The sequence below is a fragment of the Ochotona curzoniae genome, unplaced genomic scaffold, assembly GCF_017591425.1.
Source record: "Ochotona curzoniae isolate NIBS_2020 unplaced genomic scaffold, NIBS_Ocur_1.0 scaffold_3208, whole genome shotgun sequence".
Taxonomy (NCBI): Eukaryota; Metazoa; Chordata; class Mammalia; order Lagomorpha; family Ochotonidae; genus Ochotona; species Ochotona curzoniae.
In genome coordinates, this window is record NW_024467106.1 from 18,359,692 (window position 1) to 18,503,870 (window position 144,179).

At 41.3% G+C, this 144,179-nt stretch overlaps 3 protein-coding genes across 3 annotated transcripts; 1 reads left to right on the top strand and 2 right to left on the bottom strand.

Moving 5' to 3' along the window:
- Positions 1-34,831: 34,831 nt before the first annotated feature.
- Positions 34,832-97,040, top strand: SHOC1 (shortage in chiasmata 1). Its single transcript, XM_040963552.1, has 28 exons — positions 34,832-34,876; positions 36,987-37,110; positions 37,915-37,999; positions 43,971-44,152; positions 46,839-46,998; positions 47,132-47,240; positions 49,023-49,173; positions 52,903-53,004; positions 54,113-54,221; positions 57,578-57,672; positions 58,363-58,369; positions 59,160-59,389; positions 62,901-63,314; positions 65,430-65,549; positions 66,385-66,561; positions 69,184-69,288; positions 70,978-71,156; positions 72,256-72,328; positions 77,168-77,237; positions 78,368-78,546; positions 82,262-82,379; positions 83,716-83,827; positions 86,818-86,939; positions 88,838-88,931; positions 90,749-90,880; positions 91,170-91,319; positions 92,017-92,965; positions 96,940-97,040. The coding sequence occupies exons 1-28, from the start codon at positions 34,832-34,834 to the stop codon at positions 97,038-97,040; spliced, it is 4,494 nt and encodes a 1,497-aa protein (XP_040819486.1).
- A 1,861-nt stretch (positions 97,041-98,901) lies between these two features.
- Positions 98,902-107,996, bottom strand: GNG10 (G protein subunit gamma 10). The gene is made up of 3 exons (XM_040962947.1): positions 107,899-107,996; positions 102,031-102,162; positions 98,902-99,794 (listed from the first exon to the last, which is right to left on the bottom strand). The coding sequence occupies exons 1-2, from the start codon at positions 107,977-107,979 to the stop codon at positions 102,037-102,039; spliced, it is 207 nt and encodes a 68-aa protein (XP_040818881.1). The 5' UTR covers positions 107,980-107,996; the 3' UTR covers positions 98,902-99,794; positions 102,031-102,036.
- A 9,140-nt stretch (positions 107,997-117,136) lies between these two features.
- On the bottom strand, positions 117,137-133,681 carry DNAJC25 (DnaJ heat shock protein family (Hsp40) member C25). The gene is made up of 4 exons (XM_040962945.1): positions 133,364-133,681; positions 121,362-121,514; positions 119,526-119,996; positions 117,137-117,568 (listed from the first exon to the last, which is right to left on the bottom strand). The coding sequence occupies exons 1-4, from the start codon at positions 133,679-133,681 to the stop codon at positions 117,446-117,448; spliced, it is 1,065 nt and encodes a 354-aa protein (XP_040818879.1). The 3' UTR covers positions 117,137-117,445.
- Between the last annotated feature and the right edge of the window lie 10,498 nt (positions 133,682-144,179).

Genomic DNA, 144,179 nt, shown 5'->3' on the forward strand with positions numbered 1-144,179 from the left:
CATGTTTACAGCAGCTCAATTCACAATAGCTAAGAAATGGAATCAACCTAACTCCCTATCCGTTGATGACTGAATAAAGAAAATATGGGTATATACACATTATGGAATATTACTCAGCCACAAACAAATGAAATCCTGTCTTTTGCAACTAAGTGGATTTCGTTATGCTTAGAGAAACAGGCCAGTTACAAAAAGACAAATCATGTTTTTTCAAATCTGTAATGACTAATACACAGAATATAAGAAAATGCAATGTGTGAGAGTGACATTCTGGAATTTCATTGTTGTGCACAGTCTTTATTTACACACCTGAAGAACAGTACAATTTTTGCTGTGGTTCTTTTTCTTTGTTATTATTTTCTACTTGCCATATTTTGGTAGCTTTCCATGGAGTGTTAAAGCTTGTGGCTGAGAAGTCAAATGAAAGTATGTTATTATAAGAACTAGAAAAAAAACTAAGGAAGGAGGAGGATGGGTCAGGGATCGGGCAGCAGGAGGGGTAGGATGAGAAGTGGCATTTAGCTCCTAAATATATGTTGTAATATACGTGGAATTGCTTCACTTCATATAAATGTATAAGCAAGTATATAAACCAATTACAAAAAGTAAAATTCTATTATTTTCTTTCTATTCAATTAATTAAACATTAATTTACTTCTAGATGCTTCTATTTATAAACTTTCTTAAGCAACATAGATTTTTTTTAAAGTTCATTGTAATTCAGTGTTTCTGTTATATTCCTAAACCAAACATAGGATTAGGATGTCTTGAATAATACCAGCTCTACATTCTTACTTAAAGAGATACAGACAGTAGGATTTTTTTTTTAAATAGGAAAGTTAAATTTCTTATCTTGCTCACTTTTCAAATATTATATATTTTTTCTTTGCTTGTATTCTCCCTTTCTAATAGTTCTTTTAATGAAGTGGTATGAGTAAAATTTCTTGGATCTTTCCTCCATCTTATCAACAAATTATAACTTGGGTAAAGAGTCTGTGTGATGGGCATTTCTCGTCAATACCACTATTTCTGTTTTCTCACTTCTACTGACTCTCAGTCTACTGTTGGTCTCTCATTACAGATAATTCTCTATCTTGGTAAGATTTTAAGTTACTCTTTATTTTTAACATTCTTCCATTTTATTATGAGGTTATTTAGTATTTTTATTTATCTTGCTTGACCCTGAAAATGCACATTTACTCTGAAAGAAGCAAGAGATTTAATTTTGTTTTCTGTTTAATTTCCAGTGCCTGACACGGAAGAGGCATTTGATGAATGTTTTTTAAATAAATCAAAGTCTCTCCACTTTTGAAAGAGAAATTCCTAGCAGTTTGCACTTCAAAGATAGTTGCCGTCATCAACTTCCATTCTCTCCAGCTGGAACTTTTATTATAAAACAGTTGTTAGAGCCTCAAAATCTATCTGCAATGTCTTTTAATGCTCCGTGTTATTTATATCTCTTAGCCTCTCCACAAATGAGTTCTTCGTCATAACTTCAATTCCTGTGCAATTGTGTCCACTTTAGGAGATACCCTTAATGGAAATATCTCAGTTCCAATTGTGATGTAACTTTATTGACTTCATTGAGGTTTAATTTACATATCATAAAAATTCCTGCAATCAAAGTGTGTAATTTAAATATATTTTTAGTAAATTTATAGGGTTGTAGCTCTTTCCCTGAAAGATACCCTAACATGCAATCATTGTTGCAACACTTTGCCCCAGGTGATTTCTAATCTACTTTTGCGCCTGTGTTATAGTTTTGCCACTTTTGGACATTTATATCATGTAATCATACAACAGATGTATTTTTGCATCTTGATTCTTTATTTTACCACCATATTTTTGAGGTTCATCCTTTTGTAACTATCAACTGTCCATTTTCTTGTATATTATATATAAAATTATTATATTTTTAAGTTCTAGATTTTGAGTTTTTTTTAAGATACCCATCTTAGTTTTATTTCTATCTATTTTGTTTACAATTTAATGGCCTTTGAAAAGGAAGGTGTATTTCAACTTATATTTAACATCCTCAACAAATTTAGGGCTAAGTCTTTGTCATGCTCATTTCATGCAGAGTTTATCTGCACTGATGAATTCCTACTCCAACGGTAGATTTTAATAGTTTTCATTACTTGCAATAAACTTGCATTTTGAGATTTTTGGCTTCATGTTTATTTTAAATGAGAATTTATTGCTTATTTCTCTTCTGTCTCCCTTCCCTCTCTGCAGCTACCTCTCTTCGTCCTTCCTTCCTATCAGATTTTACTTTCCACTACTCAGCACTCTGGCCACCTAATTAAAAAGCAAGTCTTTGAGTGGCAGCTCAGAGATAATATCTAGGATAAGGAATATGTAGTCAGATTCACTGTGCGTTTTGGGCATCTCCTGGTTGCAAGGTGAATTCCTATTTCATAATTTCAAGAAAATGCATTTGGGTATTGCACACAAGTCCTGTTTGTAAACCTGGATCAGTAATCAACGTGTGAATCCTACAATAGGACCTAGTAGTTCAGTCAGTTCTTACTGTGCTGACTAAGGAATATTCATGTCAGTGAGGAGTGGGAAGCTAGATTTTTGCAGTAGGTGAGAAGAATGCCCTAATAACAACAGAATGCCATCATTAGCATTTCAAATGTGAGGTTGCTTTTTAAGTTCATCCTAGCTCTGTCACTCGAGCTGTGTGATTCTGAAAAAGTTATTGGTCTCCACTGGACTTCAGAATATTTTTCTGCCAAATGCAATGAATTATAGGACATATTTCATCAATTTCTTTTGAGGACTAAGTGATATAATTATGTAAAGTACTTAGCATAGTGCCAGTATAGCCAGCATAGAATACATGTTGTTAGTTATTAATAGCTACTATTTCAAGATGCCCTTCTGGAATCTAATTAACCACCAGAAGATGATATTGGGAGGGTTACCCAATAGCCTAATCAGTATAAATATGTTCTCAATGGCCAAGATGCAACCTAGGACTTGAAGGGCCATGCTTTGTCACTGTTTCAACTGTAAGTATCTCAAAGACATAACTCTCATATCCTGGAGTTGGTTCAGAGGTAGGCCAGCAATGAGACCAAATGGCCATCTCGGATGCTGAGTCCAAAAAAGGGGCAATGAAAATCTTAAAGGAGAACTAACTATTCCTTGCAAAAGAACCATCTATCGCCATGATTTTAAGGACGTAAAAATCATCGCTTTAGGTTTAGAAAAAGAATACAGATAATTAATAGGAATATATTTCCCAGGCACACACATTCATATGTATAAAACGGAAGTGACTTCCTTATAACTAACTATGGCAATGGAATTGTTTTACTGATGATGGAAAACTCAACCCTGTAATCCAATTTACTTTAGCTCTGGAGCTCTTATTTCATTGATGATGGAAAATCTAACCCTATAATCCAAAAGTAATTTCAATTACTTCCACTTTAAACTCAATCTTTTTTGATAAAGTCAAGTTAGGATTTTCTCCTTTCATCTCTTTCCATCCCCTTAGGAGTAATCTAAGTTCTGAATGCTTCAAGGTGCTGGGTGGTCTATCATTCTAACTTTGAGGGAGAGAAATACGGTTCACGGTCATTAGCAGACCACCCGATTGGCCTTTGCTGCAGTGAATACTCTGTTTTTCTCTCTTTCCTCTGATGCCTGTCCTCCTCTCCCCGCCCCTGACCCAACGTGATCATGCTGAAAAGTCTGTGCACCTTCGGCTCACTGATTACCAAATCACAAGTCATTCTTTCTCCTTCTTGTTCTGAACTCTCCAGATCCACTACTTTTCAGTCATTTTGGTCCTCCTTTTAGGGGCATGAGATTTTTTTTCAATTTATGGTATAAAAATGTTAGTAACTAGGGAATGGTGTGGCAGTAGAGTAAGCTAGTCCTCTGCCTTGAGGCACTGGCGTCCCCTATGGGTGCTGGTTTGGATACTGGCTACTTTACTTTGGATCTAGCTCTCTGCTTATATATGGCCTGGGAAAGCATCTGAGGACGGCTATCCTTGCGCTCCTGCACTCACATGGCTCAGCTCTGGCCATTATGGTCTTTTAGGGAATGAACTAGAGGACAAATGATCTTTTCTATCCATCCTTCTTTCTCTGTAAAATTTGCCTTCCAAGTCAAAATTTTAAAATTTGTTAAATATACATGATGTGAAATTTTCAATTTTAATCATTTAGTGTGTAATTCAGAGACATTATGATTCATGTTCATATTATAGAACAATTATTGCCACTAGCCACTGCTACAACTGTTTGATCACCCCAAACTGAAAACCATTATGTATTAAAGAACAATTCCTTATTCTCCTCTTCCCTCCTTCAGCCCCTGGTAACCACAATCCTTACTTTGTTTCTGTGAATCTGGCTGTTTTATATATCTGATATAAATAAAATCATATCTTTTACAGCTGGCTTATTTCACTTAGAATAATATTTCATCTATATTGTAGTACTTACTACAATTTCATCCCATTAAAACTGAATGATATTCCATTGTGTGGGTTTATCAGATTTTGTTTATCCATTTATCAGTTAATCAACATCTGGGCTGCTTCACCTTTGGGCTGTCTAGAATAATACTGTCATGAACACAGGTACACAAAAAGCTGCTGGAATTCCTGTTTTCAGTTCTGTAACATATGCATCCAGCAGTGAAACTGCTGGATCATATAGTTCTATTTTCATTTTGAGGAACCACTGTACTTTGACATGAGGCAGCCATCTGTGAGAAGTTGCTCTATGATTCATTGTCCTGGACAGCATGAAATTTAGGCTTCACCACAAGCTTTGCTGTCCCAGTGGGCAACATCCTGGAGAGCCTGATGATCTCTCTTCTGCTCCAAGAACCCAAATACTTTAGCAGGATAGCTTACGAGAGCCTTCTATATTCTTTATAAGACTACCACGTAGATTGGAAAAGTCAGAAACTACAGTCACAAGGCCAAGTTCCTTATTAATTCTCTGCCAAGTGGTAAAAATTCAACTTCCTTTTGGCTGCAAAATGACTCTTAAATCATGGTACATTCTTCTAGAATCTGATACTTACGCTCTATATTTTATATTTGGATTTTGACTCTTGAGTTTTGAAGCCAAACTTCTGAACATAAAAATACTTTCTCTTTCAAACAGCCCACTGTCAAGATTTTAAAGTCTGCTTGTAAATCTATTGGCTCTACTATGTATTTCAAAGCCTACTTTGGAATGCAAAGGCAAGAATTTAACTTTTGTTCTTGGCTTTACAGGTAATGCCTTTAGAAGCCATTGCTGCCCTCTCACTGACCTGAAGAGGACATTTTGTTCATGAAAACACAATCATCAAAAGGAAAACAGCCCTCAATATCTGAAAATATTACACAGATGATAGATAGATAGATAGATAGATAGATAGATAGATAGATAGATAGATAGATAGATACTAATATCACTATAGTAGTTAGATAGAGTCGGGACTAAGATAATTTTTCAAAACCACAGTATGAAGTGAAGACACCATAGATTTCACGATGCTGAGAACTTAAAGTAACAGGATCTTCATGCAAGCCAGTGGAAGGGGGATCAGAGGCAAATGCCACGATTTTAGGCAAATACTAGTACTGAGAATGATTTTGATGGCTGCCTTTATCTAGTTTTTTTGAACGGGCTAGGAATAGATTAACATGCATCACATGAAAATGAGTGATCTTTGTCTTCAAGTGTTCTAAACACAAGTCCTCCAGAGGGATTTACCTGGATCATGCACTATGAGGTACTTATTGTTTGAATATCCAAAAGTAGCTTACTGTCTAAGAAGGGAATTTCCCAATATTTTACTTGTGTGCATGCAGATATGTGTAATTTTAAAACATCATTTATTTTGTTCTTGTTAATTATATTATGCAAGAAACAACAATAACAAAATCCAGTTCTGAATCCCACAGCATAATCACACAAAAGAACCCCAAAACTACTGAAGGTGTTTGTGCAGCAATTATACCACCATTGAGATGCCTGCCATCTCATATCAGAGAGCTACTTCACTTCCACTTGCTGCCCACTTTCTGCTAAGGCACACTCAGATGGCAGCAGATGATGACTGAAGCAGCTGTGTCCCTGCCATCTGTGTGCAGATCCAGATTGAATTCTGTGCTCTTGGCTTTCGCCTAGCTTACCCTTGGTTGTTCTGGGTATCTGAGCAAGCTGATCAGCAGATGGAGGATCTCTCTCCATTTGTCTGTGTGCCTTTCCAATAACGTGAAAAATAATTGAGGAGCCAAAGTTGTATCACAGGAGGCTTAGCCACTGCCTGAGGTACTTGTATCCCAAATCAGAGTGTCTAATTTGAGTCCCAGTTATTGCACTTCCAATCCCTGCTAATGACCTTAGAAGCAGCAGATGGCCCAAGTACTTCAGTTTCTGCCACTCATGTAGGGCAGTTAGATGGAATTCCTGGCTCCTGGTTTCAATTGTTTGGGGAATGAATGATCAGATGGGATACTATTATCTCTATTGTCTCTGTCTTTCCTCACAGCTCCCAGTCTCTCCTCCATCATTCTGCCTTTCAAATAAATAATTAAATAAATAATTAAATATCTATAAGAATGAAAAAGAAACATTTAAATTACTGAAGTTTGACAAAAGTTGATTGAGCAAAGTTTAAGAATCAAGGTTTCTTGATTCTAGTCTTCACCCCCATTTTTCATTTAGTTATTGAAAAAGGGAGGCATGAGAGAGAAGAAGGAGGAAGATGAGGAGGAGGTGGAGGAGGACAAGAAGGAAGGAATATCCTCCATATGTTAGTTACTTCCCAAATGACTGCGACAGCCAGGGCTGAGCCAGGCTAATGCCAGGAGCACAGAATTCCCGCCTGGTATAGTAAGTGGGTGGCAGCAGCCAAAATACTTGGAGCATCTTATAAAGCTTTCTAGATGCATGAGGAAGGATCTGGATTGGAAAAAGACCAACTAGGACTTGAACCACTGTTCCAATAGGGGATGCTAGCTTCAGTGGTAGTTCAGCCCGCATGTGGCCATCATGCCAGCCTTGAGACATGTCAATTCAATGGGTACTTATATTACTGCACCACATAATTGGTAACAGATGGGCTAACTACTCAATGTCTTTTAGACAGTCTTTCATAAACACCAGTGTGTGTCCTCTGAGACTCACAAAGTGTCCAACACAGAGGAAAAATACCATTATGTGCCAGTGCTGTTATTGGTGTTTGTGCATACTTTGACCTAACCTGTTTTTCTAACAATTCTGAAAGCATCTTATGTTTGAAGAAATTCAATATTAGAGAAGTCCAGGAGCTTTCTTGCTCATGAACATATGGTTGTAGAATGACAGTCTCAGGACTCGGACCCAGGCCCACATCACTGAAAGCCACATCTCTTGAGATAATAGTGAAAAACAAAGCAGAACAAACAAACCAAACAACCAGCCCTTGGTTCCAGGCAAGTGTTGGCTACTCCTTTAATAATTGCTAACTACATTACAACAGCTCCAAGAAGGGTGTTCCCTCTTTCTTCTGACAATGATTCTCATGTGCTGAAGCAAATGTGGTGACAGTATTTAAAGATGACTAATTCCCAGATTCCATCCACAAAGGCACTGGAAAACAGGTGTTTATGTAGGTAAGGGCACCTCTCCATTATAAATGCCAGTTTTTAAAAGTTGTTTGAGACCTCATTTGCCTCCCCTCTGACCTTTCTGGTACTGGCATTTTCTTGAAATTCCTAAGAGGCATCAGGACAGCAACGATAAATTCCCTTCTTTGGTAAACCTTGTGAAGGCAGGAATATGTCTTGTGACATGCGTGATTTGTACCTCTTGGAAATTCTGCATGCAAACACAGATTTATGAATAAGGAAGACTTGTTCTGCCTTTGCTCGGGGGTAAATTACGAGGAACCGTGTGAGTACCACATAGCACAGAATCAAGAACTTTGTTGATTGACGCAAGCTGTTCTGCATAAGACCACATTCACTCTTAAATTCATCTTCTCATGTTGTCGGCTTTTCTAACACAGGAGAAAGGGAGTGTACATTCCTTCTTTATGGGAAAATAGTAATAGATTCATCTGGCAGTCACACTGGTAACCCCTGTGGGATTCCCCCAAAACTAGATTTGTTTTGCTCCTGAGTGTAGATTGCTATAAAAGCAAAAGATCAACTACCTGTGAAAACAGCCTTAGGGTTTTATTTATGTTAAACCCAGTTTGTGTGTTAAAGCGCAAGAATGAGAAAAAGTAGCTGAGAGAATATTGGAGGAGACACTAGGAAACACTGGGGAAATCAGGAAGGGAGATGAAAAAAAAGATGAAATTCTCCAGTGTCCCTCCTCCTACCACTTGGGAATCCTCAATACATTCCCATAAATTGTGCTTCATAATTAGAGCAACTGTGTATTCCCTGATAGACTGACACAGCTTCAGTGTGTTCCTATTGCTCTTATGTTATTTAATTTACACCTTTCCTTTGTAAAAGTTTCAAAATTGAACAGAAGTCATATAGTCATCTGTTTTGTCCTGGTTTCATGTCCAAGTAGCATTTTTTGGTAAAGTTTTATTACTTTTACTTATTTGAGAGGGGGAGAGAGAGAGAAACTATCTTCCATGGAGTTGCTCACTCTCCAAATGCGCACACAGCCAGCACTGGCTGGAGCAGGGATTGGGGAGATTCCATCCAGGTTTTCTATGGGGACGGCAGGTAACTGAACCATCACCTGTTCAGTCCCTCCCAGGCTCGCTGGCATAATGGCCAGAGCTGAATTACAGGCAAAGTAGCTGGGACTTGAACCGGGCACTCCCATAGGTGATGCAGGTGTTCCAGACGCAGCGTAACCTGCTGAGCAGAATGTCTGCCTCAATGCAGTTTTTTTTTTTCCCCTAATGATCAAGGATTACATGTTAATAGGTATAAATTTAGATTTATACTTATACTTTCTTCACATGGATGAATATAGAAATATTACGGTACTCCTTTAAGAAGGTTGTGTCAATCATTCCAAATTAATTAAAAGAAAAGCATTCAACATCTTCAGTAGAATTTTTGACAGCCTCCTCCATCCTAGGATTCATTAGCAGAATGCTGAATTGGAAACGGAGGAGCCAGGACTAACAGGCACCCTAAGCAGGGGCTTAACTAGCTGTGCCATGTTGCCTGACTTGGCACGATGACTTTACAGTTATTTTTAAATTTTTATTGAAAAGATAGATTGGATTTATAAAAAGAAAGAAAGAAAAAGATCTGTCATCCTCTGGTTCACTCCTAAATGGCTGTAATGGCTGGAACTGAGCAGATCTGAAGCCAGAAGCCAGGAGCTTCCTCCAGCTCTCCCAAGTGGGTTTAGGGTCCCAAGGCTTTGGGCACCCTCCGTCGATTTTCCTGGCCATAAGCAAGGAGCTGGTTTTACTAATGATTTGCTTACTCAGAAATGTTAAGGAAAACATTAGCAGGAGATGATAAATGGCTTTCTCTCTTGAATGCAAACACTAATATTTTATAGATTTTAAAATAATAATTTAGATCACTGTCTAATGAATTCGTGGTGTAATTAAACTCACAACCGAGCTCACTGAAATTATGTTAGAAGCAGGTGGAAAGATTGTGACAATCATCTTCATTTCTGGACACTATGAGAATTAAACCATTAAGAATATTTTCTGCCCTACAACAATTTTTAACTCTTGACCTAATAAGTACAATAAAATTACTTACACTCACTGCATAAAAAGTAAATTGTTTGAAATTGCTATAAAAGACTTTATCAACTTATAATGAAAGCGTAATTACTATCAGAACAAAGGCCAAAAATACATCCAGTCACCCAAGAATTATTGACAGTCACTACTGACAGCCAGATTTTTATATGCCAGCATTCAGAAAATGAAAGGAAATTGCAACTGTCTCACAAAGTGCAGCTTTGTGGGAGGGCCAAAGAAGATAAATAACAACCATGGTACAGTAACGGGTGTTAGGATGGAGGTACAGGGAGAGTGCTACAGTCGTAACTGACAGAGCTGCTTCTTATCATCAGATGGAGAGGGGTCAGTGAAGAAAAACCAGACCTGACACTGGACTTGGGACACTGAGGAGGGGTTTGCTGACTAGACAAGAAATTAATGTGTTCTAGGCAGAGGTGATAGAAGTAACCAACTTTATAAGATAGTCGAAGATTTGCTCGTTGTTTAAGTACAAATCGTAAGGGCTCATTTCTTAAAATGGTAAATTATCTTTGCATTCTTGATAAAAGCCATTTGGTCATGAAGCATTCAACTTATAAAATTATATTTTATTCAGTTTTCTAAGGTTTTGTCTGGAATCTGTAAACTGATTTTCGTTATTATAGTCAGTGTACACACTTTTTCCTTCTGTTCTGCTATTCTGCACTAATTTCTTTCCACAGTTTCATTAACCTTACAGAATGATGAATGATAAAGTTTCCTATCTTTTTCAAAGTTTTGTAGACAGCACTATTCCTAAAGAAGTTATAGAATTCATGTGAAAAATGAATTGTCTTGATATGTATGTTTTTAGTGCTAGATCTTTGATAGTTTTCAGATTTCTTCTATGGTTATTATTCAGTTCCAATTTAATTATATATATATATATATATATATATATATATATATATATATATACTAAATTCATTTTATTTTGATGATGTTTACATAGTTAAGAGGGATGCATACCCAGGTGGATCATCAGTTGGGGTGCAAGTTTGTGGGAAAGTGGATGAAGCAACTGCCTCCAATCTTTTTTCTTCTGGTATCTGGGGAAAGTGAAAAGAGAAGGGATGAAGGCTGCTCCCAGCAACCCAACTGCATCTGTACCCAGGAATGGGTGAAGGCCACCCAATGTCATCCCAGGGTCCCCAATGTAGAACATGTTCCAAGGATACTGCTTAAGTGGTTTTGATAATTCTGAGATGCTGTTGATTTTGTTGCTCCAAGGTTGAGAAAATCCTTCTAAAGTCCATTGGCTGACATAGTTCACCTTATAGTCTTGATTATGTTTTTAGATAGTGTGTTCTGTCAAGACTTTGGCTTTAAGTTAAACTTTGAGTACTGCTTTAAACCTTTTCTAGATATTTATATTATTTGTTGTATTTTTTTTTTTGTAATTTTCACTTGTTTTCCCTTTCATCATTGATTTTGCAAAAGGACTGTTCTTTCAGTTATTTCATTAGTCTAGCTATTGGTTTTTACTTGTTTGCTGCACTTGACCTCTCCTTAGCATCAGTAACTTATTTTTGGCTCACTACTTGGTTCAAAAATGACATTAAAATAATCTGTGCAAAACAGCCATAATTCACAGGAAAGGGGAGCCCTCTGGAGGCTGAGATTTCAAAGTTTACTGTTTCCTGAAATTATGCTGCATAATCAAGATTAAGCCAATGGCAAATAGTAGCAATAAAAAAGGAGATCTAATTCATATAGCATATGAAAAAGAAATAAACTTCATGTGAAGCATGAGATGTGTATAGTATAAATATATGTATATAAAATAGGAAGTGCTTATAGAGGCCTCACTGGGTGCCAAAGATAGTTTCAAGCACTTGTGATGGACTAACTCATTTGAGGTTCATGATGATTCTATTTTTTGAGATGTATTTTATTTGAAATCTTGAGTGAGAGACACAGAGAGAAAGGTGAGAAAATCTTTCACCCATTGACTTATTTCCTAGATGGACACAACAGCTGGGCCTGAGTCAGGCCAGAATGAATTCCATCTGAGTCTCCCACAACGGTGGTAGGGAGTCACTGTTGGAGCCATCATCCGCTACCTTCCCAGGTTTCTCAATAAAGAGCAGGGTCAGAAACAGAGCAACCAGAACTTGAACTGGTGGCCTTCATGGCATGTGGATTCCCCACCTAACCTGCTATACCGCAATGCCTGCCCCTTTACAGAACCTTCAGTGGAAATTACCGTGGCTCTCTCTCCTGTTACAGAAGGGGGAAATGAAGCACAAAGGGTAAAGAACAAAGGAACCCAAGTAGCCAGTGGTGAAGATGGGGTTGGAACCCAAGGCACCATGCTGTGCTGAAGTCTGAATGTATACAAACACAAACACATGCATAAACAGTTGGAAAGCTGGGAGAAACGAGATCAGGTGTGAGTAAACAAAAATCACATTCTCTAATTTTGAAGCTGAATATTAAAATAAGTAGATTTTCCATATTAATACATAACTTTTATTCTATCTCAATCAAAATCCCAGTAAAACAAGCATAAGATCTTAACAAAATATTTTTTTACATTTTTTAAAAATAAGCCTTAGTGAGTAGTCAAGATTGTAAAAAAATATTCATTTTTATTTTAAAGGGAGATTTATAGAGAGGGGAGAGAGAGAAAGACCTTCCATCTACTGGTTCACTCCCCAAACAACCACAATGGCTGGAACTGAACTGATCTGAAGCCAGGAGCCAGGAACCTCTTCAGGTCCCCCATGTGGGACCCTGCACCCATGTGGGAGACCCGGAAGAGGCTCCTGGCTTCGGATCGGCATAGCATCGGCTGTTGCTCTCACTTGGGGAGTGAATCATTGGACGGAAGATCTTCCTCTCTGTCTCTTCTCTCTGTATATCTGCCTTTCCAATAAAAAATAAATAAATCTTTAAGAAAAAAAGAATGATGTGACAAGATAGAAATACAGTTGAATATTTCTACAGAATCTTCATGATGGAGGTGGTTTTTCTAAGCATAGCTCTAGAAACAGCAAGGAGAAGCATGATAAATTTTGTACCATAAAAATGAAAATTTATTCCCTCGATTTTCTATACACTGATTCTAAAGAACACACAAATACATGTTTGTTAAAGGTGTGTGATATTGAGGTACTTAAGTGGATGATACAGACCTCTACATAATGTTGGCTAGGATAGTTTATCATTACGGGAGGGTTTATTTTCCTTCTGGCTAAATGAACAATAAATACCAGGTGCGAACATGAGTCATACCCTAGAATATTTTGATTCTGGTGACCAACAAATCTCTCCTGATTTTCAATGGAAAAAAAAAATATATTCTTAATAAGCTTCTGTTTGATGGTTCAACATTATTCAATCAATACTAAGATCAAGACATAGAACTAAAATATTCAGGGTAAACGAAACTTGAAAGGCAGTAGGAAGAGCTCTCAATTGCGCCCGCAACTCCCTGACGGCCCTTGGTGCCTGGGACACTTGGTGCCCCTGGGCAAGTCGTTTTACTTCTAGAGCCGTTGTGAACATCAGAGCCAAAGCAGCAGACAGACGTTCGCTGAGTTCCCACTCAGTGTACAGGAGAACATGTCTGTGGAGTGCTGCACAAAGATGTTCTTACTCCCTTCTCTAACGGAGTGAAAAGGAAGGGAAAGGTTTAAAAAAAAATACATTACATTTGTGAAACAAAAATTGAAAGTGAGAAAAGTTACATTAAAAAACAAATTCATGACAGGTCAGAGGAGATAAGGGAACTTGGGATGCTTGATTTGGGCTTTGAAAGGTACAGGTAGATATTTGAACACAGAGAGATGAAAACAAGATTGTATGAGAAGGATAATGTGGACAGAAGACACGATGAGTGAGCAAGGGAAGTATGCAGAAAGATTAGTAATTTGACATGAACATGGCTTGGATGAAGGTCACGAGTACCTGAAAAAACTCTTGAACCAGAACATAAGGGTTCTGAAGGCGTCGCTAAAGAAGTTGTACCTGATGCCTTGGGCATGTGTAGTAGAGCTTAGATGAAGACTGACTTGGATTGGAATACTGACTCTTACTTCCTTGCTGTTTGATTCTGAGTAAGCCATTTATCTTGCCTAAACCTGTTTCCACTTCGGTGGAATGGAGGCACAAACTTAAGTTTCAAACACAGTAGCTTGTATATAAAAGAAACTCGGCATACCATAGTTATTCAGAATAGGCATTGGTCAACTCAAAGAACTTAGATGAGAGTTGCAGTCTCAATTCTATCGCTTTAAGTAGACTAGATTAAAGACTAGAAGAGCTTGGAAATAACTGCGGTCTAGGCGAGAGGTAGCAGAGCATGAGGGGATACAGAAAAGCGAAAACATAGGAGGACCAGGATAACAGTGTAATGGGAAACCAAGAAAGATGATCTTAGATCCTGTCTCACATAAAAGAATAATTTCCATGCAGACTTATCAGTGAGCAAAGAGACATTTATTAAGTACAACACTTCCTGCTGCAGCAGTTAAGGGCTCTAGGGGAGGAAGACCTGAAAATTTGGTTGCAGTGAAGTTTTTCAAGGATAATTTTTTGGAAAAAAAAAATAGCAGCTATGAATCAATGAGAGGGAGGGAATAAAATACATCAAAAGGCTGGAATCGAATACTGTACAGCTTGTTCAAGATAAAGCAAAAAAGCCATCAGAAGAGCATGATTGATAACTTTTATTCTCATGACTTAAACTAGAAACACACAAGGGAAGATGGAGCTTTCATCCTGCTAAAAACACTTCCTGGGCAGAAGCAAGCACCTTGAATACTTATAAAGGGACTCCCCTTTCTTCATTCCAACAGGATCTAACCCTAACTATTAGCCCATGTAACTGTCACAAGAAAAGGATATCTTTGGATAGAATATAATGAAGTGTTTTTTTAAGTCCAGAGAGAACAGTCATTTTTGGGGACACAATGAAAATACACATGAGAGGAAATGTTTCAGCTAGATTTTGGAGAGGTAAACAGGAATGAGATAGTATTCTTTGCCTTATTTCTTTACTGTTCTCATCTTGCCTTACAGAATGCACTTTTGTTGGCAGTATACTTTGAGAAATAAGAGGGCATAGGTATTGAAAGAGTGATCTTCAAAACAAGAATAGTTGGGCCTGGCGGCCTGGCCTAGCAGCTAAAGTCCTCGCCTTGAACGTGCCAGGATCCCATTTGGGCGCCAGTTCTAATCCCGGCAGCTCCACTTCCCTTCCAGCTCCCTGCTTGTGGCCTGGGAAAGCAGTCAAGGACGGCCCAAAGCTTTGGGACCCTGCACCCACGTGGGATACCTGGAAGAGATTCCTGGTTCCCGGCTTCAGATTGGCGCAGTATCGGCCGTTGCGCTCACTTGGGGAATGAATCATCAGTCGGAAGATCTTCCTCTCTGTCTCTCCTCTCTGTATATCTGACTTTGTAATAAAAATAAATAAATCTTAAAAAAAAAAAAGAAAGAAAAAAATCAAGAATAGTTACAGAAGGAAGGGAGTAAGAAAATGCCACACAGGGCCCAGCATGATAGCCTAATGGCTGAAGTCTTCGCCTTGCTCATGCTGGGATCCCATATGGGCACCAGTTCTAATTCTGGCAGCCCCATTATCTATTCAGTTCCCTGCTTGTGGCCTGGGAAAGCAGTCAAGGTTGGCCCAAAGCCTTGGGACCCTGCACTCATGAAGGAGACCTGGAGGAAGCTCCTGGCTCCTGGCTTCAGATAGGCTAAGCTCTGGCCATTGTGGTCACTTGGGGTGGGGGCAGATCATCGGACGGAAGGTCTTTCTCTCTGTCTCTCTCTGTATATCTGACTTTCCAATAAAAAATAATAAATAAATCTTTTAAAAAAGAGAATGCCACATAAAGATACATGGATATATTAAGATGAAAGAAAAATAAACACAAATTCCCACTAAAGTGAAGTGAGGTCATCTGCAGGGAAATAACAAGAAATGTGGAGAGTGTGGGAACAGGTTGCTTTAACCAGGAGTCCGCCTTGACAGTGTTGATGATGTTTAGGACCAGTTTATTCTTTCAGAGCTATTATTGTGGAGACTCATTTGTTCACTGTAGGATGCCTAGCAGCCTACCTAACCTCTAGATGCTAGTAACACCGTTTTCCTCCATTTTGAAACCCAAAGTTTGTCTCCAGCCATGCCCAAATGTTCCCTGGAGGAACATAATTCCCTCCAGTTAAAACATGCAAACACTGGTTTGAATATTTTTGGAATATGATAAGGAGACATTTAGAAGTGAACACATTGGCAGTGTCTCATCTGAGACTCTATTTCTCATACTTACAGTGTTGCTGATACATAGCAGCACTCTTTTGCTTTATATATCGAATAAGTGTAAGTGCCTGATAATTGGCATTGAAGGTCCAACCAAAGTTGCACAGCAACTATTTCTAGTGAAACCAATAAGCCTGACTTTGTGGTTTTGAAATGATAGAGTCCACGTGCAGAACGAGTGAAAGAAAGCAGGAAGCCAGAAACCAAAGAAGGAAGCTATTTGAAATGGAAAAGGACCGTTTCAGCCTTTCATTATTTTTCCTGCTTATGGAATTACTGTTACTGTAACACTCTTCTTCCCAAGTTAACGCACTTTAATGTTCTACCTCCTCCATTTTGAAATATATTATGTCAAATCAATCAACAATACCTCAAACAACATTTGATTTCATTGGGGACGAAAACGAAATAACAGTTTTCCTACATTTTATAAGGACAGTGCTGGCTATCTTAAATATTTGAGACATTTATTGTAATTTATTTTAGTTTGACTTTGCAAGTTTTAAACTTACGAGATGTTGTTTACTTTGCAAATTGGTTAGTTTTCCATTAGGTGCTATTTTATGGCTATAGTTGTCCCAATAATTATATTTTCTGTGTGATTAACCTGGTGAAATGCCAAAAGATGAATAATACAATCTTATTCTTTTGCATCATTACAACTTATTTGTTAAAACAGTAAGTATTACTTGTTTCTTATATTCCTGTGTTCTATGTAAATGTCTTTCTTTCCCCCACCACACTGCAGTAGAATCCATTTGCTTTTTGCAGCTGGCATACCTTCTTTCATATAACATGTGCTTCAAAATAACTGATGGGTAAATCGATGAGTGGATAAATACACACTTCACTGGATAAAACTTGGACAATCTGAGTTCTCTATCTACCTATATAATTTGGCGCAAATTGCTTAATTTCACTTGACCACAAAATGTGAGAAGTATGGGAATTAGTATTACCCAGCGAAACGTTAGAATTTTGAGTTAGCCTTCTATTAAAAAAATAAAAGTGACCCAATTATCCCTGTATTTTCCAGACAATGATTCTTCTGCATTACAGAGGCAAGGTAAGATTTATACTAGCCAGAATCTTGGTTTATGTGATTTTGTTTATCAAATTGTGTAAAAGATCCAGCAAACTGATGGATGTGAGATGGTTCCTAATAAGAAAAATGTTTAAGGACTTATCATTTGAGGTAGAGAAAAGTGATAGTGTGGCAGAGACATATGTTACAAAAATAGGCGGGCCCGGCGCGGTGGCGCAGTGGTTAAGGTCCTCGCCTTGCACGCCTGGGATCCCATATGGGCACCAGTTCTATCCCGGCAGCCCCGCTTCCCTTCCAGCTCCCTGCCTGTGGCCTGGGAAAGCAGTCGAGGACGGCCCAAAGCTTTGGGACCCTGCGCCCATGTGGGAGACCCGGAAGAGTGTCCTGGCTTTGGATCGGCATAGCATCGGCCGTTGTGCTCACTTGGGGAGTGAATCACCGGACCTAAGATCTTCCTCTCTGTCTCTCCTCTCTGTATATCCGCCTTTCCAATAAAAAAAATAATAAAAATAAATCTTTAAAAAAAATAGGCTACCACTGATCTCTAGTATTTGAAAAACAATTGCATGAATATGACATGTTTGCCTTCTCGCTAGATTTCCTTTTCAAGCTGATGCTAGCTAGGCTCTCTTGCAGCAGCAATTATCGAGTTTAATTAGACTGAATACAGTTGTGCTAAAACGTTTTATCTCAATCTCTTCATGCAAAACACTCCCTTAATGATGACCAAATGATAGTGCATGAGGCTACACCTATCAATTAGCAACCACAAGACAATATGTGACTTACACAACACATTTGTGCAATGTCCTTTTCATTCTAGATATCCAGATTTTCTGCATAATCTGGTTTGAGCTCATTGTCAATTTTGTCTCAAGTTATTGTCTGTTCTTTTCATGCCATGTTTGCTTTGGCACATGAAGTGTCCGTGTGTGTACGTAGGTGTGATACTTCCTGTATATTAGTGTTCCTTCAAAAGTGCTGGAAACTTATGTCTAACAAAAAATGCAAAAAAAAAAAAAAAAAAGGATAGTTACTTGTTAAGGTTTTAAAAAGTGAGTTAGATAAAATCCTCATTTCTGTGTTTAATCTGGATAAGCATTGTGCTAATTACTACAATACATAAACATATTTAAGACACAGTCCATGGCCCATAGCCTCAAATTACAGAGACAGTCATGAACGAAACAACTGCCCTGTAAAACTTCCCAAAGAGGGAAACGGACTATGAACTGTTAGGGATGGCAAAAGTTAGCAACTAATTCAAAGCAGCTGAATTGAAACAGAGAATAAATAAGGTTTCAACATGTAATCAGAGTACAAACTGAAAGAGCAGGAAAAGATGTGCTGAATGTTACTGATTCAGGGTCCCCCACAAACGGCAGATTGAGTAGCTGTTTCATGTTAAGGGTCTCAGAGTCCAAGCTGTCGAGAGCTAAAGACGTGTGTATAGGGCAGTGCCATATTCTCAGTTGTTTTAGAAATGTTATCCTGGTAGCCACAGTATGTAAAAGTCCTGAGAGACAGAAAGTAGAATAACTTCAGCTAAGGATTTTTTTCTTATCGTTTTGAAAGTAAGATTTTTTTTTTTGATGGTCAAAGCCAAAGTTTATTAGGGGCATCAGACTTTATACTCTGAAAGTCCATATGGGGTAGGGGAGGAAGTATCGAGCTCATAAACAAAACCATCAACTGTTTTTGCACTCTAGATTGGAATTCCTTTTGTCTTGTATATCGCGCTAGGTGTTCTCATTTACATGCTGTTTACTCGACCCGAACAGGTATACAAAAGGTAGCCATTTGGTTGTTTTCATGCAAATACTGCCCAATGAACTGCAATCCTGTGCTGCTGGCCTTCCAGGGACACAACGTCCTCCTACAAATCCCCCTTCTGTGTTTTATAAAATTATGCCTGAAAGCTGTAGTTGGGGGAACATGTCCTTGGAAGGGCAGAAGCATGGGGAGAAATATTACATATCATAAAAAGATGACTCCACCAGGGACCATACACCCTAACTGCCTATCATCCCATCTAGCTCCTCAACATGCTTTTTCCCAGGAGAATGAACCCTGTCTGCTGTCAGGAATATGGGCGACAACCGCTCTGACTTCTTCATGCTGAGAGGGGACTGAGAGAGGGAGCCACAGCAGCCAGGCATTCTCCAGGGAGTGCATCTGGGGTCCCTGGGGCAGCGTTGTGTTCAAGGGTGTTGCTGCTGCATCTCCGAGGCCAGATGAGCCGTAAGGGAACCCACAGTTTTTCAGAGGATCCGTCAGGAGATTCAGCTGGGTAGTGGTTTTTCCTATTTCTCCATAATAATCAGCCAGGGCTACTTGTAATGAAGTGGAAAAGGTTAGGGCCTGTTGAAGTTGTTTGGCTGTTAGACGCAATACAATGGAGGCTGGATCATATCCTATCAGGGAGAGGGCTCTCAGACGTCCCTTGAAGTTTCTTTTCAAAGAATCGGGTCTCTTGTTCTGCTTCCTTAGTCAATATCCGAGGGCTATCAAGGGCCGGATCTCCTTCCAGTATTGAAAAAAGGTGAGACAGCTGTTGGGTAGGGACGCCTTTTCCGGAGCAATCACAAGCTGAGCACGATTCAGAACCTTTTGTGTTTCTTCGTATAACTGCTGTAACTGACCGTCGCTGGAGGCAGCAAGAAGAATGGCATCCATGTAATGAATAATATAAGCATCTCGTGGTAAAACTTTCCCATTGATAACGCTTAACAGGAGCCTGATGATTTAAGGAAGGAACCGAAAAAGCAAATCTGAGGCGGTCATCTCTTTCTGTGGGGGTCTCCGTTGCACTTTCGTTTCTTTATGCAAGTCCCTGTTCAGGCGCCACTTGTCGCTGTCCCGCAGCGGCGGACTTGGTGCACGGAGCCGATAATAACACGCGTGGACCCTGAATGATGGTCAAAGCCCAAAGTAAGATTTATTCTTACATTTCCCAAACTCTTCAGTGCCTAGTATTATGCCTGACACAACTTAGGTTCTCAATAAACATTACCCATCATGACTATGGCCTCAACGGGACAGCAAGTGAAGCCTAGTATTATGCCAAGAGGTTTCCATAAATTGGTGCAACTGGCCTGGACAGCAAAGTTTCATCCACTTATATCATGGCTCTTTGGCTTAGTTTATACTCAAGTGTGTGTCTAAACGTTTTATTTCCATTTCGATTCAGTATAACAATGATGTGAATAATGGTAAATCATAAATGTGCAGGCATGGGACCTGTATTGTGGTACAGCAAATTTAAGCTGTTGCCTGTAACGCTGGCATCCCATGTAGGTGCTGGTTTGAGTTCCAGCTGCTTTATTCTGAGCCAGCTCCCTGCTAAAGTGCTTGGGGAGGCAATAAAAGATGGTCTAAGCAGAAATGGTTGGACTGCCCATGGATTTGGTTGCTGTTTTTTTTTTTTTAAGAGAGAAAAATGGTAGCTGTGCTAGAAACCCCAGGACAGCCACCCACTCACTGAGCCAAGGAATAGTTCCTGGGACATTCGACCTTCCTTCAGGGTGTCCCTTTGGTCACCCACCACCCAGCCTGGGGACTCGCCCCAACAGATTTCTAAGCATGAGGTTTTTGTGTAAGACTATAGCGTGGGTGGTTGTGATTGATGAGTCCGCCACATGTGGCTCCCAGACACATTGAGACTGTAACAGCATTGTAACTTTCACTACAATGAAAAGTTTTGTAAATAAAATAACAACACTAAAAAGAAAAGCTAAATTCTAGCCTTTATGGCAGCTAAGTGTGACCATGTGACCAGGATCAAGCTGATGAGATGTAAGCAGAAATATGAAAAACTTAAAAAAAAAAAGGCACCTAAAACATTCTCAACATTATTACATTCCTATGGGCTGGCAAGGATTGAGGGGTGGGAAATGCCTGGCTCACAGACCATGTAAGGCCCATGAAATCATTGGTCCGCCCTGCCAAGGCAAAGACAGATGAAACCTAAAATTCAGTAAATCTATACCAGACTAATTCTCAAGATGATAAATGTGTATGATTCACGAATGATGTCATAAATATCCAAATGGCCCTTGGCAGAAAAAGGCCCCAAACTCCTAGAGAAAAAGAAACTCCTAAGCATTGGTGGGAGCAGGTCTCCACTGATGTCATCATTTGGGGGATGTTTGCCAATATTAAACAGATGTGAGGATACGTAGCCAACAATCCAAACATTTTCCATAAATTCACATTCTACAAAAATGCAGATGTGTATTAAGATACATGTACAAGGATACAGATATTAGCATTACTCATAGTAGCCCCAATCTGCAATAATCCAAAGATCCCTCAACAATACAGTGGCTAGGTGTTGTGGGCTAAGGAGTTGACTAGCACTCATTAACAACGCGTTGTCTGCTGCAGAAACCATACTTGGGGAAGCTGGTAACCCTGTTCCATGGCTAGGAGTGTTTTTAACTCGGTAGCAACGAGCAGACAACAGCTAGGAGCCACTGCTGCAGTATAGTGAGTTAAGCTGCTGTCTGTGGCACTGGCATCCCATAAGGATTTTGGTTCATATTCCAAACATTGCATCTCAAATCCAGCTGCCTGCTAACGCACCTGCTAAAGTTAAGGGAAGATGGGTCATGTGTTTGGTCCCTGGACCCATGTGGGAGACTTGGCTGGAGTTCCAGGATCCTGGCTTCAGCCTGGCTGGCCCTGACCACTGTGGTCATTTGGGGAATGAACCAGCAGATGAAAAATTCTCTAACTGCTTTTCATGCAAGATAAATAAATCTTCAAAATTAGTACAGTGAATAAAGAAACTAAGGTATACTTACACAATAAAATTCAACAATGAAATTGAATTAATATACGTATACACAACAACATCCACTGAATAGAAGAACCAAAATAACACAGACACAAAGATTCAAAAACAGGCAAACTATGTCATTTAGAAATGCATACTGGGCTGGCGCTGTGAAGAAGAGCAAAGCAATGATTACTGTGAAATCAGAATTATAGTAATCTCCAGGCCCGGGGGAGGCTTCTAGGAGGAGCTGTGTTTAGAAAAGGAGACATAGGACTTCTGAAATCCTGATAACGTTTTGTTTCTTGACTGGACTGGAGGGTCCATGGATATTTCTTTAAAACTTTTTTACAAGCATACATTGTCTTATACATTTTTCTATATAAACATTACATTTTACAGGTTCAATGACAGATCCATAAAGAAACATATTGCCTTGGATGTGTCCTTGTTTACACATTTGTTCTGTCCTGCTCCCTGAAACACAAATGCTTCTACCTAAGAGAATGAGAACAAGGACCCCAGGGAAACATCAGAGTAACGAAGAGAACAAAGATGAAGTCTCTGAGGGGGTTGTGGGAGAACTGCCAGATTCGTCCTAAATGTCTTACCTCTGAACTTCATATAAGGGAGACAAATTTGTACAGCGTTTCAGAATTTTTCATTATGTATACTATCAAATCTGATTCTAACTAATATGCTTGGATATAAAAGTTTCCAAAAAATACCCTTCTCAATAGAAAAAAAAAATCACCCGATCTCACACAGATACACACGTTGATAGGCAACATATTCACTCAGCAAACCATTCACATGAACAGATAAAATGATGCAATTCACAAAAGAAACCCAAAGGACTTAGCGACACCTAAAAAGTGTTTGATCTCAGCATTATTAAGGGATTGCTAAGCATTATTAAGCACTCATTATTAAAGGGGCTACTCTTCTTCAGGCATCAGATTGGCAACATTTTCTTTAGAGCAATGACTGTTCAACACTCAGGAAAACAATCTCTCTCATGTATTTTTGAGCAAATTTCTAAAAAAAAATTTTTTTTGAAGGTAACTTGGCAAAAATCTATTAAATTTTGACTGTTCTTACAATGCAAGCCAGCCACGTAAAACCAATCTATGTCATAAAAATTACTCAAGAGCACATGCCCATCACATTATCTGTCAAGATAAAACATTGGAAACAATCCACCAGTAGTGGAAGGTTTAGATAAACTGAGATACATACATGAATCTTATCTGACCATTTTGAAAAAAAAAAAAAATTGGGTTAGAACAAGTGTTTGGCACAGAAGGCAAAACAGCTTTGGCCACCTGCCGCTAGATCGACACATCCTGTGTTGGAATGTCTGACTGAAGGCCCAGATCCTCCAGTTTCAATCCAAATTTCCACCAATGCTCACCTTGGGAGGCAGTGAAGGAGGAAGTGCTTGGGTCCCTGCTGTCTACGTGGGAAACTCACATTGAATTCGGGTTTCTGGCTTCAGTCTGGCCCAGCCATGGCTGCTATGGGTACATGAGATATAGACATTAAAAAGGATAGAACAGGGCCCGGTGTGATGGAGCAGTGGTTAAGGTCCTCGCCTTGCACACCCCGGAATCCCATATGGGCGCCGGTTCTAATCCCGGCAGCTTCACTTCCCATCCAGCTTGCTGCTTGTGGCCTGGGAAAGCAGTTGAGGATGGCCCAAAGTCTTGGGACCCTGCACCCGCATGGGAGACCCGGAAGATGCTCCTGGCACTGGATTGGCTCAGCTCCAGCTGTTGCGGCCGCTTGGGGAGTGAACCATCGGATGGAAGATCTTCCTCTCAGTCTCTCCTCCTTTCTGTATATCTGCCTTTCCAATAAAAATAAATAGATCTTTAAAAAAAGAGAATATAGTGGATTCCTTAATAACATACTTGGAGAGGCAAAAGAAAAAGTATCTAAGTGAGGAGACAAATCTTTGAAAATATCTCACCAAGAGGCTGGCGTACCAGGGAAAGCCACTGCCAGCAGTGTCTGTAATGCTGGCTATACAGGATCTAGTTCAAGTTCTGGATGCTTCTCTTCTGATCCAGTTCCCCATGAAAGTCCTGGGGAAGCACCAGAGGATGGCCCAAGTGGTTAGGCCTCTACACCACTTGGGAGAACCAGCAGAAGCTCCTGGATCCTGGCTTCAGACTGGCTCAGCTTTGGCCACTGCAGCCATCCTGGGAGTGAGCCAGTGGAGGACACTCTTACTGTCTCTCCCTCTTTCTCTCTCTCTTTCAACTAGTCTTAAAAAAAAAAAACCTCAGATTAAAAAAAAGCAAAAATTAATTAGAATAGATAGACAGAAAACAACAAGGAAAGCTTAGAACCAGGCAGGAAATGTTCAGCGTGGACTCACACATACCTTACTAGGTAGGACACAAAGATTAGTTACTCCTCTCTAACATATTGACACCCCTCCTAAAACTGTTCTGCATCTCAACTGTTGACATATGCCTTGTTACAGTTATAAGCCAGTTTAGACTATCCTAAAATTCGCCTAGTTCAGCAAAATTATGCTTCTACTCTATAAACTGCTAAATACTAAAATGAAAATAGAAACAAAACAGTTGAATAGTACCCTATAGCAATTTTAAGGTATATAGCAGCCAGTTCTGTATATAAACTAAAATTGAAATGTCAATGAAGTAGTCACAGGATATGGTTAAGAACTTGCATTTTTTTTAACATATTGATTACTCAATACCATGTCAAATAATTCCATAATGCTGTAAATTGTTGTTGATGTTGTGTTGTGGCTTTAAATTGATCCAGATGATATTCTGCCAGCTCTGCCTTCAGACCAGAGATGGTCTCCCCAAGAAACCGTTGAATTTATCTGGACAATAAGATGCTGGTCTCTATGCTTGGTATACACTTGCAATGAAATAATCTTGACTGAATTTGAAATGTAATACTGCAACAAGGTGGAGGAATCCACCATGGGGGAGGGCACGGAGAGGGGTTAAGGGAATCCCAGAGCCTATGAAACTGTGTCACATAAGGCAAGGTAATTAATTTAAAAAATATATATATAAAAGAGCAAAAATTTTAAAAATCTCAAAATAGGTCTTGAGATTTATAGGATACCATCAAATTGCTAGCTATATGTTTTAGGAGTTTCTGAAGATACACAAAAACAGAATGGATTAGAATATTTATTCAGTAATAGCAGAAAATTGCCCTAATTTGCAGAAAGCTATGGATATCCAAGTACAGGAAGTACACAGAACAACTAAGAAACATGAGAAAAAAAAAACTTCACCATGACAAATTAATAGCCAAATTTTGAAAGTAAAAGATAAAGATCCTAAAATGTACAAGAGAGGGGCTGGCACTGTGGTAAAGTAGATTAAGCAGCCACCAGCAACAACAACATCCCACACTGGCACAGATTCTAAGTCCTGTCTGCTCGCTTTCTGATCTAGCTCCCTGTTAAGGCTCCAGTACTGGGCTCCTGTCACTCAGGTTGGATAGGAAGAAGCTTCTGGCTTCAGCCTGGCCCCGTTTGGCTCTTACGGCTACCAGGAGAGTGGAGCAGCAGACAGGCGATCTCTGTCTCCTCCATCTCTCTATAATGCTGCCTTTCAAATGAATAGCTACGTAAACACCTGAATTCAGAATACTATACCCATGAAGCTCTCATTTCTAAGTGAAGGCAAAACAGTTTCCAAAATGAATAGAAGTTGGAACAATTTGTCACTACTCAGCCAGCCTTACAGGTGAAACGTAAGGGCGTACTGGACACAGAAACGATCATCAGCATCCTGAACGAAGGTAAAAGCAGAACAACTCCAAGTAAAAGGAGGAAAGATACTGAAAAGAGGCAAGAGAAACATTCACAGGAGAATAACACGAGCAGGGTGTTGTCCAGCGTGAAAAACCTTGAACACAAATGACCTAAATTCTCCAGATAAAAGACATACAAATGAGCATTTAGGATTTTTTTTTTTTTTTTGCCTACACTAAACACACCTCACCAACAAAGATACACACAGACTAAAAATGAAAGGATGGAAAAAAATATTCCATGTTAATGGAAATCAAAAACGAATAGAAGTAACCACCCTGATATCAGACAAAATAGACTTTAAAAACTGTTAAGAGATGAGAAAAGATCATATGTAATGAACCAAGGGCCAATTCAACAGGAAAAGACTATGGTGAATGCGTGCACACCCAGTGCTGGCACACCCAGCTCTTTCGGATCCAAATGGAGACAGAGGATCCAACGCAGTAATAATAGGAGATGTCAATTCTCCACTTCCATTAATGGACAGAACAACTAGACCAAAAAAACTTACAAAGAAGCAACACAGCTACACTATTCAGCAAATACATCTAAATGATATTCACGGAATATTTCATCCTACAGCTGCAGAATATACATTCTTTTGATGAGACTTATTCTAGGACAGATCACATGCTAGGTCATAATAAAAGACTTTACAAATTCCATTAAAAAAGAAACAAAGAAAGCCAAAATATGAAGTTATACCATACATCTTTGAAAACTGTAACTTAAGAAACTCTAGATAATATGGCAAAATAGAGACTAAATAATATGCTCCCAAATCAACATTAGATCACAGAAGAAATTTGACAAGGAATTAAAAATGTCCCAGAAGACAATGAAGATGTAAGTATAACATCTCAAAACTTATGGGATATAGGGCTCGGCGCAGTGGCGCAGTGGTTAAGGTCCTCGCCTTGCACACCCAGTATCCCATATGGGCGCCGGTTCTATCCCGGCAGCCACACTTTCTTTCCAGCTCCCTGCCTGTGGCCCGGGAAAGCAGTCGAGGACGGCCCAAAGCCTTGGGACCCTGCACCCGCGTGGGAGACCCGGAAGATGCTCCTGGCACCGGATCGGCATAGCATCGGCCGTTGCTCTCACTTAGGGAGTGAATCATCGGATGGAAGATATTCCTCTCTGTCTCTCCTCTCTGTATATCCGCCTTTCCAATAAAAAAATAATAAAAATAAATCTTAACAAAAAAAAACTTATGGGATATAGCAAAAGAATGTTAATAAAAAGAGGAAAGTTTGTAGCAATTATAGTCTACAACAAGAAATTGGAAAGGCAGCAAGTAAATAATGTAACAATGCATTTTCAGCTGTGTAAAAAACAGTAAAAAATAAAATTAAAAGAAAACAATGCATTTTAAGGTTCCTAAAGAAAAATAAACCCAAACTTGGTAGAAAAAACTGAAATAATAAAAATCAGAGAGCAAAAAAAAAACAAATAAAAAGATATAAAAGAATAGTTAACTGGAGAAACAAAACTGAAAAGCCACTGGCTCAAATATCACCCTCCCCCAACAATTAGGACTCAAACTAACAAAATAAGAGCTAAATAAGAAGATATTACAACTATGCCAGAAAAAAAAAATAAAAGAATCATCTGGAATCACCACAAACAGCTACATGCCAGTAAACTGAAAAATCTAGAAGAAGAAATGGGTAGATTTCTGGACAACTTACCAAAATGGAGGCGCAAAGACAGAGAAAACTTCAGCAGACCAACACCCAGGAGGGGACTGGATGAGCACTGAAGATGCTCCCAGGGCTTGTGTCCAACCGCTATGGCAGATGCAGTCTTCTCATTAGCACATGGGTCAGTTTCGAGGATAAAGCGCACATTAGGCCAAAGAGGAAGTCTCTGAAAATTTTAAAAGACTGAAGTCCTGCTAGGTATCTTTTCAGATCATAAAGGAGTAAAACTAGGAGTCAACAAGAAGAAGAAGGAGGGAACACGCATAAACACGCATAACCACGCTACTGAACGCTCAATGGGCCACTGAACAAACCAAAAGGAAAAGCAAAAACGTTCCTGCAATAAACGAAAATGAAAACACAACATCCCACTCCATGTGGGACACAGTGAAACTTGTATCGAGAGAGAACTTCATAGCATTTAATGCTTACATTAACAAAAGGAAATGTCCTGACTATAAGATCTAATGATGCATCATCAAGATTCAGAAGAATAAAAAACAACTCAACTCCAAATCAGCAGGAAGTGAGAAATAAAAAGGATTACAGCAGAAACAAATGAAAATGAAGGTTAAAAAAAATACGAAAGATTAACAAAAGAAAAAGTTGGGGGTTTTAAAGAGATAAGTCTCTAGCCAGACCAACAGGAAAAAAAACCTTACAACCAAAATTAAAGATGAAAAAGGAGACATATCAACTGACACCACTGAAATATAAAGGACCACAAGAAACTAACTACTGTGGAGAACTATAAGCTAATAAACTGGAAAACCTTGAAGAAATGAATAAATTCCAGGATTCCAGAACCCATCAACTTTTTTTATTTAGTTTCGTTTTATGACGCAGTTTCATAAACCCATCAACATTAAATCAAGAAGATATAGACACCTAAAGCGACCGATCACAAGGAGATTTGAAACCGTCATTATGACTATTACATCAACGGAACTTCAGTGGCTGATGGCTTTACCTCTGAATTCTAGAAAATATCCAAAGAGGGCATAACTTATGTACTCCTCCAACTATTACAAAACATTTAGCAAGATGGAACTCTGCAAGACTCTTTTTATAAGAGCAACATTACTTGGCCCAGCACGATAGCCTAGTGGATAAATCCTCTTCTTGCAACCATTGGAATCCCACATGGGCACTGGTTCATGTACCAGCTGCCCCACTTCCCTTCCAGCTGCCTTCTTGTGGCTTGGGAAAGCCTTAAAGGATGGCCCAAACCTTGGGATCCTGCACCCAGGTGGGACACCCGAAGGATGTTTCTGGTTCCTGGCTCTGGAGCAGCTCAGCTCCGGTCGTTGTGACCACTAAGGAAGTGAGCCAGCGGACAGATCTTTCTGTCTGTGTCTTCTCCTCTCTGTAAACCTGTCTTTCCAATAAAAGAAACAAAATAACAAATATATGCTTTTTTAAAGAGTAGCATTAATTTAGGGCCCAGCCCCAAGGCCTAGTGGATAAAGTCTTTGCCTTGAACGTGCCAGGATCCCATTTGGGCGCCGGTTCTAATCCCGGCAGTCCCACTTCCCATCCAGCTCCCTGCTTGTGGCCCTGGGAAAGCAGTGGAGGACGGCCCAAAGTCTGGGTCTCCCACTGTACCCGCGTGGGAGACCCAGAAGAGGATCTGTGCTCCTGGGTTTGGATCAGCACAGCACCAGCAGTTGTGGTCACAAAGGAAGATATTTCTCTCTATCTCTCCTCCTCTCTGTATATATCTGACTTTGCAATAAAAATAAATAAATCTTAAAAAAAAAAAATAAAGGGAGTAGCATTACTTTGATACCAAAAACAAAGAGACACAAAATGAAAACTATAGACCCATATCTTTAATGGACATAGATGCAAAAGTCCTCAACAAATTCCAGTAAATCAAATGCAAAGCCACATGAAGATCGTATATGGCCGGTGCAGTGGCACAGCATGACAATCCTACACAGGCAGTGCTGGCACCCTGCATGAGTATTGGCTCAAGTCTCAGCTGCTCCACTTCCTGATCCAGTTCCCTGAATATGGCTTGAGAAGGCAGAGCAGGAAGGCTCAAATACATGGGCCCCTGCACCTGCAAGAGAAACCCACAAGAAGCTCCTGGCTTCAGATCAGCTCGACTGTGGCCATTGAGGACATCTGGGGAGTGAACCACGGGATGGAAGAACTCTCTCTCTCTGCCTATAGCTCTGACTTTCACGTTAACTAAATAATAAATAAATCTTCCTAAAATATCATATACCACAATCAAGTGGCATATATCCCAGAAATACAAGGATGGTTCAACACTTGCAAATCAATAAACTATTTAAATCACATAAATGCAGTAGATGAAAGTCATATTGTCTTCTCAGTAGATTCAAAGTGCTTGATAAAATTAAACACCTCTTTGTGACAAAAAAAAAATAGCTCCACAAATTAAGCATACAACATCCCTCAAAATCACAACGGCTGCATGCCACAAGCCAACAGCCAACGGCACACAGTGAGGGAGAGAAGAGAACATTTCCTCTCAGATCTGGAACAAGAAGAATGTTCACTTTCATCACGCTCATTAAACACAGGACTGGAAACTAACGGCATCAAAAGGCAGGAAGCAGTGTTTTTAGAACTGTGTATGGGATTGGTGCCATGGCTCACAGGCTAATCCCCTACCTTCAGTGCCAGCATCCCATGTGGGCACCAGTCAGTGTCCCCGCTGCTCCACTTCCAATCCGGCTCCCTGTTTGCAACCTGGGAAAGCAGGAAATGAACAAATCAAATTATCCCTGTTTGCAGGTGATATGATCCGGTACATTCGAGGACAAACTACTCCACAGGAAACTCTTGGGACTCATAAGAGTTTGGCAAAGTTGCACGTTATAAAAGCAACACTCAAAATTCAGTAGCCTTCCTAAACACAGTCATGCCATTGTGGAGGAAGACCTTGTAAGGTCAGTTCCATTTATAATAGCTACGAAAGATGTAAATATCTTGTGCAAATTTAACCAAGGAAATGAAAGATCTCTACAATGCAAATTACAAAACATTAAGCAAAGAAATGTAAGGACCCCCCCCCCCAAAATGGAAAACTCTTGCACGATCATGGATTGGAAGAATTAATGTAATAAAAATGTTGATACTACCCAAAGAAATTTAGATTCAATGTGATCCTAATCAAAACACCAAGGACATTCTATTCATATCTAAAAAAAAAATCCTAAAATTCATAGGCAAATACAAAGCACCCACAAACAGCTAAAACAAAACTAAACAATAAACAGAAAGCTTAAGGCGTTACATTACCATGTTTCAAATATAGGACAGTCACAATCGAACTATCCTGGTACTGGCACAAAAATAGATATGTGGAACAATGGAGCAGATTAGAGACCACAGAGATTAATTCATGCATCTACAATCAATTATTTTTTGACAAACAAACCAAAATCATTCCCTGGAAAAGTAAGTCGTTGAACAAATAGTCTCCAGAAAATTGGATATCACAGGAAGAACTCAAAATAAGATCCCTACCTTACACCCCATGCAAAAATCAACACACAGTAGATCATGGGTCTAAACCTAGGATCTGAAACCAACAAATCACCAAAGGAAAATAGTGAGAAAACACTCCAAGATATTTGCATAGGCAAGGATTTCCTGGATTTGACCCCAGCATCACAGATGGGATTACATCAAACCAAGAAGCTTTTGCACGGCAAGGAAAACACTGGACAAAGTGAAGGGACAACTGACAGAGAGAGAAAATTCCCAAACTGCATATCAGGTAAAGAATTCATATCCAGAATGTAGAAGGATGCAAAGTGCAATGAAGTAATTAATTTAGTAAAGAAATGGGCTAAGGATATGAACAGGCATTCTTTGAAAGAGGAACTAAAAATGACTAAGAGACGCATGAAAAAGATGCCCAGACTCAATTGCCATCAGCGAAAGGCAAATAAAAACCACAAAAACAAAAAAACCAACCCTCCCCCAAAAAGAAAACCCACAAAAACCAAAAACCAAAACCAACAAATGCTGGAGAAGACGTGGAGAAAACACTTCGCTAGCACATTGTCGGCGGGGGTGTGAAGTAGTGCAACCATTACGGAGAACAGTATGGAGATTACTCAGAAATCTGAACATACATCATACGACCCAGCCACTGAGTCCTGGAAATTTACCCGACTGAAATCAGCAAATGAGGCATCTGTACCCCACGGCAGTGCAGCTCAAGTCAGCCCAAATGTCCATCCACAGATGACCGGATAAAGAAAACGGGGTACATCCATACACCATGGATGCCAGTCAGCCACAAAACAAGAATTAAATTGTGTCTTTTGCAACAAAATGGATGCAACTGGAGACCATTGTGTTTAGTAAAATAATCCAGCCCTTAAAAGGCAAATGTCATGTTTTCTCTGATTTGTGGTGAGTCTATATGACTCAAGCAGTGAGTCTATATGAATGAAACTGACGTTTTGAGATCTAATATTCATAGCCCTTGCCTATACTCCTCAGACAGGGTGTTTTCTCCACTTCCTACTTGCTGGATTCTTCATTTAATGAGGGATTACACTGTGATTATAAAGCAAATTGAAAGAACGTCAGGAGAAGGGAAGTGACAGCAGAAGAAAGGGGTAGGATTGGAAGTATCACTATTTTTTTTTTAAGATTTACTGATTTTTACTGGAAAGTCAGATACATAGAGACAGGAGGAGAGACAGAAAGATCTTCCGTCCAATGGTTCACTCCCCAAGTGACTGCAACGGCTGGTGCTGCGCTGATCTGAAGCCAGGAGCCGGGAGCTCTTCTGGGTCTCCCACGCGGGTACAGGGTCCCAAGGCTTTGGACCATCCTCGACCGCTTTCCCAGGCCACAGGCAGGGAGCTGGAAGGGAAGCGGGGCTGCCGGGATAGAACCGGTGCCCATATGGGATTCCAGCACATTTAAGGCAAGGGGATCCTGGTGCATGCAAGGTGAGGACTTTAGCCACTAGGCTATCGGGCTGGGCCCATATCGTCCTCTTTTCCATATTGTCTCCTCCCTTTTTCTTTCCCTCAACGGCTGACTGCTACCTTCCGTCACTGCGGCCTCTGGGCCACATCCACCCCTGCCCTCTGTCACGCTTTCCCAGCTCTAACACCCCGAGAACCCCACTGCTGAGGGCGCCCATTCTCCCGGGATCCCAGCGTCCTGGCCCTTCACCGCGGGCGTCTCGGGGCCCTCCCGCCACCATCTTTGTCTGCTCACCTGCCAGGACCTCAGAGCCTCCCGGCGGAGGGATCCGGGGAATGGGCGCACAAGAAAGAAGTCCCCGGAAGTCGGAGGGCGGGCCTATAAAAACGGTGAGTTGAAGCTCGGCGGTCGAGTGTCCACGTGGGCGTGTGGAGGCTTGGCGCCGTGGAGACGCCCGGTTGGCGATTTCACCTCAGGTAAAAGGAGCTGATGGAGAAGGAGAAGAGGAGGCATCCTGGGGCTGAAAAGAACAAAAGCCCAGGCTAGGCCTAGCCTGTGGAAAGCCAGACATCTCTGAAGAAGAGAGTGAGGCTGACTGATGTGGGGACCAGAGCCCCAAGCGGCGTTCGTGCGCCCGCCCGTGGGGAGTGCGGGAAGGCCGGTGCGACCTGAGCCCGCTGCCGGGGTTGAGGGGCCGGTCAGCGAGGGAAGGCCGCGGGGTCAGCGGGAGGCCTCAGGTCAGCGACGCCCCGATGCGCCCCCTGCCGCGTGCGCTTCCACCGTGGGCCGGCAGGGGCAGTGCGGAGCACAGGGGACAGCCGTCTTGCAAGCAGCTAAGGGAGCGATGGCAGAGGGTTGTGCAGATCGAGTTGACCATTTTAAAGTACTTTATCCGTGACTTTGCTTGTTTCTTCCGTGCCTTTGATTTTAGAAATAACTTAGCTTCTTGATTGTGGAAACAATTCCTCTTACTTCTCATCCGTCACTATATGATGGATTCAGTTGTAATCCAATGAAGCGAATTTGACTAATGAATTTCTGACACTGTGAATATAAGGTGGTATCTTTCTTTAGAACTGTCTATTTAGCATAAATTTCAATGATTGACTTTGACACCAAGATAGTTGAATGAGGACGATGAATCGAGAGGGGATATTAGCCTCACAGAAAGGAAAATTTAAGACAAATGCTGGTAACAAACTGACTGGATAAACTAGGCAGAATTGGGGTTGATTTCACCTTTCAAAATGTCTTCTAGAATGAGAATCAGGTAAAATTTTTTGGCTGAAAGTGTAGTAAAAAAATTAAAATCCTAATCAGTATTTGTTGCAAACATATTATTGATGCATTGTGTGAAAAAAAAAAAAAGCAGAGAAGTGCAAAGACTGAAACATTCTCAGAGAAATAATCATCAGTAAGAAAATGTAGTGCTGGCGTTGAGTGAGAGAGGGTAGTAGCAGTATTCCCACGCCTGCTGGTACCAGAATCTTAACCACATTGAAGCTAATCTAGATAATTAGGCTTATTTTGGTTGAAATATGTGTTATAAGAACAAAAAATTCTTCTGAGTTGTTCATCAAATAAACTCATTTTGTTTGGTTGTTTTAGAGGCTTGCTCTTTGTTTTTTTAAATCCAGAAATCAAATTGGGTAGTGAGGCATGTTCCGTTTGCTCCCTGACTGTAACTGACACGGGGGTGGAGTGGAGCCTGCTGACCTGAGTGCTGTCCTCAGGACTTCTGGTCCAGCACCTTCACAGGAGACCCAGAAACGGGGACAATTCACACATATTTAAACTAAGGATGGAACCAAGGGAAAGCCGTTTGGATTAAGATGCGCATTTCGCTCACCAAGATGTATGTTTCATTCATTAAAGTTAGGATACACTCAACAGAAACTTCCAACTTCATCTGAACTCTCCAAGACATTGTTGAAATGATCATACAGCTGAGAAGTGATGGACAGGCGTCATTCCTGGAGTAACTTCTGAAGCGTGAAACCTCGGGATGTCACACGGCCGACGTCGTCCTGGGCCAACCATGCACTCTAAATTTTACATTCTCAGTGCTTCATTCAGTGGATTTGCTGATATATCAGAAACAACCCACTGATCAAGTAATATGCCATGGACACTTTATTCTCATACATCAGCTGGTTAGGATTCTGATTTCAGGGTTTTTATTTTCCAAGTAAGAGAATAGAAACAGTTTGCTAGATACAAATCTGTTTGTTCGGCAACAGGGTCCTGCTTCTGGAAAGATCACTCTGCCAGTCTTAGAACTCCTGTGCACAAAAGGTCTTGGGAAAGGTTCATTGAAAGTGCTTGTTAGGAAAAAGCAATTCATGGATTTCCATTTTTTTTTAATCCACCAAAATAAATTTAGTTTTAAAATTTTACCTTTTTACAGACATTTCGAGATACTCTTGTAAATGTCCTGCTGTGGTTAATTTTTAATTTTTTAAAAACGAGTGAACCAAAGTTTTGTGTTAAGGGAGATTTTCTCATTTTTCTTTACTAGCACTTAATTATAACTTTTATATTTCCAGATGTTGACATTTGCATTTTTTTAGAAAAACAGATGTTTCCAGCACTCAAATATTGTGCAATAGACTATGAATATGAGGTATGTATTACTGATTTACTGCCTGTTTGCTAAGAATTGTGATATAAAAAGTTATCTGCAGTTAATATATGTGATTTTGTAGTAATCCTTCAGCTAACTGCTTTATAATTAATTCAGCATTACTTACTGCTTTTAATGTGCCAGAAAATAATTTACTTTTGGAAATAAAATTACTAAATCTAAATAATGTAAATGAATTGAGCTCTTAATAGAAAAAAATTAACGTCTCTGAAAGCTGCACTGTTAGGCTAGACTGAAACATCCTCAGACTTCTGTACTTGCTCATGGGCTGTAGTTTCCAGCTGCTGTGCCACTTTCCATGATGTGATTCCAATATGGTGCGAAGCTTGCAAAAGAGTATCTTGTGAAAAATCATGAGAATAATGTTAAAAAATGCTCAAGCATTGAGTCAAGCTATTATCAAATGAAAATCTTGCACCAAATTAGATCAGTTAACAGGGAACGGGAAGAGAAATGTCTGAATGTGAAGAATCAGAGGTACTTTGGGAAAGTCCTTGAAATTTTCAAAAAATATTTTCTCTATAATCAAAATTGAAGAGTATACATTTCATACAATGTAATTTATGAAATGACTATGAAAAACCAATTGCAATTACAAGCTAATTTTAAGCAATATTTTGTTAGATATCAAACTTAATTTTATAACTTTAAAATTTTATTCATTTGAAAGGCCAAGTTTTATGTAAAGGATCAGGCATGCCTTGTTTCCTGTTTACTATGAACCTTTGATTTTCATTTTATGTAAATTAACATAGGTGGGATCTTTAACATTTATTTTTGGATAATGAGAAACTCTGATTTAACACCTCAGCAAACACATAACTCTTAAAGTATAAGAGACTGTTGTTTATACAAATACATGGGAAGATGAATTCTGTAGTGCTGTTGAAGGAGCCATTGCGAATGTTAAGGAGGTTCATGGAGATGCCAGTCTATTTAGAGAATGGTTGGAGTAATGAGCTGGAAATTATGAGTTGGAGTAATAATGGGAAATTAGGGCAGAGCCAACTCGGAGAGAATTTTGACTGCTTTACAAATTTATTTAACTCCTTTAAAGAAACAATTTTTCTACTAAGTATGTATTTTAAAATGAAAGACAGATGGCCCATAGCTGGTTAAGTTGTTGCCTGCAATGACAGCATCCCATAAGGAAGCCGGTTCAAGTCCTGACTGCTCCACTTCCCCTCCAGCTCCCTACTAATGCACCTGGGAAAGCAGCAGGGGCAGCCCATGTGCTTGGCCCCTGCACCTGGGTAGGGACCCTGAAAGGAGTCCTGGCGGCTGGCTTTGACCTCATCCAGCCCTGGCCTCGTGGCATTTGGGGAGTGAACCAGCTGGTGAAAGACCTGTCTCCATTTGTCCATCTTTTTCTTTCTAATTCTGCCTTTCACATAAGTAAAATAAATCCTAAAAAAATATATATTGGGCCCGGCGCGATGGCATAGTGGTTTAAGTCCTCGCCTTGAACATGTCGGGATCCCATATAGGCACTGGTTCTAATCCCATCAGTCTCACTTCCCATCCAACTTCCTGCTTATGGCCTGGGAAGGCAGTGGAGGATGGTTCATTCCTTGGGCCCCTGGATCCATGTGGGCGATCAGGAAGAAGCTCTTGGCTAGCGCAGCCATTTGTGGAATGAACCAAAGAGTAAAAGATCTGTTGCTTTGATCTCCTTCTTTCTGTAACTCAACCTTTCAAGTGAAAAATCTAAAATAAAACTTGAAAAACCAGGAAAATAATGTAAGCATAGAAAGTAAAATTTAAGAAATCTACATTATACCATTTAGCAAATATATATATATATATATGGTTAAATGGTGTAAGTTTTGTGATCCCATTTTTTGTCAAACACATTTTTCAAACTAATCTTGAAAAAGCTTTGTAGGAAAATATGTCTATTACTGATATACTAGGTCTTCGACTTTCTCGGTTTTGTGTTCCCTTGATATTTTATAATGAGCAAATACTACTGAAGAAGAGTATGTTTCAAAGAAAGAAATGTTCCAAGGACCAATGAATTTAATATTCTGAATATTGATGCATAAAATGCTGTATGTATAAAGATGTTATAATCTTACTTTCTCCCCAGAATGAAGCTAGAAAGAGATTTTACAGAGATGCTTTAATGCTGCGAGTGCCTTCAAGTTTCTATCAAGATGGAAATTATCTTGTGGGAGTCACTGACACTAAATATAGGAGGCCGTGGACAAGAAGTATGTTTTGTTTTCACTTCTCAAAAACGTATTTTAAAAATTATTCCAGAGTTTAGCATGGTCAACTATTAATAAAATGCAGTACTTCACTTGTTAAATAAAAATTCACTGCATTTATGTGAATCAGAATTACATGCTATCCTTATCGCAGAATTTGAGGATGAATTAGAAAACTTGTCCCAATTATGAATAAAACTAATAAAAAGTATAGATTATTAAATATCATAATATTGAAATATTAGAAGTATTTCCTGTGTTATTATGAGATTTTCTCAGTTTTGAGGACTACTTTAAATTGTACTGGTAAACTAAATGTAAAAATTTTAAAATTTATGCACTGATTCTGACTCTAGCAGATTTTTACATCACTGGTACCTCTGCTTAACAAACTATGAATATAATTTAAAAGACAAGCTACAGATACCTAAAATTTTAAATATCATACTACATATTAAAAGAAGCTTCCTAACAGCATTGTAGCCCTTCGAGGGGCATGTGTTAGAGGGAGCTAGAATGGCTAGTGAAGCCTCCTAACACCATGTTGAATGGGACTGTCTGGAATGGTAGTGCTACACAAGCAAAAGAAGCTGTAAAGTTGGGGCTAGAATGTTCTGGTGTTACTGCTTTGAATGTGTTTGAGTTCTGGAGTAGGGGTGTATCGTAATAATGTAATGATTGTTTATCAGGCATAATTTAGAAAAAAAATTAAGTTTGTAAACATTAAAGAGAACACCGTAAAGTTCACTTAGGCTAAATGTTTAAAAATATTCTAGAAACTAACGTTGGCTCTTCCTCTTTCCCTAGTCTCAACCGTTTCGGTTTGGGGAGAGACAGACACAGTGTGGGATGAATGGAAAGCAGTGTTCCCTGTGGAGGATTCCATCGAGATGTATGTGTGCTTAATCTCAGATTTTCCTTTTAGAAGATTAACTGTCAGTTCTTCAGACACTTAAGAAGAGGGGGAAAAAACCCTTCCTTTATCTCCTCAGATTTTCTTCAGTTATCTAAAGGAAAAGCTGTAATTTGTTCCACACAAGAAAGGTTAATACAAGTGGTTTGCATCCTCTTTTTATCTTTTCCCTCATTTGACATAGGGTGCACATTTGTGTTGAAAAAGAGACAGGATTGGGCCCAGCGTTGTGGCGCAGTGGTTTGGGTCCTCGCCTTGCACGCCCGGGATCCCATATGGGCGCCGGTTCTATCCTGGCAGCCCCGCTTCCCTTCCAGCTCCCTGCTTGTGGCCCGGGAAAGCAGTCAAGGACAGCCCAAAGCTTTGGGAACCTGCACCCGCTGGGAGACCCGGAAGAGGCTCCTGGCTTTGGATCGGCATAGCATCGATGGTTGCGCTCACTTGTGGAGTGAATCATTGGAAGGAAGATCTTCCTCTCTGTGTCTCCTCTCTGTATATCCGCCTTTCCAATAAAATAATAATAATAATAAATCTTAAAAAAAAGAGAGAGACAGGATTGAAGCAGTCATTAGGCTTTTCAATAAGTAAACTTACTGTAGAAAGTGCCGATAGGAAATCCTTTGTGTTAACATTAGTCATTTTCTCTGTAGAATAAGTGCAAAGTTAAAGCTATATTTTCTCTAACAGTTTGTCAGAATGTTATTAGTTCAGTTATTCCTCACAGGTTTGTTGGGTACCATCCCATGTGTTGGGTACATGGTGTGAAAACGAGTGAGACACGATCTCTAGCTCAGTCTGCAGAATATTCTTAAAGGGAAAGGATGTATTTTCGTCCTGCACTCTTTTCCTTCTAATAATGAAATACGAATGTGGTGACTGTCTCCAGCACCACCTCAGGCTGTGCTGATAAGAACCAAATCTAGGAGTGGTGGACTGAAGCAGAAGGAGCCCCAGGTTCTGACAAGCTGTGAAACTTGCCTTTTGGGACGTGAACCTCCAACCTCCAGAATGTTGTGTGTGCATGTATTTTTAAAATTTTTTAAAATTTTCTTTTAAAATATTGTTTACATAGTTGAGAGGGATGCATGCCCATGTGGGCCTCTGACTAGGCTGGGAAGAGTCAGATACCATGGAAGGTGGATGGGACAAAATATTTTTCCCTCTGCAGGGGAGGAAAGAGAAGGAGCACTCCTTGCTGTCAAACTGTGTCAGCACCTGGAGATAGGGGTGGTCATCTGATGATCCTTGGAGATGCTGATCTGGGGGAGCTTGTTCTGAGCGTGTCACGTGGGTGTTTCTGATAGTTGTGAGCAGTTGCTGACTTTGTTGCTCCATGGTTGAGTCTTTCCAAAGTCTGTTGGCTGACCACCTTAGTGTATCCACACACAGGAACATGCTAAAAAAACTTGGCCAAGAGAATTTTCTAACCTGTTTTGCTTTCCATCCTCTGATGAGGCAGTTGACATCCCCCGCTGTCCTAGAAGAGCTGGCCATCATGTTCCCCATGTGCATCTGGTCATACTGTCCACCTCACAACCAGCAGCATTTGAGGAGCTGCAGTTTTGATACATGTGCTCCAAGGTCATGCCACACATCTTGTGTGGCTAGGGTCTAGTTGAGGAGTGGTCTAGTTGAGGAGTCCCCCAAGAAACCTCTCCTGGGGTGACATCACTCAGACTTGACTCCTGTGTGTGTCAGCTAGTGCAGTCAGGTGTGATCTGTTACCTGCACCAGCCAATACACATACCAGTGACTGTAGCTGCCTAGTTCAGTTCCGCCCCAGTTCCATGGAACCTGTGAGTGCTGTAGCCCAATTCAGCCAGCCCGCCATAGACCTGGTGTTCACACATTCTAGTGGATGCTGTGACCTAACAGGCCTCACCAGGCCTGCCCCCAGCCCTAGTTTTTGCATGTACCAGCCTCTGCTGCAATCTGGCAGTCTGGCTTGATTCAACCCTAATCCCATCTGATTCTCATGTGGCTACTGCAGCTAAGCTCAGGCCAATTCCCACCTCCCCAAGACCTGACTCTCACATGCGCCACCAGGTGCTACTACCTTGTCCAGCCTGTTGCACCCCCTGCCCTGGTTCTTGTGCTCACAAGTGATAGGTAGAGCCTAGCAGGGGAGTGCCCACAGTTCCCCTGCCAGGTTTGTTTCTAGCCCTGGATTTTACAACTGCAAGGTGTACTGTGGTTAAGCCTTTCATGACTCACACCCAGTCCTAATGCTGGTGCTGTGACCCAGCCCAGCTGGCACATACCCATTTTGGCTCTCATGTGTGCCAGCAAGTTCAACAGCCTAGCCCAACCTGGCCTGCCCCCAGATGGGCCACCCAGAGTCCTACCTCTCATTCTTACCAGTAGAAGGAGCAGCCCAGCAAGGGATTCCTGAAAGTTCCCCTACCAGGCCTGCTCCCAGCCCTGCTCCCAGCCCTGGGTCTTGCATCTCCCAGCAGGTGCTATGGCCCAGTCTGAGATGGCCTGCCTCCAGTCTTTGCATTTGCTAGCAAGTGCTACACCCTGACTTAGTCCAACCCACCTCTGTGTCAGCTCTTATTAGTGAGTGCAGCAGCCTAGCACAGCCAGGCCTACCCCTGCCCTGATGTGAACTGGTGGATGTTGCTATCCAACCTGGTCTAGCCTTGACCTGTCCTAGCTTTTAATTGTATCAGTGCGTGCTGTGGAGTGAGCCTTCCTGGCCTGCCCCCAGACCCAGCTCACATATGGGCCAATGGATGCTGCAACCCAGCCTGGTCTGGCCTGCCCCCAGCCCTTACACTCACCAGTAGGAGGTATGGCCTAGTGTACTAGTTCCCCAAGTTACCCTACCAAGCCCACTCCCAGCAATAAATTGCATTTGTGCATATATAGCTACCTAGATTGACATGGCTAGTCCCCTTTCCTGGCACTCCCTGGTGAGTACTGTGGCCTAGCATGATTGACCATTACTCATTCCAGCGTAGCCGAGCCAGGCGTGGCCCACACCCTGTCCTGGCTCTCCTGTATGCCATTAGGTGCTGAGGTTTGGCCCAGCCTGGCCTATCCCCAGACTCATCCAACACAAATGCTGATGAGTGTTGCAGACTTGCCCGGCCTGGCTTGCCCCCAGTCTTAGCTCTTTTGCTCTGTAGTGGGAGCTGTGACCTGACAGGAGAGTTCCCCAGATTATCTTACCAGGCTTGCTCCCAGCCCCAGCTCCCTTGCGTGTCAAGATGATTCCTGTCAGGTGAGTTCTATGGCCCAGCCTAGCTTGGACCATCATTGCCCCCAGCTGTCTGTGTAAACTGCAGGTGCTGCAGTCCCACAGAGGCAAGCCCACAAGTCCCCAGCAGAATCTTCCCCATGATTTCATTCTCTCACATTCTCATTCTGGGTGTTGTGTCCCAGCTTGATGTGGCCCCATCCCCTGCTCCAATACTCATGGGCAGGTCTTGTGTCCTAGCCCAGCCAGCATGCCCCCAAACCCTGGATTTTGCATGTGCCACTGGGCCATGGGCAATGCTATTTTGCCCAGTCCAAGTCTTCCATATGGGCAGGTGCCTTAACCAGAGCTAGACATGGCCTCCAGTTTTCCCTCTCTAATTCACTCCATTTCAGCTCCCTCGCCTACCTCTTAGTGCAGTGGCCAAGTCTGTAGAAGACCCCCAGAAGTCTTTCTTTCCCTGTCAGATATGCCCTCCCCTTAGTTGCTCCACTCTAATACATCCCCAGATTCCCCATCTCTGGGAAATCTACAGTCATCCCCCTTCCCCCACTCACTGCTTGGAGGCTAGGGTGGTGTGTTCTAGTTCCCCATCTTCCCCATATAGTTAAGAAAGAAAGGGGGAGGGGGAGAAGGGAAGAGGTTGGTTGGGGAGGGGAGGGGTGGAGAGAAGGAAAAAAAGGAAGAGAAAGAAATCTGTTTTAAGAAATGTCAAAATAAGAAAAAAGAAAGATGAGAAAGAGAAATAGAGGAAGATTTAGGAAATCTATGTGAAACTATAGCCAGAGGTTTATTCTGAAGTTCCACTGAAAAACTTTAATAGCTCCCAAATTAATTAAAATAAATTTTTACTGTTTGAAGACAAATAGACATTAATAATGACTTAAATGCACGCGCACACACTCACACCTCAGGTGTAGGCAACTGCCTAGGTTGCCTTGTACCCAGGAGAGTGTAACCTTGGTGGGAGAAAAACAGCCAGTAGCTGCTGAGCGTTTTGGGCCTGGTTAATGCCAAGTTTGTATTAACATACCAGTATGGTAGCATGGTTGTTTATTCTTTCCCTCCCTCCCTCCCTTTCCCCTCTCTTTTTCTTTCTTTCTTTCTTCCCTTCTTTCTTTTCTTCCATTTAATTTTAAAAACACCACACTAGTTTAAAATACATGTTACATTACAGTGAGTAAATACACATTAAAATAAATATGAGACTTTAAAAAAAGGTGAAGAAAGCCTAATGGACAGACTAAATAGGCATTGAAGCTATTGAATTATGAAAAAGAAAAATGTGAAAATATTAGGTAAAACTATGGAATAAACTTCATAGTTTTCAAGTCAAAGCATGTGGCCAAATTGAGCAAGAAAAGCAACATGATTTTACTTTTTATTTCTTTGTAGCTTATTGCATTCAATAATATGCAGGATGTTGCACGTGTATTTATTTTTTGTACTCATCTTAATAGTTATGTGATATAAGTATTACTATCACAGTGTTGTAGAAAGAAGTTAGGAATCAAAGATATGAGTGATTTGCCCAAGCTTATGTAGTGAGGAAATAACTGGAGTTAAGATTAAGCCCTAGTCTATGTGACTTCAAAACTTTTGTTCTTTTGTTGTGGTTGTGTGTTTTGAATAGAATACTATTGTTGAGCTATATCCCATGTAATTCTATATACATTCTATTTAAAGTGTTCAACTTAGTGGTTCTTAATACATTCATGGAGTTGTTCAGTTATTATCCCAATCAGTACTGGAACATTTTCATCAAAAAAGAAGGAAATCCTTTACCTGTTATCAGTCAGTCTCTGTTTCGCATTTCTCTTCTTATATAAAAAGTCATGTACTACATGACTTTTTGTGGTTTGCCTCAATCGGTTGCCTGACAATTAAGAAATGAATATGGGGAAGGTTAAGGAAGTCAAAATCCCCAGCACTAGTGACAGCAGATGTTCTTACTATCCAAGCCTGTAGAAGCAAGGGAACTGAGTGAAGTCCAGCAGGAGCTGCAGGTAACGGAGAAATCCATCTGCCAAGACAGATAACCATTGGTGGAAGGGTGCAGCCACTTACCTGTGGCTTGGACCAGAAGGATTTGGATGGAATAGTTTTCTGATTCATCTCTCTTTCCTACCAGTGCATCTCATTAGCTAAGCCCAACTAGACGCCATAGGCATGGAATCTTAGTTGATTCACAGAGGTCAGCCTCTAAGGATGCAGATCAAAATACAAAAAGTTAGATGATGAAACCAAAGAACATTGACTATGTGTTATAGAGGCAGTTTTGCAATGCATGGCAAAACCTGAGAATCCGTATAATTTTAAACTCATTGTTTCTGCTTTTAGGAGATTTTTTTTAAAAGAAAATGTCTAGAAAGGTATAAAAATTTTTCTTTGCATTAGTGCTAATAATAGCAAAAATAAAATTTAAATTTCCAGTATTGGGGAACTGGTTGAATAAATTATGATTTGCTGATGCAAATTCAAAGATGAACTGAATGTAATTGAGTGGCTTGTAAGTAGTCCCATGCTGTATTCTTTAGTGCAAAAGAACAGGCTGCAGAATACTGAGTCCATTTAATTTTAACATGTTCAAAATGACAAACACTTGTATAATTTCTGCATTCATCTCAATTGAAATGTAATTTTTCTGTGTCTTTGTAAATTTGATATTGTTATAGACACAAACTATTTATTAGTAAAAATATTCTAGAATAGGACATTTGTAAAATCAATAATTTGATAATGTCATAGAAAAACACCTACAAGAATGACGACTCAAGTTAATTGTGAATCTGAAGAAATTGTTCCAAGTTCAAATCCAAACTCACAGCCTGAGGAAGAAGAAAACATGTTTTGCGCCCACAAGGACTGCTTTGAGGTCTTCACACCTGTCAAGTATTCAGAATGTTTGTCACCTCAGTCCAAGATTGAAGGTATTCTAGTTAGCATTTAATTCTTATAATTTAGTACTAACACCAAGATTTTTATTTCAAAGGTTTATGCCTAATTGATTTTTATTTTTTTGTTTTATTAATGACATCTGCCTACATAATCATAGTTTTAAGCTTTACTACCTGAATAAAACATTTTCTCTTTCATATTAATCTTTTATCAATTGGATTAGTTTTGGACTTTATTGAACTGCAAAATAATCTGCGAAATTTAATATTTTTATTATAGTTGCTACTTTTGTGTTTCAAATATTGCTAGCCATGATGAATTTTTCCATTGATTTTCGGACTAGATTTTAAATGTTAGGAGCCATTAATTAAATTTTTATAGGTTTAGCATTCCGTTTGGTAATGATATCACATAACAGAAAATAACAGAACCAAAAAAAAAACCAAGCAAAAATCTTATGTTCCATGGGTTTATAATCAAAGGCTATAGACAGTTTTCAAATCCCAGCAAATCCTTGCACCTCCAGGTCACATTTTTTCCTGTACTCTGCTTCAGTTATCACACATTAGGGCAAACGTTTGTGTCTTTGGAGACTGGCAGAAAAGCATTAATTTTACCATCCTTGTCAGACACCTTAGTAACTTCCTTTGCTTGTTTTCATTTCATTACCTTGGGTTTTCTAAGGCAGACAAAATTCTCTTCTATAAAGAATAAACTTATTTTTCTTTTTTTCCTCCCAATAGGCCTCCTTTTTTCTGGTTTTTTTTTTTTTTTTTTGCATAGTTTACCAGTGAGAATTTTGTTTTCTGGTGACAGTTTAACACTGCCGTATAATAACAGAAAAAAAGTTTCCTTAAATCAGTGTAGATCATGTGGTAGTTGTAATAAAGCAGAAACTCTCCTGAATGCTGAAAGAGTTAAGTAGCTCCCTTGGTAAAACCTGTCTAGGATTACTAAGGGCATTTGCTGTGGTGAGATGCTGCCCTCAAGTGGCTGCATCAAACAGGAGCTGGAAATCGAGGCTCTTAACTGACACAGTGTGTCTGTGTATTTCCAGAAAGAATGATGTTCATCTGTGCGAATACATGTATGTATTTGAACTGTAAAAAAGGAGACTAGCATATCTGGAAGGAAAGGTACTTTACAGTATGTGTCTCTAGTCCTGAATAAAAATAGGACTCCTAAGGAGACATTTAAATATACATTTAAGTATAACAGAATGCCAGATTTTTCTGCCTTTGCCTATTCCATATCAGAATACATTTGAATAGCAGAAAATTAAATTTGCAACTATTGCTAAGGGAGTATATTACTATGATAATATAGGGGAAAATGCCAGGAGAGTGAAATGGGAAAGGGAGGAAGAGGAAGGGGTGCAGTGAACCCCTGTACCTACAAAACTGCATAACAGAAAATAATAATAATAATGAAAGAGTGATGGTCTATGTAAAGAAGACAGCTGGAGAGTATCTGGAAGTGGTTGGTGGAGCTGGAGATATAAATAAATGATGTTTGGGTATTTATTAAAAATCACCTCATTAATATTTACAGATTATACTGGTCATCTTTAACTTTCTCAGATATACCCTCAGACATGGAATTGATGCAGTAGCTTTCTCTGGTGTGTTCTGGCCATGACATCATCAGAAACTTAACAGATTCATGTAAACAGTCTCTTGGGCGGAGGGACTAGTTTATATCAGAAGTTCTCTCTTGGCATATCTAGTTAACCTTCAGCAGGCAAAGGAATACCAGCTGGCTGACTATCTTGGACCACACATTTGTTACGCCCATGCATACTTTGGCCATAGGAGACATTGTCAACTGAAAACCAGCAAGAATTTCTCTGTCATGCCACCCTGCCATCATTGAACAGGAAGGCCACTATACAGAGCAAGAGAACATTGCTTCTTCCCTCAAGGTTGCTCTACCTCCGGGGAGCTCTGCTTTCTGAGTAGTACTTTGACTAATCTTGCTTTCTCTCTGTACTCAGAAGCTTATTAAAGAGTGTGGGAAGGTGTTATGTTCCTTCCTGTGGCTCAGAAACTATGAAAGCCAGCACCCAAAGGTCACCCAAAGATGGCAGGGTGGGCATAACAGGGATGAATTTATTCCAGCAATTTACTGTAAGCAGTAGGGTTTCCTAATACGTAAGATATGCCACACTTCTCAGATACTTTGCTATATAACTTTTGTTGTAACTGATCTATTAGTGTCCATGCATGAACAACTTTGAAATAACAGACTCAGGATTGTTCTTATTGGTAGGCTGCATAAACTGTCTTCGTTTCCTAAGATGTCAGGGTCTCGTGTAGATGAACTGCAGACCTTAAGAGGTAAAAGGATGTAAAGGGAAAACAAAGGTGACATCGTGGTGCAGTGGGTTAAGTAACTGCTTGTGTAATAGTATCCCGTATTGATTAAGCTAGGCCAACCTAATGCCTGCTGTCGGAGGCATTGGGCAGTTAACCAGCAGATTGAATATCTCTTGGTTACTCCTCAGTGTAACACATAATAATAGAATTTATAGAGTTCTTCCTATGTTTCTGTACTATCCCATATGCTTTATGTGCACAGTGCAATGGAGAACTAAGGAATTAAAAAAATGTGTTTGGAAAACCCAATTGTATCTAAGAGCTGATTATAGTAAATAGCAGATCACTTTGTATAATGTTGAATTTTTTTGCTTTTTTATTTATGTTTCTTATTTATTTTCAGATTTATTTATTGATGAAGAATTCGTTTTTGTAGATAGTTTGAAGAACTATAGAAATCAACTGCCAACTGTGAAAACTCTCTTGAGTAGACTAAAGCTGTATGTCATAAAGGATCCCCTTGACGATTTCAAACAGGTCTTCAAAGACAATAATTGGTCAGTGCCATAAATGTTTTATCAATAATATTTTCCTAATATTAGTGTAGTCTTCGTCATGATGTGCTTTAACTGGCAATATTTGGTACATAATTTACTTCTTATAATTACAAGTATTTAATGCTGTTTTTCTTTTAAGGGAATCTTTATCAGTTGAAGCAAATATGGAAGTTTTTACAAAAGAAGATTTTTCTGGGCCTGCAGAGACCTTTTGTAAAGTGGAACTAGAAGATGAAGATTTAGATGAGGTTGTAATATTTGTTTTTAGTAACGTTTTCTTATAAGATTTATTTTTATTTAAGTGGCAGAGTTACAGAAAGAGCAAGAGACGGAAAGACAATCTTCCTTTCCCTGGTTCGCTCCTCAAATGGCTGCAATAGGCTGGAGCCGGGCCGATGCTGAGCCAAGGTGTCCCGTGTGACAGCAAGGGCCCAAGAACTTGAGCCAGGTCATAAACAGAGAGCTGGATAGGAAGTGAAGCAGCTGGAATATGAACTGGCACCTCTATGGGATGCCACCACTGTAGGCAGAGCCTTAGCCTCCTGTGTCATGGCGCCAACCCCTATATTTGATATTATTTTTGTGAAAGCAATGAGGCACACTTCTATAAACTTTATTAAAATTCACTATTTGTAATGAACTGGATAAAGACATTTGATAATAGATTGAATATATATCAACTAAGAAATCAAATTTACTTCTCAATAGTGGTTGTTTGGTTCTTAGCCTTGGTTGTACAGTAGGACTGCCTAAGGAATTTTTATATTACATATATAGAGAGAGATAGATATATTAATTGATGTGATAAACTGCCAAAGTATAAAGAATACTAAAACCTCTCCCAGTAATTGTAATGATATGTGGTCCAAGAAAGTAAGTATTTATGTCTACCTTGAAATTAGAGGCTGGTGCTTGGAAGGTTGATACGTGGTTTATACACGAAGTGATTAGCACTTGAACTATAGATGTTACACTCTTCATATTGAGACACTAAGAATCTGGGAAACTCAGAACTGAATATTAGGTACTGTCAGTGTCTAGCAGGCAGATAACATCCTTGCCAATTAAAGCTAAAATTATTGGATAGCTCTCCTTTTGTATCATACAATTCCAACAGTATGTAAAGTTGTTTTTGTGCTACAAGTAAACAACAAATTATCACAAGTGAAGTGCAGATAACTTTATGCAGTTTATTAGACTCAGTACTTCAGGACTGGGTAGATTAGATACATTCACGGTGCTGGTGATGGGGAGAACAATGGGAAACATCTTACATTTGGGGTTTTTCTTAATATGTCCAAAGCTTGTGTATCAGGTGAACTTAAAAAATTAAAATTAAATTAAGTTAAAAACTTCACATGATAGTAAAAATACTAACTCTGATTGGCCTCTTATCTCCATCTCTGTTATGTTCCCCATCAACACTGAGACAATGTGCGTGTCATCTCACATGGTAAGGGATCCCAGTTCTGCAGGAATGAAAGGAAAGCTTTCTTTGAGAACAGTTACGATTTACTCCATGGCATCATCTCTACTTATCTCCCCAGTTTTTAAGATCAAGATAACAGAATATGCATTCAGTACAACTCCAAGAAGATACACACATTGCCCACTCCGCTGCCCCCAACCCATTTGCCATCCTCTTTCTATCAGGTTTCCCAGACATGATTTTCATGCATTGTATATTTATATTCTCTCATTTGATGAAATGGTAGATTTTAATTTAGAATTTTAAAAGTTTGCTGCTAGCCAGAAAGAAGATATTTCTGCCTCTGCATGTGTTGTGTATCGCTCACATAACAAGTGACCATAAAATGCATTTTTCAAGGACAGTATTCCTTCTAATGGAGTATATTTTTGGCTGCTACATTTCTACTTTTTAAAATATATTTTTAGCCTTAAAAATCTTTTTTGAGTATGAGATTAATTTAAAATTTGGTATACTGTGTAAACAACTATATCCATTTTTTAATTTAACATGTATATTTGGAAAAAATTTTAAGAATTATTTTAACTGCATGTTATTTCAGTCATTGCTTTTTCTTCCTGCCATTGAATCTGTAATATCTGCATGTGATGAACAAGAAGTTGGTATTTCATCACTGCCAGACCTGAAGGAGTCATTAGACATAATGCCAGAAAAAATACAGCATGTAGATGAAAATGAACAGTTCCAAGGAGGTGAGAGTTAATTTTAAAATGCATTTCTTAGAAAAATCACCTGATGTTTGTTCCACCAGTCTTTTTCATTAAGATAATTTTCTTTCTTTCTTCCTCTTTCCCTATCTCCTTCCTGCCCCCTTCCCTCCCTTTCTCCCTTCCATGCTGTTTTCCATAGTGGTTGTACCAATTTATAAGGACTGACAGTAATCCCTTCCCCCTTTTTGGATCATTCATTGTTAATGTATACATACCCAACTGACTTTTTGAAAAGATTTGTTTGCTTTTATTTGAAAAGCAGAGTGACAGAGAGACAGATAACATCCATTTACTAAATCTAAATGCAAAATATCCATCTGCAACTGCTGGATCTGGGCTGATTTGAAACCGGGAATGAGGCACTTCATATTCTCCTGTGTAGATGCAGGGGCCCAAGTACTTAGGTCATCCTGCTGCTTTCCCAGCTGCACTGGCAAGAAATAGAATCAGAAAAGGAGTAGCCAGAACTCAAACTGGTACCCATACAGGATGCTGATGCAACAGGTGGAGGCTTAGCTTGCCACTCTGTGGTGCCAAGCACAGCAACTGATTTTTGTATATTGATTATGTGTCTTACATCTTTCCTGAATTCCTTTATTCTAACAGACTTTTGGTAGGGTCTTTAGGATGTATATTGCATAGATACTGAGTGGAAATATGTTTTTTGAGTGTTATAATCACAGAAGAGTATTGAATTTTGCCAAGTACTTTCTCTATATCAAGATAATCACATGGTTCTTGTCCCTCATTATGTTAACGCAGTATATCACATTTATGGATTTATGTGTATTGAACCATGGACAGCAATTTTACATGAACAGTTACAGGAGCCATTAGCACTTCCTCCCATGGTCTGCTTCAGCAGGATTGCTGGAGTCACAAGCTTGAGCTAGGAATCAAACCCAGGCACCCCAATGTGGGAAGTGGGTGTTGCTGACTACTAAATAAATACCTACTCCAGCTTTTCTTTAAGTATTGATTTATTTAATATTCTAATAAGAGAGATAGACACATCTGCTTGTTCACTTGCCAGATGATTGCAAAAAACAGGGCTGGGGCAGACCAAAGCCAGAAGCAAGGAGGTTCTTCCGGGTCTGCCACATGGGTGGTAAGGGCCCAAGCACTTGGCCATCTTGTCAGGGAGCAGGATCAGAAGTGGAACGGCCAGGACATGAACCAGCATCCAGATGGCGTGGAGGTGACAGAGGTGGCAGCTTTACCCACTATACCACCAAGCAAGCCCCTGCGCCTAGCTTTAAATCCCTCATGTGCTAATTTCAAAAACTGAATCATTAGGTGCTTGATATTCATTGATGTGTTTTTGTTGTTGAGTTTGTCATTTTTCTCTATTTTTAGCATACTGAACATATATGGAGTATTCTGAGATTATACATGATTGATTACAGAAACTATTCTGATATATTCTTGTGAAAATAATTGAGTTTTTTGTTTTGTTTTGTGTTGTTTGGGCTTTGTTTTGTTTAGTAGGATGTTAACTATGCTGAATTCAAATTGTAAGGTTTTTTTTCTCCCCTTTGGTGGGAAGGAAACAAAATCTGTGTTCAGAATTTTAAACCTAGCTCATATGCTGGAATCTGCCTGAAACAGGTATATTTGAAAAAACAGCCAGAGACTTAGAATTTCGATGTGGAGTTTGGAGTTCCTTCTCTGTTATTTTACCGTCACATGGATTTCTCACCTTCATTTTCTAGCTGCTGTGTTAACCCTGAACTCAGTTCAGATACAACTGTCCTCTCATTCTATGAGCTAAGAAGGTTGTAGGGGTTTTTGTTTTGTTTCGTTTTGTGTTCTAGTGATGCTAAGCAGCATCAATTTATTTTTCCCTTAAGATGGAAAAGTGTAAAAAAAATTGGGAAAATCCTTTAATGACAGACAATTCCTTTTCAGTTTCTACCTGTTTTAGATTGGGTGCCTGAGATGGTCATTTTATTCAGAGTTTTAGATCTTCTAGAGAAAGATTAGTCCACTAGAAGCTGTGGTCAGTAGCAAAACTGCCTTCATTCTATTTTATGTATTAATTTTCATCTTAATTTTAAACTCCTAGGATTCTATAAATTATTCTGATTAACAAGTACATTTTTCCCTACCTTTCTTCTTACCTCATCATTATTCCATTAGCATTTAGAAAACAGAGCTAATATGTGTGTTTTCTGCTGTCTTGATAGAAGCCAGAAATATAATTTTGAAAGAAATTAATTGTAATCATCTGCTTTGAAATATAGATTAATCTACTGAAACTGGGATCTTAGGGGAGAAAAGTTTTAGTTGGAGTATGTGCTACATTTGACTAGATGAACTGGAATGCTGCCTTTATTGAAAGAAAAAAATTAAAATTGAAATGTATATGCAAAAGGATCTATTCTTAACTTTTTAAAGATTTATTTATTTTTATTGCAAAGTCAGATGCACAGAGAGAAGAGACAGAGAGGAAGATCCTTCATCCGATGATTCACTCCCCAGGTGGTCACAATGGCCAGTGCTGAGCCGATCCAAAGCCAGGAGCCAGGAACTTCCTCCAGGTCTCCCATGCAGGTGCAGGGTCCCAAGGCTTCAGGCCATCCTTGACTGGTTTCCCAGGCTGCAAGCAGGGAGCTAGATGGGAAATGAGGCTGCCGGAATTAGAACTGGTGCCCATATGGGATCCTGGCACGTTCAAGGCAAGGACCTTAGCCGCTAGACCACCACCCCAGGCCCCTTAAATTAAATTTTAAAAAGCAAATGTAGGGCCTGGCGCAGTGGCGCAGTGGTTAAGGTCCTCACCTTGCACACCCGGGATCCCATATTGGCGCCGGTTCTAATCCCAGCAGCCCCGCTTCCCTTCCAGCTCCCCTGCACCCGCCCGGGAGACCCAGAAGAGGCTCCTGGCTTCGGATTGGCTCAGCTCCAGCCGTTGCAGCCATTTGGGGAGTGAATCATCGGATGGAAGATCTTCCTCTCTGTCTCTCCTCTCTGTATATCCGCCTTTCCAATAAAAATAAAATAAATCTTAAAAAAAAAAAAGCAAATGTAGTTACCATATTTCTGTGATTCTAAGATCCTACCAACTGCAAAGCATATTATCAACCTAATAAAACTATTTACATAAAAAAGAAACTTTCTAAATGCACATGCTGATGGTTAGATGCATAGTAGTTTCATAACCAGCAGAACATGAACAATTGTGTCTTAAAGTCAAGGAACTATCATGTTTACTGTTCACGAGGGGTGTACCTTAACAAGAAAACCAAAAAGTGAAAAAGAGACAGAAAAATGTGTGATAGCTAAAAAAAAATAGGCAAAACAAAAAATCAGCAACCGAAGTGGCAGTATTTATACAGACAAATAGAATTCCAGCTGAATGGAACATAGAAGTAGTCATATATTGAATGAATAAATCTCTCAAAGTGATCTTATTCATGAAATTTATGACTTACAACCTAGCTTCTAATGACTCTGTAACTTTTTCCATTTTAATTTCCTTTGGTAATTTTGATTGACAGATGAGAGATAATGCAACTGTGCATAGAATAAACATTTATTTGAAAGTCTGCATTCTCTTCATGAACCTAAATCTGCACTTCTGTCTAAAAGGAACATTTTCCTCCAGCAAAGCTCTGAAGATACTTCAGAAGGAAAAAGCCATGGAGCAAGGTTATAAAAATGCTAACTTAATGGTATTTTTGTTGTTAATGGATTTTCTTATATTTTTAGACATTATTTTCAACCATGGAATTGAAATTGAGGATAAGAAGTACAGTTTCACAAAGATTTGGACCACTCAAAATGAGAATGAGCCAGAGTATGATGAACCAGGTAGAAATTTTGAATCAGTCACTGAGTTTATCAAGAGTTACCTATAAACAATATGCAAATATAACATATTCTATGAGTTTTCATGTTTAAAATTTGATTACTGTAAACCTAATTGTCAAAATTTTGTCCATTTATCTTTGTCACTATGGTTAATTCAGAATCCTACCAGTACCAAGGTTGAATTAATACAGAGTTACAAAGCCCTGGGGAAAAGAAATGAAGAAAACAATCGTAGTATTCAAAATAGAGATCTTAAAATATTACACTTCAAATAGAATTTTCTGTTTTATCTCAGTATTAGCAGTTGTATTAGTCAAATATTCACTTCTTAAGTGAGAAGTGAGCTTCTTGGGAAGAGCTTCTTGGGAAGAAAAAGGTTTGGAGGTTCGTCAAAATCAAGAGGTCTCATTTCGTGGAGGCTGGCAGTTGTGGAGCTCATATGATAAGCCAGAAGTCATAGAGAAGGTAGAGCTTAGTTTAAATAATCAGCCCTTGGCCAAGAACTGCTTTCCATGGACAAGCCTCTAGTGACCTAAAAACCTCCTGCCTGCCTTAGTTAGATTAGATTAAGTTGCATCTTTTTCAATCAACAGCACTAATCCATTAACTGTTAATAGTAACTCTTTGGGATTCAGACATCTGTGTTAATTTGGAGAGCCATATCCTGTTTAATTCATTACAGAAGTTTTGTTGAACTTTGTTAAACAAAGTTTAAAGGCAGAGTTACAAAGAGGAAGAGGGATCTTTCTGTTTCAGTCATTGCCAAACTAACCACAACGTCAGGGGCTGGGCTGGGTTGATGGCAAGAGTCAGGGGCTTCGTCCTGGTCTCCCATGTGGTTGGTGGGAACCCAAGCATTTGGGCCATGTGCTGCTGCTCTTCTTAGAGCAGCAACAGGGAGCTGGATCAGGAGTGAATCAACCAGGACATGAACTGGCATCCATATGGGATGTGGGCATCGCAGACAGCAACTTTATCCATTATATCACAATGCTGGTCCTCAAATTTATTTTTATTAAAGTAGTTTTGTAGTTGTGAGAGAGTGAAATAACATAATGCTTACAAAAGATTCTAAATTATACTTAATTTTATTTAATATTTATTTCAGGAGAGTTAGAACTTCCTCTAAGTCAGCCACACCTTTCAAATCAACATTCTTCAGTGAATTCATTATGTGCAGGCCTTCAGACAGTTCCGTCATCTCCTGCTTATGAAATGTATGTGAAGATTATATCTAGAATCAAACTTTTAATTAGAACAAGCTGTCTTTAAAATTTTTCACATAAAAGCAGTTGTCAAGATATCTTATGGAAAATATAACATAGTATCATATCTATGTGGTAAATGACTGGAAAGACTATATGAATATGTATGTGTATATTTGATTTTATGCATAGGCTGTCTTCAGAAAGGAGCACAAAAATCAGGTAACACTGACTATCTAAAAGGAAACTGGGTAGCAATTTAATATAGGTGGATTTTTTTACAGCATGACATTTTATATATTTAGAATTTTTAATGTGAATGTATCACCATTAGAAACAAATACCTTACAAATGTTAAGATCCTTCCATTAACATTAATGAATACTTGCCAATGGCACTACCTCTGTTGGCAGGCACTATGTATAAATGATGCATACGTTTTCTAGGGCTGCTATAACCAATGCCATAAATGAAGTGGCATAAGGAACAGAAATTTATTTCCCCGCATTATAAAAGCTAGAAATCAAGAATAAATGTCAACAGGGCTGGTTCTTTCAAACGGCCTCATTTTTTGGCTTACAGATAACCATTTCTCCCCATGTCTTCATATGTTCTTTTCTCCATCCTTGTATTTCCTAATCTCTTATTAGAACACCACCATGTTGGCTTAGGGTACAATTTAATGGCCATATTTAACTTAACTATCATTTTAAAAACCCTGTCTCCAAGTATTGATTCTGAAATACTAGAGGTTAAGGCTTCAACATATGAATTTGAAGGCGGTTGTATGTATCGCAGAATGTAATGAGATTTTAAAACTCTGGACTAGGACCAAATTGCCCCACTAGCTGAGAGTATTTTATTTGCTCTGTGTTTCAGTTTCTTTATCTGTAATACTGGGATCATAATAGCATCCACCTCATAGGGTGGCCATGAGTTTTTCTACAACATATGTCGTAGATCCCTGCCTAGGAATAGTCACGGATCATAGAATATAATGGACAGTGGTTGATGGATAGATTTGACTATCAACCTACTCCCCATAGGAGTATCAAGTGTCATATTCCATCTCTAATGGAGGACATCCTCTGACTTCATTCACCTCTGTCAATATGGTCTAAGTGTTACAATCATGCAAGTAGAACTGGGGCTTGATCCTCAAGCTGGCTTAGTACCCTACTGTTACTGCCGAGAATGGCCTGTAACCTTAGAATTCATATTGTTGGACCAAGTCTTTACAGTCTAATTTTAACCCAAGTATCTTAGTTTGACAGCCCTGCAACCTTGCCTTTTGCATGGTGTGATATCGCTTTGTTGCTTTCTTTGCTCAAGTGCCCTCTATATGTCTTGAACTCTGGTATTGTGAAGACTCCAGCTTTATTTTGGTTATTTATGATTGCTTTAGTTATTTGGTCTCTCGTGTATCCACATGAATTTTTTCAAAGATTTGTTTATTTTTTATTGGAAAGTCAGTTTTATAGAGAGGAGAGACAAAAAGATTTTCCGTCTGCTGATTCATTCCCTAAGTGCCCGCAACAGCCAGAGCCAACCTGACCTACAGCCAGGAGCCAGGAGCTTCTTCCAGGTCTCCCACGTGGGTGCAGGGGCCCAAGGCTTTGGGCCATCCCTGACTGCTTTCCAGGCCACAAGCAGGGAGGGAGCTGGATGGGAAGTGGAGCAGCCAGGACATGAACTGGCATGCATATGGGATCCCAGCATGTGCAAGATGAGGACTTAGTCACTAGGCTACTGTGCTGGGCCCTACCCACATAAATATTAGCATCATTTTGTCTGGATCCTAAAAGAATGTGATAGGCATTTTGATTGGTATCACATTGAATGTGCAAATAGCTCTCAGTAGTATGGACATTTTGATATGTACTCACCTATCCATGAATGTGGAAGGTTTTTCCATGTTAATCTTCTTTCTTTAATGTTGTGCAATTTTCATTTTCGAGAACTCTCACATCCTTGGTTAAAATCTATTCCAGGGTATTTACATTTTTTCACATTTCCTTGATTTTTGTGCCTAAGACTCACCAAAGCAGCGTGTTGAACCCCCCCCGACCTTGCTGCCCTGATTTCACACAGCAGAAGTGTTCTCAGCAGAAGCTGCCTCTGAGCGTTCCGCCTTAGCAGCTTGTGCTGCCATGCCTCTCCTTGAGGCTTGTGAAAGGCCGAGGGGAGAATGTGTCCAGGCCTCACAGTCCCAGATGCATGAGCCTCGCCTTCGAGGCCACCAGCCCTGTCTCAGACACAGTTGGGAATGTGGATTTATCCTAATCGTGTGCAGCATGCAGAGATAGGCTTGTGCCACAGCCACTGCAACCACTAAGACCTTCCTTTGTCTCACACTCAAGGTGGTGATCATTCCTGGCAGGGCCCAGCTGCCTTCACACCGGTGGTTTCTCTTGGCTGGTTCAAGCTCTGTGGGAGAGTGGGAGAATGAAGTGTACTCCTTTCCCGAGGCGATCTGCCAGAACCGTTCCCTTCTCTGGCTGCAGTCTAAACCCAGAGTCAGTGTGGTCTGTGAGTCTACATCAGGCGATTCTGTGATCCACTCTCTCTCCTTTTTCTCTGAATCTGTTTTTTTCCTTGGTCCCCAGGCGGGGTGTCTTGAGGTGGGGATGAGCTGGTGGCTCACTGCAGCCTCTGGCCTCTGGGACACGTAGTGAAAGGTTTGTGAGTGATTAACTTTTCCCTACTAAGGGTAATAGCTTCATATGTAGCCAGATGAGCTGTGATTTACACTGATTGCCAAGCATATTTGCTCCCCCAAAGATGCATGCCTATACAAATGAATATTACTCACATATCCACTAAAATTGAAAGATGTAAACTAAACCTTAGGGATCTGCTACTTCCAAAGAGGGTAGGTAGAACAGAGAGAATTTTGTTTGTTTCGTTTTTATCTCCAGGATTTCTATATAGAATAGATTGACGATGGCAATTTTGCGAAAATGTTGTTAAAGCTGGTATTGCATGGTAAGATGTAACTTTAGGTAGAGTGTATATTTTTATCTAAAGTGCTTTGTAGGATTGGTGCTGGCTTCAGTCATGGAGGAAAGTGATAAAATGCTCACAAGTCGGCCTGCTCTGTCTCCAGGCTCCGTTGAAGGAAGTAGGGGTAGGAGGAATTTATAGGCAAGCACAGGCAGTTAAGGAGTTTTTTCCAGGAAAGAAGGAAATAAGTGAAATTTGGTCTATGGAACTCTATTTCAGTTTTTACATTGATAAAATAGTTAATTTTTCACTTGCTTTTGAGTACGGAAAAGTCTTGGGAAAATAGTTTTCTTAAAATTTTATCGTGCAAAAAAAAACCCACTATGCATTATCAATGTGTTCTACATTAATCTCTCTCTTTTCAGTAGCTCTCTTACTACCGAAGAATCAGCTAAGAAATACTCAATGGTCGAGCCACCAGAAAGATGCCCAAGCTCTTCAGACACACTGATGCTTGCTGGTAAAGAGTAATTGCTTTTGAATGGTGAATAAGAAACACAGGTGAAAAGGTGCAATCAGGAAAATATGGGAAAACATTTTTTCTCTGACCATTTCTTAATGTAGAGTATAACGCATATCAAAGTTAAACAATCTGTCAAAAGGAAGTTACGACAAGGTCTTAATTTTGCTGAATTATTTGCATTTATATTTTTCTGGGTTTCTGGATAATTCTTACATGTACAGGGAAAAGAGAAGAAAAAAAAAATAAAGGTAATACATCAAGAAGCCCCTTACGTATAGTTTATATTTGCAAGTTTTTAACTTGGTTATAAATTTAAAATGTCCACATAGCTAATGTTAAAAATAAGGATAAAATTCTTGGCTTTCTAAGAATTTCAAGTCAGTATATTTAAAAATATTTTAACCAGGTGTATTTACAGTTTAACAAAATAGTTTTTAGTTGAAGGTAAAATTCTCATGTGCACATAAAATATATCTGAATAAGTTAAACTCTTTTCTGTGTCTTAGCTACATTGTTGTGGAAATGGAACATTAAGTAAAATGTTCTTTTAAAAAATTTTAAAGAATTACTAAGTTGCATTTGAAAACCAAAACCAAAATGAAAACAAGAACCCTGGGAAGCAAGTAAACACCAAAGCTGACTTCCACTCCACAGGTTTCTGGCAATTCCAGAAACCTTGAATTTCAGTTCCTCAGTATGTTATTATTTATCCCTGTGTAAGCTAAAAGGTAATTATCAGGAAGCTGTGTGCCACAGTATTCAATATTGTACTCATAAAATTTAAATAAATGTTTTCTTACTTAGACTAACTATAATGAATTGGAATTTCTTAACTGAATAAATCTCATAACCAAAATATTGCTTTAAAAAAATTTTTTTTTATTTGAAAGGCAAATTTTACACAGGGAGAGGTCTTCCATCTGCTGGTCTACTCCCCAAATGGGTACAAAGGCGAAAGCTGAGCCAGGATCTAAGAGATTCTTCTGGGTCTTCCACCTGCATGCAGGGCCCAATGACTTGAGTCTCTGCTGCTTTCTTAGACCATAAACAGGGAACTGGATCAGAAATAGAGAAGTTGGGAACTGGACTGGCACCCATACGAGATGCTGGCTCCACACTCAGAGGATTAGCTAGCTAAGTCACTGCACTGACTCCCAAAATATAATTAATTATATTAATTTAGTAACCAAAAGTGGTCAAATAAAATAATGGCTTATTTTTCCTATTAAATGTAAAATAACTTCTTGATAGTTATAGATTTTAAAAATTCGTTGTGACTTTTACTGTCATAATGGCCTGATTTTTTTTTTTACGAATATCAGTATCTTAAAAACGAATGACTGATATAACTTCAAGTTTTATCTTTTTGTAACATGAAAATATAGTCCATAATGAAATCCTATGGTGGTTCTTTTTATTGTTTTTTGTTTTCTTTGCCTTGTGAGCTATTTCTGGCTATTTGTTTTTTGGTTATTTGTTTTAAGCACTATCATTTGTGAGTACAATAATCAGTGTTCAGTTAAACACTTTAAAAATATGCTTTCTATTCAAGAGTACTTTGCAGCTGATCCTGGAAAGGCAGAGTGCTGGGAGAAAGCAAGTCTGACTCAAAACCAGACAGAAACTTTGGAAAACCCAGACATGCCTTTATGTCATGATCCCAGTGACACCGAAATGGAGATGCTTTTGCCAGAAAACACTGTTCAAATAGAATGTAAGTGCATAAGATTAAATTTGACTTAAATATTTTCAGGATGAAAAGAACAAACAGAAAAAAAAAAAAAGCAAAACAAACCAGTAGCCTCTGTGTTCGCTGTCCTGTCCTGCAGCAAACAACTTGATGCACCAAGAAGATAATAACACGCGTGGACCAGCATCAGATTTTTTAAAATTTAATTTAATGTTATGACACAGTTTCATAGGCTCTGGGATTCCCCCAATCCCTCTTAAAGCCCTCCCCCCATGTTGGATTCCTCCACCTTACTGCAATATTACAGTTCAAATCCAGTCATGATTCCTTCATTGCAAGCATGTACCATGCATAGAGTCCAGCATCTTATTGTCCAGATAAATTCAACAGTTTCTTCAGGAGACCCTGGTCTGAAAGTAGAGCTGGTAGAATATCATCCCGTCCAATGAAAAGCCACAACATAACATCAACAATTTACAACATTGTGGAATTAATTGACATGGTATTGAGTGACCAGTATGTTAAAAATGCAAGTTCTTAACCACATCCTGTGACTACTTCATTGACATTTCAATTTTAGTTTATATACAGAACTGGCTGCTATACACCTTAAAATGGCTATAGAGTACTATTCACCTGTCTCCTATCTATTTTCATTTTTATATTTAACAGCTTATAATATTGAAGCATAATTTTTACTGAACTTGGCGAATTTTAGGATAGTCCAAACTTGCTTATACCTCTAACAAGGCATAGCATCAGATTTTAAAAGAGGTTGTCACATAGGAATCAGGGCAGGTTGAGGCACTTACATTTCAACAGCAAGAGGCAGTCGCCTAATACACAATCTGTTCCTCTAGCAGGTTCCTTTCCTGAATCTGTTAACCTGTGGATTAAGGAATTTCCTGTTTATTCATTCCCATATTAACTGCTCCTGGAACACTTCTGGAGGAATTTCTAGTAGCTCTGGCTCCACACTGGCAAAGATTTACAATGTGCTGCAAAGATTTACAGTGTGGTACAATTTCATATGTACTGAGATTACCCCCCAAACTCCACCCCCCCCAGCAGATTTTCCAATTTTGCTGCAAAAGTATAGTCCTTTGTAAGGAATCATGATTGTATCAGTCTCTTATTTAAGTGTACCCCGACATTGCTGGTACAGACAGTGTCAGACAGTCCAGTATCCCATTGTCTATACATTTCCAACATCTTCATTGGGAATCCATCTTTTGTTTGGAAGCAGGGCTGCGTATTGCATATACCCTCACATCTGGATATGGTAGACCGCAGTCCACCACCACTTCCCTCTCGGATCTGTTAGCAAAGAGCTGGATTGGAAGTGGTACAGCCAAAACTCAAACCAGTGTTCATACAGAATGACGGCATCACAAGTGGAGGTTTAATATACTATGCCATGGCATCAACTCCTATTTTATACAATTTTTTAAAAACAAAACTTGGGTGGGGACCAGTGCTGGGGTCAGCATCCTATATGGATGTCAGACCTGCTCTGGTTGCTCCACTTTCTATTCAGCTGCCTGCTTATGGCTTGGAAAGGAGCAGAGATGGCTCAAGACCATGGGCCCTTGCACCCATGTGGGAGATCTGTGGAAAGATTCTACTGCCTGGCTTCAGATCAGCCCAGCTCTGGTAGTTGTGGCCGTTTGAGAAGTATGCCAGCAGATGAAAGATCTTTCATCACTCTCTCTCTCTTTCCTACTCTCTGTAACTCTGCCATTCAAAGAAAATAGAAGTTTGGTGAGCCCATAATTTGCATTGATATATAGTAGACTGATGTAAAGTGTACTATTTGATGGTTTTTACTATAATCCCAGTTATACAGTCATCCACAGTTACCATTTTCTCACAGGTTTACTGGTCCTACTCCCCATTTTACCTACCTGTGGAACTGCTGATCTGTTCTTGGTCTCTACAATTTTGTCTCTTTTGGACATTTCATGTAAATGCAATAATATAATATCTGGCCTTTTGTGGTTGGCTTTTTTCACTTGGCATGGTTTTGTTTTTTTTAATTTTTGAATTTAGTGGTACAATTTTATATATACTGGAATTCCCCCCAAACTCCCATCCCCCAACAGATTTTCCCCCTTGTTGCTACAATAGTATAGTCCTTCATAAGCAGTCATAATTCCATCAGTCTCTTATTTACGTATGCCCTGACATTGCTGGTACAGACAGTGTCAGACAGTCCAGCATCACATTGTCTATACATTTCCAACAGTGTCATTGGGAATCCATCTTTTGTTTGGAAGCAGGACTGCATGTTTCATTGTACCCCCACATATGGGTGTGGTAGACCCCAGTACTCCATCACTATACATTTCCATAAATGAGAAACCATGAAACAAGGTCCACAACTGGTATGAATTAGAACAACAACAACAAAATGACAGCACCATAAAAAACTTGCCACTGAGTAACCAACACATGGGTGACAAAAAGGAAACCCAAAAGTCTTGGGAAAAATGACTTGGCATACTTTTTAAGGTTCTTGCATATAATAAAATATACAGCTTATATAAGATATGATTCAAATCATTTTTATTGAAGAGGTAGCGGAAGAAGCAGAGACAGACAGAGATCCTCCATCTACTGGTACAACTCCTAAGGTGCCAGACAGACACAGCTGGGCCAGGCTGGAACCAAGATCCTAGAACTCAACGTGATCCTCTCACACAGTTGTTAGGAATTCCAGAACTTGAGGTATCACTTGCTCCCTCTTAGTGTACACACTAAAGGAAGTTGAAATTAGAAGGGGATCCAGAACTTACATGGAATGCAAGCATTCTAATTTAGGTCTTAAGCACTGTGCCAAATGTCCATTTTGGCATTTTTAAAATCAGGTTGATTTTTTTAAGATTTATTTATTTTACTTGGAAAGTCAGACATACAGAGAGGAAGAGAAACAGAGAGGAAGATCTTCCATCTGATGATTCACTCCCCAAGTAACTGCAATGGCTGATGCTGTGCCGATCCAAAGCCAGGTTCCAAGGCACTGGACGGTCCTCTACTGCTTTCCCAGGCCACAAGCAGGGGGCTGGAAGGGAACTGGTGCCCATATGGGATCCCAGCGCGTTCAAGGCAAGGACTTTAGCCTCTAGGCCACCGTGCTGGGCCCAATCAGGTTGATTTTTAAATATTGTATTATTTATATATTTTAGATACAGTTCTTTGTCAAATTTTGTGTTGCATGTGGGGTTTTTTCATTCGTTTGCTTTTTTGTCATACACGTTTTTGACTTTTAGTACAAATGTAAACTCTCTAGCAACAGGGCTTTTCTTGAATTTTTTTGCTTTTTAATCTGGTTTTGTATAATAGGAAAAAAGGATCTAAATTTTTATCCTTTTAAAAATTTATTCAGATTAACATTTAAAAAAAACAGGAAATTTAGTACTCCTAAGGATCAAATCCTATTAATAAAAACATGCAATTAATAGTTATCCCAATCAAATGCTTATTTACGCATGGAGATAATTTAAGTATTTTTTTTTTGCTTGTTTTCTGTTTTCAGCATGTCTAGAGAATGAAAGTTGTTCATCACCTATTATACTTAATAATGAGAAATCTACAAATGTTCATTTTTCACCTCCACAAAATAGTCCACCTATGGCAGAAGTAACAGAAATATGTTTTCCTGATGGTTTTGTCTCTACTCAAACACCAACAAAAGAAGAAACACCAAAGAATGATCAAGAGCTAGTTGATGGAATAATCCAGGAAAATGAAAATAAGAATCTCTTTGAACTTGAGTGCATGGGACCATCTGTTGAATTATCTTCCTCTTCAAGAATTAACAAAGCATCTTGTGAGCACCATAAAGAGTGGGATAAATGTTTGGACCCTCTAAGCGATTTTATTATGCTGAGAAATAAACATATGACTTGTACATCAAGAACTGAAGTCACAAACAATGAAGAAAAAGAGGGTGGGTAATTTCATAATATTTTGGTATTAATGTGGTAAGTTCAAGGACTTAGTATGTAATTTATCACAGAAGTCATAGAAAATTCTTCTAAAAGAGAATGCATGTTTTTCACAATAAATGTCATTAATTTGGTATTTCTTGTAAATATATAGAGATGGCTCTGAATATAGAAATGTGTTTTCCAAGAATTTGTCGTTGTCTACAACTGACCTATCAATATTCCTGATCCTTCTGATTTTTGTTGATTATACTGCCATTCTTTATTACCTTTTAATTAAAAGTCCTTTTTCAGTGCTTTAACTTATTTTTGAATGTAGGCTTTAGGACTTTTTTGCCCATTTATTTGATCAAGAGTATGACTTTTTGTCCTATATACCACTGAGAGACACAAGATTGAAACATAATGGAACCTTTTGAAGATCTGCTTAAAGTTATATTGCTTTGTCCTTCAGTATATTTGTCACAGCAAAAGATTTGGTGAAAATACAGAATATTATATAAACATTATGTTTACAGATATTCACCTTACATTTCTATGGAATAGTTTGATCACCTTATTACTTACTTCAGTAGGTTAGGTTAGTGTAACTGAGATCCCTCTAACCAATATTTGCAATATAAGCTTAACTTCTAAATTAAAAAATGAGCAAAATACAAAAGATTAAAATTGTGCTACATAAATGGGAATTTTAAAAAAGACTTGTTATTCTTGGGTTGGTTAATATTTTCAAATTCTGCTCATCCATAAAATAGAAGATTCCATGCGAAAAGTAATACTGATACACTCTTCTGGTTGTCATGCTTATGGTAATGTCTTTTAATAGGTGTATTAATGACAGAAAATGAGGAAAAACAACGAGAAAGTGGGGAAAAAACAGAATGTTTTCAAGTAAAAGAAATATGCATTCATTTACAAAAGCATTAGCTTTAATGTTAGATGGGAATGCTTCAGTACCCCTGATATTTCCTCAATTACTGTTATTTCCCTAGCTTCTTGCCCCTTTATACATTCTTTCCTAAGGGATGGAAAGACTTACCTACTCTGTGAATTTGAAAATAATTTGGGAGTGACTTTGTGGAACTGAACAGCCCAGAAGGAATGAGCGTCCTTTACTGCTCTGTCATGGCTCTTTTCCAAATAGGAAATCTTACCTCTGTCCAGCATATTCTGGGACTTGGTAGGGGATTCTTTTATTTACTTACCAAGCTCACTGGACTTTCAAGCTAAACTCTGTTCTCTAGTTAGTCTTTATTAGCAATAGTAGTAACATTTTGGTATATATTTTACTTCTTGTTTTATTTTACAGTTGATTCAGGAACAAAAAATGTTATAATTTACTATACCACCTCAAAATTTCCAAAAATCATTATCATTTGTTCATATATAATCCAGTTGTTTAGTTAATTGAGAGAATTAGATGAAAATCATAATTTAGTTTTATATATTCATTTTTGTTTTTAAACATGTTAAAATGTTTTAAGATGATGTTTCTCAAGTTATCTTGTAATTATATATTGATGGGCAACATTGCTATATAATTAAACAAAATTTAAAAAATGTATTTATATATATACACACACTCATACATATCCTACCAGAGAAATATAACTAACATATATTGAGTACACTGTGCCAGGGAATTACATTTCGGGAGTTACATTACTCCAAATTACATTTAGAGATAAATGTGATATTGATGCTGACCTCGAGTTGCTTATGGTATAGTATAGTGGGCCACACCTGCAAATAAGTCATTTCCATATGATGTGAGAAGTGCCAGAGAGAAGCATACACAGAGTACTAAAAAATCAGAAAGAAGGGGCGTTGTGTCGGCCTGGAGTAAGGCAGTCAGTTCTATCAGCTTTCTGTTTGAGGGTGTCCGGGAGCTGAAGGTGAGTAGTGGGAACTGGAGACCCAGCAGGTTTGAGCAGAGGGGATGATGTAGCCAGCTGAAGAGTAAATGAAGGTCACAGAAAACCGAAAGAGATACTTATTACTGATGTGTCGTGGTAGAGAAATGTAATAGCTGTGATGATATTTTAGAAGGTAGTAAGGTAAATAACATCAAGTTTTCCCTTACCCATCTACATTTACTATTTTATTAGAATTTCAAGATAAAGAAGAATGTTCATTGCCTCTTCAGGAAAAAAGTCCTATTGTCTGTGCTGATAAATCCCCAGAGAACCTAATTCCAAAATGGGGAGTAGATAATGTCATTGAAATTCAAGCATCAGGTATGCTACATGCTTTTAAAATGTGTTTGGATTTATTTGATCTGAAAGCCCTGTCGGGATATCCAGGACAGATCTTATTTTCTATGTAGTTTTCTTTGTTTAAGATATTTCTTCATTCCACTCCTTCTTTCGAGTTTCTTTTCAGATTGAGAATGCCCTGTGCATTTCTTCTGCCCCTGCTCTTTGCCCTTATGTATTCTGTCATTTCTTCTTTGGGTAAAACTGCTGCTGTTTCTATTTAACAGAGAAAAAACCTGTGGATTGGGAATCCTCCGACTGGAGAGAATCCTCAGCCTGGAAAGTGAACTGCTCATGGCTGCCCCCTCTGTTCTGTTCCACAGTCTCAGTGACATCAAGAAGTCACTACCAGTTGCTCCTCTTAATGTTTCTTTTATTTCTGCAGATAATATTCTCTGACTTGTAAAGCATAATCTGCTTAAGAGCAGCTTGTTTTCATTAAAATCAGTAAGGAAATAATGACACTAATCCTCCAGTATCCAGTATCCTTTTATTCTTTCAGTTAAGTTTTTTTTTTTTGCTGTCTCAATGATTATTCAAAAACTGTTTTTCTTAACCTGACACTTCCTAAATGCCATGCTACTTATTGAATAAATTATTTGTAATAAATGAGATAATCACAAAACCATTTAGCTCTATAAGGATTATGTTTTATAATTTTATCATAAATATTGCAAAAATAAATCTGTTAATTCATTATTTTTAACTCAGCAAAGAATTTGTATAAATTTTCATAAAGTAACATACTCAAATGTTTTATCAAAAAGAGCATATAATCATAATAAAAACACTGTTTTTAATATTTTTATTTCTGTAGAGAGTCAGTGCCAAGCATACTGTCTTCTAGAAGCAGCAGCTGCTCCTGTCTTGAAAAAGCTTGCGTGCCTCTCTCCTCTCCCTGTCACTAATTGGAAATTTGCCACTGTTATTTTTGATGAAACAAGGTTCTTCTTAAAGGAACAAGAAAAAATAATAAATGATGCTGTTCACCAAGGTGAGGTCAAATCACAGTCACAGTTTTTAAAATTAAATGTCTATGGCTCATTCTATCAAGTTGGTAAAAACTGAGTATAGAAGATACAGACACTAGCTATGGGAAGAAATTACTGTAAATTTAACTTACTTTGGTTTCCTAAACCAAAACTGGAGGATAAACTGACTGAGTAGAAAAGGGTAAGAAATATTATCTGGTGTTGTTTCCTAATATGTTGCAAATTGACACATATTACCTAACAAAATCCTATAACAGAAACTAGTTAAGCTATCATTTTTATAATCTGAACTATGTGGTCCCCTCTTAAAAGGGGAGTAAAAATATGTTAGTTTTTAAGATTTTTTTCTTTTGGTAAAGATGAAATAAAATGGACTAGGGTTATTTAACAACAACAACAACAAAAGGCAGAGACCATTTAAGATTATAGACATCAGACGATGAGGGGCATGGTTCCTGCTCTTGGGAAATGAGTAGACGAGCCCTATCTATGCCTAGATTACTGACTTGGAAGAGTTGCCAAGCCATGACACAGGGAAGATGCCTAAGGCAGAGTCCAGGGGGTAGATTGACTCTGAAGAAACAAAGCGAGAGTCTTAGGAAATCGAATTGGGGATAGTTAAGAATAGAATATAAGAGAGCAGACAGCATCACATAGACAATCCTAGAGATGTGCATATGGACTCAATTGAACAAAGAATATATGTGAGGACACTGCCTGTGGCTGGGGAAGCAAATCATTTAAAAAATTAGAGGGAATAGTGTGCCACAGTCACACAAGGCATGGGATAATACATGTTCCCAGTAGCCAGACTAGAAACACTCGTAATTCATCAGGTTGAAACAGATACCTAGAAAAGTCTTACCTTGGAGGTGAGGAATAATTATCCATAGATTTAGCATGTTCTGAAGCTGCCTAACATGATAAAGGCAAGACCCAAAAAAATCTGTTTCAAGGAACTGTCTTTTTTATGCATATGGTAACAAAGCTTTAGGGCCTTCATGTAAAAAATACATCATTTACCAAGGAAATTTTACCAAGAAAATATCTGCAATATCTGGATATTTTACCAAGGAAATATCTGCAGTGTCTGGTATCCAGTTAGTTTAGCTCTCACACAGAGAGTCAGGAAAATCAACTTATAATGAGAACAAATCAAAAGAAGCCCAGGGGCGCAGCATGATGGCTCAGTGGCTAAATCCTCGCCATACGTGCGGGTTTGTGTCCATGTCCCAGTTGCTCCAATTCCCGTCCAGCTCCCTGCTTATGGCCTGGGAAAGCAGTTGAGGACGGCCCAAAGCCTTGGGACCCTGCACCTGCATGGGAGACCCAGAAGAAGAAGCTCCTGGCTCCTGACTTTGGATCAGCTCAGCTCTGGCCATTGAGGACACTTGGGGAGTGAACCAGCTGATAGAAGATCTTTCTGTCTCTCCTTCTGGCTGCAAATCTGCCTTCCAAATAAAAAGTAAATCTTAAAAAAATAAATAACAGAACTAACGAAGGTAGCAGAGTTATCAGAAAATGACAGTGGCACTTAGTCCAGACCCTAAATTGGGGCATAAAGGAAACTCAGCACTAGTTCAGTGGGAGTTTGAAATCTGAGCTCCTTCTCCAATCTTGCAACTACCATTTACTTTTTAGAGTCCTCAGATATTCTTCCATCTATTCTATGCCACTGATAATTGCTCAGACATGACTCAGTATGCTTACTCTATCTTATCTGGAGCATAATTGATTTTATTTATTTAGACAGTTATTTGAGAGGGATGGTAGTGGGGAGAGAGAGTGAATGAAAGAATGCTGCCATCTGTTGGTTTACTTCTCTCGTGCTCACAATGATTAGGGCTTGGCCAGGCTGGAACCTGAGATAGGAATTCAGTGCAGGTGTCTCAGTAGGTGGCGGAGACTCAGTACTGCACCCATCACCTGGCTTTTCCCAGGGTGACGGTAGGAAGCTGGAGTTGGGAGCAAAGTTGTGGCTGAAACCCAGGCACTCTGTTATGGAATGCAGGTGTCCCATTCAGCATCTTAACTCCTAGACCACATGCTCATCTCTTGGTGTCAGAAAGCTCTGAAACTGCATAGGACACGATAATCAGACAATTTACCTATTCCTATTAATGTATCTTTTGTTTGAATCATATCTTTGGATAAATATTCCCAGGTTCACACCTCCAATTCAAAGTATTTTAATGCAGTGTTCTTCTATCCTTGTCTTAACCAATTGCAAAATTATTAATTTCATTTCCTTTTTTGTTTCATAGCTAATAATCTTTGAACTTTTCCCAACAATAAAAATAATCATTGGAAACAACAGGGTGAACTCTAAGGTTAGCTGTCTATTTGAATGCCAGTCCCACCTTTTACTCACTAGTTGACCTTGAACTCTTAGTAACCTCAATAAGACTGTATTTGCCTATTCATAAGATGACATTCATAATGAATCTCCTTGTAAGATTATTTTTATAAATCAAATCAAATAAGCAGTTTGTATACAGCCTGGAATCTACTAAGCACTCATTAATAAATGTTAGTTATTATTACTAAGCAGATTCTGATATATTTGTATGTATATGAAACTTCTAATACATGGCCTATGTTTTTAAATATTTTTGCTGCTTTAGGTACAAATGATGGAAGAGAAATGACGTTCAAGTATGCTGCTGTCTTGCACCTTCTGGTAACTACCAGGGATGTCCTTCTAACGTGCGATGTAGACACAGCATTAGGTTGGTAGGGGAAATCTTACTTCCTCCTTTCTGTTGACACATTTCACCTGAAAAAGACATGTCTTAATATAATTGTCTATTATAAACTTTTTGGCATAATATAGCAGAGCATACACATTTCTTGCTTATCTTCGTTAAGAGAAATTGTCTTTACAACCATAATCATCTAGAAAAGTAAGTTTAGGATTCAATAATCTCAGTTTGAATTAGAGAATCTTAATGGCTGTTAGCAGTTTTGAGTGCATAATCATTATCGCGTACCACTTTTTTCTCATATACGCTACCAAAGTGAGGACATCATGGACTATTTAATGTGTCGTTTGACTTTTTGCTATACACATTTCAGGTTTTCCTTTCATGTTTGTAGTTCTGATTCTTTATTAGATAAAATACAACTAAATTATAAAGAGTATGACCTTTCACTTTTATTTGTAGCATATGTTAATATTCTTAAGTAACAAAATCAAACTTTGGATCATAGTAGAAATTTTGAAAATTTGGGGGATTTTTCCCAATGTATCCAAATAAATATATGTTTTACCATATTGGCTCTTGAATTCCCTTATTGCAGGATTCTTTATATTCATTTACTGATGATATGCTTGTGAGGTTGTGTTTTATGATTTAGTTTCCAGAACTTATTTCAAATAATTAAAGTAAATACTTTTCCTCTGATCTAAAACTCAAGCTTTTTTTAAATTTATGACCCTGATATATCACTGGTTTTTAAATTTTTTAGGATTTTTTTGGAAACTACATGGTTGAGAGGGATGGTTGGAGTGGGGAGGGACAGGTATAGGAAAATGTGGGTGGAACAAATTTGTTTTTCCTCCTGTGTCTGCGGGAGAGGAGAAGAAGGGGGCCATCCTTGTGGTCAAATTAAATCACCATCTGAGATGGGGGGACAGTCATTTGGTGATGCCTTGGAGACCCTGATGAGGAATAGTGTTTCTAGGGTGTTACTTGAATGGCTTTGATAGTTCTGAGAAGTTGTTTCATTGTTCCAGGGTTGAAAAAAATCTTTCTAAGGTTTATTGGATGAGAAAGTTCACCTTAGTGCATCTACACACCCAGAAACATGTTGTCCAACCTGTTCTGCTTTCCATCCTCTGACAAGGCAGTTGATGTGTCTTGCTGATTAGATGAGCTAGCTGTCATATCCCCCATGTGCATCTGGGCACACTGACACTGCACAGGCATGAGCAACTGGAGGGCCAGTTCCCAATACGTGTTCTCCAAGGCTGGATCACACATTCTGTGATTTTCCCTGTGGCTGGGGCTGAGTCAAGTGGTCTAGTTAGGGAGGCCCACAAGAAACCTCAACTAGGGTGACCTCACTCAGACTTGCCTCAGGTGTGGCAGCCAGTGCAGGGTCAAGTGCAGTCTGTTCCCTGCAGCAGCCAATGCGTATACCAGTTAATGCAACAACCTGCCTGGTCTGTTCCACCCCAGCCCAGTATCTCATGTGAACCAGTGGGTGCTGGTGTCCAGCCCAGCAAGCTTGCCACAGACCTGATCTTCATGCATACCAGTAGGTGGCGCAGCCTAGTCAATGTCTTTAATTAAAATCATAAAATATTAAATATAATTTTAACAGTTGCTGTTATGACTCATTTTCTTTTTATATCTTTACCATGCATTTTCTCAGCAAAAAGGCTTATGATTTTTTTCATGATTTTGCTGTAACAGGATATTTGTCAAATGCAAAAGATGTCTACAGAAGTATTGTGGGCTCTTATTTGGATGGCATTTGGAGACAGCTGGACATTGTACAGTTTACTAATGACAAAAAGTCTGAAGTTAACTACAGAATACAGGAATTGCAATGTCAGATTTTAAATTGGATGCAAGATCAACAGCAAATTAAGGTGAAGTATTGGGATAATGCAGATAAACGTAACCAGTTTAAATAAGAAACGTATGTCAGATAAAATTTCGTGTTTCAGTTTGAAATGATGAGATTGTCTGTACTATTTGGTCACTTGACAGTTTTCTCCTCATGTAAGGGAACAAAATAGAATTTAGGTACAGGAAAAGGATAATTGGTATCATTATTCATGTTTCTTAATTTAAACAATATTTCTCTTTCTAGTCTACGTTTTTTTTTTTAATGGATTAGTTCCCTAACTGTCAAGAATTTTATCTGGTGCCTCATATACTTCTAAGAACATGTATAGAGAGAATTACAGTAATTTATTTTTGGTCATTGAGCCAGCAACTCATATACATCACTTAGTTTATATTGGTGTACTGCAAGTCGTTTGACCTGCTGTGTCAAGCGTCTTTGTTATGTTAATGAACATTTTGAGAAAATGCTTTTTAAACAGCAAACAGAAAGGCATTTCAATTTGCTTATACTAAATCTAGATATAAACTTTTGCAACCGTTTTCATCTTTTTTCTCTTGTTATGCCCCTTTGAAGTGTCTGGTGCAGCTTTCTTAAGTTATTAAGATAAATTAATAAGTAAAAGATTTTAATTGAAAATACAGCAGCAAATAATTGGCTTGGCTCTTAACAATTCAAACATGTCTGGTTTGAGGTTAACACTAATACTGTGAAAATAAGCAGAGATAACTTGTATGTTGATAGTCATATATGAGGGCACCTTAAAAAGTTATGGGGAAATGAAAAAGACAACTTTCCTTGGGTGTAAAAGATTTGAATACTTCCATAGTTTCTCCATAAGATCTACTTTCCACGAAAAATTCTAAAGACCCCCTGTATGTGGGAATTCTTGAAGAAAGCTAAGAATATACTAATCCTCAGTATTTTCCTCCGTGAGGTGTGACTTTGTCTTGTCAAAATTTATTTATTTGAGTTATTTAAGCATTGACATCTTTTACAGCAGAAATATTTACATTGTAAGCTTGTATTAGGTTCATGTGATCAGTTTGTTATTTTGTCATGGAAGCAAAACTATGAAAAAATTTTCACATCGTAAACATGAAGTTCTTATTTTTGGCTAGGTGCTGATTATAATAAGAATGGATTCAGATGTTGAAAAACATTTACTCATTAAAATCCTATCCAAAATAGAAGGTAGGCAAATTTAAATTATACTTATTGGCAACAAATGCTTGAATATATAAAGATGTTTTGATGTAGCCAGATTCTTTAATTAATATGTAAGTATCATACCATAAAATTCACCCTTTAAAAGAATAAAACTTAGATGTAATCATTTTTAGATCAGTCTGGATTATTAATTGGCTATATAAATATGTAATATTTATATGTATTATTAATAATTTACATGTTTTAGAGTTTGCTTATTTATTGCTAAATAATATTGATTTCTTACAACACTCTGTTGTTTTAAGATTTATTTATTTTTGTTGAAAAGCAGAATAACAGAGAGAAAAGGAGAGACAAAGATCTTCCACCTGCTGCTTCACTCCCTAAATAGCTGCAACGGCCAGAGTTAAGCTGAGCTGAAGCCAGGAGCCAGGAGCTTCTTCCAGATCTCCCACATGGGTGCAGAGTCCCAAGGACTTGGGCCATCCTTTGCTGCTTTCCCAGTCCACAAGTAGGGAGCGTATCAAAAGTGGAGCAGCTAGGACTTGAACCAGTGGCCAAATGGGATGCCTGTATCATAGGCAGAAGTTTAGCCTACTTTGCCAGAGTGCCAGCCCCCCTCCCAACTCTAATAATAAATTTTCTTCACATAGTTTTACAAAATTATAGAAATTAAAGTTCATAAAAGTGACATAGCATGACAGATCTGTCAGGCAGTAAGTAAGTACCAGAATCAAGATTTGATCCTAAGACTCTTTTTGTCCACTGCTACCTTTAGCTCCCTCATAACCTCCAACATCTTGAAGATCTAGAATATATGGACACCTTTGTATTTGATTTTCTTTAATTTCCTCAGTTGGTGATTTGATCCATCACTTTAATTGGTCTTGTCCTTCTGTTGAATTTTCCATTTAAATCTCTGCCTTGAATAAATCGTATGTTTATCCTCTTTTCCTGTGAGGAAGTTGCTGAGCACTTCTGGAGAAAATCACGTGACCATGTAGATTGGTGCCGTTGAAACTCATGCTCTGTGAACGTACCCAGGCTCTTTATACCTACGTGAGCTTTCTCAGTGTGCGTGGTCCTGCTTCCTCTTTCCCTCATAGCTATATCACAAATCCCTACCGGGCTCATTTTCAGTAATCAGGTGAGAATACTCCATCCTGACCTCCTACAAAATCACCTCTGCTGTTTTCCCCTATTCTTTTATTATTTTCTTTCTCTCTGTCTTTTTCTCAAAAGTGAAACCCCTCCTTTTGGAGATGAATCTTTTAAAAAGAAATCTTAAACTATTTTGTTTATGTATTTGGAAGATAGAGTTACAAAGAGAAAGCGAGAGAGAATCCTCCATCCACTGATTTACTCCCAAATGATCACAGGGACTGGGATTGACCAGGCCAAAGTCAGGAGCCAGGAGCTTCTTCCCTGTCTCCCACTTAAATGGTGTGGTCCAAGCACTTGGGGACTGGGGTCCAAGATGCAGGGGCCCAAGGACTTAGGCATTCCTCTGCTTTCCCAGGTGAATTATCAGGGAACTGAGTCAGAAATGGAGTATCTGGGACTTGAACTGGTGCCTAAATGGGATGTCAGCACTGCAGACAGTAACTCGATCCCCTGTGCCACAGCACTGGCCCCTGGAGGCAAGTGTTAGACTTGTACTTTAGACACCAACTCTTCCTGTAGCATCAAGCTCTGTGTTCCATCACTGATTCGGCTTCATCTCCACTGGCTCTTCCCCTTAATGCTTCAGTGCCACCTTCCACCTATATCATCCTTTAGTTAGGATTTCTCCTTTCTCTACAAACTGCATCTTTGGCCATTTCTATTCCCTGAAATATTTATTTACTCTAAGCTTATCAAACTGTTTCCTGTGCTGTTCCCTATCTTTTTGCCTTTATTCCCCGTTATAGTAATGAGAATACTCTTCCTCCTTTAGAAACCTGATTCTTACAGATCCTTTAAAAATTAAACTTGTTTTTAAGGAAATCTTAATTCAACAGTTTTTCTATGTGTTATCAGGATATTCTGTACATACTTTTTTTTTTACAGATTTATTTATTTATTTATTTATTTTTATTGGAAAGGCGGATATACAGAGAGGAGAGACAGAGGGGAAGATCTTCCATCCAATGATTCACTCCCCAGGCAGCCACAACGGCTGGAGCTGAGCCAATCCGAAGCCAGGAGCCTCTTCCGGGTCTCCCACATGGGTGCAGGGTTCCAAGGCTTTGGGCCGTCCTCTACTGCTTTCCCAGGCCACAGGCAGGGAGCTGGTTGGGAAGCGGGACTACCGGGATTCGAACCAGCGCCTATATGGGATCCTGGGCGTGCAAGGCGAGGATCTTAACCACTTGCACCATCGTGCTGGGCCCCGTACATACTTCTAAGGTGCCATTTACCACCCAGGACTTGAAGAACTGATTCTCTTGTTTCTTTCCTCACTAAAATGTCAGCTTCTGAGGAATAAGGATTGTTGAGTAATTTGTATTCCTAGAATTCAGGAAAATGTGTACAGTAGAGAAGACACTCAGTGGAAGTTTATTAGATGAATGTATGAAACAATTGTTTTATATCTAGTCCAAAGTAAGACTAGTGACACGATCGCACTGAAACATACAGACATAGCAACAGGCATCAGTGGAGATAGCCAAGTTACATACTGCGCTAAGATGTAGTAATGTGAGGGAAGAAAGCTCCTTCAAGCAGAGCAGTAGAAGGTGCTATTTCTGTTTTTTTTTTTGGTAAGGAAATTTATTTATTTGAAAGGCAGAATTACAGAGAGGAGAGACAGAGAGGGGGTGAGAATGGAGGCAGAGAGAGAGAGGTAGAGAGACAGATTTTCAATCTGCTGATTCACTCTGCAAATGGTTGCAAAGGCTGGAATTGGGTTCTCTTGGGGCTTGGAGCTTCTTCCTGGTCTCCCACGTGGGTACAGGGACCCAAGCACTTGGGCTATCCTCTGCTGCTTTGCCATGCGCATTACAGGGAGCTGAATTAGACGTGGATCATCTGGGACTTGAACCAAGTGCCCCTGTGGGATGCCTCTACGCTACACTTCAACCCCATGGAGCTGTTTCTTAATTATCTGATCATGTGCCCCGAGTCCACATTTGCAATCTTGGATCTTTAATTATTTCATTCAGTTTTCCACTTCTGGGAATCATAAGTCATATTTTCTAAAATCATTACGAGTCTTACTTCTGGGCCCGGCGCAGTGGCCTAGTGGCTAAATGCACAGGGATCCCATATGGGCACCAGTTCTAATCCCGGCGGCCCCGCTTCCCATCCAAGCTCCCTACTTGTGACCTGGGAATGCAGTCGAGGACGGCCCAAAGCCTTGGGACCCTGCACTCACATAGGACACCCAGAAGAGCTCCTGGATCCTGGCTTCAGATCGGCGCAGCACCAGTTGTTGCAGTCACTTGGGGAGTGAAACATCAACAGAAGATCTTCCTCTCTGTCTCTCCTCCTCTCTGTATATCTGACTTTGCAATAAAAATAAATAAATCTTTAAAAAAAAAAAAAGATTCTTACTAGTATCAGAATGTTAGAGCAATGTTAATAATTTTAGGGATGAGATTGCCACAGTTGTCAGGAATCAAAATAATGTGGGGGTATACAAAAAATAATCATCAGGAGCACTTTGGCCCGGTGGTTAAGATTCTGGTTAGAATGCTCAGGCCTGTGCTGGAGCGCTTGTCTCCGCTCTGACTCTGGCTGCACCCTCCTGAGGACACAGACCCTGCGAAGCAGCAGTGATGGCTCACTCAGGTGGGAGAGCGGAGTTGCGTTCCTGGCTGGTTGCATCCCTGCCTTAGTCCTGATCCTTGCTGGCATTGAGGAAGAGGCCTAGCAGATGGAGCTCTGTTTCTCTGTCTCTATTTTTTAATCAAGAAAATGCTGATTAGCATTATAAAACACAGGAATCTGAATACCAAAGGCATGTTTAAGAAGCTCAGCAAACATCCTTGTTCCACAGAGGAATATTAACATCTAAGTTCTGGGCACCTTCTCCTTTAATATCATCTGGGATATACTTTTTTTGATAGATTACTGCTGTATGTCATCTGGGATTCCTGCTGAATATCTCTGTTTCTTTTTGCATTTGAGATTATATCATTATTATTCCTGTTATTATTTTGATACACACAATGCCTATTGACAAAAAATATTGACATACTGACTCTATTAACTGAATCTGTAAACCCAAACTAGTAGAAACCAGATCTCTTTTTTCTTCTTTTTTCTGTGTAGTGCTATAAAGTAAAAATGTCGTCTCACTTTCTATGTGTTTGCAAGGTGTAGAAATGGGGGCCAGTGATGTAAGTCAACCTTGCAATGCCAGAATCTTGTATTAGAATGCTGGTTACAGTCCAGTTGCTGTATTACCCATACAGCTCCCTGCTAATGATCAAAAGTTGTGAAGTCATATAAATTTAAATGAAATTGTTAACTGTTACTGTGAATTATTACAACTTAAAATACAAACTCTGCTATTTATTTATGTACTTAAATTTTGACTATAAAAAAGGTAAAATTTTCCATCTTTAACAAAATAGAATTAATGCCAATAAGATTATAGGGTGCTTAATTTAGTTAATTTACATTTTTGATCCACTTTATTATTTCAGATCATAAAAATAGAATGTCTATTCACTCTACACACACACACATCAGAAATGTTTCTTATAGTTCAGATATTCTAATATACTAAATGTGGAAAAGTCAGCAAATTATACTTTTAGCAGTTTCCTTGTCCACAGATGTTTTAATTTATTATATGGTACTGAAATATATGACACATCAAGAATGTGTATTAGCATTCAAAAAAGCATATTAAAAGACCTCTTTTCCTCTCAACAGGTTTAACACTTACTGTCTATCACTCGAATGAAGGAAAAGATTTTCTGGAATCTAGTCCTCTTTTAAATGGGTAAAAATGTATTTATTCATCTACAAAGAGCAAACATACCAACCAATCCTATTAGAAAAGCAAGATTTCTCCTAGAATTTAGCTTACAAAGTTTAATAAAATTTGCAATTTATCAAATGTCTGTACTCTCTTCCTGGAAAAAAAAACAGCTTTCTTAAAATAAAGCATTTTAATTTAGAAATTTTGTGTATCCCATATGTTAATGTCTAGGAATCTGGCTCAGTCATATTTTACTATATGTGAAGTATCGATGCTACTGTTAGCAGTAGTGCACAAGAACCTATTTAGATTTAGCCCCTTTTTCACCAGCAGCTTTGCTCGCTGGTGTCTTTCACACCTCCTTTCTTCCTTCTGGATTCTTCTCACTTCTTTTTTTTTTTTAATTTTGACAATCTTTACATAGTTAATTTGGGTAAAAAGGTTCAAGGGCTACAGGAAAATGGGTAAGACTATTATTTCCATATTGTTTTCTTCTCACTTCTGAAGCACATGCTTGAGCAATTTTTTCAGTGAAGGCCTGATATTATACATCCAATGTTGATTCATCCAAAAAGTCGTTATTTTGCTTTAATTTCTACAAAATTATTTAATTCTAATATTGATACTAAGTAATAAAAGAATATAAATCAAACAGCAAATCATCATACACCATTCCTTTAAATAGAAGACAATAATAGAGACTTTTAGCTATACTAGATACTGATATATGAAATTTGATATTAGGAAAGCTAAACTTAAGATATTTTAAGTCTCCATCATTTTTGCTCTTATTTAATAACTGGAAATTCACTGAGGAAGAACATAACCTGTTTTCATAGTTGCTGGATGATATTTCATTACATAGGTTCTCAAAGTTTAAGACTATGTAAGAAACTGAGATTAGTTTCTTGTAATGATTTCTGTTATAGATGATGCTCAGGTAATAGAGCCAGGCTCTCTGCCGTTTGAAGATGTATTAAAAAGGTGTCATCATCAAAAAGAAAGTTCAGAAAGGATGAGAGGAGTTGGAGAGCAAATCAGAGTCCTCCCTAACTGAGCAAATAGAAAAGAACAGCAAGAAACAATCCTTTTAGCATTCCAAATAGTGAGATAAATATCATTACATTTTCTTGGTTCTCTTTGGTTTTCAGTACAAGTTCCTGTGTAATTATACACAATCAATATATTGGCGCCAACTTCCCTTGGGGAGATTTCTCATTTGTGGTGGAATACAATTATGTAGAAAATTCTTATTGGACCACACACTGCAAAAAATTGAATATCCCTTACCTACGCTTAAAAGTGATTCTTCCAGACACAGTTTTACAGAGTAAGTATATGAACATATCCTGTTGCTGCACCATTAGGATAAAAAATTTCTCTTTTCTGTTAATGATCTGTGGGAAGAAAATAGGCTGCAGCATTAAGAGTTAAATTCAAGCTGTGGTTGCACCATATTTGTACGATCTCGGGCAAGTCGTTAACTGGCATGTCTTGTTATTTGTAAAGTAAGATTTAATAATTATATATTTTTAAAGTATTTATTTATTTTTATTGCAAAGTCAGATATACTGAGAGGAAGATCTTCTGTCCGATGTTTCACTCCCCAGGTGGCCGCAATGGCTGGTGCTGTGCCAGTCCAAAGCCAGGATCCAGGAGCTCTTCCGGGTCTCCTATGTGGGTGCAGGGTCCCAGGGTTTTGGGCTTCCTCAACTGCTTTCCCAGGCCAAAAGCAGGGAGCTGGATGGGAAGTGGAGCTGCCAGGATTAGAACTGGCGCCCATATGGGATCCCTGTGCATTGAAGGCAAGGACTTTAGCCGCTAGGCCATTGCACCGGGCCTACTAATTATGTTTGTATTCATCTTTTCTTCTAACATTTTATTTATAATAGCATAATTTATTACAGTAAGATCCAATCTCAAGCTAATGCTGTTATTTGTTGTTATATTTTTGTTGAATTTTAGGGGAAAGTTACGTAATGATATGTTGAGTAACAAGCATTTTAATATGTAACAAAACTTATTCACAGATACTTAGAAAATCAAAAACTCCTTCTTGTATTATCTGATTTTTTTATATTCCTTAGTAACTCTGCTTATGACCAATGCTGTGAGTTCGCAGATCCATAAATGCGAAATATATATATATTTTAAAGATTTATTTATTTTTATTGGAAACTCAGATTTACAGAGAAAAGGAAACACAGAGAAAGATCTTCCATCTGCTGTTTTACTCCCCAAGTGGCTCCAACAGCCGAAACTGAGCCGATCCGAAGCCAAGAGTTTCTTCTGGGTCTCCTACATGGGTACAGGGTCCCAAGGTTTTGGACCATCCTCAGTTGCTTTGCCAGGTCACAGCAGGGAGCTAGAAAGAAAGTGTAGCAGCTGGGATATGAACCAGTGCCCATAAGGGATCCCGGTGCAGCTAAGGCGAGGACTTTAGCCACTAAGCTACCACACCAGGCCCAAATCCTATATATTTTTTAGTCATATGTATCTCTTTGTACTTACTGTAATGATTTTCTACCCATTTCAAATACAGGGGGGAAATCTAACTTAACCCTGAGATATTGCAACTCAGTCTTCAAAATACATTAAAAGTTCATTCTTGGAGTTTTTCATATGTAGAATTAAATATTAAATTGATTAAATAATTTCAGTGTGGAACTATAAAACGGTAAAATTTAAGAAGCACTCTATACTTAGAGACTTCTTTCAAAGATGAACTCATTTATTTTAATAAATTTCCTATTTACAATCTTTCAATGTACTAAATGTTACAAATTGCAAGAAGTGAGCAGAAACATTGGGTCAAAGGGACAAGATATATACACTTTGATGTATTGGTAAAAAGCCTTCCAAGAATGCTGTGTACATTGACATGGACAAAATTTTGAGAATATTTCTGGGCCAGGTGCAGTGGCCTAGCAGCTAAAGTCCTATCCTTGAACATGCCAGGATCCCATATGGGCGCCAGTTTTAATCCTGACAGCCCCGCTTCCCATCCAGCTCCCTGCTTGTGGCTTAGGAAGGCAGTAGAGGACGGCCCAAAGCCTTGGGACCCTGCACCTGCATAGGACACCCAGAAGAAAATCCTAGAAGAGACTTGGAAGAAGTTTCTGGCTCCTGGCTTTGGATTGGCGCAGCACCAGCCGTTGTAGTCTTTGGGGACTGAATCATCAGATGGAAGATCTTCCTCTCTGTATATCTGACTTTGCGATAAAAATAAAATAAATCTTAAACAAAAGAAAGAGAACATTTCTTACCCCATCTGTACTATGTGTATTACTAGTCTTTTTATTCATTGACAGAATTATAAGCAAAAAATACTTCATAGTCATAGTAGCTTCTATATCTTTTACTATTCGTATCTTCAGTTATGATTTTTTATATAGGCATTTTTAATTGCCTCTTTATGTCTTTGTCCATCTATTCAAATCTTTATTTACCTGTTTATTTATAAAATATTTCTCCCACATATTAATGTAAATAATTAAAGGTCTTGATGTATATCAGTATCTATTTATAGAGCAAATATACTCTATATTCATAAGTGAAGAAATCATGTTTCAGGTCGGGAATGATTATGTGGTTTCCTCTCGCTTTTAGTAGTGGCATGTGTGAGTATACGCAAGCAAAAATATGGGAAAAGTCCAAGTATATATAGACCACGCTCTATTTGTTTAGTAAGCATTATTAACACTTTCATTTCTAAGGAGGATAAGATGACTTTTTTTTTTCTCCTTCAGATCTTTCCATATTCTGATTTCTGCCTTTTGTTTTTTAGAATGATTATGATTTTTATGCTACTCCCTGAAGAAACAACTACAAGGCTATTTCAAAAGGTTTTAGCCTTATGGTCACGATGTTGTTTCCCATGGAGTGTGTGTTGTGTTGCAGCAGGCTGGCCACTGCTAGTGACACCAGTCTCCTACATGAGCCTGATTCAAGTCTAAGCTGTTCCTTTTGCTAACCAGCTCTGTGAATATGCCTGGGAAAACAGGGATGGCCCAAGTGGGAGACCCAGGTGCAGCTCTGAGCTATTGGCCTCAGCATGGCCCCAGACTGACCATTGCCAGCACTGGGGGGGAGAACCACTGAATGTTACATCTGTGTGGGTGTGTGGGTGTATTCCTTTTTCCTTTCTCCCTTCCTTCCTTCCTTCCTTCCTTCCTTCCTTCCTTCCTTCCTTCCTTCCTTCCTTCCTTCTCTCTCTCTTTCTTTCTTCCTTCCTTCCTTCCCTCCTTCCTTCCTTCCTTCCTTCTCTCCTTCCTTCCTTCTCTCTCTTTCTTCCTTCCTTCCTTCCCTCCTTCCTTCCTTCTCTCCTTCCTTCCTTCTCTTTCTTTCTTCCTTCCTTCCCTCCTTCCTTCCTTCCTTTCTTCTTTCTCTCCTTCCTTCCTTCCCTTCTTCTTTCCTTCCTTCCTTTTCTCCTTCCTTCCTTCCTTCCTTCCTCCCTTCCTTCTCTCTCTCTTTCTTTCTTCCTTCCTTCCTCCCTCTCTTTCTTTCTTTCTCTCTGTCTCTCTCCTTCTTCTTTCTCTCTCTCTCTCAAAATGCATCTTTTGAAAAATTTTGAAGATCTAAAAAAAGGTCTCTTACTGTCTTTCAAGTAAATCTTAAGGGAAAAAAAATGCTCCGTCCCAGTAAATGTGCTGCTGAAGTGCGCACCCCTCTGTCCCCAGCTCCTCTTGTCTCTAGCTTCCTGGTAATGCAGACAATGGCTCATAACTGTTTCTGCCACCCATGTGGGCGGCTTAGATTGCCTGGTCAGGCCCATTTATGGTCAATGTGAACGTTTGAGAAGGCCTGTGTAAGCATGGCTTACTGGGGCTCGTGGTTTGCTTCTCTCTGCCTTTCTGTGTCTCTCACTCTGCCTCTCAGAGCTTTAAAAAGAGGGTGAGGGGTTGTGGGAGTACCAAATTAGAAGACAATGTGTCCTTCCATGAACTTTTGAAGTACCCGTCTATTATTTTCAGATTTAAAGTAAAATGGGGAGGGGAGATGGGATGGCACACAAAAAAAATAATTACAAATTTTCTCTTTCTTAGGAAGTACTTCATTGGATACGTTTAGTGGCTTTCCTTTGGAAATTCAGATTCCATATGTGTTTTTTGCATCTGATGGACTTCTTAATACTCCAGAAATTCTTCAGTTGCTAGAATCCAAGTAGGCTATTGGTTTTCTAATCATAGTAAAGATGTATGCGTGTTCTGTCAGGCTCTATATTCAGCTCTATGTGGCCTTTTACCTCTCTGACTTAAGCCTGGAATTATATCACATAAGAATAGCTTTCCAGAGAATTTATATTGATTTGTACATCTTTTCTCTGTATTATACCTCATAATTATTGAATATCTTTTTTTTTACAGTATTTACTTAATTATTTAATTTATGCTTTGTATATGCTTCTTTTGTTACCTGCTAATATGATATTTTTTTTCCCTGGGAATTATGTGGGCCTATCTTTGATTGATGATAACATTGAAAATAAGTATTCTTGTCTAGGGGACATTTAAAAAAATATTTTATTTGAAATAAAGTAAAAAATTTAAGAATCTGTTTATGTGAAAGGAAAAGTAACTCAGAGAGGGAGAGGGAAAGAGAGCGTGCACATCCTGTTCCATCCGTGAGATGACTCCTCAGATGGCGGCACAGCCAGATCTGGGTCAGGCCAAACCAGGAGTCAGAAGCTCCATCCTGCTCTCCCACATGGATGACAGGGGTCCACGTGCTTGTGCCATCTTCCACTGGATCAAAAGCTGAGCAGTCAGAACTCAAGCCATCTACCTCCTATGGAATGCTGATGTCATCCTGTGGCCGCTAAACCCACACGCTACAACACTGGCTTCCCTGCTTAGGGAGACCTAAAACACCACCTGGGAAATCAAGACTGTGAAGTTCTAAATTGATTCTGCAGTTTGTAGACCTTTAGTGCTAAGATCATATGGATCCTATTTTGAATCATGAAATGCTTTTTATTTTAGCACACAACTTGTCACAGAAATGTTGGACCTTGGGCTGCATATTAAGGAAGGATAACTGGGCTGTGAACTTAATGAAATGCAAGTCTATGTGCCATGCTTTTGCTTTATATACCTTAAGGCTAGGGGAATTCATAGAAAACTATAATTATATAAAAGGTAGATAAATGTAGGTCAATTTCAAGGAAAAAGAAAATTATGGCAAATGTTCAATGTTTCAGCCTTGTAACGGTGCTTTGATTGCAAAAACTATTATTTAAGGAACTAATAAATTGGTCAAGACATTAATAATGGTATTATGTGAAATAATATTTAACACTTTGCCTTAGGGAACACATCTGAACTCATTTGTTTCATATGCTGAATAAATCATAATTTCATTTCTCAAGTTTATGAAATAAGATACATGAAAGGAAAAAGCATGGTGTTTCATGTACATTAGCATGCAGCAGGGCAATGCATCTTTTCTTGAAGAATTTTTCTTAGCTGTTTCATGTTTTCAAGAATCTTGTCTTTCACAGTTACAATATCCTATTGGTGGAGAGAGGCTGCAGTGAGTCATTGAAGCTCTTTGGAAGCACAGAGCATTATGCGGTGGTGACAGTCGATGAGCACACTGCCATCGTTTTGCAGGTAAAATTATATAGTAACAATATAAGCTTATATAAGCTGGTTATATATATATATGTGTGTGTATATATATATATAACCAGGACGCTCACCTTAACTTATTATGACTTCTTTTAAACCTTGTAAGTAGCTTGCAAATGCTAGAATCATCAATGTAGAAAACTGATTACCAAGGTCTTTTGATGCCTTATAATATATAACATTTTTAAAAAGCAAATACTTAATATTATATGTTGACTATTTTATTTTTTTTTTTTAAAGATTTATTTTTATTATTTTTTATTGGAAAGGCGGATATACAGAGAGGAAGATCTTCCATCCGATGATTCACTCCCCAAGTGAGCGCAACGGCCAATGCTATGCCGATCCGAAGCCAGGAGCCTCTTCCGGGTCTCCCATGTGGGTGCAGGGTCCCAAAGCCTTGGGCCGTCCTCGACTGCCTTCCCGGGCCACAGGCAGGGAGCTGGAAGGGAAGCGGGGCTGCCGGGATTAGAACCGGCGCCCATATGGGATCCCGGGCGTGCAAGGCGAGGACTTAACCACTTGCGCCACCGCGCCGGGCCCATGTTGACTATTTTAAAAAGCAAATATAAGGGGCTGGCATGGTGGTATAGCAGGCTAATCCTCTGGCTATGGTGCCAGCGTCCCATATGGGTACAGGTTCAAGTCCCAGATGTGCCATTTCCAGTCTACTCTCTTCTTATTGCCTGGGAAGAGAGTGGAGGATGGCCCAAGACCTTGGAACACCTGCACCCATGTGGGAGATCCAGAGGAAGCCCCTGGCACCTAGCTTCAGATTGCAGCCATTTGGGGAGTAAACCAGCAGATGGAAGATCCTTCTCTCTGTCTCTTCCCCTTTTTCTTAAGATTTATTTTTTTATGGAATTTATTTAAGATTCTTCTACGAGATTTATTTATTTATTGTGAGATTTTATTTGTTTGTGTTTTGTTCACATTTTATTTTATTACAAGAGCTATGTATACAGGAGCTGAATGATCTGTGGGGCAGACTGGACCAATATGCTGCACATGCTGGCAGGCACAGGAACGAGGGCTGGGATTGGTCCCAGTGGGGGTTATTGGAGCTCACTCTAACTGGCCTGTGGTTCACATTGGTGGACGTGAGGGCCAAGCATGTGTTGGGAAGGGTTGGGCTGGGCTGCAGCACCCATTGGTTTGCGTAAGAGACCAGACAGGAGATAGATCTGACCTGGCGATTACAACTATCAGTGGTGTGTGTAGGCTGATGTGGGTGACAGAATGAGCTGGATCCCATACTGGTGGATGCACGCAAGAGTCAAGTCTGAAATCACCTAAGACAAGATATCTTTGAGGATCTCCCAATTAAACTGCTGCACTCAAAACTCCAACCATGGGGAAAATAGCAGAACCTATGGTCTGACCATGGAGGGCATGTGTCAGAACTGGGCCTCCTTGATGGCTAAGATGGAGCAGTGGATGGTGTACCCAGAAGCACATGGAGGATATGGGAACACATTGGGATCAACAGAAGACATCTGGTGCTATAGTGGAGGAAGAAAAGAAATTGGTCAACTACCCCAGCCAAGCTTTGACTGCAGATATTTGTGTGAATGGAAACTCTCGGGGTGGACTGTGATAATAAATGGAAGGATTTCCATTTGGAAGGATTTCCTCATCCTTGAATTCAATCACTAGGCTATCACTCTGGGGCCTGTCTGTAACTGACTTTCAAGTAACGTAAATAAATCTCTAAAAAATAAATAAAGGATAATTGTAGCATTGAAAACTTTAAAAAGCAAATCTCAACCACTGTATAATTGATCATTGGTAATATGGAATTTCCTCTACAGTAAATAGGAATTTCCTCTAAGCTAGTTTTATTTTTAAAGATTTACTTATTTGTTTGAAAGGCAGGTAAAGACAAGGAGTGACAGAGAAAGGGAACAAGTTCTCCTGGATGCTGGTTCATTTCCCAAATAGCTGCAACAGAGGCTTCTGGCTGAAGTGAGAGGCCTCCATCCAGGTTTTCTGTATGGCAGGAAAGGGCCCATGCCCCTGGAGCATCTGCTTTCCAAGGTGCATGAACAGAGAGCTGGATCGGAGTGGAGTAGCTGGGACCCCAATCAGTGTTCATATGGGAGGCAGTCGTTGCAAACTGTGTCTGACCTGTTGTGACTCCATACAGGTCACAGTAAGCTGGATTCTAAACAGAGAAACTCTCTTAATATCCACACAGTTTAGAGTTTCAGATAAGTAAATTCTTGGCTAAATCTTTGTGGTATATTTGCACCAGTTGCAAAGAAATTAATCTGATTGGGGTGGGGAACAGATTGGATGGTTTGGTGCTACACAGTGAAAGTTAATGGCAAACGTGGTAGTGTGCAAATCGGATTTGTCCAGCAAATGTTTCTGTGTAAGAATTACAAGATGGAAAAATACAGCTCTGAGAGGTTCCTAAGAGGTACTGCTTTGGATATTTAAATTTCTTAAACAATTCTTTTTCTGTTTGTCAGAATTGATTTAAACCATAGTTATATAGCTTATTTTAAGAGGAAAGACATTTACTGAATTACTACTCTATCAAAAATCACTTGTGTTAAAGGAATAGGGAATACCAGTTCATTAGGTAATGAAGTTATATTGTTAACTGTTATTTTCTCAATTCTCTAGAATAAACGTGCAGGGGAAATTATCCTATAGTTTTTAAAATATATTTTCTTTTGCCTTTGGAGTAGCCAGATCCCCTTGCCAAAATCAGGTTATTTTGTAGGCTGTTTTTTTCCATATCTAGGATGTTGGGAGATCCTTGAGCCTTACACACAGAAGCTACCATTAGTGGTAGTCTGTCTACTGTGGCTTTTTCTCCTATCATTTCTTGTGTGATTTTAATTTTTCTGTGTAATGGGGAGCTGGACCTATATGGATTTTTTTCCCAGATTGCTATTTATATATTATTCCTAAATAATAATAATAATTTTGTAACAGCTAATAAATTATTTACTTTCTGATAGAACCTAGAAGAACTGAATTATGAGAAGGCATCAGACAATATCATTATGAGACTCATGGCTTTGTCATTTCAATACAGCTATTGTTGGCTAATTTTATATAAAAAAGAAACAATAAATTCTGAGTAAGTAAACATTTCTTCACCCAAAGTCATATTCATAATTCTTGAATTATTCAGTCTTATTTTTGTATAGAAATAGCAATGCAAATTTTTTGCTGCTCATCTGGTTTAAATCAAAGAGCCTCAAAATGGAGGAATGCTCACAAGAAAATCAAGTGTGATTTGGGGGCTGATACATGTCCCATCCCTATCTCACTAAGAAATGCTGTATAAGATGCTCTATTACTTAGAAATTCTAGACTTGTCTTCTAAAGAAAGAATTTAACCTTAAGTCTGAAAATCTGATAGATAAGCTAAATATCATATTCCTATGCTTCTTTCTTATTGATGCGATTAAATGAAAAAGTATTAAAATAATCCATTTCAAAACACTGACTCAAGTAGTCGGCATGTTTCTCTCTTTTCCCATATCTCCGACTGTTGCTAGACCAAATACTCTTTCTCCTTTTCTCCCCTGCCATCGGCTTTTCTCTCTGCCTCTACCCTGATCCCTGTTACTCAAAGCTCATTCATAACTTTCTTATAATCATCTCAAAAACTATCTCCGATCTTTCACTGCTTTTAGGTATTTTAATATGGTTTATTATAACATTTAATATGTATTATTTTAATATATTTATACATTTAGTAATAAATAAATAAATAAATGATTTATATACTTTTAACATAATATATTTCTAACCTGTTCATAAGGCAGGTTGGCAAGCAGAGATCTATCCACTGGGTTAATTCCAAATGCTCACAGTACCCATGGGTGGGTCTGCCCAGACTCGGGGTGTGAGGGGTGATCAGGACCTCAGTCCTCATCTCCCACGTGGGTGGTAGGAACCCAAGGCACTAGAACCATCACTTGCTGTCCCTGAGGGTATGTGTTACTTTTAATCACTAAGTCTGGAAAACAGTTTTGTAGATTTAAACATCAATTCCCTCCCTCCACTTATTAACAGTGTTTCAGTTCAGAATGTCATATTTTATGTGATATTTTATAAGAGACTGTTTTTTTCTCACCCCCAGTTGCCTCTTGATATTCCTCTCTTCAATCTGTCATATAGTCAGTCAGTCAGTATTTCTAAAATAAAGCTGATTCTTTTCTGTATGTTAAGAGGCCTTCACTGATTCCTCTTCATTTATTAAATGCATATGTGCTATCCGCCTTAATGTTCAAGGCATTCACTTAAAATGTCAACCAAGATTGGGAAGGAAAGTACCTGAACTCAATAGTCAGGACCAGAAAGCACCCGATTCCAGTTTTCTCCCAAAGTAGACCCAGAGAGGCATCGGTGATGGTTTAAGGAAGTGGTTCCTGCCACCCAAGTGAAGAAGGGGATTCAATTCCTGGCTCAAGGCTTTGGCCCACCCCAATCTCGATGACTTTGAGCCCTTGGATGCAATAGTGCCTTCCCCAGGACTAATTAGTAACACGAACGAATATTTTGTGTGTTGGCGAAGAGTATATGAAGTAAACCTAATAGAAATACCACCCACAGCTCAGTGCTCACTCTGGACTATGTAATGGCTATAGACCGGTGAGTCTAGTTCAGGAATAAGACCCAAAGTAGATTCCAGGTATCTTGTTTTTAGTCATGTGTCATATCTGAGTCTGACTGTTGGGATGGAGTATTTTAGTTGGTTAGGTCTTGTCACAGCTGTAGTGGGATCAATGGAGAAATGGGCCAGATTACTCCCACACTCCCACACCTCGCCCAAGCTCATGTCCTCAACATCTGCTAGCTTTAATAGTACTATTAAAGAAAGAAGGTGGAAATCATTGTTCAAGAGTCCACTATCTTGCGCTTTAGCCAGGTTATTCTAGTAATATTACCAAACACAGGAAACAAAATGAATTTTTAATACAATCAGATATAAACTGGGTAGAAATATAGTAAAAGAATTCTTTTTAGGTACCATCTTACAGAAAAGACACTTCATCATCTAGCACTGATATATGCAGCTTTGGTTTCATCCGGGCTAAAATCTGCAGAACTGGATGTAAAGGTATTCTTTTCCAGTACATTTGTTTATAAGTATTTTTCACAAATGAAAATGCCACTCAAATGTATTTGCCTGCTTGGGAGGAACATCAAATGGGTAAGTGAAAAATTTCCTAAAAGCCCAATTAGGAACAATTTCTAATTAATATCCTTACCACCTAAGATTCTATTCTAAAAGCTTTTAGTTTAATTACTGCTTAAAATGTTTTAAAAGCATGGCAGGATATGGTTTAAAATAAATAGCCCTTTATCATAAATGTTCCTTATGAAAAACATACTAAGCTTTTATCTGTTATATAATGGAAATCTTTTGACATGCCAGGACTCAGTACTCTTCCGTTACCACTTTACACTGCTTCCTTTATAGACTCAAACATACGTGTGTGTAACTTTCATTCCGAGCATAATTCTCTCACTCTCTGTCTCTCTTTGCCTTTCTAATAAATAACTTTTTACGAGGTGTTGTAATAAATAACTCGTTACAAGGGGGTAAATAGTTACTGACAGCAAGTGAAGGCTATTAGAAAACTCCTTTTTAGAGTTAGGTTTATACTCCTTGTGCCTCCCCACCCCAGTGTTAATGGTTAGTATGTCTTAGACTCCAATAAACCAAAATTAATGAACGATTATTAAAATACTGGAAATGACTATTTTTAGATTTATTTTTATTGATTTGAAAGGAAGAAAAAGGCAGGAGAGAGAGAGAGAGCTTCTGTCTGTTGGTTCGCTCCTCAAATGGTTGCAACAGTTAGGGCTGAGTCAGGCAGCATAAAGCAGCTTGGAGCTTCTTCTGGCTCTGCCACCTGTGTGCAGGTGCCCAAGCACTTGGGCCATCTTCCACTGCCTTCCCAGGCACAGCAGCAGGAAACTAGAAGGGAGTGGAGCAGCCAGGACCCAAACTGGCCCATATGTGATGCTGACTCATCAGAACTCAGCTTAACACACTGTACCACAGCAGCAGCCCTGAATGAATACTTTAAATCAAAATCTTATTTTTTGGGCCCAGTGGTGTGGCCTAGCGGCTTAAGTCCTTGCCTTGAACACCCCGGAATCCCATATGGGCGCCGGTTCTAATCCTGGCAGCTCCACTTCCCATTCAGCTCCCTGCTGTGGCCTGAGAAAGCAGTCGAGGACAGCCCAAAGCTTTGGGACTCTGCACCCATGTGGGATACCTGGAAGAAGTTCCTGGATCCTGGCTTTGGATCGGCATAGCATCGGCCGTTGCGCTCACTTGGGGAGTGAATCATCGAACAGAAGATCTTCTCTGTCTCTCCTCCTCTCTGTATATCTGACTTTCCAATAAAAAAATAAATAAATAAATCTTTTGAAAAAATCTTATTTTTTTTAAATATGACATCAAATTCACTTGCAAGTATCCTTTTTTCTTCTTTAACATTTTCTTTCAAACTGGATTTTAATGTACAAAGTATAGTCTAACTTTTTTGAAAAATTTTGTGCCATACTTTAAAATTTTCTTTCAATTAACTATAAAAGCAAAATATTAGATATTATATTAAAATTATTGCTCTATTATAGATGAAATATAACACTAAATATATGAAAAAACTATTAATAAATGCCAAAATGTGAGGAAAAATAATTTAGTTACAAAAAAATTGGAAACACAAGTATGTAATGTTTAAAGAAGGAAAGAAAAGTGACAAGCCTCACAAATGAATGTCTTGATTTCATGTACATCATTCAATTATATTTAATATAGTGTTAAGAATTAGAATCTGCCACTTAAAATTTTATTTTCTGACTAAAGACTATTTTTGACAATTTTTTTTGTAATCTAGCATGTAAAAATATGTTTTTTAGCTTATAATTGCCCCAGGAGTAGAAGAAACTGCATTGATAATTCGACAAATTGCTGACTACAGTTTAATGACCTCCAAGAGAGAGCCTCATGATTGGTTGAATAAATCCTGGCTTGAAATTTCACCATCTAAGGTTTGTTTCCTAAATGTATAAGCCAGATATTTACAAAGTAAATACAAATAAGGGCTGTTCTGAAGGTTGATAGAAAAACACAAACCACCTTAAAAAAAGCATAAATTTCACATTTTTTTACACCAAACTTATCTTTTAATTCCGTTTTTCCTTGAGCTTTATCCATGTGTTTGAGATTCCTTTCTATTAACAGTTTTGGTCCAGGTGTCTTAATTTTGGCTGGGTGGGATGACAAAAATTTTAATCTGCTGGAGTAGAATAAAATGATATTCTTTAAACTCTTTTCTAGGAAGAACTGTATTTACTTGATTTCCCCAGTATTAGCCCACTGGTGGCTCAGCTCATGTTAAATAAAGGCTCTTCCCTGCATGGGCTGTTATTAGCGAATCTGTGTCAGCTTCAGGAAGCTCTCCCTGAAGTTCCAGAAAAAGTGTTAAAGGTCAGTTATTTGAAATTCATATTCCTGTGTAAGTTTCTGTCCTTTCCATTTGAGAATCTATTTTAACCACAGAATTTTCAAGATTAAAGTATACAAATTTCATTGTTTTGGCTTCCATGAAGCAAAAAAAAATAATAATTTACATAAAATGAGTTTCACATAGCATTCTCATTGGCTATCAACCACATATATTCTAAAGGTATTTCACCTAGACGTTCAGTTAGGTTACCACACTTTAAGTTATTTTGAAATATTGTGCCATGAATAGTAAATTATGCATCCTATTTACATGTGTTTACCTTTCCTCTCCCAAACATTCCTGGGGACCTTTAGTAGAGAGGACTTTAGTCTTACTGCCACCATTTTAATGAAGGAGTATTTATGCGTAACTTTTGTAACTAGAAATTCTTTTACACTTGCTGTGAACCTATCACTGTTCTAAAAAAAAAGACAATTACTATTACCTATATAAGTGATTAGAAAACAGACGAAAATTATGTTTTTATTTATGTTCTTAATATTTATAAACATTTTAATAAAATGTTCTATTTTGTTTTTAATACATGGACCAACGTAGTATATCTATGCATATACTATTTATGTATATTTTAACTTCTTTCCTTGTAGATAAACATAATTATTTGAATTTACTGAACCAATTAGTAGTAGTGTATTTACTAATTTTTAAACTTTTTAGCATTTTTGCAGCATCACTTCCTTGTTCAAGATTAATTCCTCCACAACAGAATCACCTCAAATTTCATTACCTCAGGAAGACCGGAATCAGATCAGTGACCTTACTTCTCAGAGTTTACCTTCCAACTCTTCAGACTCTACCACTGAACAATACAATGCCTTTTACCAATATTCAGATCCAGGGGCCAGAGTGCTGGAAGACACAGACACCACTTCAACTTATAATATTTCCCACGTGGAGTTAAGAAAAATGTCTCCCATTTTATCATCTGCAGGTTCTTATAATCAGAACAACTACTGGAAAGACTTTAGTTGTAGACCTGACATAATCCCAAATAATCCTTGTCTAATTAACATGGAACCAAGGAGAGCAGCTTGTAGGTCATTTCTAAACCGGAATGATTCAGATTCAGATGTCTTTTCTTTGGGTCAAACGCAAGTCAGTTGTGAAGATGCAGTGCCACCAATTGACTGTCAGAAGGGAGCTGCCCCTTATTTTACAAATTATCAGAAAAAGCAAATACAGGAAGCCAAAGGATCCACAAACAAGGAAGTATTTCCCCCCATCTTTTCACTAATGGGCTATCAGTCTCCTTCTCACTTGAACTTTAAGAAAAATGCACGGGAACCACAGACTCACTCATTCAACTTGCACTATGGCTTGGAACAGACTACATGGAATGAGTGCTGCTTTCAGCCAGATCAACCGAAATATCGCTTGCAGGAGTCAGAAGACTTCACATGGCAAAGGCCAGATGCTGGGATTCAAAGGACTTCCAGGGGAGGCTTCCCGTCCCTTCCCAGTTTAGATTTTCCCCATGCTTCTGATTCTAATGTCAATCAAAAAGAATTCAATAACATTTCTTTATACCAAAGAACTGGAGAATATTTAGGTCAGAAAAGACATCTTGAAAGTTCATCTGACTCAGGAGACAAGGAAGCACTGACAGGTAACACTATGTAATAGGTGCTAAAACTACTCTCAAATTAATTTTGATAGAACTGTTTCCAAATTAAGAGAAAAAATTATAATTACCACATTTTAAATTGTATAAAAGGATTAAAGAGAAAATCAAAACTTTGGGGTCCAGAAAAATAAACACAAAGATCTAATTGCTTTTAAGAATGTGTTTAAACATAAATATTTGCTTGAGAGGTAGGTAGATAAACAGAACAATTGGTTCAGCAGCTGCCCCAGCCAGGTCTGGCATGTGAAAGTTGGGAGCCTTACAACTCAGCAGAACTCAGTCTAGGTCTCTGGTGGGGGTGAGCTTCCCAACGTGTGTTGGAACCCAAGTGGAGTTGTAATTTGTCCCCAGGTACATCTGATATTGGATGCAGGCATCCCAACCAGCAGGCCAACACCTGCCCCAAATGAACTTAACGATGCATTAAAGAAGCTAAAAAAAAAAAAAATAAATAACAAATCTAAGTAAACTAAAATAAACAAAGATTAATCAGACTAATGGGGGAATTTTTTAAAAAGCTATTTGTGGGCATGTGTATTTAATTGCCTGGTGTTCATTAAGAATTTATGATGAAGGCAGGCATTGTGGCACAGCCAGCTAAGTTGCTCTGCGCAGTGTCCACATTGTGTATCAGAATGCCTAATTTGAGACCCAACTACTGTGCTTCCAACTCGGCTTCCTGTTAATGTGGCTGGGATGATTTCTTGAGTAGTTGTTTCTGCCACCAATGTGGGAGATCAAAATGGAGTTCCTGATTACTGGATTCAGCCTGGCACCCAGCCTCAACTATCACAGGCAATTCTGGAGTGAACTAGAAGATGGAAGATAGCTCTCTCTGTGTCTCTGTGTCTCCCTTTTCCACTCGCCTGTCACTCTACCTTTCAAATCAATCTTTTTTTTTTTTTTAAGAAAATAAACAAATGTATTAGGTGCCAGCCTAGTCCTCCATCCTTTATGTGGATTAGTCCTAACAAGTCTGTTAGGTACTACTCTTAGCTTAATTTAGATGGATGTTTTAAACTACTGAATTTGTAGTCACTTTTTAAAATTATGTTTTCCCAAAGTTATTGATTACACCTTTTCTTTCTGTGTATTAATCTGATCACCCACAACAAATATAAAGTTCTAATGTCATACAAATAGGATTGTGCCATGCTGGCAACAAAAGAGGTGGAGGAAGTGAAAACTTAAGCTCCAAGGATTCTCTTTTGCACAGTTCCTTTACTTTTTGTGAGACACACAAGGAGCCCAGACATGCTTGTACTTTTTATTTTATTGGAAGAAAAATCTTCCTCATTTCTTAAACTTAAAGGGTAGAGGAGCAAGATCTTCCATCTGCTGGTTCGTTTTCCAGATGTCTACCACATGCACTGCCTGAAACTCACTCCACATCTCCCCTGTGGAGGCAGGAGCCCAGGGACGTGGGCTGTCTCCTGCTGCTTTCCCAGGTCTGCGAAGTAGAGTAGCAGGACTTGAACCAGTAGTCCAGTACGGCATACCAGTGCCTCAAGCTGCAGTTTAGTCCTCTTCAATTATTTTCAAAACAGTGTTATTCAAACATTTACATGAATCTTTGATATTATTATTTAATCATCATTTTGGTAAATTTGACTTATCTACTGTAACTTTCCACAACACATCATTACCTGTAACTACATTGTTAAAGATGGAACACTGGAAAATATGTTTAGGCTATTGACAACCTCTAGATAATTTTCAGTCTGTCCTTTTGCTGTACTCTGGTGCTCTCTGTGACATAATTCCTGCTACATCGCTGTATAAACTTGCTTATAGGCATCCAGCTCTTTCAGTTAAAAGACTATATCCCCAGCAATAGGTACTAAGGCTGTATTAAACTTTTTAATATCCTTTTTTTCATGGATTTAATCAAATGACCTTTGTAAGTATTCAAGTCTAGTATATTCAGGCTAATGTGTCAGACATAATAATATATAAGGTTAATGTCCATGTTACCATCACCTATCTTGCTCAAGGGTTTAGAACACTTTCTAAATTATAGGTTAAGGCACATGGTTAACATGGTAGAGCTTCAAAACCAAGCTTAAATGGTATATTAAAGGGGTGAGCGTGGCATGGCACGTAAGGCACCACTTGGGATGCTTACATCCCATATCAGGGCATCTGGGACTGAGCCCCACCTCTGCTTTTAAGTCAGCTTCCTGCTAATAAATTGGAAAGGCAACAGATGGCAGCCCAAGGACTTGGTTCCTGCCACCCACACCCAGCCCATCTGTTTTGGGCATTTGGGGATTAAATCAGCAATGAGAGAGCTCTGTTTCTTTCCCTTTTTCCTCCTGTCACTCTGCCTTTCAAGCAAGTAAATGTTTAAAAAGTAAAACTGTATAGGAAAGATTGGGATGAGTGCTGGATGTAAACTTCTACATAATTTTTCAGTATGGTGGTCTAATCATTACTTTAAAAATTACTTACTCTTGTATTATAATTTGAATTTTTCCTCAATCCAAGAGTAGATTTTGTTTAAATGTTGACTTGATAAAACATTTATTATTTTAATTTTAACTGCATTTTGATTATTTTTAACTCATTACTTCCATTTAGTTAGGATAACTGCATTTTGGCAAGGATGTACCAAGTTTCGCTCACATTGTGAGGCTGCTGTCACTTCTGTGAAGCTCGTTGGGACATTTTGAATTAGCTCACTTTGGATTTGTGGGTGCTCTATGATGAAATCTTATATTGGATAGCAATATATGGATATCTATACATAAATAGTATATGGATAATAAATGGAAATTAGATGCAGAAGATAAATATTTCATGGGAAAGCTTTCTGGTAGGTTTAGAAAAATTGAAATATTGTCAGAAATTTTATAATTAGTTGAAAAGTATTGATATCTGGGTACCAATACAGTCTACACATATTATATTGAAAGGTGTAAATCAGTCATAATGGGAGTCCTTTTAAAACATATATATATATTTATTTTTATTTGAGAGGTAGAGTTAGAGATCTTCCATGTGCTTGTTTGCTCCCCGTGTTGCTGCAGTGGCTGGAGCTGGGCTGCTCCAGAACTAAGAACCAGGAGATTCCTCTGGGTTTCCCTGGTGGTCTTAATACCACAGAAATCAACAAACACTGCCTATCAGGCTTTCACTCCTTCTCTTTCTTGTTACCCCAAGAGCTGGTTATTAAACATTTAATAGCTTGCTGCTGGGGCCAGCACAGGCTGTCCTAAGCTGCACAGTGTGGAACCACTCTCCTATCTATTCCCCTGTGTTTTGTCTGATTATTCTTGTTTGTAAACATACCAAATATGAATTTTCAGACAGATTCCTAAGAATATGACTCCCCAAAAGATTAGAGAATTTAAATGTATGAGAATAATCAATTGAAAAAATCTATAATCAGGAATAGGAAAGGCAAACTAAAACCAAAACAGAAAACCCGGCCGTCTTACATATCGCCGTCACGGACAGACTCAGAGAAGGTCACAGAACCGTAACTCAGTGCGTTAGATGCAGCGGCCACAGGGAACTTGGATGTTAATTAATGAGGGTGTATTAGAAACCTTCCGATATATCACAGAGCCCTCTTCGTCTTATTATATTATTATAGGAGAAAACTCAGGGCGGTGGAGGGGCATGGAGAGGGTGGGAGAGGAAATCCCTGAGCCTACAGGATTGTATCATGAAAAAATAAAATTAAAAAAAAAAAATTGAAGTTCTGAGAGATGTTTGTACAAGGCGTAGGCATACAAATACATGTCATTTAGCACTGGTTTCTAATACTGGATGATTAAAGTACTGGTGCATTTATGATTAAAATGTTGCTTTTAATTGTCACTGTGTCCCAAATTATAAAGTTTAACACTTCAAGATAGTTGTCAAAGAGGATCTACATGAATAGCTGGGGGAAGATTATATTTTATTATTATAAGCAAGAAAATAATTTTTTCTTTTCATCCTTTTAACAGGTTTCATGTACCCACAATTAGCACAGTTCAAGAAGCGACGTCTCACGTATGAAAAAGTCCCTGGGAGAGCTGATGGACAAACCCGGCTGAGATTTTTTTGAAATGCAGAAAGGGCAGAGAGATTCATCCCACATTCTACTGGTTGTGGTGAAAGTTCCTTGGAAAAATTATTTTATTTTCTCAGACGTTAAAGAAAATGCTATTATTAAATGTTCTCAGTGTTAACACGCTGTCACATTTACTGCTTTAGGGCTAGCATCTCAGTAAGATTTCTAACGTACCAATTAGCATAATAATCATTATAAGAATCAGAGTGGCTTCCAGATTCACAGGAACATTACAGCCTTTAAATCAGTCATCGTCACAGTTCGACTCCTGAGGATTACCACAGGCAACCTTACTCCACCAACAGGCTGAAAGCCTAGGGCCACACTGAAGGTGGAGAGTTTGCAATTAAAAAAAAAATGTTGTTTATCTGAGAGACAGGGAGAGATCTTTCTTCCACAGGTTCACTCCCCAAATGCCTACAACAGCCACAGGCTATAACTTCACCCAGATCTTCTGCATGGGTTGTGTGGGTAGTTGGAGTCCAAATACTTGATTGGAGTGGGTAGTTGGAGTCCAGATTATCTCCTGCCTCCCAGCGATGCATTAGCTGGTAACTGGATCCAAAGCCAAGTAGCTGGACTTGAACTGGTAGCTGGACTTGAACTGGAACTCTGACGTGGGTGTCCCAAATTGGTGGTTTCAACTTGCTGCATCACAACAGCGACCACTAGTCTATTCCTTAAGGCTCTGATAAGACTGCTCCTAAACTAGAGAGTTGAAACCTCATCTTGGTAAGGTGAAGGCATCCCTGCTGGGCCTACAGCTGTTGCAGATTGATCTGCTGCCTGTGGTACTAGCATCCCATATGGGAACTGGTTCAAGTCCTGGCCACTCCACTTCTGATGCAGCTGCTTGCTAACGTACCTGGGGAAGCAGTGGAAAATGGCCCAAGTCCTTGGGTTTCTGCACCCATCTGGGAGACCTGGAAGAAGCTCCTGGCTCCTGGCTCCAGGCCAGCTGTAGCCATTTTGAGGAGTGACCAGCAGTTGGAAGATTTCTGTCACTCTGTCTCTCTCTCTATGTCTTTTTCCCTCTCTTCTCTCTGTTACTGTCTTTCAAATCAATAAGTCAATAATGAAGGCTTCACTGCTTGCCAATAGCCTTTATCCCATAATTCATCACCTTCCATAGAAGAGGCGTTTTACAGGCCACAGATTGGGGCTGTCAGCAGAAGTTCATGTTACTTGATGCAACACTACACTTATGGGATTCGAAATCCATGTATCTGATAGACATAAAAGTATTCTGTATGTGTTTGGTTTTATATGTGAAGTCACCTGTCAGTCAGAGCACCATTAACATAGATGGAGCTGATTTTTTTTCCTTCCCCTTTTTACTGAATCTATAGTGATACTCCAGTCGCAGTCTCTGTGTGTGTGTGTGTGTGTGTGTGTGTTTGTGTGCAGTTTCTTAAGAAACTCTACAGTTGGGCCCGGCAGCGTGGCCTAGCAGCTAAAGTCCTCGCCTTGAATGTTCCAGAATCCCATATGGGCGCCAGTTCTAATCCTGGCAGCTCCACTTCCCATCTAGCTCCTGCTGTGGCCTGGGAAAGCAATCAAGGACGGCCCAAAGCCTTGGGACTTTGCACTCATGTGGGAGACCTGGAGGAAGTTCCTGGCTCCTGGCTTCGGATCGGCATAGCATCAGCCATTGCGCTCACTTGGGGAGTGAATCATTGGATGGAAGATCTTCCTCTCTCTCTCTCCTATCTGTATATCTGACTTTCAAATAAAAATAAACTAAATCTTTTAAAAATAAATAAAGCCAAAATGTTCATATCCCACTTCGAGTGCTCGATCCCATAAGGAAAGAGCAACCCATGAAACTTTGAACAAAATCAGACACAAAATGTTGTTGTCATAGAAAGTGACTAATTAAACAGAAATTTTTATTTCCAAGCTCTTCAAACATAATTACAAACACAAGTATCCTAGAAGTGTCCCACATTAAATCAAAGGCACATCATCAAAGTAGAACATTTCTGAATGAAGAATTACTTTAGGTTATAATATTTTCACATTAATTTGTTTTTAACAATTTGCAATGCTCTATACACAGACCAAACTTTAAACATTATTAAAGGTATGGAGTAATACACTTTTTTAAAAGTTCCTCTACAATTATAAATAAACTTAAGAAGACAAAAATAAAATCTGTGTCAACCACAGAATGGGGCAACCTAATACACAGAACACTGATCTTTCCAAACAGATTTGCTATGATGTATCTACCACATTTAGTGTTAAAGTGTAACAATCTTCTCAGAAAATCAACATAATTTGGTTAGTAAGGCCTACTGTGTCCCCTAATTTTATGCTTGGTTAACTTAGTGAATATAAATTCATAAGAATTTTGTTATGGTATAAAAATCTTACAAATACTCATTTTTAAACAAAAATGTTTTTCTTTCTACGATGCAAATGTGTAGTGTATAAAACCATTCCAGGTTCAGAATTACCAGTCATTCACTTATGAAAAACATGTGACTGGTGTGTTGGGTGGAAAGGGTTCTGCTTTTCTTGATATAAAACACTTCACCAAATGAATCAGGCCATTATTATTTAAAACTCACTCAGTTTCCTTAACTGAGTGCAAACTCCTGGATTTCCGAGGACCTTGTGAGGGACCGAGCCACGGGGAAGGTCTGCCATGTCTACAAACCATTTGGCCAGAGTGTTTTCTGGGGATGTGGAGGCAGTGGTCATCACTTCTTGCTTGAAGGCCTTCCCCACTGAACTTCTTTCCTACTGGAGAAAGAATGGTTGGTTTTCAGTTGAGTAATGATTTACTCGCGAATTAACTATTCATCATGTCACAGGGCACTTTAATATCCACACGGTAGGAAATAGCAGGTTAATTTTAAATTCCAAATTCCAAATCATACAAAATACTTTGTAAAAGCGAAATGCTAGGCAAAAACAAGAATAGTATTTTAATACCCATTTCCACTAAAAGGCACAATCTTACCTGACAGTAGTATTTCTTTTTCAGTGTGAAAAATTTGTTCTTGCAATTATGTGAAAAAGGACACTAAGATGATTACTTACCATATAAACTAAACACGTAATTTTAAATATTTAGACTCCTAATAATCCATGCTCTTGACCATCTTTAAAAAAAAAAAAAACAGCAAAAGGGCTGATACTATGGCAAAGCAAGTTGCCCCATGGGACTTCTGCACCCCAGAACAGAGCCCAGGTTTGAGACCAGGCAGCTCTATTTTCTTAAGATGCCTGGGAGGGCCTGGCGCAATAGCCTAATGGCTAAATCCTTGCTTTGCATGCTCCAAGAACCCATGTATGCAGTGGTTCGTATCCTGACTGCTCCACTTTCCTTCCAGCTTCCTGCTTGTGGCCTGGGAAAGCAATGGAAGATGTCTCAAAGCCTTGAGACTCTGCACCTGCATGGAAGACCTGGAAGAAGTTCCTGGCTCCTGGCTTCATATTGAATTGGATCAGCTCTGGCTGCTGCTATCACTTGGGGAGTGAACCAGCAGATGGAAAATCTTTCTCTCTGTGTCTCCTCCTCTCTGTCAATCTGACTTTCCAATAAAAATAAGACAACCCAAACAAACAAAAACCAGAAGCCTGGGAAAGCAGGAAAAGAAGGACTGAGTGCTTGGGCCCCTGCCACACATGAAGGAGACCCAGAGAGAGTTCTAGGCTCCTGGCTCTGGTCTGCCCAGGCCCCGGACATTGTAGCCTCTGGGGAGTGAAGCAACAAATGGAAGATGTCTTTTTGTCTCTACCTCTCCTTCTGTCACTCTGCCTTTCAAATAAATAAATCTTAAAGCAGTGAAAATGTGAATAATGCCTTAAAACAAGGCACTGGACACCATGCAATTTCTGGTATGTTAGCTCAAAGTGTTTTCAGTTATCTTTTTAAAAGCTTTATTATTTTTTTTTTGGAAAGACAGATTTTTACAGAGAGAAAAAGAAGTCTTTCACCTGCCAGTTCACTTCCCAGATGATCACAAGGGCTGATCTGATCCAAGGCTTCTTCTTCCAGGACAACCATGTGGGTGCAGGGTCCCAAGGCTTTGGGCCATCCCCCACTGCTTTCCCAGGCCATAGTAGGCAGCAGGATGGGAAGGAGAGCAGCTGGGACATGATCTGGTGCTCATATGGGATGTTAGCACTGCAAAGTGGAGGATCAGTCAGTTGAACCATCACACCAGCTCCAGTTATAAAGATTTGTTTCTTTTTATTGGAAAGATTTATAGAAAGAAGGAGACAGAGAGATTTTCCATCCACTGATTTAATCTCCAAGTGGCCACAACAGCTGGAGCTGAACTGATCCAAAGCCAGGAGCCAGGAGCTTCTTCTGGGTCTCCCACATGGGTGCAGGGTCCCAAGGCTTTGGGCTGTCCCCGACTGCTTTCCTAGGCCACAGTCAGGGAGCTGGATGGAAAGTAGAACAGCCAAGACACAAACTGGTGCCCATATGGAATCCTGCTGCGTGAGAGGCAAGGACTTCAGTCACTGGGTTATTATGCCAGGACCCAGTTCAGTTATTTTTTAAAGCTCTTTTAACCCTTGTCAAAATTTTTCCCTGGTAGTTACAGCTCTTCTTCCATTAACACACAGCGATATATTCAGAAAGCCATTAGGAAAGAAATCACAGCAGTGGTAGGCATCATGCCCCCCTACTCTGGAAGGTCGTAGTCACAAAAGTTGCAACCAAGTGGCAAATCCCAACACTGAGGAGGTGATGCAGTTGCTACCCGCGGTCCAGCTCCGTACCTAAGATCAGCAGCTCACAAACTAGCACCAAGGAGCATTGAGACTGCCAATTAGACGCCTTCTACAAGAACTGTAGGCAAGAGTTACCCACAGTGGACATGTGTGCATTTTACTGGTCTTTTAATTTTATTTTGATTTCTGTGAGATTAGTAGCTATGCAAACCTACGTTGGCCAAACCCCTGGTTAAGCCCTGGGACAGGTGGCCACAAGGCCCAGGTGATACAGTGCAGTGTTACTCACTGGTCTTCAGAGTAAAGCACAGGATCGGGGTTCCCGGAAGGGGTTGCTGCCAGCCGGCACGCCCACCAGCAGTGCGTCCTTGCAGGCGTTCTGCATGCAGTACTGCTGAAGCTCCGCAGCTGCCTGGGAGACCTGCAGCAAAGCAGACAGTGTGGTCTGGGCTCATGGCTTCAGCTGCGTTTACCACGGCGTGACCCGGCTCACAGCCATGGTCTATGCTGCGTCCACTGGCTGCATGACCCAGGCTCACGGGCATGGTCTATGCCGCATCCACCGGTAGCGTGACCCGGCTCACGGCCATGGTCTATGCTGTGTCCACCGGCGGCGTGACGCAGGCTCACGGTCATGGCCTTGTCCTCCTGCTGCATGACCCGGCTCACAGCCTTGGTCCATTGGCAGCAATGTCACTCCTGCTGTGACCCCCATTGCTACATTTTGTAGCGCTCCAACAACTGAATTCTGAGGAGAAAGATTACAATCCGTATGAACCCCAATTGAGAATATTTTTAATCTAATTTTTATTCAACAAAGGTAAGAAAACTTGGCATCACTGATCTATTTATAAGATTAACTTTGAGATTCAACTGGTAAAGGAATAGCTCATTTCTAACACTCCCTTTACAAATATTCACTTACATAAAGCATGCATGTGATAGCTATAAGTTTGCACAGTGGGCAAATTGCTTTAATATTACAAGGCTAAGTTTTAGTGGGCCTGCTCCAAACAACTGCTACAATTCTTTCATCACATTTTCTGAGGGAATTTAGCTTATTATTTAGAATTCGTATTATTCAGTTTATTATTCAGAATGCAGGGACAGGTGTGTGGCACAGGTTCAGAGCCTGAGTCCCAGTGCTACTTCCAGTTCCAGCTACACACTCGGGAGGCAACGAACACAGCAAGCTGCTGGGTCCCCGCCACCCACACCTGACACAGGACTGAGTCCTTGGCAACGGGTTTTGGCCTAGCACAGCCATAACTGCTGAGAGCATTTAGGGAGTGAACTGGTGGGACAACCCATCTTACCCATCTGCCTCTCTCCCTCTTTGCTTTTCAATAAACAAATAAATTCAATTTCTAGTAGCAGGTTGTTCAGACCCCAAGTTCAGCTAGCTGTCTATATGACCTAAGGAAAAGTATCAATTTAATTTTTTAGTATCCTTGTTTCCTCATCTGTGAAATGTATCTAATAATGGGACCTGCCTCCCTGGGCTCAGCTGTGGAGTAAGTGAACACGGGTCAAGCACTTAGCACTTGGCTGTCACAGCACTACATTGGTGGCAGATTGCAAACACCATCACGATAGTTTCCTACCCAAAGTTAGAGTCAATTTACACACTCCTTCAATCTGGGCCGGCTTGACTTGCTTTGGCCAATACAGTGTGGCAGAAATACAGGGCAGGTCCCGTGCAGCCTGTTTGCAGCTACCACTCTTGCTGTAGTTAGGACGCTCAGACCATCCTTGGGGAGAGTCTGAGCTGTCTGCTGGAGGTCTTGAGAAGGGAAAACCAGGAAGGGTCCCAGGCTCTTGCTGCCTGCGCTAGTGAGGCCACCTTGGAGCAGCACCCTGACAGCACCCTGGAGCTGTCAACTTCCCATCTCCCTGCAGACGCCATCAGCAGAACTGCTCAGTTGAACCTCACTGTCCCAGCCAACCTAGGAAGAATGAATTAATGAATGCTCTAACCCATGAAGATGCTGGGTAGTTAAGTGGCAAAGCTAACCTATGAACAGTGGTATTGCTTTTCGCCTCACCCTTCATTTGATGAATATTTCTATTTGAAGTGCTCCTCCTTTTTCTAGAGAAACTCAATTGCATTGTATGAAATACAGTTCCAACTGTTTTTCAGATATTACCGTTCATTTGTGTTAACTTCAAATGCTATAATCACTATCGGGTTCCTGGAATACTTGAGGAATTTTGGTTGCACTTGTGTAATAAGCTTCCACTACATAGTCATAGAATATTACCAGAGTAATGTTTAGGCTTATTCTGGTCCATGGAAGCTCTGAGTTATTCACATTAGTTATCAATGGAATCAATTGTATGTGAATTGCTAATTCAAGATGAACTAGAGGGGCTGGCATTGAGGCACAGTGGGTTAAGCCACCACCTGCAATGCCAGCATCCCATGCAAGCACTGCTTCCAGCTCCAGTTGGATCACTTTAACCCAGCTCCCTGAATGTACTTGGGAAAGCAACAGAGGCTGGCCCGGGCCCATGTCATCCACAGAGAATACCCAGCTGGAGTTTTGGCTCCTCATTTCCATCTGGAGTTTGCAGCCATTTGGGAAATGAAAGAGTCTCTTCCTCCCTCTCCCGGTAACTCTTCCTTTAAAATAAATAACTGAAAACAATAATAATTGGAACCAAGTGCCCTCATGCTTACTCTTTCTGCGTGACAAGGAACAGCTGAACTCCGTCTCCCGGGCCCCGCTGGACACATTCTTGTGAATGATTCTGAACCCTAGCCTGAAGCCCGTGGTCAGCCAGATTAATGCAAAGGACATAAAAAGAAAATATGCAGAAGAATGGTCAGCATCTCTGTGTCATGATCAAGGGGCAGGGGCTCGGGGTGCGGAGAACTTACACCAGCCGTCCCCTTTCGGGTGGATATTCCCCACCCACGGCACCTGACTGCTGTATCCAGGTTACCCAGAAACTTCTAAAAAGCTTCCCCTAAAAAGGAGTCCTGGAAGGATGACAGGTGTTGCAGGCACTGGAAGTTGTGGCCTCCACTGTCTAGTCGTGATTTGGTGTTGTGGTTTACTTTCAGACAGCAATTCTGTCAAAGGGAAAACATCTCAAGCTGGCATAATGGTTAGCCGTCTAACCTTCTGCCTGCCAGCACTGGGATCCCATATGGGCATTAGTTTGTGTTCCTGCTGCTCCACTTCCCAGTCCAGCTCCCTGCTTATGGACTGGGAAAGCAGTGGAGGATGGCCCCAGTGCTTGGGCCACTGCACCCCTGTGGGAACTTAGAAGCACCTGGCTCCCAGCTTTGAACCAACCCAGCTCTGGTCGTTGCAGTCATTTGGAGAGTGAACTAGTGGATGGAAGATCCTTCTCTGTGTTTCTCCCTATCTGTAACAAATCTTTAAACAATGGGGGAGGGAGGCATCTCTGTGCTCAGCTGAAGTAGAGTCCCAAGATGAGGCTGTTTCAATCTGTGATTTCCCAAGTGAGGAGTGGGAAGTGCCTCGTTCGGCTTAAGAGAAACTCAGTCTTCAATGGGATTGCTCAGTGCCCAGCTGGCTAGGTCTGGGCCAGGCTGTAGCCAAGAGTCAGGAGCTCCATCTGTCTCTCCTAAGAGGCCAAGCAGCTGACATTATCTGCTGCTCCAGGGGTGCATTAATAGGAAGCTGGATGGAAAGTGGAAGAGTTGGCACTTGTTATGAAATGCTGATATGGCAAGTGGTGACTTGACTTGCTGTATTATAGTGTTGCCACCTCCTCCAACCCTGAATCTTTTCTTTTTTAAAATAAATAATATCTTCTTAGTGACTTCACAAGATAGGAGGGTATTTGACTCAGCTTTCCACTTCAGGTCCCAAAATCATCTTAAAAATTTAACAAACATGGGCCTGGCACAGTAGCCTAGTGGCTAAAGTCCTCACCTTGCATGTGCCAGAATCTCATATGGGTGCCGGTTTGAGTCCCAGAGGCCACGCTACCCATCCAGCTCCCTGCCTGTGGCCTGGGAAAGAAGTTGAGGATACCCCAAAGCTTTGGAACCCTGCACCTGCATGGAAGACCCAGAGGAGGCTCCGGGCTCCTGGCTTTGAATTGGCTCAGTTCCAGCTGTTGTGGCCACCTAGGGAGTGAACCTTCAGATGGAAGATCTTGCTCTCTGTCTCTCCTCCTCTTTATATATCTGCCTTTCCAATAAAAATAAGTATGTATTTTAAAAAATTAAACAACTTTCTCTTTGATATGTCTAGCTACAGCAAACACCAGAAACGGCACCACTCTAACCCTGCACACTTCGGTCCCCTACCCCCTACCCAGGTACTACTTCCTTTCTTCTCGTGTTCTCTGACCTCAGTGCTATCATTGGGCATGGCCTCTGCCCTTGTTGTGCCAGCCACCAGCAGGGACAGGTGCCCTCCAAGTCCACCTCCACCTGTCTAGCACATTCCCTCAGTGAACCCAGCGCTTGGGAAGGCAGTGGATGATGGCCCAAGTATTCAGGCCCTGCCACCCACGTGGGCGAGCAGAATGGAGCTCCTGGTCCTGTGCCAGTTGGAGAGTGAACCAATGGGTGGAACAATGTCTCATTTCACTATCTTGCTCTCCCTCTGTCCTTTTGTCACTCTGCTTTTCAAACACATCGATCTTAGGGAAAAAAATGGTCATCACCAAAGTCCTTCCTAGAAACACACCTTTCCACATATCCCACCTGCTAACTTCCCGTCTCAGCAGCATCTCTCCAGTCCCCGCGCTCCAGCACCCCGTCATCACCTCCCATTCTCCAGCTGTCACTTGCCTTTGGCTTAAAACTAGAATTAGCTCCTTCCCCTGCACTCCTCCACCCAATATATGACTGTTCCCATTTTTAAAAATCCTCTTTAAGGACATTTTTTCTTTTTGGTGGGTAAAGGATTAAACCCAAACACTATCTATTAAAAATGCAGATTCCCTGAAACCTCGCTGCATTCTAGAACCCTCTCTTTTCTCCACCTTAAATTTTATAATCTTCGTGCCATTTATGATCCTCAGTTATTATTGCTCTGACAGACGGACTCCTTTGCTGCACATTTTCCCCACCAGATGCTCTTACTGCCCACAGAGAGGGCACAGCCCCATGCAGGGGCGGCCACAGCAGTGTCTCTTACCTTCTGCACACCATGCCGACTCGTGGCTCAGCAGTCACACGACAGGCACTTTCTTAGCCAACTGAGTAGACCTTGAAGGCACTGACAATGGCCTTCATCTCCCAAGTGGGTGGCGGGAAAAACCCCAATAGTTGAGCCGTCCCCGCTGCATCCCAGGAGCCTTAACAGGGAGCTATGTATCCCAGGCACTCCAACATAAGCCTTGCGGAGCCACCACACGTGCTCCTCACAACCCTGTGGTTGTAAATGTCCCTCCACCCTTGTCTCGATGGCCTTCCTGTCCAAGCATCCCGTTCCCTGGCCGGGCTTCTTTGGCCTGTCCCTGGTCCTCTGCGCTGTTCATGTAGCACACGTCTTCAACTCCCACGCATATTAATATCCTCTTGCAGCCTTGAGCTGTGCTAAACCCCTCCTGGGTAGTTCCTCAAGGTCCACAGGGCCGGCACTGCGCTCCTCGAGTCCCCAAAGCCAACCCGCTCCCCAGCATCCTGCTACGTGACGCGAGAGCAGCGCCATGGCTCCTGTCAGCAAGCCAGAAACCCGAGCATCCTCCTCCTCTCGCCCCATCAGCCACCAAGTCCTGACCACGCAGTGGCCTTTTCAGCTCTGGACCCGGTGCTCCTGCGGCAGCCGGCTCCAAGCCGCCAGCCTAGCGCCCCGAGGCACCGTCTACGCAGTTAACAACCAGGCCGAGCTTTCGCGAGTGGAAACGCTCCCGTGGCACTGGGTCCCGGGCCACGCCCGCGGGGCGGCCTGCAACTTTGGGCCCAGCAGGCCCGGCCTCCGCGCGGAGCTGGCAGGGTCGGGGCTCGGCCGTCCGCACGCTCGGACCCCGCCGCCCCCACGTCCGATCCGGAGCTGCCTGCGGCCGCCGGAAGCCTCCCCGCAGCCCGAGTGCCCTCCCGCTTGCTCCAGGGCCGGGGTCAGCAGCCATTTCCTCCCGGGCCGCGGGCCTCCTCCCCCAGCGCGCCCGGGCCGGCGGCCAACCGCGGGCGGCAGTGCCAAGAGAGCGCGCTCCCGCCGGCCCGCACCTTGATCCGCTCCACGCCGGCCTCGAGCTTGAGCTGCTCCACCACGCGCTGCAGGGCGCTCACGCTGGCCCCAGAGGACATGGCGGCGGCGCTGGGCTCGTTCGGCAGCAGCTCGGGGCTGGGTCGCAGGCCCGGAGCTCGGCGCCGCCCCGGGGCGGGGTAGCAGCGGCGCCCGCCCCGCCGCCCGAGCCTGCAGGGAGCCGCAAACCAGGGGACACTGCGGGGTCCTTGGCTGATCAAGGAAACCCAGATGCCGCCTAGCCTAGGCCCACAGGATGGCGCGGTGAGCGAGCTGGAGACCGGCACGGAGCAGAGGGCGGAGGCCACCTAAGACACCTCTCTGTTGCTCAATGAGAGAACCGGGATTCTGTCACCTAGGGTGCAGGTGAGGATGACGCTGAAGAGCAGTCCCGGGATTTCCAGGAACCGGTGCCAGGGTGGTCTGTGAGCCTGCAATCGTTCTGTGGAAATCTTAGCACCCGGTGTGGTAAGGTGACGATGGGACTGGAGTGAAATCCAATCCATCCCATCTTGGGGACACGGAGGAGGATGTGCAGTGGGGCTCTGTCACCTTTGTCTCAGAGCCAGAGCTGTGGGCTTCTGATTTTCCTTTACTTTAACCGGTAACACTCAGAGTTGTGTGAGCTGGGTCTAGGGACATTCAGGACTGGGCCAGTTCTCAGTACCAACAGGGAGTGGGCCATGCCCAGCTGGGCTAAGCTGCGACACCCACCAGTAAGAGCTGAAGCTGCAGGTGGGCCATGCCAGGCTGGGTCACAGCACCTTCCAGTGCTGGGAATTGACTTGGTCAGGGAACTCTGGGGACTCCCCTGCTAGGCCACAGTTCCCATCAGTGAGTGCAAGAGCCAAGAGCTGTGGGTGGACAAGGCAAGGAAGGTTGCATTACCCATCAATGTGTGCTGATCTGAGGGTGTGCCAGACTGGGCTAGGATCCAGCACCCTTAGGTGAGAGCTGGAATGAGTACAGGTCAGTTGGGCTAGGCTGCAGTACTGAGGGCTGGCCATGTCTGGATAGCAGCACTCATCTGTATATCTAAACTCTATTTCTAGGGTCAGGCCTGAGAGGGGAACTCCCCTGCCAGGCACAGCTCCTGCTGGTGAGCACAAGAGCTGGAACTGCTAGCAGGCCTGGCCAGGCATATGTGTGAGCTGGGTCTGAGGGCAGGGTGGGCAGGGTCAGTCCAGCGCACACTAGTAAGAGTCAGGACAAGGTGTAGGCCAGGCTGGGCTGGACCATAACACTTTCCAGTTCACATGAGGGTTGTTGGTAAGAGCTGGCACTGGGAGCAAGCCCAGTGGAGTCAGGCTATAGCATCTACTGGCAAATAAGCAGACTTGAAGCAGGCCATCTCAGACTGGGCCACAGCACTTGCTGACCTGGGGCTGGGAGCATGCCTGGTAAGGGAACTTGGAGAACTCCCTTGCTGGGCAGCTGCTTCCAGTAGTAAGCATGAGAGCTGGGACTGGGGGCAGGCTGGTGTTGGGGCAGGCCAGGCTGTGCTAGGCTGCAGCAGCAGCTGGCGAGTGCCGAGACTGAGGGCAAGTCATGTCAGGCTGGACTGCATGGCAGGTGCAAGATCTGGGGCTTGCACCTATCCTCTGGCAGGTGCAAGATCTGTGTCTGGGAACATCCCTGGCAGGGGAACTGGGGACACTCCTCTGGTAGGCTGTACCTATTGCTGGTGAGCACAAAAACAGGACTGGGGACAGGCCACAGTGGACAAGGTGGTAACACCTGTTGGCATACGAGAGTCAGGTTTGGTCAAGCAAAGTCACAGCACCCACAGGTGTGCATGAGGGTAGAATGGAATATGGGCTGGGCCAGGCCAAGGCATCCACTGGTATGCATGAGGATTGGGTCTGTGGTGGGCTGGCTGAGCTGGGCTGCAGCACCTGTCCATTTGGGACATGGGGCTGGGGCAGAACTGAGCAGACAGGCAGGCAGGCAGCTGCATCCACCAGTACCTGAGTTGGCTGGTACAAATAAGTCTGCACTGACTGACACACATAACTCTGAGTGAGGTCACCTCAGGTAAAATTTGGTGGGGGACTCCACAATTCGACTGCTGGACTCAGATATGCCACAGGGGGAAAAAAATCACAATATATGTTGTCCAACCATGGAGAGCATGTATTGGAACCGGCCTACAGGCTTGTATAAACTGCTGATGCCTGTGCAGTGGTCAGCATGCGCAGATGCACATGGGGGAGGGACATGACAACTAGCTCATCTAGAGCAGCAGGGGATGTTGACTGCCTTGTCAGGATGAAAGGCAGAATATGTTGGACAATTCTGGCCAAGCTTTGCCACATGTTCCTGGGTGTGTGGTTGCACTAAGGTGGACTTTCTCAACCAACAGACCTCGGGAAGATTTTTTTTTCAATGCCGGAGCAATGAAACCAAAAACTTCCCATAGCCATGAAAACCACTCAAGTAACACCCTTGAAACACTCTTCCTCAGGTCTCTCAGGCATCATCAAACTACCATAACCCAATGCTGGGCGCTGTAGTTTGACAGCAAAGAGCAGGGTCTTCTACCTTCCCCTGTGAACACAGGAGGAAAAAAACCCAAAAAACCAAAAACAAACAAAAAAATGGAAACATTTGTCCCGCCTATTTTCCTCCAAACCTGAAACTTCACCACTCTAATCAGAGGCCTACATGGACATACATCCCTCTCAACTATGTGAACAATATTAAAAATAAATTTTTTTAAAATTCCCTACTTTATCCTCCAGAGGGTTGTATAAACTGATACTCTGAAAGGCTGTAAAAGCATTCTTGTGCACCTTGACAACTCCGTATTGTGGTTTCTTGCCAATTTGAATGTTATCTCAGGTCTCTTAAGTGTCTTAACCGAGACAGGTGTCATGGGATAGCAGGGTAAACCACCTTTTGGAACACATGCATTGCATGAGTGCTGGCTCAAGTCCAGGCTGCTCCACTTCAAATCCAACTTCCTGCCAAAGCACCCTGGAAGGCAGCAGATGATTGGCCCTTGCCACCCACATGGGAGACCCCGGTGGCACTCCTGGCTTCTCTTGCTCTGGCTGTCCTGTGCATTTAGAGTATGAACCAGCAGATTCTGTTCCATAACTCCTAATTTTCTGTCATCCTATCTTTCAGATAATAATTTAAAAGAATACTTCCTTTAGAAGTTTTAACTCTTTGAGGCTGAACACTGCCTCTATTCATTCCACGAGGTACGTGTCCATGACCTTTAGGGTGGCAAACAGCTATTCCCCAGTGACAAAGCAGACTTGTTCTTTTGAAAATCTCTTGAGAGACAAGTTTGCTCTTCACAAAGACCTTTACATGTATTGTAGCGGAGAGCTCAGAGTAGGAGTGAAGAGAACCGGAAGGGCTCGAAGACATGACAAAGAACTCAGGACAGAGTAGGAAGATGAGGAACGGCTCCTTGTCAGTGGTGGGACTGCGACCTGAAAATACACATACGGCAAGTGGACTGGAAAATAATGTCCCAGTGTGGAAGAGGGCAGGTGGCCATGCAAGTATGAATAAATAAAGTACAGAATAGATAAAAGGTAGGGCTCTAGATCCTGGCTTGGTTGCCCCGTGGGTGAAGTCCTTGCCTTGCACACATCAGGATCCCATGTGAGCTGTGGTTCTAATCCCGGCAGCTCCACTTCCCTTCCAGTTCCCTGCTTGTGGCCTGGAAAAGCAGTCGAGGATGGCCAAAAGCCTTGGGACCCTGCACCCGTGTGAGAGACCCAGAAGAAGCTCCTGGCTTCAGATTGGCTCAGCTCTGGCCATTGTGGACACTTGGGGAGTGAACTAGCAGATGGAAGGTCTTTCTCTCTGTATCTCCTTCTGTCATTCTGACTTTCCAATAAAAATAGATAAAACTTTAAAAAATGTATTGGGCTCCAGTGAGCCATAGGGGATACAGGAGTTCTTCAGATACTGTAGAAAACAGAATAAATGATGTTTTATTTCTGCGCAAAAGTATTTTTCAATCCATGTAGTTTTCTGATAATACACAATTACTATTAACTTTTTTGAAGGGCTGCCATCTAAAGCTGCTAAGACTAAAACTTATGAAAAATTTAAAAAAAAAAAAAAAAGTCCAATTCTAGCAGACAGAGGTTGAGCCACATGATGAAACGCTTCAGGAATGTTCAACTGTACTGAGCATGCAGACGCAACTGAAGCTGGAGTGAGACTAGGGTTCCTGGGAGCAGTGCCCGGGATGGAGCCGTGCGAGGGTAGGAATGAAGTAGAGGACAAATGCAAAAGCCCGGGACTGGCAACGGGGTGCAGAGGAGGAAGCCACTGCCTCCGACAGAAGTGCCCTGCCAGTGCTGCACGGAGTCCTGCCTGCTCCACTTCCAGCACAGCTCCCTGTGAATGCACCTGCACAGCGTGGGAAGATGATACAACATCCCTGTCACCCACGTGGGAGACCTAAGTTTGAGGCTCAAGGCTTTGGCCTGGCTTGGCCCGGGTCACTGTCACCATTCGGGGAGTGAATCAGCACGTGGAAAATCCATGTCAGATTTTCAAATAAATCTTATATATACATGCACACACACACACACACACACACACACACACACACACATCCACAGCAGCTGGGGTGGTTGTGCATTGCACAACGAAGGCTCTGAAGCAGGAGGCCAGAACAGTGCCAGAAATGAGGAAATGAGGCTTGTGGTGAGGGGTGGGAAATGCTGTATTAGGAGAAACTGTCTTCGATAGGACTGTTACCCACATGACCTGAAAGCCACAGAAAGCGCTTAGGAGCCAAGATGCTGAGAATCACCTGCACAGCCGTGCTGGCTGGCATGACACAGGAGGGCTTCCTCCTCAGTGTGGCCCCCAGCATTAACCCCAGGGAGAATAGCCCCAAAAGGAGGCACACACGGCCTGGGGCGTCTCCTGCACAGCACCATGCTTAGGGAGTTCTAAAGTCAGACTCTTCACTTCAGCTCCAAACTAACCACACAGCTCCAGTTTCCCAGAATTCCAGTGCTGCTTGGAAATGTCAGTGTTCCTACAAACACACACACACTGCATTCATGTATCTCCCTGTTATTACGATTCTTTGTTCTTGCATTGTTATCTGTCACCTTTCTGTTAACAGTGAATTGCCCTTGCAGAAAAGGAGCTGTGCCTCGCCAGCCATGTAAGCAGAATGGTGCCACGGGAAGGTATTTCCTTATCAGACTGACATAAACATCTACCTCTGTCATTCTCCAAAATTACTGAGAAACAGGAAAGTTTACTACACTTATCATACCAAAGTATAACATACTGTAAAAAAACGACTAGCTTTTTGGGCAACTGTCCTAAGCGTGTCTGTTGGTGACACTGTTCCTCAGAGCATGTGGCCCCTGAGTAAACACAGGCCTTAGGTTGACCAGCTGCTGATTCTTCTGAACTCTCTCCTTTCTTGTCAAGTCTCAGCTGCTCCGCCTCCGCTGGCACCAAGCACGGATGGCTGCTGGCTCTCAGTCCCACAATTGTAGTCCAAGTTCTCACCATGACGCTGACCTCTGCACAACGGATGGAATTAATATGCCAGCTAGCAAACTGGACACAATGGTTGTAGTCAAGGACGGCCCAAAGCCTTGAGACCCTACACCCGCATGGGAGACCTGGAAGAGCCTCCGGATTCTTGGCTTCGGATCAGTGCAGCACTGGCTGTTGCAGCCGCTTCCGCCTGGGAAGTGGACCAGTGATGGAAGATCTTTCTGTCTCTCCTCCACTCCGTATATCTGACTTCCCACCCCACCACTAAAAAAAAAGAAAAAAAAAAACAACAAAAAGAAATATGTACTGCACACTCAGCTTTTGCCAGGTATTTTGCTTCTGTCTGACCCTCTAACTCATAGTTGTCATACCAACCCCCCCCCCAAAAAAAACACCCTAGAAACGAAGTTCAGAGATCAAAGTCATCTGCAAATCAACTTGGGTCTATGTCTAATTGGAAAGCCAGGGTGTTTCAATGAGCCTGCTCACCTTTCTAGAGGTTCTGGAAGAGTTTGTCATGTGACAACAACATCCTTATCCCAACGAAACCAGGGAGGAGGACTCTTAAAAAATCCATCACACTAAAATCCCATGATCCATTTGGTACACTGTTGTCCAGATCCTAGGTCCTTCAAGAATAAAGAAATCATTTACAGCTTATAACAGTAATGTAGGTTTTTCTTTTTAAAACTGTTTGAAAGGGAAAGTGACAGACAGTGAGACCTTCCTTCTGCTGGCTCACTTCCCAAATGGAAACAGTGTCTGGGTTAGGCCAGGCCAAAGTCAGTCATTCAAACTGATTCCCATGTGGAGGGCAGGGGCCTCAACAGCCACTGCCTTCCCAGGCCATTCGTAATTGAGGCAGCTGGAATTCCACTGGTGCTATGACTTGGGATGGTGGCATCACCAGTGGCAGGTTGACATGCTGTGCCACAGTGCTGGCCCCTTAATTACCTAGATTTCTAACTTAACACCATATCTGGTCTCATTTGCAAGCAATCTACATACTTTGGGCCTTAAATCCATGTGTATCAGGCATGTTTAGATTGTACAATTTTAAATCTTATCTAGAAAATCCCTCTCTTTTCATAGGAAACCTAAAAGGTTAGCAAATCTTACTAGTTGCTAAGTTTTAAATTTGGCTTCACTCCACATTTAGATGTGAAGAGCATGGCTCTGTGCAGGTAAGAGTAGTTATAACTTATTTAATCAGTCTACCTCAAATGCACCGATTATAACTCAACGACCCTGCTTAGAATCTTAGAGTAGTTGTATTTTATTTATTCAAACTGCCTAATAATATCTAGTTCTCCTTAATTTCCACAGAACTTTCTATTTGTAGCCAGGAGTCTGGTTCTAGACACTGTGTTAGCTTGACAACTGGCTTCCATTTGAGCAAAGTACGTTCAAGTTCTGGGGGCTAAAATGTTTACTGTCCTTTAGGGCCAAATAAATAAAAAATAATATACATATATATTATTTAAATTAACGGTACTAAAAATATTTAATTCTCCAAATTTAACTTTTTTTTCAGGTAACATTTAAAAACTATACAGCAAATACAGTGTCTGGGATGCCAGGTACCTCTCGATGTGTTAAGGCACTGCAGCCTATGATTAGTAGAACTCGGAGAATTCAGAAAGAAGAGCATCGAGGTAAGGGTTAGCAGTGGGCTGTGTTCTGAGGACACTGGACATGAATCTATCTTGCAGACCTCCTGTCCGTGATGGGGTGACCAGGAAGCACTGATCAGCCACTCTCTAAATCCTGCAATACTAACTACAAAGCAAAGAGCTGCAACTCTAACATGAAGCATGAGAAACACTGTCTTGACTAGTGCAATTCTCAGCCCTCTATCCAGATTCCTCCTCAGATGTTTCTAGAGCAGAAAAGCTTTCACTGGTAGGGGACAGGCAGAGAACGCCGATGGTAGAAATACTCGGAAAACACGAGTGATACCTACGACAAGCAACGGCCCTTCCTTTGCAGTAGGATTCTGAATACACAGTCAAGTCTGTTGAGGGCAGGGGACGGGAGAGTCACAGTCCAATCAGAGAGACCCTTCCTCTCATCTCATGCATTGACCACAGTTCCAAAAGATGAACTTAATTCCAAAGAGATTTCTACAACAAGAAATATTCAATAACTGAGCATTCACACAAGACTGCCCTTTACAAATATTCTAGTTTGTCCTCTTATTTTTTTTTATTACTAGGTTAAAAAAAATATATATATATATATATTTTATATACATGTACAGACAATAAGAAATTCTCTGGAAATCTTTAAGAGGGGGCATGGTACCTGAACTTCTTTTTGGTCTTCCTAATGTATGACACATACTTCCCTTCTCAGGGGATAAGCACCATTGTGTGATAACTAGATGCAAACACGCTTCCACACAGACCGATGATGCTACAGTAAACTCCCATAACCCCGAAATGCATTTATCTGTGCTTAACAACTGGACAACTGAGGCTGGAGACAGCCACATATATATTTTTGCTCTATAGCTTCTCCACACTCCTAAAATAGAATGGATGTATCTCTTTCATCTGAATTTTATAGAACTATATCAATACATTTCAGAATTTTAGAGCTGCAAAAGGGTACTACTGATTCTCTAAGTCAAACTCCTACCCTATTTAACTTTTACTCAAGTGCATTTATTTGAAAGGTTGAGAAACAGAAAGACGGACGAACCACTGTTCAACGGCTTCAGCCTCTGGCTAACCCAACAGCCAGGGCTGGGTCGAGGGAAAGGCAGAGCTGGGAACGTAGCCAGAACTCTCCCGAAGGCAGGGGTGCAGTTGCCTGCCACAGCGAGCCTCAGCAGGGAGCTCCTGTTAGGAGTGGAGACAAGACTCAGACGGGGGATGTGAGTCCCAGGTGGCATCTTCCATATTCAGGATGTGGGCAGATGAGGCCCTAACTCACAGATGAGCTCACTGGCCTTGTCTCTGGCCAGACCAGCAAGTATGAAGCTCTGCCCTCCTGCCTCCTTCTGTCAGCCACATATCTGTGCTGCACGTTTGCAGCTCAAATTCCACATCTATACTACATTTCAGTCATTTCTTAAAACCATAGGATGCAAAAGCAGTATCTTCACCTTTAATTAAAACGCCATGCCAACAAACTTACAATACATTACAGCCATTTTATGCCTATGAATTCACAGCATGCTTGAGTGAGTGAATTCTGTGTCATTTACTGCCTCTTATACACGGATGAAAGGCCTTTACACCACTCAAGGACTTCACTACCTTAGGAACAACTTCTTAGTACTTAATTTCTGCCCTGCCATTTTTGTTTTTCAACTGAAAAGAAAGAGGCAGAGGCTTTTTTTTTTAACCAGGTCCTTTCTGGAGAACGTTTGAGGACACCACTGCAGTCCTGTGAGAGGAGTGTCATGAAGGCCACCCCACATTCCTGGAGAGTCTGATCTTGTTCAGAATTCTAGTAATGGAGGCTGTCACACAGCTGTTCTGGCAGAAGACTCTCCTAGAGAGAGGAGACCGCACACACGTGATAACCCTAGCACGGTCGCCGGGGAAGGCGACAGGATGATCAAACCGTTCAGGTCAAGAAGCTCGTGTCTAGAAAGACACAAACATGGAGTTTGGTACTGTCACAATTTTTTTGTTTTGTGAAAATACAGAAGCCACGAAAGCCGAAAAACAGTGCATCATAAAATAAGGAAACACGTGACACATAAAAAATTGCAAATGGTATCTAATAAATTTTCATGTCAAATCTTGTAACTAAACATATAAAATTTTTATGTGACAATGAATAAATTTTCATGTCAAATCTTTTAACAAAAGCCAGAAATAGATTATAAAAATTGAACAATCATAAATGTCTTATGTATAAAGTTTTACGGGGAAGTTCCAATGTCTACGGTGCTCTGTGTAATCAGATCCTTGAGGGATTTTAGTTACTGCTGAGGAGCAGTTGATGCATTTCTAAAATAACGCAGTTATTAAAAGAACATCACAATGAATGTTTGGCACGGTGGCATCCCGTTAGTCTTCAGTCATCCGCGAACGTTAGCCGTCCAGGCCCTTCGTTCTTCATCCACCTCCTGTACCTCTTCCATCTGGGGTCACTGGCCAGCTTCTTCTTTAGTTCTGCTTCCTGTTCTTGCTTATACACCTACACACATAATAAATCACACTAAATGACTTTACAGTTCATGGGTGACACATCCGTTAGCTTTATGGCTTGTGTACATTTTTCCAGCAAAACTTCAGATACAAATTTCCAATGGGTTTATTTTATGACTTGTCTTCTAAAATAATGAGCTTGAAATTAAGGATTTTAGCATTCATTGTTAAAAAGGAAAAGTAACACCTTATTTGTCACTGATTTCAGTAACCTGGGAATACTTTTTTTTCTTCAATGAAATTATGAACAAACTAAGTTTAAAGCGCTTGCCAATTCCTTTCTACAATAGTAGAGAATCAACTATTAATATTTTTAACGAGCTGCTTTTGTAAATTTAACTAAGGACTTTAGACTTGGTGACCTAAAAGAAGAAACAAAACACTCTCCCCAAAATGAAACTGCATTTATTTTTATGTTCAAAGTTCTGAATATTGGTTCTTCAAAACTATAAAGAACAAGGAACCTCTGTTTCTGTGACTTCAGCGCATGTCAGCTGAAGCCAAATGGACGAGCTGACAGAGCTGGTTTCACAGTCACTTCAGCCTTTATTTCATGGAAACTGTTCAAAAGGCAAAAAGGCAGCGAGAGGTCTTCCATTGGCTGGTTTACTCTCCAGGGTCCAGAACACCAGAGGCTGGCCCAGGCCAGGCAGGCCACGGCGGGGAGGAAGAGTGCGGCAGTCCCCATGCATCTGAGCCATCTCTTGGTCCCCAGGTGGCACATCAGCAGGAATTTGGAATTACAAGTGGAGCTGAGCCATGAAAACGGGGACTGACACAGGGTGCAGGTGTCCCCAGCAGCATCTAGGCCACTGCCCAAAGGCCTACTCCACTTTGGGCCTCGGAAAGCAACTGCTTGACTTTCAAGGAAGCAATGACTAAAATAACCTCATATAACATACATGTAAATCAGCACATGGCAACATTCGAAGGGAAACACAATGCCGTGGACTGGGTTACTTGGAAAACTACAAATAACTGAAGAGCTATAACTGGGTTTAACAAATCTACTTCCCGAAACACTTGACAACTAAGTTAGTTTACTTAAATACCATTCAGACCAAAACTTCATTTTCATTAAAATCTACTTAAAACATCACCTATAAAAATGACCATGAAAACTGGAATAAACTACCCCCGCCCCAATACATAAAGATTTCACATGGGCCCAGCACGGTGGCGCAAGTGGTTAAAGGTCCTCGCCTAGCACGCCCGGGATCCCATATGGGCGCCGGTTCTAATCCCGGCAGCCCCGCTTCCCTTCCAGCTCCCTGCCTGTGGCCTGGGAAAGCAGTCAAGGACGTCCCAAAGCTTTGGGAACCTGCACCCTGTGGGAGACCCGGAAGAGGCTCCTGGCTTCGGATCGGCATAGTATCGGCCATTGCGCTCACTTGGGGAGTGAATCATCGGACGGAAGATCTTCCTCTCTGTCTCTCCTCTCTGTATATCTGCCTTTCCAATGAAAAAATAATAAAAATAAATCTTTAAAAAAAAAAAATAAAGATTTCACTGTGTATTAGCCTTGTATTTGTGAAAATGCCTGGAGTTTAAGGGCTTTACAGTCGATTTATTTTAATAAAATAAAAGCAATTTTCCAAATATCTGTTATTATGTAATACCATCTATGCTCAATTGAAAGAAACAGTTCTTTGAACAAAATTTCCATCTCTTGGTTTTGCTGTGATTTTTAAAAAACACCTGTGGCTAGGTTTACAGTAACTGCAGAAAACCTTGAGGAGGACTCCATTATAATCGGTGCATCCTCTTCCAAATACGCTGTCCCGCTGCAGTATAATGACAAATCAGACTCTGTTAAAACTATTTTCAGCATTAATAACGTAGCTGCAGTCCATCCTTTGAAAAGAAATTAGATGTTAAATAGCCACTGCTCCACCTCCAGCTCGAGCCCAACCCGGCACCTGACCTGACTGCCAGCCACCACTTACCTCATAATTCTCCTTGATCCACAGCTCCCTTTTAAGAAACGTTTCTTTCTGATGATCTTCTAGGCTATCAAACTGATATTTTGACATCTTCATAAATTTACGAATGAGGTATAGTCTCTCTTCCTCTCCATATTCTTTGCCTTGGATGTTAAAATTATAGACCCATCGGCAGTACCAGGCTATGTACAAACACAGGTGAAGAGGGGCTAGGAGGATCTGGAACAGGAGCAGATCCCGGATCTGGGGTTTCTGGTACCCTCCTTTGATGTCTATTTTACTTTTGATGATGTTCTTGATGATGTTCTCCTCTTCATCGCGGATTTCCTCTTTGGACTTTTTGCTTTTGCCCTTGTCTTTGGCCTTTCTGAGCAGTCCCTGCTGCCTGGCGATCTCGGTAGCTTGGATGCGGTACCTGGGCACCGTGGCGAGGTAGCTGATGGCTTTATTGTAGCTATTCCACCAGCTGAAAAACTGGAAGAGTCAACAAAGAAAAACATGTCATTTTTATAACAAAGCTCACATGAACTAAAGCAAGAGCAGGGAAGCTGGGTGAATACTGTCACCAAAGAAAACCCTTCTGATTTAAACTGAATAATGCCCATGTGCCCATGGGAGCTCAGGGTTCACGCAGCAAGGGGAACCCACTGGCGGCAGATAGGAGATGCCCACGAGCAGAGGGAGGACCCATGGCACCACACCACACCTGTGCTTTCACGTGCTCATCACTGATTTGGCTCTTCCCTGGATTACTACTAAGAAACCTGGTTTTCTTTTTCTAACTACATCCTACGTACAAGAGGAACAATTACATTGCAAAAACTAGCTGAGGAATTTGTTTTAAAAACTCAAGAGGGAATACATTCAAATGACCTTTCTTTCTGACTTCCTTATGAAGCCATCCACATGTACCATGCAAAGCTTATTCTAGTATGAACTGAAAGATTCTGTATGTTTGAATTCTGATTTGGACAGGAAAGCATTAACTGACTTCATAACTATATTCCACCACAAAGGATCTTGCCGTCAAAACAGTCCTGATCCTTGCACGGTATGTCTATATATTTCAGCTCATGCATTACACTGAATGAATTAACATCCTAAAATTATAATATAGCAAATCATTAAGAATAAGAAAATTGTGATTTCTGGTCTCCCACGGGAAAGGCAATCTCTAATGGAAACGGACACACTTAAATCACACCACCAAAGCTTCCACAGGCACTCATTCACCAGACGGATGATGACTTCTGAGAATTGAGCCACAGAGTAAATTTCAAATCAGCAAACTGCTTCATTGCAGTCACCTTTCTTTTCCTCTAGACTGAGTTAAATGTTTGTGAATTTTAAAACAACACACAAAAAAGTTACTTCTAACCCATTTCAGTGGTCTTCTAGCTGAGCAGGAGCACCCTGTGATGGCAAATGCCAGAGGCACTACTGGATGGGAGGCAGCACTGGTGAGATAGCATTAAAGAACTCAGACTTTCCCCAGGTTTAATAGGAAAGGCATACACGGGTGAATGTTAGGGGCTGGCTACCATTCATTCTGGCTGCTAGGTAGGAAATACTTGAGAAGGAGCAATGAGAACCAAAAAAATCAGGTATTTTGTTTGTTTGTATGTTTATAGTTACATAATACTATTTACTATTGATTTCTTAGATTCCTTCCCCCTCCCGCCCCCGGCAAAGATTTCAATTCAATACCCTTAGTTGGCCAAATAAATCTTCTTCTAGTGTAAAATATAAATTTTCACTGTAAGTACTATTTTACGAGTGTCTGCAGCTCAGTTTTAGCGGCTGGCACTATTCCACGTGCACACGTCCATTGATACACACCTGAAACACTGAGATAGCACACACACTGACCAGAATCACCACCCGCACGTCCACCTTGGGGGCTAAGCGCCTGCTGTAATAGTGGTAGTAATGGCTGTAGTACTCTTCCGGATGATCCAACATATAGTCGTAGTCCTTCCGTGTCTCTTCATCCTGCAACATGACAAGACGGCAAGTTCATTCAGTGGCTGAATAAAAAGAATGGAAACTGTTAAAGTCAACAAAGTTCTCAATGGCATGCATAAGTTTATTTCTGGAACTTTAACATGAGGTATAACAGCATACTAGAAAAACTTCCCCGATTCTTGAGTACTGCTACTGCTGCTTGGAAAAGAGCAACGTTTTAAAAATGACTAACTGTGCCCTTATTGCGGTGCTCATAAAGATGTCACATGTCCCTTTACGGCAGGCTGACATCTATTCTGCAGGACTGTCAGAAAAGATATCTATCTTCTACATTTATATATACACACACAGTCACAATGATGTCCGAGTTCTGTGTTCAAGTTTCTGTTGAGAGCAATGATTAAGCACGAGGCAGATGAAATCTGTGCCCCTATCCCTGACTTACGCCCCATTTCGAAGAAACATCAGGTCACTGATGTAGGAGAAGGGTCAAGGTCCATCTGCACCCTGGTTGAAATATTCAGCCTCTCTGAGCCTCATTGTTCATTTATGCCAGTCACTCTACCTTTTCTACATGGCTGCTTTAAAAGACAAATGACATACAGTCTACAAAAATAGTTACAAACCCAAGACGGGCATACTGCTTTAACACTCTGTCATAAGCCAGCTAATAGATGCAGGGACACACAGATGGATGGAAGAATTACAGCCTTCGGAGATGCCGCTGTGCGTGCTCACACACAGAGCGTTTCATGAAAACTCGAAGTCTGACCCATTTCTAACAGGGATAAACGCCGAAGCTTTACTACATTCCTTAGGTGGAGGAGCTACTCAAGCAGGTTACGGAGGTGCTCTGTTTCTCACAGGAACCCCTAATTTTCACCTTATCCCATTTTTAAAAATGTGAAACATCAGGACAAAACTTCTTTACTGTCTATATTTGACTAAAGTAGAGGCTACTGTAGCATCAAAGATCTTTTTTTAACTAGAAAATTTCTTTTCAGAAGAATTTACTCCAAATCTGTAAAGTTGTAGTTTCTCTGCCAAAACCATTTCAAAATCTAAGCCTAGTGCTTTGCTACCCACACAGACGTTCTGGGGTTCAGGGCCTTCTTCAATGTCACTTTTTGGCTTTAAAATAAGAAGTTGGCTAGTGTTAAGATATACCTATTAAGTCATTATAACATTTTCTATTCAGGATTTGAATTTGAAAGAAAACATTATAATAACTCAAAAATCTAGTTTAATTAGATATGCATATATTTAAAGAATACTACATGGTACTATATATACGAAAAAGCAGTATGAGAGCTACTCATTACAAAAGGAGAAGACATTTTCAATTCAATCCTTGGATGTCCTGTCTGTTCTAAAGGGTATTCTTCCAGCAACTGCCTTAGGCTCAATCCTTATGCCGTCTTTAAGCCTCCCTTCTAGAAGGAACACACAGCGGTCATGGAGGCCGTCCTTAGGACTAACAGCCACAGCTCTTGTCTCACCTCCTTTCTCGTAGTTCAAAATATCCTTTTTTCCCCTCATTTTTTTTTCCAGTAATTTTATAAACACTGCCCTGTGTTCTGAAATCCTTGACTCTAACTCATCCTCCCAATCCTGGCAGATACCTTCTGAAATGCATTTCTTTCAACATGGTTCTTCCAACTGGATTATGCACACTGTGGCGTAATCGCAGCACTAAGATCAGATTTCAGTGATCTTCCAGCAGGGCAGGGCTTCCCCAGAGCGCTGTGCCCGCTCAGGCTGTGAGCAGACAGCAAGGTCTTCAATGGATGACATGTGGTCAACAGCGGCCCTCCCTTCACTCTTGTCTTATCTTGCTGAAGGTCATGGACTGCAGGTTGTAGATCTCAAACCCTGCAAGCCTTTCACCCAGATCTGTCCCAGGGGTTAGTGTGGTCGTCTGATACTTCACCACACCCTGAGCTCCTCCAAGAGGACAGCCAACCATCCTTTGCACAGCGACTCCAGGTTCTCTCCCCTGGCCTCTGTACAGTGAGAGGAGCCTGTTGGGTCTATTCAGGGCCCCCTACAGAGTCCTCAAACCATCCGGTTCCCACAAAAGGTCTCAGGGTCAAGTCAGACTTCTCTTAGGGCGGTTTACTTTTCTTCAAAGTCATGAAATTGATGACAGCTTTTGGGTCATGATTGGCAAGCATCAGGCTGACAGTTAAGCCGCTGCTGTCCTGTCAGCTTCCTGCCCCTGGCTCCTGACCTCCACTTTCCTCAGATGCAGTACAAAGATGGCAGTGATGGCTCTGACCTTGGCCTTTCCAGTGGGAGGCCTGGACTGTGCTCCCAGCTCCAGCAACTGGGTACATTTCCAGAGTAAACTAAGTGGGAGCTTTCTCTCTCACCCATGTCTCAGAAAGAAAAACCTTCCCTGCCCGCCTCGCCCCCACACCTTTTATTTTTAATTGAAACTGACCACTACTCCTGCTATAGCATCTCATCATCTATTCACTCTTCACTGTAGGACTCCCAGCTTTCTCTACACAAAAAGAAATTGATCCTTGGGCTGAGGCATGCATACACTTTAACAGCAGTTCAAAGTTGCACACATAGGTAATAAAGGAGTTCTCAATGGCCTAATCAAAAATCCCTCTTTAACAACCTGTAGTTTAGGATTAACTTAGTAAGCATGAGGATATTAGCAAAGTAAAGACAAAACAGAAAGGGCTATCTTTCTTTCCAGGACCCAATCAGAGAGCTAACAGCACATATTTTTGGTTTCTCCTACCCAGCCCAGACTAAGGTTTGTTTTTTATGTCCACTGCTTCCCCATGGCCAAAGTGAACTTTTCCTCAGCATGCAATGAGATTTCCACAACTGGCCCAAACTCCCCTACCTAACAACCTCTCTTATCACCATCTTCCCCTGCAGCCACAACAAACATTTAGAGAGCAATTTCTGGAATTTGATATGTTCTTCTCTGACAAGCTTTTTTGCCATCTGAGTTACTGAAAACAATTCTTTCTCACTACAAGCCTGTTCCTGCCCTCCAACCTCATGAGTTCCTATGAATCCTTTGAGACGCAGATGTTACTGCCTCAGCTCCAGCTGGGCCTCTCTTGCTAAGCATGGTAGCTATTTATTATAGCACTTCTCACATTGTAACCACCAGCTTTTCCTTTCCCTAGAACCAGAATTTTCAGAAGGTAGGCAGTGCCAACTCACTGACCTCTGTATACCCAAGGCCTAGCACAATGCCTGGCATTTAAAAACGAGTGACATGTTACACAGAGGTTCCCTCACTATGTATAGCTCTCCACTTTCACCAGCAGGGACTGGATGGGTGATTATGTCACAGCTTGCCAAAAATGAATGCTCTGATTTATAGCTTCAGAAAATAAGCTTTATGTGGCTAAAAGAGCTTAAACCTTAAAACAGTTTAATATCTTACCTTTCAATAAGGTAGTACTTTTTCCTTTCAGCAATTTTGTGGATCTTTAAGGTCCCAGGGTCAGGAGATTCCAACTTCTTTCCAAAACCAAAACCTTTCCACTGGCTTCGTCCTCCTCTCTGTCCTGAGCCTGGACAAGCAGGGCAATAAGCTCCTTGTTTCTAATCTCTACTGCAATAAAGGTGCTGCTGCTGGTGTCCACTCCACTCCCACTCCTCGTGGACACAGGCAGGAGGACTGGAACACAACCACCAGTATCTAGGTCAAAAGGGAACAAGAGGAAACCCACGAGCACAGAGAGCACGGAATCCTTCCTTCTCTGCCAAGAACGCCATCCCCCCGCCCCGAGGCCAAAGCAGCTGAGCCCTTGAGACAAATGACTTCTCGGATCTCAACATACGCGTCAACCGCAATAAGCAAATATTGCAGCAAGTGTTATGTGAAAATGGCATCTGCAACAGAGTGCAGAAATCCTTCTTGAAATGGTAGAGGCCAGGAACTAACAATATAGGAAAATGTTAAAATGGGTTGTTCATAATTAAAAATATGTTATTAAAAAAAAAACATTTACACCAACACAAATAATATTTAGAAAAATAACTTCTGTCCTCTTCCAAGTTTTTCTAAGCTGTTACGTCCCGCTGCAGAGGAGGAAAACTGTTCTCAACTCCAGCTCTGTTCCTGCACCCGCCCACGGTCCTCAGCACTGCTACCTGCCCCTGGGGTCTCACTCCTCACTCTACCTGTGGTCTCAAAAGTCTGCACCATTTGGAACGTTACCCGAACACTACAGGCAAATCTGGGCTTTTGTTTTGGCCTGCTCCTATGCTTCAGCTATGGCCTATCTTTTCTAAATGTAAAATAAATATCTCCAATTCGATATGCTCAGAACCCAAAGTTATTGATACAACCCCCTCTACTCAGTTTCCTGACCTTTTGAAAACCTTGGTCATTTTTGTCTTGCCAAATGATGATGCAAGGCTGTGTGCTGAGCACAGGAAGAGGAGTCAAAGGCAGATGAGATAAGGATTTAGCCTCAAAAACCCTCCCGTGTAGAAGAGCACAAGTCACTGTGCCCGGAAACAAGGGACAGATGAGATGGACTGCCTGGGACGAGGGCCATGGGAGTCCCAGAGAGAAGACGTGAGAGCCGGGTCTAAAGTGTGATGAGTGTGAAGGAAACAGCAAATGTTAAGCAACAGGGCATTCAAGAACGGAACAGATCCACTGAAACTTGAGAATCAGGGAAGCTTAGGAAGAAAGGAGTCGGAAATTTAGCTCAGAAAGGAAAGTAAGTTTGGATAAGAACCGTGAAAGGTCTTGTGTGTCATACCAAACAGAGAATTACTGTGCATACTATTAAAAGATGAGATAGCTTGAAACCGGAGTTGCATCACTGTGGCTTAAGCTGCCACTTGCAATGCTGAACCCCACATCACAGTGCTGATTCAAGTCCTGGCTGCTCTGCTTCCAATCCAGCTTCCTGCTAGTGCACCTGGGATGACAGTGGGAGATTTTCAAATGGAGGAGAAAAAAAGAAACTGCTGTATACCCTTTCACTCTTTGAAGCCTGTAGAGAAACATTTAAATTAGGTTTAAATGTCAAAACAGAGGGAACTTGGGAAAAACTGGAAAGAGCCTGAATAGGTTCTGCTCATCGAGAAGAAAAAAATGGTGTCCAGTGGAAGAGAGCAGATTACTGCTTGGCGGGCGCTGGCCAGCCTCACAGGCCTGCCAGCATTCCTTGCTAGATACGAAGGAGTGGTACTCCTCTCTTGAACCTGTCCACGTTTCTTACTGGTCCTCTCATTAATTAATGAGTTAGAGAAAATCTGTCACACATGTTCACTTTGCACTGGGGTATGTTACACCCTTGTTTAAAGTCCATGTTCTAACAAGACTGATGTCTGGCATGCTCACTTACCAGCACCTGTGCTACAGGTGAGAGGCAGCTAACTTAGGATCTTTTAAGTTTGTATTGGAAAGGCAGATCAAATTTTCAGAGAGGAGAGACAGAGAGATCCTCCGTCTGCTGGCTTACTCCCAAATGGCCACAACAGTCAGAGATGAGCCAGGAGCTTCCTCTGGGTCTCCCATGCAAGTGCAGGGTCCCAAGAATTTGGATCATCTCTGCTGCCCTCCCAGCCACAAGCAGGGAGCTGGGTGGGAAGTGGAGCAGCTGGGACACAAACCGGTGCCCACATGGGATAGGATCCTGGCACTTGCAAGATGAGGATTTAGCCATTGAGCCATTGTGCCAGGCCTGAGAAACAGTTTAAAATACGAAGCTAGAGGACACACAAGTTGCATTCTGTGCCTTTACGAGATGAAAAGCAGTGGCTCAAGTCAAGGTTGGAGCCGAGTTCTGTCAGGAAGTGTTTAGGCAGGGCTCCATGGAGAAGCAATGTCTAAGGCACAGTCAGAAGAACGCAACACCATCAAGGCTGGAAAGAGATGGTGAGAAGGGGAAGGCAGACAGACCACACTGAGCAGTCAGGAGAGATGGCCGATGGCACAAACAAGACTTTCCGCAGGAACACGACAAGCGTGGCCACCAGCTCTGGTCATCACAGCGACACTGCCCACCCCCCGCCCACGCGCAAGAGCAGTGCCGGCATCTGCACTTACCCAGGCCCCTCTGCAACAACGTGACTGAAAGGGACGGCACACAGGACAGACCACAAGCAGGGAAGAAAGAAGAAAAACCTGAGTCAGGTTTGTTTTCTTAAGATTTATTTATTTTATGATACATTTATTCATTTGAAAGGCACAGTTACAGAGGAAGACACAGAGATTCTAGATCCATTGATTCACCCTCCGGGGCTGGGCCAGTCTGAATCCAGGAGCCTGGAACTCCTATCTGGGCGCCCCACGGGGACAGCAAGGGCCCAGGAACTTCGGCCATCTTCCACTCTGTTCCGAAGTGCATTAGCAGCGTGCTCGCTTTGCCAGCACATATACCAAGTACACTAGCAGCGAGCTTGATTAGAAATGGAGCAACCAGAGCGTCAACAGGTGTTCTTATCGGAAGCTGGCACCACAGGCAGTGGCTTACCCAGCTGCGCCAGAGCATAGTTTTAAACAAGCAACATTAAGTGAAATAAGTGAGAACTCTAAGGGATTCTAAATTAAAAAGGAATGAGATTCCAGAAGACTCTGGACATGAGTTCATTTACTATGGTTTCCTGCATATTGCTATTTTTTTAAAAGATCCATTTATTTTTATTGGAAAGGCAGATGTGCAGAGAGGAAGAGAGACAGAGAGGAAGACCTTCCGTCTGATGATTCACTACCACAATGGCCGGTGCTGCGCTGATCCAAAGCCGATCCAAAGCAGGAACTTTTCTGGGTCTCCCACGCGGGTGCAGAGTCCCAGTGCTCTGGGCCGTCCTCGACTGCTTTCCCAGGCCACAAGCAGGGAGCTGGATGGGAAGTGGAGCTGCCGGGATTAGAACCAGTGCCCATATGGGACCCCAGCACACTCAAGGCGAGGACCTTAACCGCTATGCTATTGGGCCAAGCCTACATATTATTATTATTTTTTAAAGATTTCTTTATTTTTATTAAAAGGCAAATATACAGAGAGGACAAGAGACAGAGAGGAAGATCTTCTGTCAATGTTTCACTCCCCGAGTGACCGCAACGGCTGTAGCTGAGGCAATCTGAAGCCAGGAGCCAGGAGCTCTTCCAGGTCTCCCACGCGGGTGCAGGGTCCCAAGGTTTTGGCCCATTCTCAACTGCTTTCCCAGGCCACAAGCAGGGAGCTGGGTGGGAAGTGGAGCTGCTGGGATTAGTACCGGTGACATATGGGATCCTAGGCAAGGACTTTAACCACTAAGCTATCTCGCTGGGCCCCCACATATTATTTTTTGAAACAGATGTTAAAACTGTGTTTTTTCTCCACTTTAAAGACTTGGGTAACTCTAAAATACACAAAGCTCAAATTTCTGAGCACAGCTGAAGGGGTCATTTCTCATCTGACCTCAAACTAGGCTCCAAGCTCCTGAAGCAGTGTCCCTCCCATCTCCCAGTCTAAAAGACGCAGTGTCCGGAAGCCCAAGAAAGGCACGCCAAGGATTTTTGTGCTCTGTGAATAGCTCCAAATGTCCCATTTTCCCAGAAGAAATCTGCGCAAGCTAAATTAAAACACCAAGTGCTCGGTTTTGGCTAGAAGGCTCAGTAATTTTCAGGCTGCTCGAGAGCTCTGATTGGTTGCTGATGATGTCAGGTGTAAGTGATCAGAGAACAGAAATTAGGTACATCTGGTATATAATCAACCTCTGTCCTAAGTAGGGAGCTGAAATTAGGGACCCCACAAAAAACAAACAGCACTGGGATTTCACAGCAAAAATGATCACTGTGGTATACAGGCCACCAAGTTCCACTTGGCCCGGGGGAAAATCACCACCAACATGCCATCCTCTCGCACTAACCCCAGAGAAGGAAAAGGCTTCAAATCATTACATACAAGCAATTGGGATGAGCACGGCCAAGGAAAACCACTGCCCCTCCCTCACAGTGACAGGCTTGCTTGACGTGGTCATCAGCCTTGTAACTATCAAGAAATGTACAGAACTGCATAATCCTTCCATGAATATGGTCATCCCTTGGAACCCCAGAGGGATTAGCTCCAGGATCTCCCTGCGAATACCACAATAAATGGACGCTCAAGCCCCTTATATAAAATGGCATAGTACTTGTTTATAACCTATATACATTCTCCTATATACTTCAAATCATCTTTAGATTACTTTCTGAAAACAATTTAAAATATTTTATTTAAAAGGCAGAGAAAGAGAGAGAGAAACAGAGAAAGAGAGACATATCTCTTATCTGCTGGTTCAATCCCCAAACGGCTACAATGGCTGGGGGTGGGTCAGGTCAAAGCCAGGAGCTGGGAGATTCATCCAGTCTCCTCTGCCAACGTAGGGCCCAAGCGCTGGGGACTTCTGTTGCCTTCCCAGGAGCATTAGTAGGGATGGGAAGCACACTAGCTGGGATGCCAGCACTGCAGACAGCACTTGGTCCATTATACCACAGCCCTGGCCCCTAGATCTCTTGTAACATCTATGCCACGCAAACGTTATAGAAATAGCTGTAATGTTACACTGCTTATGGAATAGTGACAAGAAGTCTGTACACATTCAGGACATAATGCCATTTAAATACATATTCATATACTCATATATGTTTTATTATATAATGTATGATAATATAATATGTAAACATATGCTATATGCTTATTACATATTTTATATATAAAGTATATTTTAAATATTTCCCGTCTATGCTTGGTCGAATCCAATCTAGATACAGAGAGTTGGCACTGCTCAATCTTTATGAATGACTGAGAGTCCCTGTGATTCTTGGTGGACAAAACGCTTGTTACAATCTCACCAAGCTGTTTCTTTGCATATTTATGACTGCTTGTTTCTACTCATCAGGTTTTCCCTCTTCTGGAAACCTCGCGCCGCTGTCAATCCAGGTAACTGTGTTCTAGTTCAAAGAACACATTCTTCTCCAATCCCAACAAGCAAGCACTGCTCCCTCCCAGCGCTGCAATACCATCCACACGTGCTTTCATTACATAACTGATATACTCATCCAACAGCAGGCCACCAGGCTCCTGTTCAAGTCAGGAACTGTGCCATTCCATGGTCTGCTCAGCACTTCAGTCCGTACCAGTACCAGCTGTTCCGAGAATGCACCAACAAATGCCAATAAACAGGAATGCAACAGGGCTCCCCTCTCAGACTCCCCCCAAGTGCTGATGCTCTGCCTTGCCCTGCCGCCTCACCCAGACCAGTGAGAAGATGCTGAAGGCTGCCATGACTATGTCTCCTGAGAGAAGCTAGGGGCAGAGGGCTCCCTCACCTTCCTCTCCAGCGCATCAGACCACCTCCAGGCCCGTGACACTCCCAAGTCCTTTTCTATGCTGTTCTCTGGGGATCTTGCAAAACGCTATCCCATGCTACTGCTTTCCCATTTTCTACCAGTCATGGTTTTTCTAAGTGCAGTCTCACTAGCTACACCCACATTTGCTTATTTCTGTACCATTTCTCATATTTCATTCATTTTATCCAAGTTATCTACAGCTGAAAGTGGTTATTTTCACTTAAAAATCCTTGGGACTTTAAAAGTGTGATTTTCCTCGCATGCAAGTGATTTTTCATTCATAACCGTCCAACTCACTTACCTACAGCATTCTTTAGAATTAATTTGTGTGGAATAGCAAAGGAGACTGCATTGTCAAAATGCCAAAAATCCACTTTCCATTTCCAACCTATCTAAATCAGTCTCCAGATAAGAGGTTTCTAAAAGCTTTCTTTAATATTTCCATGCACTTAAAAAAGTGAGAACAGAGAGAGGGAGAGAGAGAAAAAAGTGAGACTGTCCATCTGCTGGTTCACTCCCCAAATGTCCCAAACAGCCAGACCTGGGCCAGGTGGAAGCAAGGAGCCCGGAGCTCCATCCAGGAGGCCCACACTGGGGACAAGGGCCTGAGCACTTGAGCCATTGGCGGCCGTCTCCCAGAACGCATCAGCAGAGCTGTAGGGGTGGCAGAGCAGCTAAGCAGTGATGGCTTAACCCGCTGGGCCACACTGCCTGCCCTGGAACACAAGGTGTCAATACCCATGACCTGATGTGCCAGACACTGTGCTAGATGCTATGGATATACACTCAGAAACAAAGCAGCGCCACTTAGCAGCGAGCGGAAGGGCTGTGGGCTGTGATGTATTGTGATAAGTGCTACAGCCACAAAAAGCAAGGGTGACTGGACTATTCCACCCCATGGGATCCAGTGTTGACGGTGAGAGTCCCGGGACTCAACTTTCAAAGTCCAGCAGTCCCCTGACTCCACAGCAGTCCGAGGCACCAGACTGGGTTCTCCCACTCCTGAGGCTGTGCCGGAAGCCACTGCGGCTTCAAGGCTTGCTAACGTGCGCAACCGCACATTACCCGGGAATACGAGTTCGGCAGGACCTGTCACTCCCTGTTCTGGTATTATTCCTCAGTCTCTCCCTGCACAGGCAGAATCTTCTGTGGTTACAATGGTAACGACCAAGTGTCACCTTTCTGTCTTGCTGAGTATACTGAAGTCACATGGATACTCTTACTCTTAACCTCCCTCTGTACAACACCCTCTCTCAAAATGCCTTCACCCTTGTTTTCAAAGTTTTACTAATAAGGCCGCCATTGCCATGCCAAACCTAGCACACTGTCCTTACCCTAAAATTCTCCCCCCAACCAACCCCTCTGGCCTGAGCGCCTTCCCTGGAGCTCATACGCCTCAGCTAACTGCCGATAACACCATCAGTCCTGGTCATGCGGGTGAGCATGCAGTGAATGAAACATGCTCATTTTATGACTCCAAGCTATCCACACTGTTCTAGAAGGTGTAAAGGAAGAATCTCCTGATGGGGTATTTTCAGCTCGAGAGAAGCCACTCCGCAGGAAACGGTCCATGGCCAAGTCATGTATGACCACCCAAAGCACAGGGGAAAAGCAGACTACACTGTAACATTTCGGGAAGGTGTGTTTTTTGGTTCTTTTTTTAGGGCCTGGAAATAAAGACGAAGAAACCACCTAGCGTGGATTGGACACTTAAAGCAGGATATACACATGGTGACTTTTTTTCTTTATATGGTTTTAACTTTTTACCGTCATGGAACGAAAAAGTGTCAGGTTAAATCTCCTTACGTTTCTCCATCGCTATGGGACACAACACTTTGGCCAAATGATGAAACTTCTTGACAAGATACTTCCTGCTAGATTCTGTCTCATGCCTAGGTTGAGCGCCTACGTACGGTGCTATTCAAGGGGTTTCCCGGCCTTGTCATCTGTCCCCCGTGGTTACTCTGCGAGGTGACACCAGGGCCTTAATTCTGCCCAAGAACAAACCGCTCCTCCACGTGACAGGTCCACGGTCAATCAGAGGGGTCTCTGCCAAGAGCTAACCAACCCGGCTTCCAAGGTTGTTCGCTGTTCTTAGTGCTGGTCCACTTCTCGGAACCCAAGCTACACGTCATCAATACCGTCCCCAAGAATCCCAACTTCTGCGCTTTCAAATTTGCGCAATCAGGGTCATTCAACTTTGGACACCTTTCCGAACGCTGTCCTACCCCAGATCCTGGTAAGAATGAGCCCGCTGTCTGAGCATGCACTGCAAATTATCAGAAGGTCGCCAAAAGCATCAGACAACGGCTGTCACCAAAAAGCAGCCAGGGGGCTGGCTGGCTTCCCTCCATCCCCAAACCCACCCTGCCCGCCGGGGCTCCCTCCCCTCGTGCTCTTAGGGCTCAGGACCACGCGGGGAACGCGGCTTTCTCGAAGGCTGAGCAGGTGTCGGGGCCACGGAGGACGTGTCCGCGCGGGCCAGGGACCGGTGGCCGCAGGAGCGGCGCCCCGCGCGCCCCGCGCAGGTGGCCCACAGCCCGTCCGCGCGCGCGGGCCTCACCTTGAGAGTCTCGTAGGCGGTCGCCACCAGCAGGAAGGCCGTCTCCGCGCTCAGGCCCTCGTCGCCGGGCTCGGGCCGGTAGCGGTCGGGGTGGTAGCGCCGGGCCAGCTGCCGGTAGGCCCGCGCGATCTCCGCCTTGCCTGCCGAGCGGCTCACGCCCAGCACCTCGTAGCAGTCCCGCGTGCCGCAGTAGAGCCCTTCCACCAGGGCCGCCGTGGGCCGCGCCAGCATGGTCCCCAGCAGCAGGGCCGGCAGCAGCATCTCCCAGCCCCGGCCGCCAGCCCCGGGCCACCCGCGCCGGCCCAGCGGCACCGCCATCCCGGCCGCCCTCCCACCCCGCGCCGCCCGGCTCGGCCGCCGGGGCCCTGCTCCACGTCTGCAGGCAGGGCCTCCGCGCAGGCGCACGCGGCCTCTTCCTGCACGACTCGTTGCTAGGGGAGAAGGACGCCTCGGCCCTCGGCCGCTTCCGGTATCCTCCGGAACGCCTCCTGGGTCCCAGCAGCCCGAGGGTTGGTACTGGGCTGTACCTGGAGGATGTTTCTGTGTCCTGGGCCCCCTTAGCCAGCGTGTGCAGAGCGCTTGGCCGAGCACAGGTGCCCGTTAGACAATATTTGGGTAAGACACGTGACTTCACCTGGTGCCTCTCTTGCGTCTGTTATCAAGGTTTAGCACGTAGATCTCTGATGGAGGACAACTTCCGCTCAATAACCCCCTACTGCTTCCCAAACCCATGACTCTGGAAGAGTCCTAAGCGTGGTCCCCCAGGAACCCTGAGCGTTCATAACCGCATAGCTCAGGCTTTCTCACCCTTCGCCATTTAGACCAGACCGTTCTTTGCCTAGGAAAGACTGCCCCATGCAATGGAAGATGGACAATCCACTTGGCTTGCAGTTAGAACCACACCCCAAGTATTGACAAGCACAAACGTTCCTACAGATTATAAAATATCTACTGGTGATAGGGTTGCCAGGGCCGGGGGGAGGGGGTGGTGGTGGTGGTGGATATATACTCAGCTAAATTTGAATTTCAGACAAACAATACGTAACAGTTTGGGTATAAATATGTTCTGGGTAGCAACACTTAGAACTTTATCACAAAGATTATACCTGCCATTCAAATACTGTTTATTGAGTGTCTACGCCGAGCCAGGCACTGGACATGCTGTAGGGAGCAGGACGGGCAAGGCGCTGCATCTCAGACAGTGTGTTCTGGGGAGGGAGGCAGACATTACACCTGCAAATGTGCTTTCAGAAACAAGTCATTAAATAGCGTCAGTATCATCACTATAAATGTGTAAAAAATGAAAGACACAGAATTAGTGGAAGCATGTAGGAAGGCCATCTGATCTGTATTATTGGGGTTAGAGTCAACTCTTGGCATTGGTTCTTGAACACATACCTGTCCTGGAAGGACAACTGGACGATGACCTAAAGAATGGGGATGGGAGAAGAATTTAAGGGTAAGAGCGTTGTAAGTGCCAAGGCAAGGCTGGGAAGTAAAAGCTCCTCGGGGAGTGAGAGCGGGCATGTCTACGGCCAAGAGCAGGAGCAAAGAGTTGTGTGCCTGAGTGAGTCACCATATTCTGCAGTAACGTTGCTCCCCAACTATCATCTCAGTCCAGCTTAGTGGCTAAAGTCCCCACCTTGCACTCACCGGGATCTCATGTGGGCACTGGTTCTAATCCTGGCGGCTCCGCTTCCCATCCAGCTCCTGCTTGTGTCTTGGGAGGGCAGTAGGGGATGGCTCAAAGCCCTGCCCCCGCATGGGCTCCTGGCTTCAGACTGGCACAGCGCCTGCCATTGTGGCCATCTGGGGAGTGAATCATCGGGCGGAAAATCTTCCTCTCTGTCTCTCTTCTCTTATAAGAATAAAATAAATCTTAAAAAAAAAAAAAGAACAATCATCTCAGAACAATTGCTTTCGGGAAACAAATTGGAAAATGTCAGAAAAACAATATCCTATACAGGATGTAACAGCATCAAGCAGATCACATAACCTAGTTCCAAGTAGTGGCGCTGAGAACAGAGAAGGAAAAACGGAGGTAGACATTTTTGAGGCAAAGTGGGCAATTAGTCTTCGTTGCTAAAGAAGTGAGGAAAAGGGGAGAATCGTGGTAATGTCCAGGCTTCTGTTTGGGGCAGCCAGGTACTAGCCCTGAAGTAGGAACCACAGAAAGTAGTCTTTTGATTTAGGGTGATGCTTTCATATGTGAAATGGCAGCCATCCCACACTGGACCGTATTGCTTCCAAATTTGAAACACTTGATGATTCTCGTTAAGCCTGCCTCCCATGAGGCTTTTCAGAGATGCAGGTTGCCCAATCCACGTCCTCCATGGTTAGCTCCTCTTACAGAAGCACCTTACCGTCTGTACGGGGCTCTCCTTCCCACCTGGAAAAATTCCCATCCGCCTTGAGAAACAGGAAATCTTCTGTATTTCAGATTTGGTCACCAACACCCAACTTCTCCTTCAGAATTCAAAAACCTTAGCACGGTGCTGCAGTGTGAATGTTAGTGTCTCTCCAACATGCATATGTTATAGTCCCGTTCCCAACAGGACAGCGTATCATGTGGCACAGGGAGTTCATCTGGCACCTTCAACCATGGCAACTCGCCTGAGCTCCAGCTTTAGCCCTAGCTGCTCTACTTCCAGTGCAGCTCCCAGCTAATATTCCTGGGAAGGCAACAGAAGATAGCCTGTGAGCCTGGGCTCTTGCCACCCTTATAACCTGGATGGAATTCCAAATTCTTGAGTTCGGCCTGCCCCAGTCCTAGCTGTTGTGGCCATCTGGGCAATGAGCTAACAGATGTGAGCACTCTTCCCTCAAGAAAGGATTGATGTTTTTATAGAAGAGATGCAGGAACTCGCTACCTCCCCGCTTTTCACCCTTCTATCCCATGTGTTAAGTAAAGACATCATGTTCTTCTCTAAGGGACCCAGTAACGAGGTGCTTGCTTGGAGGCAAGGAGCAAACCCAACTGGGCTCTTCAGTTTCTTGAGCTTAAACTTCCCATCGTCCGGAACTATGGGAAAAAAGTTTCTGTTATCTATAAATCACCCATCTATGGTATTTTGCAATAGCATGAACAGGCTAAGACAGATGAGATTCTGGTTCTGGGAAAATCCAGACACTTGTTTTGGCTCAGTTCCTCTGCCTGGAACCAGCCTCCCCCCAGCCTTGTGCTCTGCATTCCCCTGTGTTGCACCACTTAGCTTACATGTCTCCTCTATGTGGAAGACATTCCCTGACATTCTCTGCCCTTTCCAGGTCAGAGTCCCACAGCTGATTTAGAGGTACTTAAAACAGTCAAACTCGCAGAAACAAAGGAACAAGTGGTGCTGGGGATAAAGGGAAACGGGAGCTACCCTTCAACAGGGAGGAGGCTTAAGTTACAAAAGAAGGGCATGTTCCAGAGATGACAGTACAGCTTTCTGTCTGTAGATTATAATGCTGTGCGATTTTACACTTAGAAATCTGCTGTTTCTTAAAAAATAAAAAGAACCTGAGGGGAAGGCACTTGGCCCAGTGTTTCAGATGCCTGCATCCTACCCGGGCTTGGCACTCAGCTCGGGCTCCTGCCTCCAGCTGCTTGCTAATGTGGACCCTGGGAAACATCAGGTGCTGTCCCTAGTGCTTGGGTCCTTGCCATCCATGGGGGAGAGCTGACTTGGGTGCCTTGCTTCACCCTGGCCCAACAGTGGCTGCTCTGGGCATTTGGACAATGAGGCTGAGACAAGAACCCAATCTCTCTCTCTCTTACTGTATATATGTATCTCTATCTTTTTCATGTCTCTACCTCACCTCTACCTTTATTTTTTTTTCTCCAATTAAAAAAAGTCTGTTAAGAGGTGAATCTTGTGGCACATGTTCTTCTCACAATAAAATACAACTACAAATTTAAACAGAGACTATAGTGAGGTGAATGAAGGCCCTTGTAAAAGTGGACAGAGCTTTGATTCCTGGCTGTGCCAGTCGACACTTGAAGGCACTCCCTCCCCCCTTGCCCCAGGAACTATACTCTATAGACTATATTTTCCCCAATACCAGCTGACAGTTGAAGGACATTGCAAGGATGGAAATGGAAAAGGAAACACTTCTTCTTGAAATGATCAATCAATGGGCACAGTTCTGCAGGGGTTCAGTGTCAGTTCTTTGTTACTACATTGGTGAAGGCTTCCATATTGTGAGTTGGTCTTCTCATCACCAAGAAGAGGTTGGTTCAAGTTCTAGCCCCGGGTGGCTGTGCTGGCAATCTTATTTGGAAATATATAGGGTATTTTCAGAGGTATTTTGTTAAAATGAGGTTCCATCCTAATCTAAAAGACATCCCAATAAAAAGACAAAATAAGGACAGACATGCAGGGAAGATGATCCTATGAAGATAAAAGTAGAGATTGGAGTGAGGCTGCCACAAACCAGGGAATGCCAAGGACTGTTGGTAATACCAGGAGCTAGCGGAGAGGCATGGGGCAGCTTCAGAGGTTCTAGAAGGAACAGAACATGCTGATGCCTTTATTTCAGACTTGTCACCTCCAGAACTGTGAGATGGTAAATTTCAGTGATTTTAAGCCATCCAGCATGTGGTGATTTATTTCAACAGCAGGCAGACACTAAAGCAGCTCAAGGCTTTGTCCTACTGGGAGCAGGTGTTGGATTTCAGCAGAGATCGATTTCTGCATTAGATAGGAACATGTAAGTGAGCTGTAGGAAAGCCAGGAAGGAGTTCCAGGTCAGGCAAGGTCAGATGTTAAACTAAACACGTAGGATACGTCCTACAGAGATTGCCTTACACAAAGAGGGAAGAAATGTGCTTCAAAAAGCTGCTTGCTCCAACTCTTACTGCATCTGTCTCACAGCAGGAAACTCTGAGAATGTGGAATAAGTCCTGAGAAAGCCACTGGGTAGTTAGGAAACTTGAAAATTTGATGAAATGCAACAGTTTCTAGAACACAGAAGATCAAAGTCAGTGTGTGCCTTCATATTATGGAACCTTCAGTTATCAGAGACCATCTCTCCTCAAAAAAGAAAGCCATCACAAGTAATAAAAAACAATCACTCATTTTATAAGGTTAGTGGTATATTACCCTTAAAACCAAATAAGGGCAAAACAAGAAGATAGTAGCAGTTAACTGGATCCATTTTGTTTAAATTCTGGGTCTTGATCCAGTGCGAGTCTTGCAGGAACATAATGGTTTGTATTCAATTAATTAATAATTAAGACACTAACAGAAAAGATAGCAACAAAAAAGAAACAACCCCAGTAAAGAAATAGTCAAAGCACCTGAGTAGGCATTCCATGAAAAAAAAAAAAGACAACAAGCATTTATTGAGGACCTATATATGCTGAATATTGTATATTTGGTAGTAGACAACATATTTTATACTTGGTTCTTGATAATACTGATTGATGGCATTAATTCCACAGGATTGAATCTAATAATCTTGCTAAACCTTATACAATAGTTTGATTGTTGATTTTGCTAGTTTTTTAGATACTCACATCATTTGCAAATATTGATCATTTATATTGTCCTCTGCAATCCTTCTATTGCAATAGCAATATATTACAATGGCGCCTTCCCCCTCCAGCCCTGATCTTAAAGGAAATTCCCTGTTAGCACAACTTTTCTGTAGGTTTTTGTACATAAAGAGTTTAGCAAGCTATGAGTAAAGCAAGAAAAATGCTTGTTAAATGTTTGAAATAGTGTCATCTATGGCAAGTTTGATGTCTGTGGCTCTCCCGGGACTATCTTTATCTTCCCAATTTTAGGGAGAGCCCTACAGAGTAAGGTACAGTCTGGATATGCGGCTGCAACTTCAGGGTCATACCATCACGTGTTCCCAGCAATCTCTGCCCACAGAACAAATTGCCGTCTTTCAGGCGTTCCCAAGGTCGTGATCGAAGAGGCAGAAAGCTTATCATTTATTGTCTTATTTAATACTAGGTCAGGCCAAAGACTGCAGTGTGGGTTCTTTATTACTCTTGGCTCAGTTGCTTAGGTCAATATGTTCAGTAAGTCAATGCAATAAAAATAAAAGGGTTGTTTTCACCAGTGTGTATTGTTGAATAATAACAGGCTAAACCCAAACATTCTGATTATTTAAACTCTGGCCTTTGATTCTGTTTCCTTTGGTCCAGTGTTCAAGATTAGATGACCACAGGTGTATTTTGGTACATAACCTCTGCGCTCCATTCCTCGGTGAGCTATTTGCACTTCACCTTTCTCTGCAATGTCTATAAAGGGAGAACTAGTCAGCATAGCAAACAAAGATCGCAGAGATGCTCTTTGGCCAGACCCTCAATGACTCAGTGAACCTGCAGGCTGGCAGCAACTTGTGATGAACAGTTTGATTACAGCTGCGGTTCGGATTCTGGTTGTTGGGACTGACCTGTACAGCATTTCTAAAATTTTATAGACAATAATGGTAGTGTGTATGGAATACAATTAACATTTACCAGTATCAACATAGACTTGGGACTTGCATGAGCTCATTTCATTTGATACTAACTTATCACAGACCTAGTGTGCACACTTAGTTCCAAAATACAGGTCTCACTTAGTAATCAGTGTTTGCAAGTTTGCCAGTAAGTATCCGTCTCTTCCTCCTCTCTCCTGAAACCCACCCACTTGAAGAAAGGAGGAATCTGCCAGTGTTGGCCGTAGTTTTCACATCTACCGCCCTTTATTCTTGAGCCCACCGGGTCACTTTGCTGGAGAAATTCATTTGGCAATTTTCTAGTATTTGGGACAGGCAGGAGAATCATAGAGCTCACACCACCCATCTTCCTGGGTTTAGATCCTGACCTGCTCATCAGGGATACAGAAACCAGTTGCTGACTTGATGCCCAGCTCTCTCTCTCTCTCTCTCTCTCTCTCTCTCTGCTGGGCAAAGATTTTTGGCGAACAACCTGACTGCTAACCACCCTCAACCCACTTTCAGGGCACCCATCAGAGATCATAGCAGTACCTACATTGTCCAGCAGAGGGTGCTGCCCATTCCTTCACGCTGTTCAAATGTCCGATGATTACCTTATGTGACAAGGGTTCCATTTTGTTACAATTAATTTTGTGAAATTTAACAGCTATGTGCTTTAAAACTCACTGAAAGACAAATAGCAAGTTGTGAATGGATAAAGAAAAATATGACAAAGGGTTAGTAGGCTTATATAAATAATTCTATAAATGTTTTTATGAGTTAAAAGACTTTAAAGTCATTTTGAGCAGCAATACTTTTGAATAGACATTCTTAGAAAAAGAAGACAAAGAAATTAATAGACTGGAAAGACTTGACTTGACTGGTTAAGGTAGGAATGCAAATAGCCACAAGTTATCATTAACACACAAAATTAAACAAGACTTTAAGATTTTCAATGGCCAATGCTAACATGGTCAGTGAAAAAGGGTATTTCCACTTTTCTTGGGGACTCACGGATTAATAACTGGGACAACTGTTTGCAAATATCTGTAATACCTGTAATAGAAAGTATCTATAATACCTGCGATAGAAAAGCCCAGGTATTGTTTCAGTTCACAGAAAACATTCATATCCTTTGACCTCGTACTTTATATCTTAAAGAAATAATGCAGAAAATGATGCATGCATAACGATGTTCATATATGTTTCCCAGGCCACACCAGTCTAAGATCTCAAATAAAGTCAACATAAGAGCATTAGAAAGAATTTTCCTAACTGCCCTGATCTGTTCCACAGGGTCCCTGACCACCTGAGAAGTTTTTGTCAGGAGGAGTGTATTCTGTCATCTTGTTTTTTGGACACAGATAGCATTTACTCTGCCTCATCCACTGCATTTGCCAAGAAACTCAGCAGCAGCAACAGGCCCATGGCAGCTCTCATTATCCCCACGCTGCCGGTACGCGTTTTACCCAGCACTGAGTCCTAGGGATGCTGGTCTGGGCGTTGTGTTTCATTGGGTTGGAGTGACAGCCTACATGCTATGCGACTTATGCATGCAGCAGGTTCTTGAGCTATGAATTACTGGCATATGGGGATTTCTGAAATACCAGTGTCAAAGACAAAAGATTCTCAGCCAAGAGAGGTACGGTTTGGTTTAAATTTTTACATGTTCTGTCTCTTGTGAGCAACTAGAATGCTTCTAAATTTCACTAAGCAAAATTAGTGATGCTTTAACCGCAAGTTGTAATCCCAAGACTAGGTAGAATCACTATTAGGAAATTATTAAAAGACTTGATTGTTTTTCTCTCTCCGGATTATCAATGTTGCTTTAGGAAATAGAGTTTGTTACTATCATTGAGCTAGACTTTGACCATGGCCTCCTTGGTCTGGTGTCTTTAAGCTCATTGGTATCAGAAACTGTACAAGAGCTTTGATTCTGAGTCTAGGCGTTGCCACTTAAAGGCTGTGCAAATAAAATTTTGTTCATGGCTTAGTCATTTGGCCACAATGTGAAAGTCTTGATTTTTTTTTTTTTTACAGAGTAGAAACAAAGATGTTAAATCAGTGTTTCTTAAAATGCACACACAAGAAAAATACCTAAGAACAACCATGTTGTATACACAAGATGCAAGATAGATTTTGTTTTCAAGGCGTTTGTGCTGGAAAAGAGGTCATGTTCATGACAACTCTGATTTTCTCACTTGTTTTTTTTTTTCTCTGCATAGATGCATTACTGCTGTCTTTTTCTCTCTAAATGGGAAAACCATCTGGCTCAAATCAAACCCACAAATGCCTTTTTCTCTCTGAAATGCTACCAAAAAAAAAAAAAATCCCCTGAAGTTGAAAAACATCAGCAGAGGAGGATGAGATAATTATAACTCAGTAAACAAGTTTGCTGTTGTGTGAAAGTTCTGAGATCAACTTCACAGATGGAAGCAGACTACACGGTATTTCACGCAATCCCTTGTAAGATGGGGAGGCTTGAAAGCTCAGTTCATACTTCCTCGGTAGTTCCTCCTTCGTCAAAGTCTTGTTCTGAAGCCGGCATCATTTAAGAAGTGTCAGAGCTTCTGGCTTCCGTTCATACTGTCCACACATAAAGTCTGCATCGTCTTAGTCTAAGTCTCCTTGACTTTCCATCCCATAACACAACATTGCTGTGTTGCTCAGCATGCATTTAATCTGCAGTTCTAGACAGCTCTGCAGAAGTTTCAGTTTCATCTTATTTTCAAAGCGCTTAATTTATTTGGAAAGAAGAGAGAATGATTGTTTCTCAGCCTTTTGGCTAAGATCAAGTGTGAGAGAGAGAATGAAAGAAGCCCTCCCCAACAGCTGGGGCTGGGTGACATCTGCACCAGGAACCAGAAAATCAGTCTATGTATCCCTATGGGGTGGAAGAGATCCAAGTATTTCACCCCTCACCTGCCTCCTAGCAGGCTGCACATCAGCAGGACGTTTTGAATCAGGAACAGAACTAGAACTGGAACCATGCACTGCTATACGAGATGTGGGTGTCCCGAGTGGCATCTCAACAACTATTCCAGATGTCTGGCCTCAGAATTCATGTTAGCACCTGGCTGCAGCCCAGAATCCATTGTTTCTTTAACTTGTCCTAGGTCCTTGGTTTCTTTCTTCAGGAATGACTCCTGTTCTTTTAAAATTCTGTATTGGAGAATACAGGACCTGTGAAATAATTGCTTTATGTGCCCTTATTTTAACATTTTCTGTACTCATGAAGAAAGACCTGATAAATTCAAAGTAGTAACTCTTATTCTGAAATATTCACCCTCAAACCTCCTATTGCCCCATTAGCTCTTGGTTCTGAAACCATGTCTGTCTCTACCATATGGCTCTACATTGTGGGGTAATACCCAGCCTTAAATCAGTTTCTGCTCAAATTACTTGCACTCCATGGCACTATTTTGCTAGAAGTTTAGATAGTTTGATAAACATTCCTGGCTACATTGTGCCATGATTTCAGTGCCCACTAACATGGCCTTGCACCTCATCTGCCAGGATCCCACCTGTCCCCCTAACATTACAGTCCACTAGGAAGGGTTAATTTTCAGCTGTGCTGGTAGAAGCAAATGTGGAAGTAGTGGCTACATCCTTGTTTATATTCTTTTTCCAGTGCCAAGTTCTAAATATGTTTTTTGTTTATGGATCAACTAAAAGAGCCACCCTAACTTCAGTCTTAACTTCTGCACAGATATGATATGACATTAGCAATTCTAAAAAAAAAATGCCCAGGCTGAAACTTCTCTTCATGACTTCACTGTTGCTGGATATTTTACTGGTATATAGAAGAGTTATCCTAGCAGGCCTGAGACTGTGAACTACAGACAAGCCTTGACCTTGGCTAGCATCTTTGGCTTGGATTTGGAGAGTTCTCACCATTGCTTAACTGATAAAGCAACTCACTCATCTTTACAATGTGCTTTATGTGGAATGCCTGCTTTCCCTCCAGGAGTCTGGATTTTGGCACATCCTAAACAGAGGGAGCTTACATGACCAGCTCCCCAGTAAAAATGTTGAGTTCTGAGACCCTTTCGTGGGAAGAAACCTCCAATGCTTATTGCCAGGCGACACACTGTGCAATTCCTCACGGGAAGGAACATAGGATTTCTGCTCGTGGAGGTCCCCAGACTGCGGATGAGGCTTTTCCCTCCTAACTGCACTGCTGTATGGAATCTCAGCTGTAAGCACCATTCTGTACTGAGTCTGTGAGTCCTGGTGACCCTGCAAATACGAGGGGTTGCCCAGACATCTGACCTCTGTCTAGTACCCTATGAGGATGCCCATGTCCCACCCTGGAGTCCCTGAGTTCAATCCCTGACTCTGTCGACCCTGGGAGAAAGAAAGTGAAGGTTCAGGTAATCCGGTTCCAGCCACCGAGCTG

What these genes read in the sequence shown, in the direction of transcription:
- SHOC1 (XM_040963552.1), top strand. Translation starts at nt 34,832, where the DNA reads ATGTTTCCAGCACTCAAATATTGTGCAATAGACTATGAATATGAG. An exon ending in GTGGAGGATTCCATCGAGAT is followed by an intron (nt 38,000 to 43,970) that starts GTATGTGTGCTT and finishes ATAATGTCATAG; the next exon opens with AAAAACACCTACAAGAATGA. An exon ending in AATCCTATCCAAAATAGAAG is followed by an intron (nt 72,329 to 77,167) that starts GTAGGCAAATTT and finishes TCCTCTCAACAG; the next exon opens with GTTTAACACTTACTGTCTAT.
- GNG10 (XM_040962947.1), bottom strand. Translation starts at nt 107,979, where the DNA reads ATGTCCTCTGGGGCCAGCGTGAGCGCCCTGCAGCGCGTGGTGGAGCAG. An exon ending in CCGGCGTGGAGCGGATCAAG is followed by an intron (nt 102,163 to 107,898) that starts GTGCGGGCCGGC and finishes GCTTTGCTGCAG; the next exon opens with GTCTCCCAGGCAGCTGCGGA.
- DNAJC25 (XM_040962945.1), bottom strand. Translation starts at nt 133,681, where the DNA reads ATGGCGGTGCCGCTGGGCCGGCGCGGGTGGCCCGGGGCTGGCGGCCGG. An exon ending in CCGCCTACGAGACTCTCAAG is followed by an intron (nt 121,515 to 133,363) that starts GTGAGGCCCGCG and finishes GTCATGTTGCAG; the next exon opens with GATGAAGAGACACGGAAGGA. An exon ending in GGATCAAGGAGAATTATGAG is followed by an intron (nt 117,569 to 119,525) that starts GTAAGTGGTGGC and finishes TTATGTGTGTAG; the next exon opens with GTGTATAAGCAAGAACAGGA.